We start from the raw sequence: 144,179 nt of genomic DNA on the forward strand, positions 1-144,179 counted from the left end.
TGTTAAAAACTGCAAGAACATCATATTTTTATTATACCATCCACCACCATCAGTGATGATAGAGGGTATATATAAGTTTGTCATTTCGTGAGTAACACCAAGAAATATTGATCTGAGACCCAACAAAGTATATATGTACATATATTCCTGGTCCTTATCAAATTCTGAGTCAATTTAGCTATGTCCGTCCGTCTGTCTGTGTAAAACACGCTCACGTAAAAACGATGCTAAATAAAGTATTGAAATTCGGCCAAAAGATTCACTATTGTCCTAGGCAGTTTGGTATTGACATTTTTAAAATTTGTTCATGATCGGTCCATATTTGGTCTTAGCTCCCATACAAGGTCCCCTAACAAAAATCACTTAAACGCACATAACTCATTACCAAATAATGGTATCTATACAAAATTTGCCACAAATATTACTTTTGTATACAAAAATGTAATTATACCCTACACCACTTTAGTGGGGAGGGTATATTGGGTTTGTGCTGATGTTTGTAACGCACAATAATATTGGTCCAATTGGCTCAGAATCATTTTCTGAGTCGATTTAGCTATGTCCGTCCGTCTGTCCGTCCGTCCATGTAAACCTTGTAATCAAACTACAGGTCGCAATTTTGAAGATAATTCAATGAAATTTGGTACATGATCTTCTATTGTCCCAGGGACGAAGCCAATTGAAAATGGTTAAGATCGGTCCATTATTTCACCTAGCCCCCATACAACTGAACCCCCCCAATAGGGCTTGTAATCCTTGTAATCAAACTACAGGTCGCATATTGGTTATAGCTCCTATATATCACTTAAATTCACATTACTCATTACCAAACAATAATATCCATGCAAAATTTGACACAGACATTACTTTTGTATACAAAATGTTATTTAATTTTTTTTTATTGATTATTTTATTGATTAATATAAAAGTAGCTGGTGGAGGGTATTTAAGATTCGGCTCAGCCGAAAATAGAACTCTAACTTGCTCTATAATATTCCGTTCGTTTCTGTAAGTGGACAGAAACAAAAGCGTTAACATTAATATTTTGTATTCTGTAATAATAACAGTTTAAAGTCAAAATTACTAGATGCACAATTTTTTTAAGTTTAGAGCGATTTAAAATAATTTGTTTGAAATGTAGAAAAAGTATTCCTTCTTTCATCTTTTTAAACATTTTTACCCCTTAAAAGTTCAATTTTTTAGGAATAGATGCAAATAAATTCAAAATTGTTTTCTCTATAGTTTGTACAAGAATATCAGTTTTACCCGTTTTTTCTTCTTTTTTACCCTTAAATATTAGAATTTCCAAATATCCCTCTTTAGTGGATCTACATAACCAAAAATACAACTACGATCAAAATTTATTTCTTCGTTCAGACATTTCGGCTGTGCGATGATGAATCACTCAGTTATGCTAATCTTTTATATACATATGTACTTATATACATAATAGCTATACCCAGTGTGCTTTGCTACCCTAAAATCAATATAAATAAAAAACCCCACTTAAGGATTTTGAAGATTCTAACAATAATTGTTTTTGTATAATGAGATGCCATTAAAATTACTCGTCAAGTTTGAAAAGTTAATTAAGATTTAAATGTAACCCATGAAAAATGTGAATAATCTATAAATGTTCACATGAATGTCAAAGTTCTTCATGTAAAATTTGAAGATTCTAGCTCTACTAGTTTCTCAGATATACAAATTTGTCTATTTAATTCATATGAGGATGCTAAGCTCCCCTTGATTAAAGTCCGTCCTTTATTCTCCAAAATGTTTAGATGAATATTAAAGTTCTTCGTGAAAATTTTTAAGAATTGTTCTGTTATTTTTCTTGATTAAAACAATTTTTGTACTTAATTTATATAAGAGGTGCCACGCCCTCTGCTGATAGTCCGCCCACTTTTTGTCCTAAATAATTGTGTTGATACTAAAATGGCTCCGACAAAATTGAGGACACTATCTGTTATATTTCCCAGATATACTGATTTAATATTTTCTTAATATGTAAGGTGAACCGTCCACTATAGCCACTCCGCCAAAGTTGTCCGTAAAAAGTTGTAGGACTCTAGCTGTTGCAGTTTCTGAGATATGCGACTTTTAAGACTAACTTTCTATGTGGACGTGGCACTTCGCCTACTTGAAATTCTAAAGCTAAAGGTAGCCTATAGTTCCTTGGAGATGTGCGGGAAGATACTGTGAATATTTCAGGAAAATATAATATTATCTGAAATATACGGATTTTACAACAAACACACATTCATTTATATATATATATATATATATATATATATATATATATATATATATATATATATATATATATATATATATGTATATATATATATATATATATATATATATATATGTATATAAGTGCGCGAAAATCGGTGTTATGGTTATGATAGAGAACAAAAAAATTATGAAAAAATTTCCAAGAGTGTGAGGTTGTAAAAAACAAAAATTTAACGCCTTTTTCATTAATTTACTTTATGTACAATATTATAAAAATCCCGATAAATTCATTTGTAATAGTTTCATGAGAGAAATTTATTATTAAAACTCTGGAGAAAAAATAAATATTCACAACAGGCATGGAAAATGGAAATTTTGACATAAAGGTACTTTTTCCAAAAAACATTTTTATTGAAAAAATAAACAAATTAATTTCTTATTTCTTTTAAGTTTTATGGGAACGTCACGAAAGTAAAATGACAAATCCTAATGATTTTTTCTATATTTACTCTAATTTGACTTCCGTTAAATGTAAAACTTTTGCTGACCGTAAGGATTTTGTTTCTTTTTTTATTGCATATCAAAACAAAACTTGGACACAACCTATGCCTCTTGCATTACATCTTTAATCAATTAGAATAAAGTTTTACCTCACGGACCGTTTATATTTCAATGATATGTACTGAACTAAATAAAATTGTTCAGATGATAATGTCCTGTTTTTCCAATAAAATGGTTAAATTAAAAAAACACTCTTTTCTAAATTCCCCATTATACACCAACAGAACACGCGTATAGTTCCAATTTTAAATAAGACCAAGTACATATTTCCGAACATAGTCAAACCAACTTACCACGTTCCACATCGGAAATTTTAAGTTATTCTTTGAACGACTAAAATTTCAGACATAATATCATTAAAACTAAATCTAGTGATTTTGTTTATTCCTTGCCCTCAATATGTGGACCAGATTTATTCAAAATTTAACATTTTCGGAAGAATTTGTAAGCTACATGCGATAGGAATGGATAATGGTTTCTTTGGGACATTTTAAGGGCATCTAAAAATATGTATAGGTTTTTCAATCATATGTAACAATTTTGAAAAAAGATTTCACACATAGAAAAGTTGATTGCATTTAGAGCAATTGTGCATACTCCATTTTTTATAATCAGCTATTATGTCCTTACAAAAGGACTTCAAAGTTTAAAGGACTTACAATTTCAAACGAATATTTGAAATATTTATATGTGTTGTATGATGCTAATATTAGTATCAAATTAAGGCTGGGGAAATGTATCTATATTATATATTTGACTCACTCGAAAAAGAAATTAAATTTAAAAAAGGTCTCATTTTCAAAACAAAAATTTTTAACTACACTTTTGTGACAAATTTTCTTTAAGCTTCCATTTCTTTTTTAATCCTGATGAATTGAAATAAATAATATTATTTTGAATCAGAGGTTCTCAGCTTCATTTGATATTAATAACAAATTGTTTATATAAATTTGGAATTCCATCTTTCGAAATCTTATGTCCTTTAAACTTTATGGTCCTTTTACAGGGGCATAAGAGCTGATTATAAAAAAATGAGTACACAGAGTTAATACTAATGGTTCACACTTACCTGTACACGTAGATTTTTTATGTTTGAAAATGACTGTTGCCCGGTGTTATAGAGAACTACACAAAAACAGCATGTTTTGATTTAGAAAATGTTTCGATTTGGAAAATTAGTAAAAAGTACTAAAAATGAGACGGCGGTACTACGGTATTTTTGGGTATCTAAAAGTACTGCAATAATACTAAAGTACTGAATTTTCCATGCCTAACTCACAATAAAGTAAACAATTTATTTCGGTCGAATTAATATCTCTTGAGAGAGAAAACAATTTGAACGCTCTTCTTACTCTGTTATAGACAGCGTTGCCACTTTGGTCCAATTGGACAAAAATTGGTAGTTTCAAATCTCTGCAATGACTTTTGGTAGTTTGGTTGTTTGGTTTAAATTTTGGTCCAAATTTGGTAGGATGAGATAATTTTGATCTCATGCATATGAATTTATAAACATTTCTGACCTTGTTATGGCAAAGTAATAAGAATTTCAATAAATACGTCAATCTTAAGTTTACCCTTGTTAAGTTTATATTGTTTGTTCTAAGAAAATATTAAGTTTCTATGTATTTCAACATTTCTGATTCATGAATGTTAGTAAGTTAGTTAGTTTGAAATGAGGATGTTACATAAAATCCGAAGGAATACTTCTAGGTCTGCATCGGTCCCGTTGTGAACTTCCTAACCCAGCGGTTCCCACCGATTTTTACTTCGCGGACCCCTTGAAGAACATATTTAATTTCGCGGACCCCCATACATATTTTGATATCTTATTGTTCTAAATAATTGTCCATCCGAAAATTGACCTAGTTCATTAATCCCTAGGTCTAATAAATGTAGAGATGTCATATCTATAAAATATTCCCGTACATTGAGAATATATAATATTTCAGATAGGTTTTCAATTGCATGTTTTGAAGATAGAATGACTTCATTGTTGATATGTTAATATGATGTTTAATTTTATGATCGTGAGATCTTTCATATTCATTTTTCTTCAAGGTAGCGAAAAGGTTTCTTTATCAAATATTGTCACATGTGCTTAAGGAGTCACGTTTCAAAAATTTGTTGCGATTGCAAAGGGTGAACTGAGTAAGTGAGCTAAGTTTTCGGGAAAATAATATAAGAAAGTTGGACTTCTTCTATGTTGTTGCGGAATGCGTTATCCGCATAATATATGATTTGAACTCTTTGTTAAAGTACTGTGAATTTGGAACTTAAATTTGAATTTTAAAATACCAACGAATTATTTTACTTCATGGTTTTTGGCTACGCTATGGATTTTCTGATGTTAATTTAATAATATGTATTGGTCGACAAAATCAAGTTAAAATCTGTGTATCACGTCGGATCGGAATATTTATAAAAAGATGCATAAAGAGTCACCTCTGTTTTGAAAATATATAATTTTAGTCCTTTCAAACAAGAACACCTTTGCTTACAATTTGATAAACTTAAATCTGTAATAAGCTTGTCTTTGAATTGAACTTCATACTCCGGAATACCAGTATCCCTAATTTAATTGTAAGGCAGAGTATTATTTGTCTGAAATAAAAACCATTATTTCAGTACATATACAGGAAATAAAATTACAAATCACGCAATACTTTACTTTATAAAAGTTATACAATAAATTTGTAGGCCCTAGCTTCTTCCTGATAAACAACCGAAAAAATAAAATTCAAAAAGTCACCAAAAAATTTGGGATTATTGCACAAAAATTGGAGATATTTGTACATACATATAAAAGAAATATTGTTTATTCATGTTTTTTTCGTTCGTCTTCGCGGACCCCCTAGGATTTTACTACGGACCACTAGGGGTCCGCGGACCCCCATTTGGGAAACGTTGTCCTAACCAATGCCTCAGCTATAACATAAACCACTAACCTACTGGAGCATTTAAGTAGTTTACCTTAATTCTGAAATATTTTAACAATTTGTTGAAAAAAGTGATTTTCTAAAAGAGGGTTATATGGGGGCAAAGGTAAATATGGGCCTATCCTATTTTGGTACATGGCTTTACGTTTACATTAGAGTTATGTATGCTGGATTTCATTGTGATACTGGTGTTTATTAATGAATTATTGACCTTCAAGTAATTTTCTGAAGGGGACTTTGTATGGGGGCTAGGGTCAAATAAAGTCCGATTATTACGAAAATCGGTAGTATTATTAAGACGTATATAGAACTAACTTTTGCCGATTTTTGTAGAGATACTACAATATTTAACATTTCATAATTATGAACTCAAAAGCCCTTTTCGGGGGGATAGGGTTGTATGGGGGTTAGGTGAAATAATATATCTATTTCAACCATTTTCAATAGGATCCGTCGTTGGGCCGAAAAACACGTATGGTCCAAATTTCATTAAAATATCTTGAAAATTGCAACCTGTACCTAGCGCACAAGGTTTACATGGGCAGCCAGCCGGACGGACATGCTTAATCGACTCTGAAAGTGATTCTGAGTAAACCGGTATACTTTAAGGTGGGTGTAGGACCAATATTTTTGTGCGTTACAAACATCAGCGCAAACGTATAATACCCTCCCCACCATGGTGGTGTTGGGTATAAAAATTGAATACATACATATGGGCAATATCGTGTCAAGTAACCCAACTCAAAAAATCGATTTGCATGAAATTTGCAACATAGTACTATTGAATAGTAGGCCAGACACAAATTTTCAGCTGTATCGGTCAAGAACTGCAGGACTTAGAGAGGGTCAAAGACTTTTTGGTCATACAGGGTATTATAAAAATGAGTGTAACTTTTCACCTATTGGTCCTAGCAAAGAAATTCATATAGAAATCTTCACTGTTTCCAAAATTTTTTTTTTATTTTTTTTAAATTTGTGTGTACCCTCCACCACTATCAGTGGTGATACAGGGGTATATATAAGTTTGTCATTCCGTGTGTAACACCAAGAAATATTCATCTGAGACCCAATAAAGTATATATATTCCGGGTCCTTATGAAATTCAGTGTTGATATTTGAGCTAAATCGATTCACAACGTAAAAAGATATGACCAAAAATGTCAGACTACCTCAAAAAAATTAAGTTTTTTTCCCTAATTTTCAAGTAGTTTCCTCAGAAACTGCCAAAGCTAATTCGATAAAATTTAGCACACTTTAATTGTTTTGTCTAGGGATAAATTATGGTCAAACTCTAAACAATCGGTCCAAAATTTCCCAAAGCCCAATATAAAGGTATACATATATTCTCGAAAATAGATTTATCGTTAATAGCTTCGTTAAAAATATAGGTATCATCACGAAATTTTGCACATATGTATATAATATGAACAGAAATCGTATTATCAACGTAAATCGTATCGGTCCATAAATGGTCATAGCTCCCATATAAGGTCCACTTCCAACTAATTAAGAAATAAAGATATTGGAATAATATTCAACATAAATATGTTTTGTGTATACATATATAACTCTGCAAAATATTTTTCGGATCGGTCAATAATTGGGCATAGTTTCCATAAGTCCCATTGCCGATAACCACGTAAACGCACATATTTAATTACTGAACGAAGATATCGGTATAAAGCTCATTATGAATGTGTTTAAAGTACATATAAAACACCCTGCGAAATTTTTTTCCGGATCGGTACACAGTTGGTCATAGCTCCAATATAAGGTCCACTTCCGAAAATCACTTAAATGTACATAACTAATTAAGAAATTATGATTTTTTAATCATTTTCGACATGAATATGTTTTGTGTATAAATATATGACTCTACTCATATTTTTCAGATCGGTCCGTAATTGGTCATATCTGTCACATAAGATCCATTTTCGAAAATCGCATATTTCATTGATAAGTAAATATATCGGAATAAAATTCTTCATAAATATACAAATTTCCATGAGTATATTTTGTATATATACAAACCTTTCTAGGAAAAATTTTTCGGGTCAGTCCATAATTGGTCATAGCTCTTACAAAATGTTCACTTCCTTAAGTCGCTTTATGCCATATATTTCATTATATCGTCACCTGAAATGCAAAAAGGCGTAACAACCAAAAATTTGGAATCAACTTTTTTATTGAATATGGTCCACTGCATTAAAATACATGCGGACTTGATGAAATGAAATTGATTATTGACATGAAACTCAAAAGGGCTAAACTACAAATTAGTCATTTTCACAAATAAAAAAGTCTTAAAAAGCAACATAATAGACAATTTCTGGAGGTACTGTTATATTCAAACGTGTTTATTTCTGTAGGGATATAATACTTGTAAGAAAATGTCGTTTTTAATACAATAATATTTATACCCTACACCACTTTAGTGGGGAGGGTATATTGGGTTTGTGCTGGTGTTTGTAACGCACAATAATATTGGCCCTATACCCACCTTAAAGTATACCAATCGGCTTAGAATCATTTTCTGAGTCGATTTGGCTCACGATCTTCTATAGTATCGGAGACGAAGCCTATTGAAAATGATTAACATCGGTCCATTTTTTCACCTAGCCCTCATCGTACTACCAACGTAGATCTCAGTCAGTCCACAATTAGTCATAGCTCCCATATAAGGTCCACTTCCAAAAATCACCTAAACGCACATATTTCATTGATAAAATTCGAGCTGAATATGTTTCGTTTACATACAAATCATTCTACCAAATTTTTCGGATAGGACCCATATAAGGTCCACTTAAAAGTAGCTTGCTGGTGGAGGGTATTTAGGATTCGGCATAGCCGAATATAATACTCTAACTTGTTTTTTTTTTGCTCGAAAGAAGCTTAGACAATTTTGTTTAAGGACCCTATAGTCCTATAATGCGAGTGGGATATCTATCAAAAAATTTATTTTAACTTTTTTTTTTGCTCAAAAGAAAGCTTAGACCATTTCCTTTAAGAGCTTTGTGGTTACTTAGTGATGCGGGTGGGATATCTATAAAAAATATTTTAAAACAAAAAGCAAATTTTGTGTTAAAATATTATTTTTTTACATAAGCCCTTGCATCCACTAAGTGCAAATTTCATCCAAATAGGATGACATCGATTTTAAAAGTTCGGTCGCTTGACACGAAATTCCCCATATTAAAAAATTTGAATATACCTACATAAAAACTAAACTACATGAATATTTATCTAGATAATAGTTGGGAATATTGAAATTTAATTTATGCTTCCATACAAATGTTCTTAGTTCCTGCTGTTTCCGTCAAAAGTTTGGTTTGTGGTTTTTATAGTTTCCCTTTTTGTACTAAATACTTTACTTTTCTTTCATTCCTTCTTCATTCATTCATTGATTTGCGTTCATACCATTATTCAAAGCGATAGCATAGTAAAGACATTACATTAGACCGACACACTCTGTATTGAGAGGAAAAGCGTGTTTTTGTTACCCCTCTCAATATTTACCATGCTTTGTTTTATGATGATTCCCAAAATAATTTAAGTCCAGCGATGGCCGTTCGTGAGTTGAACTAAACTAAAAAACTTTTGAATAATTTTATTTACAATTTTAGTTTTGTAGTTTTATTTTTAGTTTCTCCAAATTCTTATAAATATTGTTAATTCAAAAAAATCAAATTATCATTTTAATTAAACATTTTTAGAAAAAGCTTTAATTAAAACTTTAAGAAAAATTTATAATTAAAATGTTAATAGAAACAAATTTTATCCCGAAAGAAATGTTAGTTTTTATTTTATTATACGGAATTAATTTACCTTTCCAGTGAAATTTTGTGAAATAGCTTCAAATTACAAAGAGTTCATAATCTTAATATGAATGTGATATTTCTTTATACATAGGAAGTTCATAACTACATATAAAAAATAAATAAAATTTTATTTTATACATACATATGTATGTATGTATGTATGTATGTATGTATGTATGTATGTATGTATGTATGTATGTATGTATGTATGTATGTATGTATGTATGTATGTATGTATGTATGTATGTATGTATGTATGTATGTATGTATGTATGTATGTATGTATGTAATAATTTTTTACATTTGTAATAATTTCATCTATTTCAAAAATGGCTATTGTTAATTCAACTTATAATTTTAGGTTCGTATTCTTGTAAGATATTTTAAAATGAACATTCAAAGCTCTTGTTCTTGAAACTATCACTACTTCTTCATTAGCATTTTATGTCATTATTTTAACACGGTGATGTCGTTGGAGGCAAGTACTTCCACGCTCGCTTACTAATAGGGAGTTAAAGAAGTACTTGCCATTTCCCTTACAAAACAGTTGTTGAGTAAGTTGTTTTGTTTTTTTATAATAAAAAGAGCCAGCTAGAATACGAACCAGGGACTTCGGTTTGTTAGTCAAATGTTCTACTCACTGCACCACTACTTAGCTATTTTATTGCGCGTCAAATAATGGTTTTCACGTAAAAATCTAATTTTGCTTTTCTTTTTTGTAAAACACAATTCTTAAGTCGCAATGAAATAAAATGTGCAAACAAAGTTACAAAGCCGAAAATAAAGTACTTCGATATCAAATTATAAGAAAGTCATTACCAGAGAACTTCTAAGTAATTCAGACGATAAGTAGTAGTCATTGAAAAGTAAGTAGTTATAGAAGTACACCCCATTACCGAGTTTTTGCTGGGATGTTCTTTGAGTTATGACACTTTAAATGAAAACAAGCGATATCTAGTTAATTTTATTCGAATTTAATTGAGAAATATTTGTTGCTTCTGTGTTGTCTTTGTTAAGTTTTGTTGAATGAACATGGGCAACAAATATTAAAACAATAAAAAGTGAAACCTCAACGACGTTGTTTCAGACAAAGAAACAAAGTGTTGGATAAAAAAATCTACATCCTACCGTTAAAAATACATTACGAGAACTTTTTTGCTTAGAAAATTATATAGTAATATCGAACTGTAACAAAACTATTGTGGTTTGGATTGTTTACAATAAGACAACAACAATTTGACAGATGCCTATTTTTGTCCAACTGTTTGTTTGTGTGGATCAATGGATGGATGTATAAATAAACGGATAACAATATCATATTTATGGGAGATTATTTTTGACTTACGTTCACTACTTTTATTTTCTGTTAATGTTTTTCTTAATTCTCACACTGTTGTTTAAGTCATACAGACTATGTAGTTTACATACATAAATTTTTTTATAAAATATAAAAGTAGGTTGAAAATTACATTACATTTGCTTCGACCAGCTGTAAAGAATAATGTCAAGAAATATGTATTTCATCAGGTTTTAGGAATTTCATTTTTAACAACCAACATTCTTATCGATTCCCATCACTTTGAAAAAATAAATGTATTTATATATTATAAATTATTGATTTCTTTTCAATCGTATTGACTTTAGCGCTGCTGAGTATATTATAACTCTTTAATAACGTGCTCGCTTATTTACTAGATTTTAAAGAAATCCTTGTTCATAATTAAATTAAATCTAAAAGATACCCAAACTTATTCACATTTTAAACTCGTCAATACATTAATATACTAATCAATAACCCAGTCCAATAGATTAGCAAATAGACTTTTCAGTGGACTTGCCTACTCCATAGATGAGGCAGTAAACTATTGAAAAAATTAACAAGTTAGAGTGCTATATTCGGCTGAGCCGAATCTTAAATACCCTCCACCAGCTAATTTTATATTAATACTTTTCTAATTGATCAAATATTTGTAGAAATAAGTTTTCTCATGTCTTGAATAGAAAAAATCCCAAGATTTAAACAGCATAAGTCTATTACAATTCCAAGATTTATTGAACATTACAAACGCCATTTTCTTTATATTTTAATAGCGCTTAGTGATATTTAGTAATTTGCATGTATGCATGTGTGTGAAAGATTTAAGGATTTTCAAAATACATATATATAATTTTGTTCTACGCAAATTGATAATGCAACTAATTAAATACGGTTAAAGCGCATTTAGGGTCAGGACCTAGTATTGGAGATATGACCAATTATAGACCGATCGTAAAAAATTCTTTAAGCTAAATTTCCATACATAAAAGCTATATTTCAGTCAAATTTTGTATCTATATCGTAATTTTGTAATAAGTTATGAGTGTTTATTTGATTTTCTGAAAGGAAACTTTTATGGGACCGACCGCACCCATGTTATGAACCGATCGTGAAAAAATTTGGAAATAGAATTTTTGTATACAAAACTAATATTTGTACCAAATTTTGTATCAATAGCTTTATTTGGTAAAGAGTAATGTGCGCTTAAGAGATTTTCGTAAAAGGACCTTGTATGGGAGCTATGACCAATTATATATATATAAAGACAAAATTTCAAAATTCTGTATCTATATCATTATTTGGTAATGAATATTGTGCATTTAAGTGATTTTCTGGAGGGGACCTAGTATGAGAGCTATGACCAAATATGGACCGATCGTACAACAATTTTATAGGTTAATTTATGTATATTTTTGCTAAATGTATGGATATCAATATTTAGTAATGAGTTATGTGCGTTTAAGTGATTTTCGGGAGGGAACCTTGTATGAGAGCTACGACCAAGAATGGACCAATCATGAAAAAATTTGAAATAACATTTAAGTGTACAAAAATAATATTTATGCCACATATTTTGTGGGTTATTAGGTAATGAGCTACGTGCCTTTAAGTGTTTTTCTGAAAGGAACCTTGTATGGGAGCTATGATCAATTATGGACTGATAGGAAAATAATTTCACAGTAATATTTATGTGCATATAAGCAATATTTGTACCAAATTTTATATGGATATCTTAATTCAGTAATGAGTTATGTGCGTTTAAGTGAGTTTCGGGAGGGGACCTTGTATGGGAGCTATGACCAATTATGGACCGATCGGAAAAAATTTTCTCAGTAATATTTCTTTGCAGATAAGCAATACATGTACCAAATTTTATATGGATATCTTAATTAAGTAATGAGTTATGCGCGTTTAAATGATTTTCGGGAGGGGACCTTGTATGGGAGCTATGACCAATTATAGACCGATCGGAAAAAAATTTCTCAGTAATATTTCTGTATAGATAAGCAATACTTGTACCAAATTTTATATGGATATCTTAATTAAGTAATGAGTTATGCGCGTTTAAGTGATTTTCGGGAGGGGACCTTGTATGGGAGCTATGACCAATTATAGACCGATCGGAAAAAAATTTCTCAGTAATATTTCTGTACAGATAAGCAATACTTGTACCAAATCTTATATGGATATCTTAATTAAGTAATGAGTTATGCGCGTTTTCAGCAGGGATCAAGTTCTCATGTAGAAACTTATTCCTGGTGATTTTCATGAATTTATCTTGCATAGTTTTCGAGAAAATTGCATCCGAATGTGTAAAAAATGCTATTTTTTTTGAGGTTGTTTTAAATTTTGATTCATAACTTTTCCCGGTATGAACCGATTATGCTCATTTTTAATACCAAACTGCTTAGGACAACAATGAATATTTTCGGTGAATTTGGTGTACTTCCTTTGCTTAGTTTTAACGTGAGCGTGTTTTAGGCAGACAGACGGACAGACAGACGGACATAGCTAAATCGACTCAGAATTTGATAAGGACCCAGAATATATATACTTTGTTGGGTCTCAGATGAATATTTCTTGGTGTTACACACGGAATGACAAAGTTATATATACCCTCTATCACCACTGATGGTGGTGGAGGGTATAAAAATGTTATGGATTAAAAAAACAATAAGAATTAAAATATACTCTTTTTGAAAAATTTCGTATCATTCCAAAAATTAACCTTTATGTACAATGTACAATTTATACTGAGGTCATTTTCAATCGCTGCACATTGGGGTAAATGGTGTCGAAAATGGCTCTTAATTCAGGGGAAGATAATATTAATTTTTTTATTAATATTGTCGTATTGGTTTGTTTATTTTGTATTAAAAACAATAAATTTTGGAATTACAAAATTTTTTTAAGGCTATTCTAATGTCCGTCCGTCTTTCTGCGAATCAATTTTAAATATGTTTGTATGAGTGCAAGGTGCAATTTTGAAGAAGATATTATAATAAAAATTGGCATATAGGTTTCTAGAAAGAAAACATTTTAATTTGGTGGGACTTGCTCCTCTATTTCGCATAGCTCCCATAAAAACAATACCTTTTGTATATATACCCTTTTTACATTCTCTTATTTAATTATATATGTATTTATTCCTATGACAATGTCCGTCCTTCCGCTCGCCTGTTTATTTTTACAAAATTGTTCAATGATATTTACATTTGGTTGGAATTGGTCCATTATTTCTCTCAGTAATATTAAAATTGCACACGAAATGGACCCATAACAATTAAAAAAATATTATTATACCAAAGAAATAAAATATCGGGCTATATGTATATTTAAAAGTTTTTTATAATATTTAAAGCAATATAACATACTAACTTTTATCAACATTGCAAAACAAATAGGAAAAAAATACATTATATATTTTTGAAATATTAAAAAACAATTTTTAAAAATACTGATATTACTAGCAATAGTGTAAACATTTAATGAATACCTTTAAAACAATAATGATAAAAATAATGATATTAAACAAGAAAAAGTATGTATGTATGTATGTATGTATGTATGTATGTATGTATGTATGTATGTATGTATGTATGTATGTATGTATGTATGTATGTATGTATGTATGTATGTATGTATGTATGTATGTATGTATGTATGTATGTATGTATGTATGTATGTATGTATGTATGTATGTATGTATGTATGTATGTATGTATGTATGTATGTATGTATGTATGTATGTATGTATGTATGTATGTATGTATGTATGTATGTATGTATGTATGTATCTATTTTGTTTCTGATTTTGAACAATTATTCTTCCATCCATATACACCCAGCAAAAACTAGGTAATGGGTTGTACTTCCATAACCACTTACTTTTCAATGACTACTACTTACCCTCTGCGTTACTTAGAAGTACTCTAGAAATGACATTCTTATAATCTGATATAGAAGTACTTTATTTCCGGCTTTGTCATTTTGTTTGCACATTTTATTTAATTGCGTTTTAAGAATTATGTTTTACAAAAAATAAAACAAAATTAGTTTTGTTTGTGAAAACCTTTATTTGACGCTCAATAACATAGCTAACAAACCGAAGTCCCTGTTTCGTATTCTAGCTAGCTCTTTTTATTATTAAAAAACAAAACAACTTACTCAACAACTGTTTTGTAAGACCAATTGCAAGTACTTCTTTAACTCCCTATTTGTAAACGTGCGTAGAAGTACTTGCCTCCAATGACATCACCGTGTTAAAATAATGACTTAAAATCCTAATGAAGAAGTAGTGAAAAGAGGTTTTATTCGCTTTTTAACTCATTACTTTTCAATGTAAGTTTTTCCTGGGCATGAATATGTGAGAATATGATTGTATATTTACTGTAAAATTATTTTTAAATTCATGTCATACATGACACAATATTTTATCTTCGTGGGACTTCTCAAATGCATTTAACATTATATGACAGACAACATTCCTCTTGCAACTATTTTTGAGTATACATACGTATGTATGTGTCTCCACTATGTATGTACTCATGTTTTTTGCAGCCTGGCTGACAGACAGACTGCTTGATACAAGTAATTGATACTTGCTGCATTGGGTCCTCTCACTTAATTCAACAAACTTACATACATATGTATGTATATAAGTACATAAATATACATTGGTAGTACAGGTTGTTTTTTAAATGAATGAGTCAAATAATGAATGAATAAAGAAGCCAAACAATGACTGACTGATACATGTCTCATTCTATTATCTACAAACAGAAAACTTGTTAACGACTTTTTATTATTTGCTTTATATAAAAGTAATGAAGTAGTTGCTGATATTAATATAAATACATTAGAGTAGGTCGAAAAAGTTGTGCAAGTCACATTTAAAAATTAATGATTCGTTAGAAGGTCGTGTCGTCCGAATCACTTTCAGAGTTGATAAGGACGTGTTCGTAAGTGTGGCTTTCTGGCTGTCCATGTAAACATTGTGCGCAAGGACCTTTTAGCTCATAACTGCCTCAAATTTACTATTATTATTTGCTTTATATAAAAGTAATGAAGTAATTGCTGATATTAATATAAATACATTAGAGTAGGTCGAAAAAGTTGTGCCAGTCACATTTAAAAATTAATGATTCGTTAGAAGGTCGTGTCCGTCCGAATCACTTTCAGAGTTGATAAGGACGTGTTCGTCAGTGTGGCTTGCTGGCTGTCCATGTAAACATTGTGCGCAAGGGCCTTTTAGCTCATAACTGCGTCAAATTTACTAGTGTATCTTCAAAAATCGGGACAACAAGTTTAATATTACCAAAAAACATACTACAGATTTTTGTAATGATCGGTCCTCATTTGACCATAGCCCTAGGGTTGCCAGCTTGGCTGGACTTGGCTGGATTGTCCAGCTTTTTTGATGCTTGCCCAGTTTCAAGCTAAAATTTAATTTGTCCAGCTAAATACAAATTTTTTAGTACACTGCAATAATTTTTATGTTATCTTTGTCAAATCATGTTAGCCAACACTGATTGTTATACAACTAAGTTATGATTTCCCTCTTCTATCATCAATGACAACATGTCTCAACACTTGAACAGCTGATGTCGTAATAAATATTAGGTCTGTTCGCGTACTGGATAATTTGTAACAATTTGCAACCATTGTTATTGGATTCCGTTCGCGTACTTTTGAAAACTTGCAACGAGGGAGCAAGAGAGCGATAAAAATGACAGTTCGTCGATAGAGAAGTTTTTGATTTTACTGGATATTTTTTCCCCAGTAAAAAATATCCAACATATATTCACAACATATGTTTGATTTTTGAATATGTAAACAAACCAAAGAAATTTGGTAAATTTTACATTTTTTGAAAGAAATATATAAATTAATTACACACGAATATTAAAACATTATTTGTAATTAGATTTATTTTAATTTTATTTATCATAAATTAGTTTTTAAAAGAGTTTATTTGTTGTGAAAAATCATAACAAATATTGTCAATCTAGCGTTTTTAAAACAATTTAGTTTGTCTCTTAGCGATTTTGTGTAAATTTTTATTTTAATAATATGTTAGTATCATGAAGTTTTAAAACAATAATATATTTTTAATGATACTAGATGTTTTGTTAACTTTAAATATCCATTTATTTATAGGAAAAAAAAAATCAAAGTTTCAATTATTTGGTTTTTAGTGTTTTGTTAGCGATTGAGATTTCAGCAAAATCTTTGTTTATAAACAAAAACTTGCAAATTTGTTTAAAAAATTGGCTTTCGCGTACTTTTTTGATTTAGAATAAATTAAAAATTACTCTCTATCATTAAGTTACTGGAAAGTACGCGAAAAGACCTATTATTGCGAGCGATAGTCAATTTCTTTACGTACATCTTACGAACTTATGATTATTTAAATTTAAAACTTCAAACATGGCGCTTTTTACATCTTTTGCTCTTAAAAACTAAGTTAACGGAGTGATCGGGGAAAACTAAAAATATATTCTTACTCTATGGACTATAACAAAACGGAATTGGTATATGGGAACCCCTGCATTTTTTTGGTGTATCACTGTGAAATTATTTACACAAAACCAAAATTAACATTTTCTCAGCATTTTTTTATGTCCATCTTTTTTTGTTTTGTCCAGCTTTTTAAAACCCAATGTCCAGCTTTTTGTGAATCGGAATCTGGCAACCCTACATAGCCCCCATACAGACTCTCCTTTAGAAAGTGAATTAAACGTCCATAATTACCTTAAAACAATCAGGTTCTCGAATGAACTTCAGCATAACTTTTATATAAAAAAATCCCTCCTCCAAAATTTTTGAGGGTCGTCCAATGTTTGACCTTACTCCCATTTAAAGTCTCTTTTAGAAAATAAGTTTTTTTTTTGGATAGAAACATAGAAATTAGGGTAAATTTCAACATTAATGCTTTGCATATTTTCTAAATATACACATTGCTGGTGCAGGGTAACATATGGTCGGCCATGTCCAACCATATTTTCCCACTTGTGACAATACAATGTTTAATAAATCTCTCTTGTCCACTCTCTCGCTTACAAAGGGGACACTAAAGTGACGATTATCTTCACCCTCATTTACAAGAAGTACATTCATGACGAAAGACGAATTAGAGCCAATCAGGTGGTTAGACGTTAGCGGAAATCACAGTCTTTTTGGGATGCATTGACTTTTTGTCGAACTGCTGGGAAGTTCGCAAATGAAATGGTGTAGAAACAAAGGCAGCTATCTACATTTCCACATTTTTCGATTTGAATAAGAAATATCTTTATTTCCAAACATATTTATATATTCGTTCTTTTACTCACTAAGTAAAATGGAATTAGAAGAATATAAAATAAGTTTAAAAGAATTCACTCAGAAGTTTGCAATTTGGATCCAAAGTTTTAAGGTAATATAATGAATGAAATGGTGATTACTGCCTTTGCTTCTACACCCCTAAAATGTACTACTTTTTTGATTCTATACTTTTGTACTGTAACATAATTTTATAGAGATAAACATATCCATAGCTCTAACTTAGTAATAGGATTTGATATTTTGAAGTCGAAATATACATATGTATACTTAGGAGAGTTAAAAACTTAATTAAGAAAACATCACAAGCTTTTGTGATGTTATATTATATTCGAATATAATAGGTATTGGATAACTTTGTCATGTATGCGTTTATTAAAATGCTTTAAAGATATTAACATTTGATTTAGAAAACAGTGAAGTGTATCATTTCCAAATTTTAACATTTTCAAATTCCACATTTTAATTAAGTTAGTGCATGTTAAATTTGTGGAGGAAAGAACGATATCAATTTTTAAATAAAAATTAGGACATTTTATAGATTTATGTTAGCAAAAACTTTTGACTGATAAAAATGAAATTTAAAGTTGTTGTTACTGTTGTGAACAATATTTCGATTTGAATTAAAATTAATTTGAAAATAAACATTTGTACTTCTTTTACAATTGTACTGCTTTTTTAAACGCGATGTACGTTTCCTCCGTTTTCAAATTTGGCAGCCACGAAGTGTTTATCGTCCATTTTTAACATTTCTGGCAACATTTTTATGCATTTTGTACATAAAATTATTTATTTTGAACAAGATACATATGTACAAATCAGCGTTGCCACTCATAATTTATTTTTCTTACCAAAGTTCCGACAAAAAATTACCAAAACGTTCCATAAACTACCAAATTTTTCCTTAGGGACAATTGCTTCTGTTTAGAGGTCCATTATTTTTAAAACTAATATGTAATATCATACAATGATTTGTTCCAAAGAATCAATTTTAGGTAATTAGAGAAAATTTCCAAATACTTTGGTACTATAGAGTTATGAAATACATAATTGCTGCTTTCGACAAAATTTGTACCAAAATCATTCCCGAGAAAATAGTAATAGTATTATATTCGGCTATGACGAATCATATATGTATACCCACCATCAGCATCTATCGTATAAATTTAGGACTTTATGGATAAATCCTTTTATTATACTACGGTTAACTAATTTGCAATTTATTGATAATAAATTTTCCGTAAATGGGGCTATATGTAGGATCAATTGTGGACCAATCGACATAGATTTAAAAAACTGTTTCAACGGACAGACGGGCGGACATGGCTATATCGTCTTAGAATCTAATAAGAACCTAGAAAAAATATATACTTACAAACGGAATCACAAAATTAATATACCCTAATATTTTTATACCCATCAAAAAATTGGGGTATATTAATTTTGATTCCGTTTGTAAGGTAGTAGACCCACCAAATTATATATTCATTCATGAATCTGGCTTCTTAGAAAAAAATGAATTAGTGTGCCCTGCAGTAGGTTAGTGGTTTATGTTATAGTCAGACCTGACGTCGTGCGTTCGATTCCCACCTGAGGCATTGGTTAGGAACTTCTCAACGGGACCAATACAGGCCTAGAAGTATTCCTTCGGATTTAATGTAACATCCTCATTCCAAACTAACTAACTTACTAACATTCATGAATCAGCAATGTTGAAATACATAGAAACTTAATATTTTCTTAGAACAAACAATATAAACTATGCCATTACAAGGTTAGAAATGTTTATAAATATATATGCATGAGATCAAAATTATCTCATCCTACCAAATTTGGACCAAAATTTAAACCTACCAACCAAACTAACAAAAGTCATTTTAAAGATTTGAAATTACCAATTTTGGTCCAATTGGACCAAAGTGGCAACGCTGGTACAAATACATTGTACATACATATAAACAATCAAACATTTTTGTAAACCTTTAAGTTTGTTTAGGATTGCTCACATGAATTTGCTTTTTTTATTGTAATTACCACTTTATTACGATTTTTTTAACGAACAATTGAGGGGTATTCATGATTCATGATCTTACCTACATGATCTTACCTACAAACTTTGGATCCGAATTGCCAGCAAACTTTTGAGTGAATTTGCTTCCAGTTTATTTTAGAGATTCTTTTAATTAAATTTTATTTAGTGAGTATAAAAACTAAATTATAATATATAAATTTATATATGGGCATTTATTTCCGTAAAGTATACATTTGTCACATCGCGACTCATCACTGCCTATATCTCAGCACCTTTTGATTTTTACGCAAATACCTATACTATTTTACATCCCTTAATCAAAAAGTGCATAAAAAAAATTTGTTGATCATATTTGTTTTGACCATATCTCCGATTCTTATGGATCGATTTTACTGGTTTTAAACAGCTAAATTATTAAAAGCATACCTAATTGAATTATTTAAGATTTAGATTCCCAAGATGTATGGAGCCTACAAAAAACTATTTTTAAAAAACAGACGGACAAGCGAAAAAATAATAACGTAGTTTCTCACATTTTTTAATGTTCTATTCGACTATGATGTGCCAACTTGCATATATGCATCAAATGTCAATAGTTATATCCCTAATGTACATATCATCTCTTAGATACGTTATAAACCAATACATTAAATTTAAGAATAATAGGTATCTGTTCAAATATGTATCATGTATTCCTGCAGCTTTTTACGCTCATGTCAGTTTGCACAATCCTTTTGAGCAGATATCACAATACCATTTAATGTTGATCCAGTCCCTAAAAGTCCACCACACTTCAAAAAAACCTGTTGAAATCGACTCAAAAAATAATATGTATATGTACCTCCAAACTATAAAAAATTACAATAATTCTATATATCATCAACCTGTTTTCAAACCAAACTGTTAACACACAATCTTGTGACAGGATTCGTATCACCTATGCCTTGATACCGATAACCCTGAAGGTTTGTCTTCAACATATACTAAAGTGTGTGTACAGATGTTTATTTACACAAGTAGTTTTATTTTACACACAACAACTTTCGAGATTTTTTTGCTTATAAAGAGTTAAAAAGGGAGGGGCATTAGAGAGAAAAATATGACTAAAATAGAATTTGTAACATATATAGTGAGAGTGATAGAGAGAAGAATTAACATTTTGAGAGCACGTTAAGTTGAATTTCTTATTCACAATAAAATACTCAAGTACGAAATGATGTTAAATGATTGGTTCATTGTGTTTGTTGGAACAGTGTACAATAATACAAACAAAAACTCCGATTGGTGGAAAAGTAAGTAAGCAAGCAATAATCTATATAGATGTTTGTATGTACATACTGATGTATATATTAATGTTTGTGGATATGTTTTTTAAACTGGAAATGATGATTCTGCATCATCATATCGCTAATTTATTACAAGACTAGCATAATACAAAAAAGTCGTTTCGAGAAAATTGAGTTTGAATATTTAATGGCATTTAAATATGATTTGTAGGTTAATATGTTTCTAATCTAAATTGAAATTTAGTTTTTATTTATCTAATATTCGTGAAAAGGTGATCTCGCACCGAAAATAATAGTCATATTTACGTACATATTTGAAATTTTATAAAACTATACAGTTCAAAAAACCCGAATATTCGATTACGCCAGTCTTGTAATAAATAAGCGATATGGCATAAACGCGTCAGACGTTGAAAAGACTGGTATCCTCAATTGAATAACGCAAACACAATCTTTAAAACCTATCTATCTTCTATCTATATATGTATATAAAAATGAATGTGTGTTTGTATGTATGTTTGACTGTTATAGACTACTAAACGGCTGAACGATTTTCTTCAAATTTTCACAGCGTATTCCTGTATGTCTGGAATAGGTAATAGAATAGGTGTCGGAGCCGCTTTAGTGTCAATATGATTATTTAGAACAAAAAGTATTCGGACTAGCATTATGGGGCGTTAAACCTTCCATATAAATTAAATACATAAATTCGTTTATCTTGGAAACTACCTATTACAGTTAGAATCTTAAAATTTTGCACGAATCACTTTAACATTTATTTTTAAATTATTTATATTTTTACGTAGAGCTCTAATAGCTCTATGCATAGTATAAAGTAGTGACCAATCAAAAAGAATGGTCCTAAAGCAAGGCATGTACGATACAACCGCTGATACAATGTGAGAAGGTTGTTTACGGAATTGCAAAGTGCGTAGGGTTGTTATAAGAAGTTGTTTATTGGTTGTACGAATGATCAAAATGTTTGGATACTTTTGCAGGTTCTACAAACGGGTCGCAACGTAAAAATTCTTGTCGTAAAACATTATTATATTTTACTCTTCATTTTGTGGTGACCGCAGAGCAAGAAATCGTGTGTGCTTAAAAAAACAATTAACAAATTAAAAAAAAAAAAAACGAAAAATTCAACTGAAATGCGTAGTTTTACTTTATAAAGTTAATAAAATTTTTATTTATTATAAAAGTATACCAATCTGATCAGAATCATTTTCTGAGACGATTAAGCCATGCCCGTCCGTCCGTCTGTCTGTCTATGTAAACTTTTTAATCAAACTACAGGTCGCAATTTTGAAGATAATTGGGTGAAATTTGGTACACACATTACTTTGGATCCACGGATGAACCCTATTGATTTTGGTTGATATCATTATTTCACCTAGCCCCATATAACCGGACCCCTTGTATTAGGATTTGGAGCTCATAATTATGCCAAATATACTAATAGCCCTACAAAAATAGGCACAACTACTTTTTATACAAGCATAAATGATATTGAAAAACTCGTAATGAGCGGACCTTATTTAACCCTAGCCCCCTTGCAAAGTCCCCCTCTGAAAATGGTTGAACGCGTTAATTTAATTTAAATTCTGTATAATTAACTTTAATGTCAACAAAAATCCTTCCACAAAATTTTTTTAGGATCGGTTCATAGTTCATCAAAAATATCTCGAAATTAAGGAAAAATTCTACATAAATGCTTTATTATTAAAAATAATACACATTTTAGATATACTCATAACTAGTATAAGGTATTATATGGTCGGCCACGCCCGACTATAGTTATACCCTACACCACTTTAGTGGGGAGGGTATATTGGATTTATGCTGATGTTTGTAACATACAAAAATATTCGTCCTAGACCCACCTTAAAGTATACCAATCGGCTTAGAATCGTTTTCTGAGTCGATTAAGCTATGTCCGTCCGTCCGTCTGGCTGGCTGTCCATGTAAACCTTGTGCGCAAGGTACAGGTCGCAATAAGGACGAAGCCTATTGAAAATGGTTAAAATCGGTCCATTATTTCACCTAGCCCCCATAGAACAGAACCCCCCGAAAAGGGCTTCTGAGCTCATAATTATGTTAAATATACAGAATACGGCACAACTAAGTTTTATAGAAGTCTTGATGACCCTGCCAAATTTCATAAAGATCGGGCCCCATTTGACCCTTGAAAATTACTTGAATGTCCCAAATTAACTTATAAACACAAATATCGCGATGAAATTCAGCACAATAAAATATTATGTAAATATAAATATATTCACAAAATTTTATCGGGCTTGGTCCATATTTGCCCCTAGCCCCCATATAAAGCCTCTTTCAGAAAATTAGCTTTTCATCCATAAATTGCTTAAATGTATCGGAACAAGGGAATATTGAAGATAAATGCTTTATTATGAAAAATAAATCACATTTAATATTCATAACTGGTGTAGGGTATCATATGGTCGGCCACGCCCGACTATACTTTCTTACTTGTTTTTCTTTTTTCAAATTATTTTACAATTCTTTTATTATTAATAATTTATTTTTCTATTTTTAAATTTGTTATATGAATTGAATATATTTTTTATGTATACCTATTTCTTAAGTACAAAAATATATTAAGAAAGGATTATATTGGGTTTTTCGTATTCAAAGCTACAATTTCCTAAAATTATTATTTGTCGAGCCGAAAAAATAAAAAAATTACAAAATCATTAAAAAATTATAAACAAAATAAATTTACCGCACGAGCGGTCAATAATGTATTTTCATTAATTTTAAATAAAAAACACTAATTAGTTTATACCTATTACATACACTAATACCCCGGTTTGCGTTGCTAATAGGGCCTGAAGAAACGCGACGCAAAACGAAGCACGATTTTCCATACATTTGTATTGATTTTCATTTAATTGGTTCCGAGGATCATAATTTTAGCTGAAAAAGTAGGTTTTTCAATAAATTTATTTTTTTAAATAGTTTTTATTATTATAAAAATATAACAATTCATTGGAGTAATGCAAAAACACATAACAAAAATATTAAAATTAAAAATAAGGAATTCTTAGAATAAAATCAAAAGTCTTATCGTATTTTTTTCAACTTTAGTCATCTAAATCGACTAAATCAACTGAGGGATGTGTCAATCTTGCTGATTTTGTTATAATATCAACAGCCCTTTCTCCTGATTTAAAACGTTTTAAAATGTCAAGCTTTTGTTCTAAGCATAATTGCTTTCTTTTTTGACTCATTGCTGCAAAATATTTAGATCAACTTGACTTCAGCAAATGTAATAACTACTAACGACCTACAACTTGCTACCCAGCAGTTCGACGGGACAGTCCCGAACTAACCACTTGACATACCACTTATGGTGGCCCCTAGCCACCCGACTACCCAGGTGACCAACCATTTTAACATGGGCTTGTCCTACGAGGAAGTCAATCGTCACTCTACAGTCTACAATGAGACTCTCAAGAGGTAGTCAAAAGTAGTCAATGGATGGTAATCTCCAAATGGGTTCTTGGGAGTCAGTCACATTACTAGCTCTTTTACTAGTTACTTTACTAGCTATCGATGTGTCCCAAGGGAAGTGAAGTGTCTCCAAGTAGCTTGTCCAATGGACAGGTATTGCAGTAGGGTTAAATAACCGGTCCGTCGAGGTATAATTCTAAAAACTTATGAAAAATAAAAAAAAAGCTGTTAAAAAAATACTTTTATTTCTAGATTAAATAAATATTGAAATACATAAATATTGTTGCTCAGACTTTTAAACTTTGGAATTCATTAATACATATGTATATGTATGAATCTGAAAGAATAGAATTTGTTACATTAAGGAAATATTATTTTCTTCCGTAATCTCTGCTAAAGTTTTTAGTTTTAACTCATCTCAAATAAATTCACTCTTCAAAATTGTAAATATCTCATATTTAAATTTTACTATTTTTTAATCAAAATAAAAATCATTTTCTTATTTTAAAATTTACACAACAAAATTTTTCTCAAGAACTGTCTTAAACAACTTATTAAAGTCAACTAACATAAAAATCAAATCACTTAAAATGTGATAAAAAAGTATAACTGTTCATTGTCTTTGCACTCAGACTAAACTGATCATGTTTGCTCTTTTTCTCTTCACCTTCAATTCTCAAGTTCATTTAAGTGTCCCCTCTCTCGTTTACTCAGGGACAGTTAAGTGACGACTGCCACTCTCTTGCTTACTTGGTGTACAGTAAAGTGGCGACTGTCTTCGCTCTCGGTTACAAAGTGTACATTCGTGACGAATGACCAAAAACATTCAAATAGGGTACAACCAGTTGGTTAAACTTTAGTGGAAAATAACAATTGTGTCTCCAATAGATGTGTAAAATATCTACATTCTGAAGTACAATGGAAAAAATGAATTTTTAAGTGTCTCCTCACTCGTTTACCTAGGGTACAGTAAAGTGACGACTGTCTTCACTCTCGTTTACGAAGAGTACGTTGGTGACGAATAACCCAATATATAGAAATTAGGGTCAACCATATGGTTACACATTAGTGTATATGACTGTCTTTTACGTATGCATTGACTCTTTGTCGAACTGCTGGGTACCATCAGACAACATAAATACATATGTATGTATGTATGTATGTATGTATGTATGTATGTATGTATGTATGTATGTATGTATGTATGTATGTATGTATGTATGTATGTATGTATGTATGTATGTATGTATGTATGTATGTATGTATGTATGTATGTATGTATGTATGTATGTATGTATGTATGTATGTATGTATGTATGTATGTATGTATGTATGTATGTATGTATGTATGTATGTATGTATGTATGTATGTATGTATGTATGTATGTATGTATGTATGTATTGACGGGAAATTCCCTTTTTCTGTTTTAGCTTTGTACAAACATTTTCATATTAACGACGCAACTTGCCAACTTTCATAGAAGTCGGGAATCATTTGACCCTAGCTCCCATACAAAGTCTCCTTCAGAAAATTACTTGAATGTCCAAAAATTAACTTATAAATACAAATATCGCGATGAAATTCAGCACAATAAAAGATTATGTACATAAAAATATATTCACAAAATTTTATCAGGCTTGGTCCATATTTGCCCCTAGCCCCCATATAAAGCCTCTTTCAGAAAATTAGTTTTTCATCCATAAATTGCTTAAATGTATCGGAACAAGGGAATATTAAAGATAAATGCTTTATTATGAAAAATAAATCACATTTAATATTCATAACTGGTGTAGGGTATCATATGGTCGGTCACCCCCGACTATACTTTCTTACTTGTTTTTTATGTTGGTGCTTTTTTAAATTAAAAATTGACAACGCTGTTAAAAAGCAAAACCAATAATCGGATTGCCAAGATTAAACAAGGAGCCAGACGGACAGACTATCTGAGAGACAGTAACAAAATTCGTAATGTCAGGAAATCTTATACAGATTGATATTTTACTGTTTTTGCCTTTTTTTATCTTGTAATACCTATGTATAATTTTCCTTTTGCGGGGATGGAAGATCTCCATTGGTCGTTACATTTCTGTTTGTTAGTCAAGTATTGGCTGCGCGCAAATGCGGTTGGGCGGTCATTGTTACAGTGCACAGCAGTGTAACGGAAGATGCTCGCTCTTCCGTTACGCAATGAGTGACTCACTCACACCACCGCCCATTATTAATCTAACAAAACGCACTATAAGCATCATTGTTGTTATCATTGTCTTCTAAATTTTTGTACGAGAGAAGAGTGTATGTATGCACGAGTGTGTGAGTGTATTTAGTCATTATTTTATTAAAATCTTTGCTCGGTATTAGTTACAGATAGACACCACCAGCACTGTGTTTGTTGCCTTTTGTCTCGATTGATTTTTTTCTCTCCTGTGAAAGTCGTTATGTTATGACTAAATGTCTTTTATTTTTTGCTTATACATAATTCAAAAGCAGAAACGACCGAAAGACCAACCGACAAACCTGAAAAAATTTATCAGGATAGCAAGAAATCTGAACGTTTTTTTCAAGGCATTAGTTACATATTTGTTAGTTTGTGAAGTCAAGAGGAATAAAATAAAGGTTTTTCTTTGTGCATAAAAATAATTATTTTTGTACAACAAACAAAAATTTAATTTTTTTTTTTTGTTGTTGATTTCGGAAATATTTGAGATTTGAAGAAGACGCGCGCGCATTTTTATACGGCTTGTAGATGTTTGGAACTGCTCACTCTTGAGCGCCACTCTAAAGTTACGTATTAACAACATCTTCCAACATCGGTTGGTTGGCTGACCCTGGCTGACTGACTGGTAGTAGATGCACGGTTCGTTATCTGCCCACTGATTTGTTGACACATATTACAAAGCAAAAGTGGCGCGGCGTGACATTTAATGCTAAACAAAATCATAGTAAGCTATCTACAAAATTACAAAAAAGGAGCATGTTCATAAATATATTTATAGTAAAACACATTTACACTCAACCAAACACGCACAGTTAAATTTACAGCCATATCCACCGCCAGGTTATCTGCCAACATTGTGGTAAACCTTTACTGGAAACGTTTTTTCCTATGCCATTTATCCAGTATCCAAAAAGTACACGCACACCCAACACAAAAAAATAATAAGAAAAGTAATAAAAAATCACACACAAAATTCCAGTCGGTCGTTTTGTAACCGCAATAAGCCGTCTTTAAATGCGTTACATGACAGTAGTTGTTCGGCACGATAAATTCTTCGATATTAAACAGACAACTAACTAATTTGGAATAACTTTAACAATAGTCAAACCCTAAAATAACGTGCATTTCAAATTCAAAATAATAATAAAATTAAAAAACATATGTGCAAAATTTAAATTATTACAAAAGTTGTCATAATTATTGATGTATTTAAAATCACAATTAAAAAAATAAATAATTATAAGAAAAAGTCTAATATTTTGGCCTGAATATCTAAATGAAAAAAGTTAAAAGTGTTTGTAAATAATGTAAAGAACCACATACAAAAAGTAAATAAGTGTTAGTTAATGGTATTGTAATTAAGTGTAAACAACATATGTTTTAATAAACAACAACAAATTGCTGTTCCGATTCTAGTTCCTGAAATCCCCAAGAAATAACTAAGTTTACGTTACTTTAACTCAGCACAAATCAATTCAAAACGATCATGGATTTGTCCACAGCATATCGTTACAATCAAAATATGATGGAATATTATACATGTAAAGCAATAAGATATTTATTATTATATAATTTACAGACACATATACATACATATTGATTAAACTATTATATATATGTATATATATGTATATTTTTCATAAATGCTAACAAAAATTCGGAATTTATAAGAACTAAAATCTTGGACCCGATTTTAAGCAATTATGTATTAATTTGACAATGAACCCATTATTACAAAATTCTAAAGATACGTTTACGGCTTTCAAATATTTGACGAATGGCACGTGCGATTTATTATCGTCTAATATTTTATAGGTGTGAACGTACATTTTAAATTTTAAAAACTTTTATGTAGTTAGTTTTTAAAAAAGTTTATTATGTGAACGTATAAAAAAACCATTTAGAGTGCTATATTCTGCTACACCGAATCTTAAGTACTCTCCACCAGCAAGCTACTTTTTATTAAAACCCATTTAACTATTTAATTTTTTTTTTTGACTTCATATAGGAGCTACGACCAATTACGGGTCTCTCCAGAAAAATTTCGTAGAGTGATTCATATGTATGTACACAAAACATATTTGTGCCGAATTTTATCAAGATAGCTTTATTTGACAAAGAAATATGTGAGTTTAAATGATTTTCGGAAGAGGGCCTTATATGGGTGCTATGACCAATAATGGATCGATCCGGGGAAAAATTGTTAGAATGATTTATACGTACACAAAACATTTTTATTTTATACCGATACGTATTTTATTCATATTATATTTGTATGTACGAAATTTTGTGTTGATACCGATATATTTGAGGGAGTTATTAACGATAAACTAATTTCCAGGAATATACACCTTTTTATGCGGGCTATGGGAAATATTGGATCAATTGTTATGAGTATGAACATACTTTATCCCTGGCACAAAAAAATAATGTGTGACAAAATTCATCGAAATATCTTTGGTAGTTTCTGAGAAAACTACTTAAGAATATTTTTACTCATAACTTTTAACGTCGCTAACCGATTTTACTGATTTTCAATACCAAACTGTACCGGATAATAAGGAATGTTTTGGGTGAATTTCGTTTTTCTATTTCTATTGATCGTTTTAGCGTGAGCGTGTTTTACACAGACAGACGGACGGATGGACATACGGGCATAGCTAAATCGACTCAGGATCAAGAATATATATACTTTGTTGGGTCTCAGATGAATATTTCTTGGTGTTACACACGGAATGTCAAAGTTATATACCCTCTATCATCACTGATGGTGGTGGAGGGTATAAAAATACAGCATAAGAAATTTTAATTTTCATTCGCTAAAAATGTTTACATTAATTTTTTGTTTAAATTTGCTAAAAAATAGTGTTCGCATTCGTAACCAGTGTTTCCATATATGAAGATTTATCTTCATTTTCAAGTTTTTTGAGGTGGTGTGAAGATTAGAAGATTTTATACCAAAAAAGAGAATTTTTTATAAAGTTTTAGGTTTTCTCAAAAATATTGTTTAAATTTAATAATCGAATACATTTAGAGTTATCGCATTCTTAAATAAATTGCAGTATCTCTGTTTATTAAATAATTAAAAACCTATATATTGATCGTCCAAAGAAAAGCCTATGCAAACGGAGTCAGGAGCCTGAAATAAGAAAATTCAAAGATTTAACACATAAAATATTTTGATTGTATATAAAATTAAACGCAAGAGAGTCCAACAAGGATTCAAAGACATTATCTATAATCTATCTATAATTGTTTAAACATTTAGTTGAATGTTTATATATTGGGTCAAAAACCCAATATATAAACAAAACCAAAGTGAAGGAAATCGTGTCAATTTACTTTACTGTTCCAAAGTAATATTTACAAATCTGAAGAGAATGGAAACAGGAATCCTGTCTGTTTTGTAAACTGAATCCGAGTACATTTCTCGTTATTCGCATAATTTTTTCCGTTTTAAAAGCGAGTAGGTACACATATCAAAATAAATGATTATTTTTTTGCGTTTTTTAATACAATTGTAACTTAATATGAATGTATAAATGCTATGGGCATTTTAAACTCTTTTTCATTTAAAATATGTTTATTTTTCTGAATTTTACGTTCAAATAAAAATTTGATTTGCAGAACAACTAATTCGGTTTTAAAAGTTGCTCGGTTTGAAACCGATCCAATTTATGGAACAGACATGATTATATAACTATTTACAGTTAGGATTCAATCAAAATATATATTAATTAATTTTTAAAATTCAAATTTGTTAAAATAAGGTTTTTTAGCGAAAAAATCTCAACAATTTAGTCTCAACAAGACTAAACTATTATATATGTATGTATGTAAATAAGTGCTAATTATTACACAAGTCAATAAATTTTCAACTCAGAGACCAAAGTATACTTTTCTAAATGTGAGTTGCGCTGAATTCGAATCTGGATTTCGATTTTTTTAACGTTATCTTTCAGTTTACTTACCTACGCTATAAAAACACAAAGTCTCCTTTGTATTGGCTTAATATTTATTTGTTTATTATCTGGATATTAAAATTTTGACTTCTCAACACTAAAGTAATCAAAATAAAAAAAAAAAACAAAACTTTTTTATGTTCGCACACAAACACTTTTCATTTATTATTATTTTTTATGTTTGATAAATACCGCTCTCTTATTTGGTTAAGAAAAAACAAAACAACGTCTTACAATTTTTTTCGATGCAGTCAAGAATTTCCAAAAGGATGGTACTAATGTTGGTGCTGGTAATGCATACAAATAACAGACTTCACAGCATCACGAAATACATAGTGCGAACACTAATTATAATTTTGCACATTTCCGCACCATTTGCAAATTAAAAAACTCCATTAGAACAACCAAACTGCAATCAAAAGTTCTTTAAATACAATTAATTAGAACTTGATGTCTGTTTTTGCCCATTAAATTTTTTTTTTAATGAAAAAATCGAGGTAGCCGTATTTTTTAATATAATTCAAAAGCATATGGACCGATTTTTTGATTAGTTAATAGCGTGTCTGAAATATACTGATACTATATACTTTCATTTAAGATTGAAAATTAGCAGAGCTTCGTATTTATGTTATACATAAAAGAGTAGTTTCTCATATTTTGTTTTTTTTTAGAAAAAAAAATGTCTGGTTATGTTTTCTATATTTGAGCTGCATTTAAGCATTGGAAGCCGTCTTCATACCGACATTTATATGTAAATACATTTTTGATGGAAAACTTAATTGATTAAAGATTTTTATTTTTATACATATTATTAATATAGAAATCGATTTGTATGGAAAATATAAGTAATCATAATCATAAATTATTTAATGAACTATAACTGATTTAAGTTCATATAAAAGAACATTTTTAGGAAGATTTGAATGCCAAATTTCATGTAAATCGGTTTAGTAGTTTTCTTGTACGTCACAAATGAAAAGTTGTTATCACAACTATTTAATAAAAGGGGGCGTAAAAAGGGTCGTGGTCCGATCCAAATTTTATATGGTTTCTTCTGAGGTCAGATCTATCGTACCAAATTTCATGAACTTCCATTATTAATCTTTTGCGCTTTGAGTTAGGATTTAAATTTTGGCGGTACAACTTTTAATATATTTTTCAAAATTATTTTATAATTTATTTTATTATTAAGTTATTTTTTATTTTTAATTATTTGTTATATGATTATATTTTTTATGTATAAATTTTTTTGTAAGTAGAAATTTGTAACCGATTATGGCCAATAGGCTAGGTTTATTTGGAAATAAATTAAATCGGTTCAGGAGTTTACATACATACATATATATAATAGTTTTTTTAAATGGGCGTAAAAAGTGACGTGACATCGGATCAAGATCACATAGAGCCTATTGCTTCTTTTGAGGTTAGACCTATTAGTGGTCCAAATTTCATGTAATAATAAAAATTCAGTAGTTCTGCCGTGAAAGCGTATCAATCAAAAACACAAACAGACTCATATACATATATATTAGAGTGCTCCAAAAAAGTTGGGAATTTTTTGTTACTTAAAATATATCTATAATTACTCGAATATTAGTTTTTACCCTTATAAGATAACGCAAACTTGTTCTCAGCTATGGTCAAAAAAGTTTGAATTTTTCAACGGCCGTTTCAAATCTCCAATTTCAGTTTTTTGATTTTTTTTATATTAATTTACAAAATTTTTAGATCTCATGGGGATTTATGGTCAATAGATAAGATTATTAAATGGTATAAAAATAAGATCAATATTTCTTACAGTTTAGCTGTACTTGCGATTTGAACTCGACGGTTACCAGGAAAATCGCATTTTTTTGTAATATGTACATTTTAAATAAATATTATAGTCCAGATAATATAAAATATATATGCGAAGGTTTGTTACAATCGGACATTCTTAACCCATAAACTGTGGAGTTCAAACGTCAAATTTTGCAATATTTGGGAATTTTTAGTGTACCATATCGAAATAATTATTTGTCGGCAATATTTAACAAAAATGACTTAAATTTATCGTATATAGTCCGTATCGTATATAGTATAGATTAACCCTTAAAGGCACTTGGGAACAATTTAACACTAAAGTTCAAAAATTCGAAAAAAAACACTATCTATTTGAATAATGATCTATATTATTAGAGGAATAACATAAATAAAACAAAAAATTCTATAGAACAATTCTAGAGGGGGGACGGCCTGTCAGAGATTTTTTTTCCTTCATACAAGCTTGAATCACTCTAATGTACATATATACATATATGGTTTACTTGTTAATGTTTATTTAGATCTAAACAAGTTATAGTGCTATATTCGGCTATGCTGAATTTTAAATACGTTCCACCTGTAAGCTACTTTTTCTAAAATCCCATCCAAATATTTTTATATATTTAATAAATTGTGAAAGTTTAAATTCTGCTTCAGTAATTAGGTTACTATTATTTTGATCAGATGCATTATTAATGGACTTGATTACGTATTAATTTACGTATGCACAAAATCCTGTTTTGTTAATGAAATATATGCCTTTAAGTAATTTTCGGAAGTGTTCTTTATATGTGAGGTATGTCCAATTATGAGCCGATACGGAAAATAATTTGCAGAATGATTTACATATAGACAAAATATTTATATTTATGTCGAATTTGATCTCGGCATATTGTTTTGCCAATGAAATATGTGCGTTTAAGTAATTTTCGAAAATGGACCTTATATGTGAGGCAGCGTTGCCACTCACAATTTATTTTTCTTACCAAAGTTCCGACAAAAAACTACCAAAACGTTCCAAAAACTACCAAATTTTTCCTTAGGGACAATTGCTTCTGTTTAGAGTTTCATTATTTTTAAAAATAATATGTAATATCATAGAATGATTTGTTCCAAAGAGACAATGGTTTACTTTTACGTAATTAGTTATGAAATACATAATTGCTGTTTTCGACAAAATTTGTACCAAATTCATTCCCGAGAAAATAGTAATAGTATTATATTCGGCTATGGAGAATCATATATGTATATCCACCATCAGCATCTATCGTATAAATTGAGGACTTTATGGATAAATCCTTCTATTATTTTACGGTTAACTAATTTGCTATTTATTGATAATAAAATTATTACAGCTATATAGCTGTAATAGGATCAATCGACATAGATTTCGGTTCTTAAAAAACTGTTTCAACAGACAGACGGGCGGACATGGCTATATCGTCTTAGAATCTAATAAGAACCTAGAAAAAAAATGTACTTACGAACGGAATCACAAAATCAATATACCCTAATATTTTATACCCATCAAAAAAGATTGGGGTATATTAATTTTGTGATTCCGTTTGTAAGGTAGTAGACCCACCAAATTATATATTCATTCATGAATCTGTCTTCTTAGAAAAAAAGAATTAGTGTGGGCTCCAGTAGGTTAGTGGTTTATGTTATAGCTGAGGCATTGGTTAGGAAGTTCACAATGGGACCGATGCAGACCTAGAAGTATTCCTTCGGATTTTATGTAACATCCTCATTTCAAACTAACTAACTTACTAACATTCATGAATCAGAAATGTTGAAATACATAGAAACTTAATATTTTCTTAGAACAAACAATATAAACTTAACAAGGATAAACTTAATATTGACGTATTTATTGAAATTCTTATTACTTTGCCATAACAAGGTTAGAAATGTTTATAAATTCATATGCATGAGATCAAAATTATCTCATCCTACAAAATTTGGACCAAAATTTAAACCAACCAACCAAACTACCAAAAGTCATTGCAGAGATTTGAAACTACCAATTTTGGTCCAATTGGACCAAAGTGGCAACGCTGATGTGAGGTATGTCAAATTATAAAACGATACGGAAAGAATTTTTCAGGGTGATTCATATGTACACTTTCATGACGAATTGAATCTCGATATCAATGAAATATGTGCGTTTAATTAGTTATCAGAAGTGGGCCTTATATGGGAGCTATGACCAACTATGGTCCGATAAGAAATATTTCGCAGAGTGAAATATGTATACACAAAACGTCGACTATTATACCGAAACCACTTAAAATCACATAACTAATTAAGAAATAAAGATACTGGAATAATATTCAACATAAATATGTTTTGTGTCTACTAGGGTGATCAACCGGTTTTTACTGTGATACCAGTGTCGGTTTTTTCTAAATGTTGATTTTTCGAATATCGAATAACTCGGTTTTTTCACTTTTTAAAAACCGGTTTCGAATACTTTTATTTGCATTGTATTCAAAGATTACTTAAATTAAATTTTGAAGCAAATAAAAATACAGCCCTTCAAAATTTTTAAAATATTGGAGTCCAGGAACCAGAGTATATTTTTCTAACGCACCTTTGATTAAACTTTTTTGATTTTCCTAATTAATTAACAATTTTTATTTGTAAAATTTATTGGAATACATACATATACAATACATAATTAATTTGTGGCTAACATATTATGGAAGTGTTGGAATGCCTATGAAAATTGTCTAAATAGGGATTTTAGAATAAGCTGGAATTACATAGTTCCTTATGTTGCATTTTTTCGATTTTTTTACGTCAAAGAAATAATGTAAATCAGACGACTAGATCTAAAGTTAAAGTTTAAACTGTTAAAAATCAGTCAATAAAAATCAATCAATAAAACATGGCCTTATTATTCAAATTTAAAAATAAACGTCAATTTTTTCACATTAAATTAGATTTTTTTACTTATAATGAAAAACCGGTTAACCGTTTTTTTCTGGATTTGAAAAATGTCAACCGGTTTTTTTCAAATGTCAACTATTCAAACTATTCGAAACCCGGTTTTTGGAAAATGTCGAATAATTGATCACCCTAGTGTCTACATATGTATGAATATCACTCTGAAAAATATTTTTCGCATCGGTCAATAATTGGGCATAGCTCCTATATAAGGTCCACTTCCGAAAATCACTTAAATGTGCATAACTTAAGAAATGAAGATTTTTTAATAATTTTCGACATTAATATGTTTTGTGTATAAATATACATATGACTCTACTAATATTTTTCAGATCAGTCCATAATTGGTCATATCTGTCGTATGAGATGCATTTTCAAAAATCACATATTTCATTGATAAGTAAATCTATCGGAATAAACTTCTTCATATATATAAAAGTTACCATGAGTATTTTTTGTGTATATTCAAACCATTCTGAGAAAAAATTTCGTATCAGTCCATAATTGGTCATAGCTCTTATAAAAGGTTCACTTCCTTAAGTCGCTTTATGCCATATATTTCATTAATTTTGTATATCACCAAATACAAAGCGTTACAACCAAAAAAATTTAAATCGACTTTTTTATTGGAAATGATCCACTGCATCAAAATACATGCCGACTTCCTACTATGACGCGTACAAGTTCAACACTTGGGATGAATCGGAATTTCAGCACAGCTACCCCGAACTGCAGGGTTATATATAAATGCAATACAAGGTGAAATAATAATTATTAGAAATAAAGTGTATTGTATTTAATTGTTATGTATTGTATATACATATACCTATTGGTATTGTTTAGTTTTGCATTGTGTTGTAAAGAATTCACTACGCGAGTGGCAGCTTTAAATGTCTAGGATGTCCTTATTATTACAAAATAACAATGTATTTATCTACTAGTCCTACCCTTCAAAATTAAAAAAAGATGTACATTAGAGGTGTCCAAAAAATATATATTTTGTTGGGATGGGCCTTATTCTGTTCATTAGTGTCTAAAACAAAATGGTTTTAAATTTTATTCCAATCGGATAACGGGAACCGGTTCGGAAATTGATAGAAAAGTGTAAAATTATCTATCCAAAGAGTTACAAAAGATTTATGTATGTATATCAAAGGGAAACAAAATAGTTATTGACAATTTCCCAAAACCATATATTTTAAAAACTAATGCATTTTGGTCTTTGTTTTGCATGCAGAAAAAACTAGTAAAATATGAATTAATTACTCGTTTTTGCAATATACATATTTGTGAAAAGAAAATGTCTATATTGTTATTTCTCGCCTGATGATAATATTTTATACCTTGTTGGAAAGATAATTTTAAAGATTTGGTTAAAATGTTAAGAATATATAATTTTAAGGGTACAATTTTTAAAGAAATTAAAAGAAGTCATATTATTTACCCAATTTTACACTTTTCAATGGATTTTCGACACGGGTTACCGTTATCTGATTTGGCTAAAATTTTACACCAGTTAATTTTAGACACTAAAGAACAAAATGAGACTTATCCAAGCAAAATGCATATATTTTGGAACGTCTAATGTACAAACAATATGGAAATAATTAGAAAATTATTATATATTCATTTTCATAATATAAATTTTATAGATGATTATAGTTCAGGGGATAAAATGTTTGACACAGTGTTCAGGAATAGTGTATTGGAATAAATGGATTCTAAAAACAAAAGAATCTTTGACCGAAAAAAAAGGTTTTGTGCAAAAAGCCTTTTGAATACTACGACACACTGGAAAGTATCATAGTGTCAGTGGTCGTTATAACACTTTCAAAATTGTCATAACTAACAAGTTTTTTACGGGCAGGTCTAATAATCTATCTTCTTCGGACTTATACAAGCATCAGTCAGTTATGACTGTAAATGTCATACGGCAACTATTATCATCAAATAGAAACATAAAATAGCAACAATCGCATAAATTCAACAATTGTTAGCCAAAATAAAAACAAGAAGGAAAACACTCACCCTTTGTGTTTTTAATTTTGAACACTATAAAAAAGAACAATTGTCAATATTACTTGTGTGCTCTCCAGAATGTAAATGAACCCTGCAGTTTTAGGAGTAGTCAGTGTATCCATTTGATAATTTCTTTTAAATATGTATCTCATTACTTAGTTAGTTAGTTTGAAAGGAGGATACATATGTGCGGCTCTTTAGTATCCCTTCATAATCTAAAGAGAAGATAATTTAGAAGTAATCTATTGTAGTAATCGAAGTAAGGGATATTGACTTCCCAGTAGGACATTCTATAACCAGGAATAACCATATATATAAATAGCCACCACGTACTTCAGGGTTAACACAAACACATTGTTTTAGATTATTTTACTTTAACTAGAAATGTGTTTGTTTATTTTTATTGCATTGTTTTATGTGTATGTGGATTCAACAGCGGGCTTTCTGTTGTCGTTCGGTTTGTTTTGCTTTGTTTCCTTTTGTGGAATGATCACAAAAATACTATTATTTTAAAATTTTTAACAATAGTCGAGAAGTCCTCTTCGTCAACATCAACATCAGTTAATCGATGAAGATGTAGCCCACTTCAAACTCATATGAATACGTATTATGGCTCTGTAACACATTCGTAACTACATACATATTTGCAATTTTATTTCATTTATAAAACTGGAAACATAAAACACAAATCCCTAGAAATACAACTGTATTTAAATTGTATTAACACTATGTAATCTAGACAATACTTTGTCATACAACCCTTATAAAATGTATTTATTACTTAAAACCTCACAGAAGTAAATAAGAAAAAAACATTTGTTAGTGATCGATTTAATTGTAATCATTTTTTCACAAGCCGATTTCTGGAAATTCAAAAGTATCTAAAAATATTTTTTTTTTTAATAATTGTCCATTTACGGACGGATTGTTAAGAGTCATAACAAAGCCGATAAATCTTGTAAGAAAAAATGTATATGTAATAAGTATTGAAAAGAGCTATGTTTTTTTTTGTTACCGTCGGACATAGTTAGGCCATCTAAATGCATATTTTTTGCCCATTACGACCAATATAGTTAAAAACGTTTTAACCAGAAATAACAATCTAGGACTTAAACAAGTATGTATTTATAGTCGGGCATGGGCGATCATATGATACACCAGTGAGTATGTTAAAAATATGGATTATTTAATCTATATATATAATTACCTTAATTGTTTGTTCCCCTTTTATTGACTAGCCAGAGCTTTTTGAAGCTCACAGATGGGCTATCTATCTATCTATCTTTCTATCTATCTATCGATCTATCTAGGCCAAATTCTAACGTAGCCGTATTTTTGAATTTTGGACTGTGGGCGGAGAATTAGAAGGAAAAAGGGGCTTGGCAAAATTCTATTTTTTAACATTTTAGCTTATATTAAAGGCCCATAAAGACATAGGAAAATTGCCTTGCATAAAGTCCTAACACTGGAGCACCGCCTGAAGTAGTCGGATTTAAGATTTATGTACTACGGACGTAGAATTGATAGGAAAAGTGGCGTGGCCAAATTGTGTTTTTACATTTCAGCTAATTTTGATGTCCTCTAAAAACCTAACTTCATTGGTTTTTAGAGAACATAATTGCCAATCATATAATACTGACGTTGGAGCTTAAATTACAACATTTAGAATTAAAATTTTGGGCGTGGAAAATTTCTGTTTTTTACATTTTAACTAATGTAGAAGGTCCTCAATGACCTAGAAATATGAAAATTGACATTGATGTTGCACGGACCAAGAAGAAGATGAACACTGAACTGGATTTTTGATATCCGCTTTTAGGGCGGAGAGGTAAAAGAAACAAGGGATCTGGTATGTGAAAGGAGGGTGTACTCTTACTCTCTGTTTAAACATCCGGTGCCTTTAATAAATAATAAATTATAAAAAACGAATTTTGCAACACTCTCGCCCATAGTGCAATATTCATCTATCAAAAATTTCGACAAATATATAATTATATAATTTGAATAAAAAGATATTGTGGACATAACCTATAAAGTCAGGGCACTATTTCCACAAAATTTCATTGAAATCAGACTCTGGCTTCTACAGCACCAATATAGACAACCGGCTTATTTTGTTTTGAATATTAAACCATGTATACCATAATGTTTTTACTCTTTTGAAAATTTTAAAATGGCTACAAAATATTTAAAGGTGAAGTTTGATCTTAATTAAATTTGGTGGGAATATTACTCGGACCACATTTTGAAGAAAATTTTTTTAATGTTTTATTTATATATATTACTCGGACCACATTTTGAAGACACTATCTGAAGTTATGTATAGAGTGACATTGCACCATGGGACATAGAGTGATTTTGAAATAAAATATATAACAGGCTATAAGCACATATTAACAACTTACAAGTAACGCAAAAATTTTGACAAAATTGTTATCGATACGATCTATATTAAGGTTTGAAAATATTAGTGCAAATAACTAATGATATGCAAAAATAGTATTCAACTAAAATATAGAAAATTTAATTTTCAACAGAAATGTAGTATCATCTGAAGTCGTGGGAATCACAATAAGCTAAATGATTGCAAAAAACTGATTCTGTAACCTTTGACGCCAAATACCTCGCTTAGCATTCATGGGAATAATGGCGACTTTAACTCCTTAATTAAGACTCCGAGACAAATTCCTCTTTGTTTTATAAAGCTATCTAAATTTCCCCAGTTTGCTAATTTTGTTCGACTAACTTTGTTGGGCTTTTAAAACAAAAAATATTAAACAAAATTTTAACTTACAAATTGTTGCACTATTTCGATAATTAATTACTAAGTTTTTTTGTATTGTATTTTAATTTATTATCCTTTGATTTTGTAAATATATATAGTTTTGTTATTTTTTCTTGCCTAGCAGGGATAAGATTAACAGCTAATTTAATAATAAAGCACTTAATTAGTTTTTCCGAAATATTTTTACAATTTGTTTATATGGGTATGGGGTAAGGGTAAATATCCTTATAAATTTTATTAGAGGAATTTACGTCTACTTTAAAGTTTTTGCAGAATTTCATCGCGTTATTAGTGTTTATAAGTGGAAGGAGGTATGGGTGATAGGGTCAAATGAGGCCCGACCATTAAGAAAATCGGCAGTGTAATTTAGACTTTCATAAAACAAAGTTTGGCCGATTTTTGTTGAGATACTAGTACATTTATGGTGTGATGGTGCAGGGTATAATAAACTGTTTATACCCTACACCTTCTATGTTTAACACAATTCACAAATTAAATATAAAACAGCTGCTTTACGATTTAAAATTACCATTTACAAGGAAATCATAGTAAATCTTGCAATTTATTTATGAAAACTTTATTTTATACGTTATATTTAATTGTTGTTAACTTTTCATCAAACAGGTCACGGCGGTGTCAATCAACTGGGTGGAGTTTTTGTCAATGGCAGACCATTGCCTGATGTGGTGCGACAAAGAATTGTTGAATTGGCGCACAATGGTGTGAGACCATGTGATATATCTCGACAATTACGAGTCAGTCATGGCTGTGTATCCAAAATTCTCTCAAGGTAACTACAACATACTTACATACATTTAATAAAATTTTAAATTGATTTCAACAAATTAAGGAGGTATTACACATATTAGGGTCATCTTAAAGACATTTTCATTTTCTTAAGAATTTTCTATATATTAGAATTACTTGTTTAATATTAGGAAATTTAATATTAAACAAGCAAGAAGTCTATATTCGCCTTCGCCTAATCTTATATGGAAATTTTGTTCTTTTACTTATTATACCCTTCAACTTCGTGAGAAGAGTATATATAAGTTTGTCATTCTATTTGTATTTTCCAAAATATAATTTTCCGACCCTATAAAATATATATATATTCTGAATCTTTATAGATAGCGGAGTCTGTCTGTCTGTATGTTTGTTGAAATCAGTTTTTAGAGGACCCCCGATTTCGGCGAGATCCGAATCTTCAACAATTCTATTAGGCATGCTTTCGGGAAGATCGCTATTTAAAATCAGCAAAATCGGTTCATAAATAACGGAGATATGAGCAAAAATCGGAGACAACCTCTGAAAATTTCATAAAAAAGAAAAATTTTTTCATGTTTTGATAAATAAGCAACAACAACAACACTGCTTATTCATTGCGTTGTGTATTTTGCTTTTGTTTTTTTGAGTATTTCGTTTCATATGTTTGGATGGCTGTGTGTTTCATTGCCTTGTGTATATTGTTTTTGTTTCTTGATGTATTCAGTTTCGTATGTTTGGATGAATGTCTGTTGGTTTCATTGCGTTGTGTACTTTGCTTTTGTTTTTTTTTTGTATATTTCGTTTCGTATGTTTGGATGTCTGTTGGTTTTACTGCCTTGTGTATTTTGTTTTTTATACCCTCCACCACCATCAGTGCTGATAGAGGGTATTACAGTGTCTCACATAAGTATTCGAATTTAGGTGTACTTTTAAAAGAAACATAATTTAATAATATTTATCGTATGTAAAATTAATAATTGTCTGGAGAGTCCTAAGGTTTAATATTACACTCCTTAAAATTTGGATAAATTACATTTACTTAAATAAATTTAACTTTTTTTTTGAAAAAAGTCCATAAAATTACCTCACAAAAGTATTCGAATTTTTCTTTATTTTACGAAACACAAAAATTAGAATCGAATGGTCGTTTTGCTTAAAATTATTTTAAGGGGTTACTATCAACCAAAAGGATATATTTTTGGCCCATTTGGCCCACATTTTTGGGGCATTTGTACCAACCATCCGACAAAGTTGGCTAGTATATATAATTGTAGATATTAGGACTAATATATTTTAAATTTTCAAGACATCGTAGCGGTATACAACTCCAAAACATGCCTTAACAAAACGTCATCCCATACAGTAGATTTCAGTTTTTACTACTCATAACATTCACGATTATGTTGCCCATTACAACAACACTGTATGTCCAAAATTTTGGGTTTATTTTGATCATAGTAGATAATATTTAAACAGATATCCATATTTTTGGGTTAGACCATAATGATATGGTGACATTCAGCCTGGAGGCTATCGGTTATAAAAAGAATTATTCCACTATATTGAATGGCGTTTCTTCGAGGCATGCTTTGGAGTTGTACACTTCCACAATATATTGAAAACTTAAAATGTATAACAGCTGATATCTAAAACAATATATAGAAGACAAGTTTCCCCGAAAATTTTTGACCCTAGTATTATAAAAATGGACTTGAGTTCCAATAAATTGAATTAGCTATAGAAAAATGATTCCAATAATATATCTTAAATACAGATTCTTGTAACAAAAAATTTTATTTTTAGATACCCCAAGGGGTATATTAAATCCCAATAACAAATTTTGGTTTTATATCTGGGAAAAAGGAAAAAAAAAATACAAATATTTTAATGACATTACATGAAAAGAAATTGCCCCAAATTGCCCAAATGGGCCAAACATATATCCATTCGGTTGATAGTTACCCCTTAAAACGATTTTTAGCAAAAAAACCATTCGATTCTAATTTTTGTGTTTCGTATAATATAGTCAAATATGAAATACATGAAAAGTTCGTATACTTTTGTGAGGTAATTTTATGGACTAAACTAAATTCGAATACTTATGAGAGACACTGTATAAGTTTGTCATTCCGTGTGTAACACCAAGAAATACTCATCTGAGACCCAACAAAGTATACATGTATATATTCTGGGTCCTTATGAAATTCTGAGTCGATTTAGCTATGTCCGTCCGACCGTCTGTCTGTCTGTGTAAAACACGCTCACGTTAAAACGAAGCAATGGAAATTAACGAAATTCATCCAAAATATTCATTATTATCCGGTACAGTTTGGTATTGGAAATGAGCAAAATCCGTTCACATCGGGAAAAGTTATGAATCAAAATTTAAAACAACTCCGAAAAACACAAGATCTTGATTCCTGCTGAAAATTGCCAGAATCGATTCATAATTTCATATACCTCTAATACAAAAGTACATATTCCCGGAAAATGAGTTTTTTCTTAATAACTTCCGTCAGATTGTTGATATGTTCACAAAATTCTACATATTAAAATCATATGCCAATAGAATTCATTGAGAGAAAAAATTTTCTGGATTGGTCCATAATTGAACATAGCTCCCATACAAGGTCCCCTCCCGAAAATCACTTAAACGCGCATAGCTCATATGCACATAAATATTACTGTGAAAGTTTTTTCCGATCGATCCATAATTGGTCATAGCTCCCATACAAGGTCCCTCCCGAAAATTATTTAAACGCACATAAATCATTGCTAAATTTAGATATCCATATAAAATTTGGTACAAGTACTGCTCTTGCATACAGAAATGTTACTGTGAAATTTTGTTCGGATCGGTCCATAATTGGTCATAGTTCCCATACAAGGTCCCCTCCCGAAAATCACTTAAACGCGCATAACTCATTACTAAATTAAAATATCCATATAAAGTTTGACACAAGTATTGCTCATATACACAGAAATATTACTGTGAAATTGTTTTCCTATCGGTACATAATTGATCATAGCTCCCATGCAAGGTCCCTTTCAGAAAAGCACTTAAAGGCACATAACTCATTACGAAATTGTGATACCCATAAACAATTTGGCATACATACTATTTTTGTACACAGAAATGTTATTTCACGATCGGTTCATCTTTGGTCATAGCTTCCATACAAGGTTCCCTCCCGAAAATCACTTTAACGCACATAACTCATTATAAAATATTGATATCCATACATTTGGCACAAATATTTCTCTTATATACATGAATTACACCATAAAATTGTTTTACGATCGGTCCATATTTGGTCATAGCTCTCATACTAGGTCCCCTCCAGAAAATCACTTAAATGCACAATATTCATTACCAAATAATGATATAGATACAGAATTTTGAAATTTTGTCTTTATATACAAAATTGGTCATAGCTCCCATACAAGGTCCTTTTACGAAAATCTCTTAAAGGCACATTACTCATTACCAAATAAAGCTCTTGATACAAAATTTGCATAAATATTAGTTTTGTATACACAAATTCTATTTCAAGATTTTTTCACGATCGGTTCATAACATGGGTGCGGTCGGTCCCATACATGGTTCCCTTCAGAAAATTATTTAAACACACATTACTTATTACTAAATTACGATATAGATACAAAATTTGACTGAAATATAGCTTTTATGTACAAAAATTTTGCTTACAGAATTTTTATACCCTATACCACTATAGTGGGGAGGGTATTATACGTTTGTGCTGATGTTTGTCCTACACCCACCTTTAAGTATACCGATCACATTTTGAGTCGATTAAGACATGTCCGTCTGTCCGTCCGGCTGGCTGGCTGTCCATGTAAACCTTGTGCGCAAGGTACAGGCCGCAATTTTCAAGATAATTTAATGAAATTTGGACCAAGCATGTTTTTTGGCACAAGGACGAAGCCTATTGAAAATGGTTGAAATCGGTCCATTATTTCACCTAGCCCCCATACAACCGTACCTCCCGATTTGGGCTTTTTATGCCATAATTTCGTCAAATATACTATTATCTCTCTATAAATTGGCACAAATACGTTTTATATAAGTATAAATGACACTGCAGATTTTCGTAATGATCGCCCCTTATTTGACCCTAGCCCCCATACAAATCCCCCTTCAAAAAATGTCTTAAACGTCTAAAATTGACTTGTAACCATTTGTATCGCAATGAAACTCAACATAATTAACTATTATTTAAAAATATAGCCTTTTCCCAAATTTAATGAGGATCGGCCCATGTTTGACCTATACTCCTATATAAAGCCTCATTTAGAAAATTTGGTTTTTATCAATAAATTGCTTAAATACTTTGGAATTAAGGTAAAATTCAACATAAAAGTTTCTTTGTGAAAAATAAAAATTTTTAAAATATACTCATGGTGTAGGGTGTTATATGGTCGGCCATGCCCGAATATACTTTCCTACTTGTTTTAAATTGCGTTTGCAATTTCTGAAACAAAGCGACATCAACCTACTTTGTTGAATGCTGTCAACCAGTGTTGCCATAACGGCATTTCAAATAGAAATCTAGCACTGTGTTTTCGTCGGCTGCACTTATTTTTTTTTTTAGAAAAAAGTGCTAGGTGGTTTTTAGCACTTTTTCGTCTTTTGCTAGAAATTTTTAGCATTAAAATTTAATTTCTCTAAAGAACAGCAAAAATTTTGTTTTGAGATGTTTTGTGAAATTTTAAGGAATTCTAATGAAAACTTTTTGCATATGTTTAATGTAATTTATAATTGAAAAAATATAAATTAACCTAAGAAGTAAATTGTTTTAAATATATTATATAACTAACTAGCTATACCCACTTAACGATTTTGAAGATTCTAACTACAATAGTTTTCCAGATTTACAATATGTTACATATGAGAGATGCTAAGCAAATTATTGCAAGTTCGCCAATTTCTATATATCGCCAATATCTATCTATCTATGAAAAATTTTAATAATCTAAAAGTTTTCAAGATATACGAAATTTTGTATTTAATTCATATATGTATGTGGTGCAAGGCCCCATTATTCTCTAAATATTAACATGAATGTCAAAGTTCTTCATGTAAAATTTGAAGATTCTAGCTCTAATAGTTAGTCAGATATACGAATTTTTCTATTTAATTCATGTGGGGGCTTCAGGCTCCCTAGATGAAAGTCCGCCCTTTTTCCTCCAAAATGTTCAGTTGAATATTAAAGTAATTTGTGCAAAATTTTTCACAGTTTCCCAGTTTAAAGTTAACAGTTTAAAAAATTCCCAAATTTACGTTTTTACCTGAAACTCAGAAATATACACATTTTATTTATTTAACATGATGAATTAACACATTAATTTACAATCATTAACTAAAAAAATTATGCATTTATGTTCGATAGATTTAAAATTATGAGGTTTAAATTTATTTATGCATATATTGTAATGCATTTTTTTAAATTGCATTAAATTCAAATATAGTTTTTCAAATGGCTTATATATTTTGCTATATACCTCATTAACAGAAAACTAAATGAATATAATTTTAATTAGCGAGAAGGGTGTGCTTCACAAGTTTTTCTTAAAAGAGAAAAAACACTGCGTTTTCTGCACACGAGAAACTTTGATGCAAATATTTTTGTGGTTAGCCAATAACTGCTTGTTTATAATTATCTTCTGCTTCCATTTCTAAATTTAAATGAGTAAATAGTATAAAAACCGTTTAAATGAAAATCTATATAAATTTTGGAAATAAATTTCATACACATGACCGAAATTTTTTCAATGCGTTTAATACAAAATCGTACTTTTTTCTAACGACTTATCGATTTTGGTATAAGCATTATTGTCAGCTACAAATTAATGTTAAGTGTTACCACTTTTAATAAGCGGTTTAGGTGTGCTCCGCGTTTTAGGCTAAAGAGAAATTTTGATGAAATTTCAATTGTAGTTAGCATATCCTTTCATTTCTAAATTTAAATGAATTATTAATCCAAAAACCGTTAAAATGAAAACCAATCCGGTTAATTTAAATTTTGGAAAAAAATATATATATTTACATGAATGAACTTTTTTATACTTTTTAATGCAAAATCCTTCTTTTTTCAATCGGCTTATCGATTTTCGCATAAGCATCATTGTCAGCTAAAAGTTGATGTGTAATGTCTCCAGTTTAAATTAGCGGCTTAGGTGTGCTTCATCGATTTATGTTGTGAAAGAAACCTCGCGTATTCAGTCCACGAAAGGCCTTGATTAATTTTTTTTAATGCAAAGCAATTCTTTCTATATAAAGATTGATCACTGATAAAGTTCAGAATTTAAATATTGTTTATAATGCGAAAATTCGCTAAAGAGTTGTAAGCCGCCCTAATAATTTCAAAAAGTTGTAAAAAAACTATGTACTTAGTTTCAATCACATTTTTGAGAAATTTTAACTTTGAGTGTTTATTTCTCCAACATAGAACTCGACTCTCGACCACAAAATTTTATGGACGTATTCTTACAAGTCTTGTGAATAAAAATTTGTCATCACTTAACTTTCAAAATAAACGAAAGAAATATTTAATGCATAAAGTTGATTTCTTAAAATATAAAACAAAAAAAGAATTTCCCATATATAGATAACACTAGTTTACAACGATTTAGTTCAGGATATAAAAACTTTATGGGCTTCTTTATTTAAGTCGTCTAAGTTCAGAAAAAATATTAAAAAAATGGGGATTTTCATTCGCATTCAATTGTTTATGTTGAATTTCATTGCTTCACTCATATTTTTAAGCCAGTAATAAGCGTTAAAATCTTCTTCTGAAGGGGACCTTATATGGAAGGAAGGGGTATTTATGGACCGATCCTCACAAAATTTGTTTACGAGATTTCGATTCATATAAAACATGTCTGTATAGAATTTCATCTATGTACTCGTATTTTTAAGGCAGTAATGAGCATTAAAGTAATCTTCTTTAGAATGCCTTATATGGGGGTTAGGGCCAATTATGGACCGATCTTCATAAATTTTCTAAAGGGATTTTGGTTGCTATTAAAATCGTTAATGTCGTATTTTATCGCTGTACCTATAGTTTTAAGCCAGTAATGAGTGTAAAGTAATTTTCTGAAGTGGGCCTTATATGGAAGGTAGGGGCAATTATGGACCGATCCTCACAAAATTTAGTAGAGAGATTTGGATTCGTTTAAAACATGTCTGTGTCGTGTTTCACGTTGTACTCGTAATTTTAAGTGAGTAATATGCATTAAAGCCAATCTGTGAAGAGGGCTTTATGGAGGATAGGTCAATTATGGTCCGATCATCATAAAATTTTGTCAAAAGATTTTGGTTCGTATAAAACTTGTCTATGTCGAATTTCATCGCTATACTTGAAAAAAGAGTTATGACTGCAAGAACTGTTTTTCGGTGGGCTATACGAAAACGTGGACCGATATTGCCTATTTTTAATACCAAACAAACCTTACCTATAGGGAATATTTGTGTAAAATTTCAACCCTCTATCTTTTTTCGTTCGAAAACTATCGTGCTTTCAACAGACAGACGGACAGACATGGCTAGATCGTCTTAGAATTTAATAAGGACCTAGAATATGTATATATCATCTTTGATGATGGGTATAAAAATGTTAGTTAGGCAGAAAATATACTGAAATTTGGTATAAGTTAGCTTTATGCACCTGGACTTTTGTCCTACTCACATAAAAGGCACCCTTCAGCAAAAAACTAACGATCATAAAAAGCTTAAAAATATTAGTATAGCAATGCACAGTGGGGCAGAATGGAAATTTTTTGGAAATAAATCTGGCATTTCTAAACGGCTGATCCGATCGGGATAAAATTTGGCGTGAGCGTAGCCAAGGAGTATTCGAGTTTAAGTTTTGAAGATGAACCCTGCAGATGCCCCAGGGACGGCGCTGTGGCGGCTCAAAGTAGGGTACCTACGACATGTAAAATTTTTAAACTCGTGTCATTTTTTTGTTTTTCACCCAAATACAAAGATTTTTATATTTTGTGAAAGCGCTCGACGAGATCTTGAAAAAACATGCTTGGACATACTACTTATCTCTTATAATATCCGAGTTATAGGCATTTAAAAATTTAGTGATACAAAATTTACCATACCTTGGTCCGCCTTTTTTTGAATACCGGGCGTAATTTTGGACCAAATGGACTTAATTTTTTCTTGTTAGTTAGACAACAAAATTTCCAATAATATACAAAAAATTTCAGATCAATATCGTTTACAGATCCAAAAATATACGTTTTTTAATTTAAAAATTCAAAAAATTTTAGATTTTTGGCGTTTTTTTGCCAAAAATGTGTCTTAACTCTTTTATTAATAAAATAAAATTTTTATTAAGAACATATAACAATTTTATAGTTTTCTAAAAGGTATCTTTACGCAGAACGCTTTGGCGTAAAAAACTTGTCCTATTTTTTGAAAATGTTGCCACTGCGTCCTTCCGAATATGACCTATTTTTTATCAAAACTTCAACTTTGGGCGACATGTTCTAAAATCCCAAAGCTGGGATCAGAAAACTGAAAGCAGTTTTGGAAACCTCAATATGTTTTCTATTTACTCCAAAAGTATTTTCCCAGCCCTGAAAGAAATGTGGACCCTATGGGCAAAAAAGTAAAAAATCCCATTTTTGGGATTTTCATTCCTATTTTTGGGAATTGCGGGATGCCCTTTGACCTTTTCAATTTTTTTTTTTTGCATATTCTTATTTGAAATGACAAATTTAACAAGCGTTGAAAATTTCATTGAGTTTTGTTCATAAATAAAGATTTTGTCATATATTACATATTTGTTTAATTTCTAAAACTATGATTTATATCAAAATTTTAATAGGATCGCAGATAGCTACAACAATTTAGTCCATATTTATCCCTTAATATCATTTTTTAGTTAGATATGGAAATTCTCGACCCTTTACAAAAAATTTCAAGCCAATATCTCAATTACATTCAAAAATATGTTCATTTAAACCTGTGTCCTTTAATTTCATCTTTTTCATATTTTAGTATTAAGTATGACAGCACATATTTAAATCTTATATTTACCTATTTTTCTATTTGTTATAATTGAAAGGTCCTATTATGCTTAAATTTTCAAAAATGTATAACTATTTTTTACCTAAATTTTTTCGACAGATCATTTCGTTCTGTTTCGTTTATGATCATGTAGGTAAAAATATACAGGTAATGATAATTTCGATTCATTCACTAATAAGAAATATCAATGACTGAATTACAGGTTATAGTAATTGAGTCCATTTGGTCCAAAATTACGCCCGGTATTCAAAAAAAGGCGGACCAAGGTATGGTAAATTTTGTATCACTAAATTTTTAAATGCCTATAACTCGGATATTATAAGAGATAAGTAGTATGTCCAAGCATGTTTTTTCAAGATCTCGTCGAGCGCTTTCACAAAATATAAAAATCTTTGTATTTGGGTTAAAAACAAAAAAATGGCACGAGTTTAAAAATTTTACATGTCGTAGGTACCCTACTTTGAGCCGCCACAGCGCCGTCCCTGGGGCATCTGCAGGGTTCATCTTCAAAACTTAAACTCGAATACTCCTTGGCTACGCTCACGCCAAATTTTATCCCGATCGGATCAGCCGTTTAGAAATGCCAGATTTATTTCCAAAAAATTTCCATTCTGCCCCACTGTGCAATGCAAATCGACAAAAGCAAGTTTAATAGTAACATAAATTTCACATAATTTTGTGAGGATCGAATCATATCTGACTTTAACACTCATAACTAGCTATACCAGTATAACAATAAAATTCAATCTTAATAAGTTTTATAGCATTTTACATGACTATCAAATTTCATAAGAATCGGTCTATATTATATACAAGCGCCCATAAATAACTTGCTTAAAAATCATGTATAGCTGTTAAATTCATATTCAAGTTTCATAGGATTAAAAACCCTTTCAGAATTTTATGTGGTTCATGGAGCAATTTTAAATAGGCTTATTGAATTATGCGAAAAAAATTGTGACCTGCACTTTTTTCAACGAATTTGCACTTTTTTCTGAGGGAGTTCTGGCAACACTGCTGTCAAGCAACTAAATAAATTATTAATATTTTTGACGCTCTTGTTGAGAAGATCGTATGCGATCGTGTATTCGTATTCAGTACAATACTAGCGCCGGTCTATGACTTAAGTATTGAAAATTCACAATTTCATGCAGAATTTTGTTGTCTATCGAACTGTATACTCAATTTGTCTTTAAATTAATTTTTGCCTTTTTGGCCAGGTTTTCAGAGTATATGCCGCATAGTGGCCTGTATGAATGTGTACTTGGCTAGATAATATTTACGGACGTAAATGGTTTTGTAAATGGGTGTACATACAATATGTACGTATGTATGTGAACAATCAATCACACGTTTTATAAGTGGATACTCAAGCATAGATCCTGGTAACCAACATACATATGTATATGAATACATATCCTAAAATAATAGGATATGTATTAATATAGATAATAATTATAGGTAAATGCCCGACGGCATTATGCCTGATATTTTAAGAATTGGGCGATGTTTAAGATTCAAAATTTTTTAATTGGTCTGTAGTTATTTTGCTACAACAAATCATAAATAAAAATGCATACCTGTATATATTTTTTATTTTACTTTTAGATATTATGAGACTGGTAGCTTTAAAGCTGGTGTTATTGGCGGATCAAAGCCAAAAGTTGCCACACCCCCCGTAGTAGATGCTATAGCTAATTATAAACGCGAAAATCCCACCATGTTTGCTTGGGAAATTCGGGATAGACTTTTATCTGAAGGTATATGTTCTCAGGACAATGTGCCGAGTGTATCATCTATAAATCGGTAAGTACCTATTTCAAATGAAAACTAATTTAATCGCTAAATTAGGTTTTCAACTTGTAATGGTAATAAAATGACATTACTTATTACAGATTTTGGTGGGAGCATAAATATGTATATATTTACATATATTCTCATAAATAGTTTCTAAAAATTTCAGTTTATGAAATCAGCAATTTATGTGCGTCAAACGGGGGAAAGCCATAGACAAAATAAAAAATGAACACACACAAATGAATGAATGACATTTTGCCTGCGTGTATAATTGAAACCAAACGCTTGACACACGACTTGAATAATTTTTATTCAGTTTTGTATATAAAGTTTCCTTCCGATTTTTTCATTGGATGACAGACATTGAGTCAATAGGAAGTAACGGGAGAAGACGAAAGACATAAAGTGCACAGTGGTCAAATGCAAAAAAAAAAAAAATAATATAATTAATATGTTTAAGTACGATTAAAGAAATCGTTGAAATCATTGTGTTCTACAACTGATGTCGTGAATTTTTTCAACCACAGGGCAATGTATGTACTTAAATATTGTATTGTTAGGAAAACTGTCAAAGTGTTGGATTAAAAACAGAGAGAAAATAAGATACTTATATGTACATTAGGGTGGCCCCGTTTATATGGAGAAATAATGAGGGGTCAATGTTCCCAACTAAAATAACAGTTTAATTGATTCTAAGATACCATTTCTCAAAATTGTTGTCCTGTCGTCAATATTTGGTGGGCTGGAACACAGGATAAAAAGGTCCTTTTTTGAGATTTTTTATTTTTTTTTTCATATTTCTTCCTAAGGAATGATATGAAATATTGATATCATTAGAAAGGTCCTTCAGAGACGCTTTATATTCCATATCAGAAATTTTTACGTAACAGCAAATTTTCAAATTTTTCGGGAAATTTTCAGATTTTTTTGCATTTTAACCCAGATAAATTTAATATAATTCATTGAAATTAATATATAATAATCCTCAATAAAATCTTCCGAATCGGTTTTTTCCGTTTTTCAAAATTCAATCTAGATCGAAGTTTATTTGAAATTATATATACGCTACCAAAACAGTGCAAAATAATGTAAACAACAACATACACCGTTATTAACAAAATAAACATAACAAACAAGTACATACATAGATGCTTAGGATAAATTGTGTTCAAATTTTAGTTAAACTGGAAAATTTTTTCTAAAATAGAATGAAACTATTAAGTGTTACATATCAATGTAAAGCTAATGAATTGCGGGTATAAGGATGTACATTTTATGTACATTAGATTAATAAAGCTAGCACAATACCGGGGAGAAAATAGGATTTAAAATATTAAAATAAAATACAAAGCATATCGAATTTCGGAAAACAGGAAAAACCATTTCGGTTAAATCATATGAGGTTTATAATGAAACAAGCTATACCCAGTGTGCTTTGCTACCCTAAAAACAATATAAATAAAACCCCTCTATTGCTAGTCCGCCATTTTAGTACCAAAATATTCATATTCATGCAAAGATATATTTGCAAAATTTGAGAATTTTGGCTCCAATAGTTTCTTAGTTAAACGACATTTTGTATTTTATTCATGTGAGAAGATTCAAGACCCCCTAATGAAAGTCCGCCTATTTTTCTCCGAAATGTTCATAAGAACGTTAAAGTTTTTCGTTCAAAGTTTGTATAAACGAATTGATCTGTTTAATTCATATGGGAGGTGCAATGCCCCCTATTTCTAGTCCGCTGATTTATTACCCAAATATTTACATGGATGCAAAAGTTCTTCGTGCTAAATTATAGGATTTTAGCTCTAATAGTTTCTCAGATATACGAATTTTTACATTTAATTCATATGGGAAATGCTAAGCCCCCCTAATGAAAGTCCGCCCGTTTTTTCCCACATGTTCTCATGGATGTTAAAGTTCTTGGTGCAAATTTTGAAGATTCTACCTCTAATTGTTTCCCAGAAAATCATTTTTTATATATAATTCATATGGGAGCACGGTGGTCCCAATGACAAGTTTAGCCCGAAAAAAGTCGTTTTGTGGGATCGTACATATGTGAATTTTTTGCATTTTTTCGAAAAGACAAGTCTCCAGCCTACATAACGGTATAAAAATTTTTATTATATCTGTATTAGTATTACTGCAGTAGTGCAGTAATTGTGCAATTTTAATAGTATTATAACTTGTGTTAAAGCTTTAATTGTGAATTTAAATGTTGTTTGTCGTTATCGTCTATGATATGTGTTCAGTTAAATGGTAAAAAAATTACCTGCCGATTTCTGTCTGAAAGCTTTCATATCAAAGTCTATCACCAAAATTGAATTGTTTAATGTTTGTTACTTAGAAGAGACCCAGGAAAAGCAAATTATATTGTTATATTTTAAATTTTTTATGAACATTGGCAGAAAAAAGGATGAACAACTAAATTTCATCACCCAATTACCGAAAAAATGGTCCCTGGTACATGGAACAAAGGGAGAATTCCAGAATTTCTTTAAAAGTTGGTTAGACAAACAAACCCACAAACAAATAAACACACATTAATTTTTATATATGTTATAATAATATAGATATATAGAAGATAATTTCTATTAATTACATTAAATAATTCTATGTAAAAATATGAAAAACTTAAATATTTTTCGAAAAATTACGACATTTGTAATAATTTTGGAGTTGTATACAAAATTGTGTTATGTCATTGAAATCGTCTCCCAAAGACCTTTCATATGATACTAAATTTGCATATGGTTTATTTGCAAAAAATATGATAAAAACCATAACCTTAAAAAATAACCTTTTTATCCTTTGATCCAGCTCACCATATATTGACGTCAGGACAAAAATTTTGAAAAATGGTTTCTTAGAAGGAACTAAATTTTCATTTTCAGTGAGTACTTCAGCAACTTCCATTTTGGGGCCACCCTAATGTATACTATATCATTCTTAGAGCAATAGCAAAACAAAAGGAACAAAAAAACAAAATACACAAGGCAATGAAACCAATAGACATCCAAACATGCGAAAGGAAATACACATAAAAACATACGAAACAAAATACACAAGGCAATGAAGCCCACACTGTGGGTCCCACAGACATCCAAACATACGAAACAAAAAACACAACGCAATGAATAAGCAGTGTTGTTGTTCCTTATTTACCAAAAAGAGGACCTGACACGGAAATATGTAAAATAAATTTTGAGGAGTTCTACACAATTAGAACATTCTTTCCTAAAATTTCGGCCAGAAATATATAAACACTTATCATTAACTTTGTAATACCTCGCCGAGTTCTTGTCACTTCCTAAAAAAAATATGAATAATGTTTAAGTTTTAAAACAATACTCTTTTTGTGTTTTCATGAAAGGTCGTAAACCTTCTTCTTGAGTGTCAAATGGCACTTCATGTAAAATGGAAAAGGATTTTACTTTTCCATGTTTATGCCTACGTGTAAGGCCTATTTTCTAAAAAATTTCCCCTTGGCATATTGCGACGTATGTATGTATGTAAGTACGTATGCAAACATTACCACCATTACCAAAAGTAATACATGTCGTATTGGCCACATGCGGCACATGTCATCGTTCAAAATCAATTCGTTGTGCATTATGACATTTTGTAGGAATCAGCAGACAGCGTCGCTCGTTTTACATAAACACACTCCATTTAATGGTTGTAATAAGTATTCATGTTTGTGTTCGTTGTCTCCCGTAATGACAAACGAATTTCGAAAAGGAAATTAAAGAAAATTAACCTAAAAGCTGTGGTATCCCTCATGAATGCTCTAACAATACAGCATTCAGCAGCTATAAAAGTATTTATTCTAAAGCAGCTATAAAAGTATTTATTCTGAAATTTTCTAAGCCTGTTGCTCTTGATATTTTAAGTTCCATTATATCTATTTAACTCATAAGTATAAAATTGTGTTCATAAAGGACGAAATTCGTTTTTTTTTTTTTCAGATTTGGTTAAATTCTCTCGGTTAAAAATTCTCTTATTTAATATACACAAATTTATCGTTCTTTGAATTATTCAATTTAGTTTTCTTCTAGAATTCATAAAACTTTTAATTTACATTTTTATATCCACCTTCAAAAAACACTTCGAAATATTTGTCTAAAACCCATAAAAGTATATATATTCCGGGTTCTTATTTGATTCTAAGACGATTTAGCCATGTCCGTCCGTCTGTTAAATGAGTCCAAAAGGAAACAGCTAAAGAGAGGTGAAATTTTGCACAGATATTTTCAGTTGATGCAGGTTGTTTGGCATTGAAAATGGGCAATATTGGTTCACGATTTTGCCTAGCCCACAATATAAGAAAATGACTTTAACGGTCATAACTGGCTAAAAGAAGCATATATTGCGGCGAAATTAGGCATAAACATGTTTTAGAGGAAACTAAATCTCTCTGTAATTTTATAAGGATCGGTCCATAATTGACCGTATAATTTTATTATTAGTTATTGTTTATTGACATTTTTTGCAATATTATTCACAAAAATGAGAATGAGAAGTTAAAATTCTACTCTCCAGATTTTACTTTTTAATCAAAATAATGCAAATTAGGGATGCCAAACGGGACTGGCTTTTACAAATCCCGGGATTCGGGATTTTTAAAATTGCAATCCCAGAAGATAAATTTAAATTAAAGCAATCCAATTAATTCCAATTCTTATATAAAACAAGTTAGAGTACTATATTCGGCTGTGCCGAATCTTATATACCCTTCACCATAGTGTATTTAATAAATATCAATTTCATAAAATTTAAATTTATTTCATTTGCCCGACTATATCATTATTATAGCAATAGCAAAACAAAATGAACAACAACGCTAAACGAAATAAACACACAAAATACATAAGGCAGTAAAACCAACAGCATCAAAAACATACGAAACAAAATACACAATAAAACAAGAGTGCTATATTCGGCTGTGCCGAATCTTATATACCCTTCACCATAGTGTATTTAAAAAATATCAATTTTATAAAATTTTAATTTACATATGTATTTCATTTTCCCGACTATATCATTATTATAGCAAAAGCAAAACATAATGAACAACAACAATGCTAAACGAAATAAACACACAAAAATCAAAATACACAAGCCAGGCAAACCAACAGACATCCAAACAATCGAAACGAAATACATAAAAAAAAAACAAAAACAAAATACACAACGCAATGAAACCAACAGACATCCAAACATACGGAACTGAATTCACCTATAAACAAAAACAATATACACAAGGCAATGAAACACACAGCCAAAGTATATTAATAAAGTAGCGACATCTCTTGTTGTACAACAACATCTACAACAACCACATGTATTTTGTTTTTGGAATAATTTAAGATTGTGTCAAAATAAAATTTCCTTTAACAACAATGCGAACAAAACATAAATAAAAAATATTACTTTTAAGTTGAAAATATTATGGATTTAATTATATTATTACATATATTATACAATATATAACACTTTTAAACTACTTTAAAACCACTTTTAATTCAGTTTTTCAACTTTTCACAAATTTTAACAAATACCAAAACACAATTTAAAAATGGCGACGTAAACAATGTTAACAATTTTCAAAACAAACTTTGACAACTTGCTTCATTTAACTAGTTTAAAAAAATAGTCAGCTGTTCAAGTGATGCTACTTTATTAATTTACTTTGCACACAGCCATCCAAACATACAAAACTGAATACACTAAGAAACAAAAACAACATACACAAGGCAATGAAACACAGCCATCCAAACATATGAAACGAAATACTAAAAAAAAAACCAAATGCACAACGCAATGAATAAGCAGTGTTGTTGTTGCTTATTTTTTATGAAAATTTCAGAGGTTGTCTCGGATTTTTGCTTATATCTCCGTTGTTTAAGGACGGATTTTGCTGATTTTAAAAAGGAAACTTCTCGAAAGCATGTCTGATAGAATTATTGAAGATTTGGATCCCCAATATATCTGGGGTCGTCAGAAAACTGATTTCAACAGACAGACGGACATGGCTTAATCGACTCCACTATCTATAAGGATTCGGAATATATATACTTTATAGGGTCGGAAAATTATATTTTGGAAATTACAAACGGAATGACAAACTTATATATACCCTTCTCACGAAGGTGAATGGTATAAAAACAAAAACAAAATACACAATGCAATGAAACCAACAGACATCCAAACATACGAAACTGAATGCACCAAGAAACAAAAACAATATACAGAAGGCAATGAAACACACATCCATCCAAACATATGAAACGAAATACTCAATGAATAAGAAGTGTTGTTGTTGCTTATACATATATCAAAGCATGAAAAAAATGGCCTTTTTTATGAAATTTTCAGAGGTTGTCTCGGATTTTTGCTCATATCTCCGGTATTTATGGACCGATTTTGCTGATTAGAGATAGAGATCTTCTCGAAATCATGTCTAACAGAATTATTGAAGATTCGGATCTCGCCGATATCTGGGCTCCCCCAAAAACTGATTTCAACAAACACACAGACGGACAGACAGACAGACGGACATAGCTTAATCAACTCCGCTACCTATAAGGATCTAGAATATATATACTTTATGGGGTCGGAAAATTATATTATAGAAATTACAAACGGAATGACAAACTTATATATACGCTTCTCACGAAGGTGAAGGGTATAAAAATATAAAAAACTTTTAGAATATCATAATTTCAGAAATTTGGTAACTACATACATACTTCCTAAATAAAAATAAATATCACGTTCAATCCTTCGAATATCAATTTAGATCATAAATGATCCTTTTCTTTAGAAAAGGTTATCTACATTCAGAACAATTTAATTTACCTTTACCGTTATCACTCAGATTTGTAGTAAGCTTGAAATGCAAAACCTTCTAGATATCATTTAAAAAATAAATTTTATATTTGACTGTGCCGAAGTAAAATAAATATTTTGGTATGTAATGGAATTCGCACTATTTGAAATCAATTGATTTGAAAAGGTATGATGAATTTCGACCGAGGAATGGTTTATTATTTTCTTGCAAAATACTACGCAGACAACAAAATATTTTCCCTTTAAGATAATCAATTTAAAAAGATATGATAATTTGTATGAAAAGCCAAAAAAAATTAATATTACACATTTTTTGTATTATTTTTGTATTTTCAAATCTATTCGATTTTAAAAATGAATTTCATAAAATAGCTGATTGTAATGTTTTGATATTAATATGGGCATCAAATTGATTTACAGAGGAGGTCCTTTTAGGATTTCTTGTGTTAATTTTGGTCCAAATTTGCGGCCTAAATATAATGAGTCTACTATAGACAAAGAATGTGTATACTTTTTGGGTCTACGACGAAATGAAAAAATAAATTTGTATGTACTATATATGGAATCATACCACTTTAATAAATAAAAGGTTCAAAATGTACAAAATTAGCTGTACTGAATTTTGTTCTACATAAGTCAAAAATAAACTAATATCGTAATTTTCAAGCGAATTGAATGAAATTATGGCTTAAAAACGAATTAAAAAAAAATTTTAGTAACAAATCCCGGGATTCATTTTGAAAAATCTCGGGATTCGGGATATCCTAATCTCGAAAAAATTCCGGTATTCGGAATTTTCCAATCCCGAAAAATCCCGGGATTTCGGGATCGGGATTGGCATCCCTAATGCAAATACAGCCATATGTACTACATTTACCTTCAATATTGCTAAAAAAATCATTATATATGTATGTATAATGTAACCTAATTTTGCATTCATTGTCCTTTGATTACATACTTATGTTGACAATTGCACCCCACTATTTCTCAACATATGTCTCAATTGTGTGCATACATTAATTCACAAAAATCTATTTAATTTAAGTAAAATCACAATAAGAAGACGTTACTCTCGTTGTGCCATGTAGTTTGTATATTTGTTTAAAGTAGTTATAAATTAATTTACTTCCAAATGATTTCACACGTTTTTTGTTTTCTTAAAAATTTTATATAAACGAACTGAAAGTGTTCTATGTAAAAAAAAAACATTATAAAACGATAATAATGTGTCCATGCTTCTGCCTTTCTATTGTTGTTTTTAGTTTTTATAACGTTTGTAATTTCTCCAAATTTGTTTTGAGATTTCATGAGTTATTATAGGGTTGATTTTAATTGTTATAAATTTATATTAGCAAAGCTCTAACCGAGAAATTGGATTTGGTGTTTGGTAAAGAAAAAAATTTCTATTATGAACTCGAATTGTTTGTAGAAAAAAAAAGATTATTTAAAAATGAAGTCATCTTCGCTCTTCCAAAGAAATAAATTCAATTTGTAACACCTTAGTGCTAGTAAAATTGTTTTCAAAAATTTCTTTGTATACTAAATTCAGGAGTGCTATTTATTTAATGTGTTCTGTTTGGACCATTTCAGTGATTTCATTAAAAAAACAGATGTAACAAATAAAATAAAATACCAATTTCATTCAAAGTGGATATTTTAAATTGCTATATTAGTTAAAGAAAGAGAAAAGGGTTAAGTCTATATAATACTATTAACCGAATTCTACTTATTTTTGCTGCTCTATATACAATGTATAACAAATGTTGGAAAATATATAATTTTAACGTTTTCGTAGTTTTAACAACAACAAGAAAATATGAAGTGAACAAAAATTAAACTTGTTGGAGGGTTACATACTTTCTATCGTGATTATTAGACTATACGGACATATGAGTGATTTTAAACAATGCCCAATAAAATAGCATCACATCTATCAATTTCATCCTTTTGTAATGTTCTAAGTAAGTAATACTATGTTTGATAGACATACATTTCTAAAACAAAATAAAACCAGTGATATTGTGCAGATTTGTCCCCTGAGACTTATTGTAAATAAAAAAATAAATAAAATCAACAAAGAATAAAAATGAATCCTTAAAAGGGCTTGTTTCATGTTACTTTTTGTAAAACTACTTTTGGTCTCCTTTTTTATTGTTGTAATAATTTCCATTAAAACAAAATAAATTTAATCTATGAAAGTAACAAACACTCAAGCACATATTACTTTATTTCGAATGTGTAAGCTAAACCCAATGAACAATTTACTACTGATCAAAGAAATCGAGAACATGTTTTCACATGCTAAAAATTTGAACAAGAATAATTGAAACAAATTAATAATGCCTGTTTTTATACCCTTCACCTTCGTGAGAAGGGTATATATAAGTTTGTAATTCCGTTTGTAATTTCTATAATATAATTTTCCGACCCTATAAAGTATATATATGTTTGTAGAAATCAATTTTCTGAAGACCCCAGATATCTTCCGGATCAAAATCTTCAATAATTCTGTTGGACATACTTTCGAGAGGTTTCCTATAGAAAATCAGCAAAATCGGGCCATAAATAACGGAGATATGAGCAAAAATCTGAGACAACCTCTGAAAATATCATATAAAATTCAAGAAATCAGAAATCAGCAAAATCGGGCCATAAATAATGGAGATATGAGCAAAAATCTGAGACAACCTCTGAAAATATCATATAAAATTCAAGAAAAAAAAAAAAAAACAACAACAAAAACCTGTTATTGGTTTTTTCAAGTAATGTGGCATATGAGAAAAAACTTACTTACATATGTATAAATGAGCAAAAACAACACTGTGTACCAGAGATACAAGTCGATGCAAAATGATCGGCGGCGGCAGTACGCCAACCAGTACAGTGTGTACTGGTTGGTTTATTGGTTTAATTGCGTTGTGTATTTTGTTTTCTTTTTGTGTATTTCGTTTTGTATTTGGATGTCTGTTGGTTTCATTGCCTTTTGTATTTTGTTCTTTTGTGTGTTTTATTTCGTTAAGCGTTGTTGTTGTTTCTTTTGTTTTGCTATTGATATAATAATGATAAAGTCGGACAAATAAAATATATAAATTTTATAAAATATAATTTAATAAAATACACTATGGTGAAGGGTATATAAGATTCAGCACAGCCAAATATAGCACTCTTACTTGTTATACCTATGTTTGCATGTACTTATGTGGAGAAAAATTATGTTCCATAAACAAAAAACATTGTTTTTATATGCATCCTACCTAAGAGTCTGTCTAAAGCATTCATACAAAATTTTACTTTTAGACATGTGGAATACGATGAAGTTTTTACCCCTTTCTTAGCATTATTAAACATAGCATACACGAAGGGAAAATATTCGATTGAAATGTTTGTTGGGTTTTATTAACTTGTTTTTAAGAAATAACAAACCCAGAAAAGGGTACGAGGGTTGAGAGATACAGATAAAGTTTTTGAACGTGTGTGTCAGATATTATCCTCGTCATCATAATTAGAAGGCGTTAAGCTGTACAAGCGTGGGGAGGTTTTGTTGAGTGGTGTTTTTCGTTTCCCATTCACTAGTTGTTTTGTAAAATTCTTAAACAATATTGCCCAGATGAATCAAATTGATTTGTGAGGTTTAAGTACAACGTATTAAGCTGTTAACATCAGTATTACGAGTAAACACGCTTGTTGCCAAAAAAGCAACTCGTATACATAGATGCAACAGCAATTGTCTCTCCTTCTTGTGCTAGCTATTGTTTGTTAGTTGCTAAAGTGTATCAACCTGACCTGATAGAAATATTGTGACACACTTAGTGGATTACAAGTGTTACTTACGTAATTTTTCATACTGACTGATTCGCTGACTGTCTGACTTTATGGTTTTATAGTAAACTAGCTATACCCAGTGTGCTTTGCTACCCTAAAAGTAATATGTATAGATAAAAATCCCACTTAATGATTTTAAAGATCCTTTCTACAATAGTTTTCCAGATTTATAATATGTTACATATGAGAGATGTCAAGCAAATTATTGCACGTTCGCCAGTTTCTATCTATCGCCAATTTCTATCTATCTATAAAAAATTTTAATAATATAAGAGTTTCCAAGATGCACGAAATTTTGTATTTAATTCATATATGTTGTGTCAAGTCACCCATTGAAAGTCCGCCCGTTATGCTCTAAATGTTTACATGAATTTCAAAGTTCTTCATGTAAAATTTGAAGATTCTAGTTCTAATAGTTTCTCAGATATACGAAGTTTTCTATTTGATTCATATGGGGGCTTCAAGACCCCCCAGGTGAAAGTCCGCTTTTTTTCCTCCAAAATGTTCAGATGAATATTTAAGTTATTCGTGCGAAATTTGAAGAATTTAGTTCCATTAGTTTTCCACATATACGAATTTTTGTCTTTAATTAATATGGGAGGTGCCGCTCCCCTTAAGGGTAGTACGCCAATTTATTACCCAAAATGTTTAGATGGATTTTAAAGTTATTCGTGCAAAATTTCTAAATTCTAACTGTAATAGTTTCCAAGATAAACGTATTATTGCATTTAATTTATAAGGGAGGTGCCACGTCCCCCAATGCTAGTCCGCCTACTTTTTGTCCTTAATAATTATATTGACACTAAAGTTGCTCCGACAAAATTTGAGAACTGTTATATTATCTAAAATATACGGATTTAATATTTTCTTAATATGGGCGTGGCTCCTCGCCCACTTGGAATTTCAAAATAAAAAGTAGGCTATTACCTATTCCACACATACAGGAATACGCTGTGAAAATTTGAATAAAATCGGTTCAGCCGTTTAGTAGTCTATAACGTTCAAACATACAAACAAACACATATTAATTTTTATATACATATATATAGATACCCACAATAAAATCACTTGTGGAGACAAATTACTTAGATACATACATATGTATGTATGCATATCGGAATGATGATAAGAATTTTTTTACGTATTCGTAAAATTGTTAAGTTCTTCTTGAATTTTTTAAACTCCCCAGTCGTATACATATATAATTACGGTGACCAAACGTTCTGTATTATACAGAACAGTACTGTATTTTAGACATGAAAATGTTCTGTATTTTATTTAGTGTTCTTTCTGTATTTGTTCGGTATTTGTTCTGTATTTGTTCACTATTTCGCTATTTTTTCACTTTTACATAAAAACGCTTAGAAAAACACATAAAAAATACAAAAATATTAAAAAATTCTGACACAACTATAAATATTTAGTATTTTCTTTCTATTTGTACCTTATCATTTAATACATTTTTATTTTTCTAACACAGAAAAAATTAATCATAACTGGAATGAATGAATCAAACATTAGATTTTTCCCAAACCATTTTCATTAAGAATATTAAATGTTCATAAAATGTATAAACTTGTACATGACGGTAATATTTGGAATTTTTATTTTTTTCAATGATATCCATGAAATAATTGCATAAAAGTCCATTATTTACTATTCTGTTTACATAGTATAGTAATCCTATAAACAAGTAAGAGTAACAAGTAAGAGTGCTATATTCGGCTTTGCCGAATCTTATATACCCTTCACCATAGTGTATTTAATAAATTTCAATTTCATAAAATTTAAATGTATTTCATTTTCCCGACTATATCATTATTATAGCAATAGCAAAACAAAATGAACAACAACTTTTTTTGATACTATTTGATGTTCAAAAGTACCGTGATACTCCCGAGTCTTATTTGATACTCTCAGGGCCAATATCTCAACCTCCGGTTATCGTTTAACAGGTGGACATACTGCCGGTAAAAATAATTTTTGTATGTAAAATGTCAATTTATCGTTTTGATAAAACATAATCAGACAATGAGAAAATGGAAGTCAAAGTATCTTTAAAAGTTCAAATTTGAAATTCTAAGACTGTTTTGAAATCTAGTTTTAAAAGCCACTTTTTAGAAGTATGTTTTGCAAATAACCAATGCAGCTCATTTCGAATTTTTATCTTGATTGACATTATATGAATATTAATCTAATTAAATTCCATTGTTAATATTATATGAGAAAATTACCAAAAATTTCAATTTTGATAAAATATTTGACTTTAAAACTAATTATTTCCAAATGTTAGAAGCTCGAAGGACTCAATTTCTATCTAATATAAAACGATATGTTTTGAAATTAAGAATTCAACCATAGATAATAAGAGAAATTTTTGGTGAAAATTATTTGGAATTTAAAGCAAATTATTGTTTCATGTCATGGATGGTCTTATGTATGGTCTCATGTGTAGAATTTGATATGACTGTTGATTTTTTAACAAATGAACACCTATGTACATCGAATTTTAATTTAATAACACATACGTGTTATTAAATTTGGGGCCCTAATAGGCCCCAAAATGGAAATTGCTGATGTTCCCACCGAAAATGAAAATTTAGTTCATTCTAAGATACCATTTCAATGGCATACACAAATTCGTATACAACACCAAAATGATTACAACTGTCGTAATTTTTCGGAAAAATTTTAAGTTTTTCATATTTTTACATAGAAAATGTAAAAAATTATTATATTATAAACCTCAACTAAATTTCACCGAAATGGTTTTTTCTGTTTTTCGAAATTCTTTATGTTTTGTATTTTATCTTAATATTTTAAACTCTATTTTGTCCCAGGTATTCTGTTAGCTATATTTATCTAACATAATTAATATGTACATCAGCATACGCGTAATTTCATTAGCTTTACAATGGTATATAACACTTTATGGTTTCATTCTATTATCAATCAAATTTTTCAGTTTAACTAACATAGTAACATAATTTATCCTAAACATCTACATGTTTGTTACGCTTGCTTTGTAAATAACGATTTCTATGTTATTTTTTACATTATTTCGCGTTGTTTTGGTAGCGTACATAGGCTTCGATAAATTTTAATAAAATTTGATCTAGATTGAATTTTGAAAAACGGAAAAAACCGTTTCGTAGATTTTATTGATTTCAATTAATTTCAATTAATTATATTAAAATCATATATGTTAAAATGTAAAAAATCTGAAACTTTTACGAAAAATTTAGATTACTTTTACTGTTACACAAAAAATTCTGGTATGCCATTGAAAGCGTCTCCCAAGGACCTTCCTAATGATACTAAAATTTTATATCTTTCCTTTGGAAGAAATATGAAAAAAAAAAATCATAAAAACCTCATAAAAGGACCATTTTATCCTTTGATCCAGCTCGCCAAATATTAACCCCAGGACAAAAATTTTGAGAAACGCTATCTTATAATCAATTAAACTTTAATTTTAGTTGAGAACCAGGTAGCTCAATTATTAATGTATAATAAATAAAAAGTTGAATTTCTAAATTCATCCTTGAGTAGGGCTAAATGTGGCCTGAATTTCTTTAAGACAGGATTTATTAAAATATAGCAAATTGTATAATGACTGATTTTAATATACATATTTACGAAGTACAATATCGGGGTAATATTTTTATGGTAGCTATATGATAACATGGACATAGAAGTTCATCAAATTATATCGAAAAAGTTAACATTGAGGGACGGACAAAGATTCATTATATCAATATATGTATATTAGTGTGATCGATTCTGTTTTTCAATCGGTCATAAAACCGTTTTTTTCTGATTTACCAGTGTCGGTTTTTTCTAAATGTTGATTTTTTCGAATATCGAATAACCCGGTTTTTTAACTTTTTAAAAGCCGGTTTCGAATACTTTTATTTGCTTTGTATTCAAATATTACTTCAATTAAATTTTGAAATAAATAATAATACAGCCTGTCTAAATTTCAAGAAACTAGAGTATATTTTTCTAAAGCACCTTTGGTTAAACTTTCTTGGTTTTCTAATTAATTACAAAAATTTACTTGTAAAATTGATTGGAATAACTGTTGGATAAAATTTTATCAATCTTAAGATTATATTCCAATTACAATAATTAATTTGTCGCTGAAATATTATAGCAGTGTTGGAATGCCTATGAAAATTTACTAAACAGGGACTTTAGAATAAACTAAGATTATGATTCTTCCCAATTTTTTACATTAAAGAAATAATGTTTATTTTAAAAAATCAGTTCGGGTCATAATTTTTTTTTTCAAATTAAACTAGATGTTTTTATGTATAATAAGAAACCGTTTTCTCTGAATTTGAAAAATATCAACCCGTTTTTTCAAATGTTAACAATTCGAACTACTCGAAAACCGGTTTTTGGAAAATGTCGAATAATCGATCACCCTACGGTATATATAATACATTTTCTACTTCTGTTGTTGATTATTGAAAAATGTCTAAATATGTGAAGGTGTATTTTAGAAATTAACAACTTTCAGCAAAAAAAAATATTTTAGTACTCTAAGATCCAAAAAAGTACCCTCTGAAATATTTTTTGATACAGAAACAAAATATCATTTTCCTTCCCTGTACGAAACTGAATACACCAAGAAACAAAAACAATATACACAAGGCAATGAAACACACAGCCATCCAAACATACAAAACGAAATATTAAAAAACAAACAAAAACAAAATACACAAGGCAATGAAACACACAGCCATCCAAACATATGGAACGAAATACTCAATGAATAAGCAGTGTTGTTGTTGTTATATGTATATGAAAGCATGGAAAAATTTGTCTTTTTTATGAAATTCTCATAGGTTGTCTCGGATTTTTGCTCATATCTCCGGTATTTATGGACCGATTTTGCTGATTTTGTTTGTTTGTTTGTTCTTTAAGTTACTTAGTATTCGAAACTAAGATTTATTTGGCCAGTAATTAAAATTATACAACGCCATCACCAATTCTAGCTAGAAAAAACTAGCTCATATGTTCCAATTAAAATTAAAAACTTAGGTTAAGTTAACACGAATGCACATGGCCAAATATGCACCTCAAGAAAAACTGTAACTCAGTACAGTTATCTGACGTCACACATTGGCCAATGCTGTTTGAGACGCAAAACTCTCGAAGGCAGAGCAAAAAGGACGGCCTGATTACCCTTAAGCGATAATGGCAACGACGCACGACGATCTTCCTCCACCCAGAGCTGAATTACGAATGTTGCTGATTTTAAATAGCGATCTTCTCGAAAGCATGTCTAACAGAATTATTGAAGATTCGGGGTCCTCTAAAAACTGATTTCAACAAACACACATACGGACAGACAGACAGACGGACATAGCTTAATCATCTCCGCTACCTATAAGGATCCAGAATATATATTTTTTATGGGGTCGGAAAATTATGTTATAGAAATTACAAACGGAATGACAAACTTATATATACCCTTCTCACGAAGGTGAAGGGTATAAAAATAGAAATTTAAATGTTGAAAAACAAAATCTAAAACAGGAAATCATCAGCAAACATAGTTAACATCCATTCTTCAAAAAGGCCCACAAATTACGCGCAAATTTTATCGATTTTAATCTAAAAATCATAAAGAAATAAAAAAATTTCCAAAGGAAATTGGAAACATTTTTTAACAAATAGAAAAATAAATTTGAAATATTTTAAGTCAAGGTTTCTAGATTATGTTTAAAAAACTATAAATTAAAAAATCATACCATTTAGGAACTTATTCTTAAATATTATTAACTTTTGTCAATGAAAGCAATTTATAATACTTATGCTGAAACTTTTTTCTGTGAACCATCAATATAATATTGTTTAAAACCAAAGTATAACAAGTAGTCCGACTCTTTGACAGCAGTATCTTACTATAAGCATGTGTTACTGAAAAAGTACCCAAATCAAAATTTGTATTAGTAACAAATATGTACATGTATTTGAGCATTTAAAATTTTGGTGTCATGAACTCCCGGCGTTATGAAATAACTCCCCAAAACAAAAATGAAATAAGTCCCCAAATTTGGGGACTTATTTTTTATTATGAAATAATTCCCCAATTTAAAAATTCAAAAAAGCCCCAACGAAATGAAATAACTTATTAAATTAAAATGAAATAACACCCCATTTTTGGGCATTTATGAAACAAATCCCTAATTTTAAAATGAAATAAGTTCCCATTTAAAAATAAATAATGGAACAAGTCGGTTTTAGTGACATTTCTAAAAAAAGTAGGTCGCTCATTCTTTTCGGCCGAACGCAAGAATTTACCACTCTATAATATGACCAATACCGGCTTCGCTTAGTAAAGATTTCCTAAATAACCGGCCTAAGGCCGATCACTCTTTATACAGGGAGAGTGTATTCTTAGCGAAGCCGGTGTCCAATGTACCCCAAAGGATAAAATCTGCGCCTGGCCGAAGGCCGGCTATCATGCATATATTTTTTGGCGTCATGAAATAACTCCCCAAAATAAAAATGAAATAACTCCCTAAACATTTGTTCAGAAAGCAAAAACAACGAAATTTGGGGATTTAATTCGCTTTTTTGGGACATTATTTTACATTTAAAATGGGGAGTTATTTCATTATGAAATAATTCCTCAAAATTCAAAAATGAAATAAATCCCTAAAAATATTTTTGGGGAGTTATTTCATTATATTACTTTTATCAAACGAAATAAAAAATATATGTCTGATAGCCGGCCTTTGACCGGGCGCAAGGGTTTTATCCTCTGGGGTGTATTGGACACCGGCTTCGCTAAGAATACACTCTCCCTGTATCAAGAGTGTTCGGCCTTAGGAAATCTTTACTAATCGAAGCCGGTGGTGGTCATATTATAGAGTGGTAAATCCTTGCGTCCGGCCGTAGGCCAGCTATTTTGGAAATATTTATTAACCGAAGCCGTTGTTGGACATACCATAGAGTAGGAAGTCCTTGGGCCCGGCCGCAAGCCGGTTATTAAGGGAATCTTTATTAAGCGATTGAACTGAAATGTATTAAACTTCGAAGCCCCACTCGAAAGTATGAGCGAACTACTTTTTTTAGAAATATCGCTAAAACCGATTTGTTCCATAATTTGTTAATTTTAAATGGGAACTTATTTCATTTTAAAATTAGGGATTTGTTTCATGTGAAATAAATCCCCAAAAATGAGGTGTTATTTCATTTTAATTTGGGAATTTATTTCATTTCGTTGGGGCTTTTTTTCATTTTTAAATTGGGGAATTATTTCATAATGAAAAAAGTCCCCAAATTTGAGGACATATTTCATTTTTGTTTTGGGGAGTTATTCCGTGAGGAGTTATTTCATGACGCCATATTTTTTATTTCGTGTCATAAAAGTAATATAATGAAATAACTCCCCAAAAATATTTTTAGGGATTTATTTCATTTTTGAATTTTGAGGAATTATTTCATAATGAAATAACTTCCCATTTTAAATGTGAAATAATGTTGTTTTTGCTTTCTGAACAAATTTTTAGGGGGATATTTCATTTTTGTTTCGGGGAGTTATTTCATTAAACTTTGGAGCCCCACTCTCCAGATGTCGAATTTTTAAATGGGAACTTATTTCATTTTAAAGTTAGGGATTTATTTCATATGAAATAAATCCCCATAAATGGGGTTATTTCATTTTAGTTTAGGGAGTTATTTAATTTCGTTGAGGCTTTTTTTTCATTTTTAAATTGGGAAGTTATTTGATAATGAAGTAAGTCCCAAATTTGAGGAGTTATTTCATGACGTCAAAATATTCCCTAGACATACCGTTTGAATTTTCAATACAAAATATGTAACTCTGCTTGTAAATTAAAATTCTACCACAACAAAAAATAAATGTCAATAATAAATAAAAAATTAAATTTTCGGTTTGCTCAAAATAAACGGAATTTTCTGGAACAAATTTCCTAAAAGTATTTAAAAAAAATACTATCTCTGTAGACAGGTGAGATTTCGCGTAAAACCCGCTATTAATTCGAATATGTAAGTAGAAATTTTAAGTTTTTTGACACAATAATATTTCTCACCAGGGTGTTGAATTCACACAGGACCCGTAAATGTGGAGGTGTAATTTCGTGTACGTAAGAGTCGGGCTACTTGTTGTACATTGTTTAAACCTTTATTGACATTTTTTAAAACTTTATTTGAACCAAATCAATTAAAGGAAACCATTGTTGGAAATCGATTAAAAAGTGTGAAATTGAGTGAAAATAGGAACATTTTGTGGCATATAAATTATATTTTCTTAACATTTCAATTTGAAAAAATTCTAGAGAAAATTATCTTTCTAACGCGGTATAAAATATTTATATCGAGCGAAAAATAACAATGTTATAGGCGTCTTCTCGAATAATTAGTTTATATTTTATCAACATCAACCATCTACCAACATCTGTGGTGATAGTGGTTTGTCATTCCGCATGTAACAACAAGAAATCATCTGTGACCCTGAGTATATATATTCTGGATCCTCATGATATTCTGAGTCGATTTAGCTATGTCCATCTGCCTGTTTGCCTCAAACACGCTCACGTTAAAACTATGTAAAAGAAAACAGCGAAAATCAAATGCAAATATTCACTATATATATATATATATATATATATATATATATATATATATATATATATATATAAACAATTAAGAAATGAAAATATTGGAATAATAATCAACATAAATATGATTTGTGTATACATGTATCACTCGGTTCATAATAGGTCACCACTTCCGAAAATCACTTAAATGCAAATATTTAAAGAAATAAACATGTTTTAAAAATAGTCAATATAAATATGTTTTGGGTATATAAATATGACCAATGAAAATCGCATATTTCATTAATAAATAAACATATCGTAATAAAATAAATTTAAAAATGTTCATGAGTATATTTTGTATATACAAGAAATCTTTTTTAAACAAATTTAGGATCAATACATAATCCTTAAGTCACTTTTTCAATATATTTCATTAAAATATAAGTATATACGGATATAATCCGACATCGTGTTTTTTATCGATAAATAATTCTGCGAAATTTTATTCGGATTGGCCAATAATTGGCCATATCTCCATAAATGGTCCATAAATTAGTTATGACAGTTACTAAATGATATATAAAACAATTACTATATGATTTTCAAATGATAGCACCCTCATCACTGAAGCAAAATTTAAACATTTACAATATATTAAATACGTATCTAGAAATATTTAGAAGGGTTTTGATAAAAAGTAGCTTATGGTAGAGGGTATTTAAGATTCGGCATAGCCGAATATAGTGCTCCGACCTTTTTGTGTAGATTGTTGATATATCACTTCTGTATCAAACCATGCAAATAAAATTATGATTTTTTGAATAAACGGCTTGGAAAATTGTCAATAACTTTGTTGATTGTTCTTTGATATAAATTTTTGGTACCTCGTTGGATAGATAATCTATAGATTATAAAATTTGGTCATAATTTTAAGAAAATATAATTTAAGTGGCACAATATTGGAAGAAATTTAAAAAGTAATATTATTTACGCAATTTTACACTTTTCAAACGAATTCCTAATATTTAACACCGGTTAGTTTTAAACACTAATAAATAAAATAATACCTATCCAAACAAAATCGATATTTTTAGACACCTCTAATATATGTACATCCTCCTTCCATACTAAGTGGGCAGCTAAATAAAATTGTTGGTCAGTAACAGCTAATTAATATCAAATCTGATGTTTTCAAAGTGGTGTAGGAAGTGAAAGAAGTCAATATAAATAATAAATTATTTTATTTGAATGAGAGGGGGGGGGGGGGGGGGGGTAGAGTGTCTGTTAACAAAAAGTAAAGTAATCAATGTCAAGATTTATTTATCACCATCATTCAACAAATAAACAATTATACTTATACATTCATGTGTTCGTATCCCTGCAGCTCGGAAAGGCTGTCTCATACTAGTTACATTACTTCTTAAGGAATACTTCTCTTTACTAAGGTATAGTACAGAAAAACCATACAAACAAATTTAAAGTCCCAGTTGGAAATTGTGTTTTGAGGACAATGTCAGAGGTGATTCATTGCGTAAAAGTCATCACGTGATAACATTTTGCAATGGATGACTTACTGACATTTGTGCAGTTTTTCTGCAGCTGAATACCTCTGACAATAAACATAAGATGTCTTGATGACTTGGAAGTATTTGTCATCATATGCCTATTTTTGAAAAATATACTTTACACAACTCTATTACCACATTGCGTGGGGGTAATTATTGCATTACTTGTAATTGTAATGAAAAAATTCACAATAACAAGTCATTTTAATTGGTGAAACTTCAATTACAATTATTTCTAATGTATTTGGCATCCTCTAATCCTTATATGTATGTATGTATGTATGTATATAAATATGCTTTGATGATAACCGTTGTATATTTTGTTTTTTATTTAAATTTAATAAGTATTTGTTTATTTTTTAATTATTAAATATAAATGTTTGTATATCTATGAAAATCCTATCAGAAAACAATAAATAAAAAATTAGGATAAAGAAAAAAAAAACAATAACAAAATTCGCAAGTTAGAAGGAACGAAGTTTAATAAAGTCAAGGGAAGATTCCAGTAAAAATCATTAGTTTTAAGTTTTGTTCATGACCATTTTAAATATTAAATATAATGTATTGCAAAATATTTCCCTAGATCAGAAAACTTGTAAAAATGTAACAACTAAATGACTGGTCTTTAGGTGTCATTTCCTTGTAATCACTAATGACTGACTGGTGAAAATGACTGATGACCTACATGAAAATGTGGTCAATTGTCATGACGTTCTTGCTAAAGCTCTTCAATTGGACATCAGTGTGATATGTCACAGATTTGTCCCTAGTGTTGACAACGTAATGATTTTGTCTTTAGGAAATTTTACAAAACATATGAAAATGTCAGGGGATGTCACGAAGTTTTTTGTGTGGGAAGTAGTGACAAATTCATAAAGTATTTCCCGAAGACGTCTTAGGGAAATATCCAACTGGGGTGTCTTTTTTCTCGGGACACTAAATTGACGGTCAACTTTTTATCCAAAGCATAAAATGGTGTCAGATGATACAGAAATATATAATCTAAATGTGATACAATGACTCCCTGTAAAACTGCTAGGATAGATACAATGCGCAGTCAATTGAGCTTAACAGTGTGAGTATATTGACAGACGAGACGTATTTGTGTACAAGTGTCGGAAATTCTTTGCAAAAAGGGAGTTGTTGCAGTGATTGATATATTATCAAATTTAATTTGGCCAGTCTACAAATAGACTTTCTTTCAATTATGTGATTATTTTTGTTTTTAATATGGTAGAAAGTAGTAAATCTATTTATAGTGTACCTTTGTACATAGAATGTTAGATTATATTTTTTTACTTTTTTAATTTTAAGGATTGTGCGAAATAAAGCTGCTGAAAAAGCTAAACATGTCCATCATCAACAAAGCAGCGGGAATGTAAGCGGGGGCAGTGGAGGGACAAATAACGGCGGCGGTAGCAGTAGTATAACAGATAATTTGGAGAATAATTCCAATGAACTGTCTGCAATTAATAATAGTAATAATAACAATAGTAGTAACAATAACAATGGTAGCAATAATACAAATATCAGTAGTAATAATGCTGGCAGTGGCAACAACAATAACAATATTAATAGCAACAATGCCACCTCCGTAATAACACTTGCACCAGCCTCAGAAACAGGATCTACAGGACCCCCGGCAACAGGGGCTGCTGCAGCTGCGGCCATGCAATTACAGCAGCAACAAAATATACTCAGTACAGCGAATAACAGCACCACCTCTACAACTAGCAATAATCAGAATACAACAAATGGTATCGGAGAACATCGAACAGCCGGTTATAGTATTAATGGTATTCTAGGCATACATCATCCACAACATCATCATCACCACCATCATCACCATCAGCAGCAAACACATCATCATCATCAAAATCAACAGCAAAGTTCACCCATTGATCAACATGGAAACAGTATTAAAAGAAAGCGTATGGATGATCCAGGTGAGTTATACAATTTATGTATTATTTAACTCGATTTATATTGATTACCATTCTTCAGATTGATAATGTCACACGCAAAAGTTTCACAGATAATTTTTATGATTGCCAGGCATACAAAATAGCGGGTTTATTCTGTTAATAATGACATGAATTTAAAGTTTAAGGATATTGTCAGTTCGATTTTTATATTGCCTTAAAAGTCCCAGCCCATAAACGTGTTCGCGTGTTCGTGTTGAGCAATATTTAAAAGTCAAAGCCCCTAATTGTGATATGTCAACAAAAAATGTTAAAACGTTAATGTTGGTTAAAAATACCCTTGTTGAAACCCTTTACTATAAATATATATGTATGTAAATAAGTTACAAAGAAAAATTTTATATTATTATATAAATTTTTAAGGAAGTGTTTGTTAGTAGAATAAAAACATTTTGTTTGTAACTTTATACTTGAGGAAAGCATATTGAGGTAGTGTACATATGTACATTAGGAAAATTATTATGACTTTTATTGGTCACGTCAAGTGCTTTAAATCTCTTCCCGCAATCTAAGATGCCAAATGTTCATTTTGTTTTAATCCAGAAAATATGCGTCAAAAGAAAAACTCTCTTAAAATCATTAGATACTTTGCATTAAATAGCAACCAACCCCCCTTATAAAATCCATTAGAACTCATTTACTCTTTCACAGTAGATATACATACATATATAGATAATCAATGTGGCTACAGATTAAAATCTAACAAACATAATGAACAGCAGATTGAAAATAAGGACATATTTTTCTATCTGTTATCTTTACATACATACATACATAGCCGCCACATTTAATTTCTCTGTTGGTTGTTGTTGAGTGATTGCGCAAAGATTGAAAATAAGGACATATTTTTCTATCTGTTATCTTTACATACATACATACTACATACATACATACATACATACATACATACATACATACATACATACATACATACATACATACATACATACATACATACATACATACATACATACATACATACATACATACATCATACATACATACATACATACATACATACATACATACATACATCATACATACATACATACATACATACATACATACATACATACATACATACATACATACATACATACATACATACATACATACATACATACATCATACATACATACATACATACATACATACATACATACATACATACATACATACATACATACATACATACATACATACATACATACATACATACATACATACATACATACATACATACATACATACATACATACATACATACATACATACATACATACATACATACATACATACATACATACATACATACATACATACATACATACATACATACATACATACATACATACATACATACATACATACATACATACATACATACATACATACATACATACATACATACATACATACATACATACATACATACATACATACATACATACATACATACATACATACATACATGCTTATGTATGTATGTATGTATGTATGTATGTATGGGTATAAATATTTATGTTCATATTCCGTATACATTTACAATTACTAGATTTATGTGGCAAAAATTGTTCTACAACCATCAACGATGATTGTAGATTAACCGTCTGCTTTATTTTTATTTAGCATGTATTTTTATGTGTACAATTTCTGTGTGTGTGATAGAGTTTATGATATGCAAATACCACAAAAACCAAATTTTAACACAATTGGCGGTTGTGATGAAAAACAGATACAATTACTGTTAATGTAAATATACCTCCCTTACTACTCTCATAACAATCCTACAAAGCGGAAAACAAATTCTGTATTCACTTTACTATGTTAAGTGGTTTTTTGATTTATTTTTTATATAGTGTAGTAAAGAAAATGCTTCGTTAAACCATGAAAGACACATTGCCTTATATTAAATCAAGAAATATGTATCAATCCCTAAAAAACTCAAAAAATCGATTTCATTCAACTCAAAAAAATTGATTTGGATGAAATTTGCACCAAGGTTAGTACTATTGGATAGTAGGCCAGACACAGCTCTATCGGTCAAGAACTGCCGCATTTAGAGGAGGCCAAAGATGGACATTTTGGTCATACAGGGTTTTTTCAAATTAGTTTTCAAACTATTGGTCCTTGCAAAAATTATCCAAAGTAGTTTATATAGCTATTTCTTCACTGTTTCCATTTATTATAACCTCCACAACCATCAGTGGTGATAGAGGGTATATATAAGTTTGTCGTTCCGTGTGTAACACCAAGAAATATTCATCTAAGACCCAACAAAGTATATATATTCTGGGTCCTTATCAAATTCTGAGTCGATTTAGCTATGTCCGTCTGTCTGTCTGTCTGTCCGTCTATCTGTCTGTGTAAAACACGCTCTCATTAAAACTAAGCAAAGGAAATCAACCAAATTCACCCAAAATATTTATTATTATCCTAAGCAGTTTGGTATTGAAAATCAGCAAAATCGGTTCACAACGTAAAAAGTTATGAGTAAAAATTTCAGACTACCTCGAAAAAAATTACGTTTTTTCCAACATTCATTTGAAGTTTTCTCAGAAACTACCAAAGATATTTCGATGAATTTTGTCACAATTAATTATGTTCAAGATCTTTACAATCGATCGAATATGTCCCATAGCCCCCATACAAAGGCATATATTCCCGGAAATTAGTTTATCGTTAATAACTCCCTCAAATATATCGGTATCAACACAAAATTTTGTACATGCAAATATAATGTGAACAGAAATCATATAGTCAACGTAGATCTTAGTCGGTCCACAATTGTTCATAGCTCCCATATAAGGTCCACTTCCGAAAATCACCTAAACGTACATATTTAATTGATGAATATAGCTATTGTGATAAAATTCAAGTTAAATATGTTTTGTGTACATACAAATCAATCTACTAAATTTTTTACGGATCGGTTCATTATTGGTCATAGCTCCCATATAAGGCCCACTTGCTGCTGTAGCTGTTGTTGTTGCTGTTGAATAACCTGCTGCTGTTGTTGTAGTCGTTGGCGGAGGTCATCTAACCGCTGTTGAGCTCTCTGTTGAGGAGGGTTGGGGAGGCTTCTGCGAGCGCGTTGGCGTGGCTGTTGTGGTTGCCTTTGCCTTGGCCCCTGAGCAGCAGTCCTTGGATGCAGCAAATGTGGTGCAAATCGCAACATATTTGGCATGCACCCATTGAGATACAGCTCCCTATAAGATGGGTCCGCGAGAAGCAATTGGTGCAGAACTTATGGGTTCTCACCACATAAAGTCGTTGCTCTAATGTCAACTTGCGGAACATCTTGCAATATCTCAATGGGTGGTATGCAAAACACACAACGCACAATTCTGGGGTTTGGGCTGGATCCATTCTGGAATGATATTAAAACACAACAGAGGCAGATTAAGGTCGAAAAAATAGCTTTGGACACATAGACACGACATTGTGTGGACAAGAACAAACTAATCTACAGACTTTTCACATAACGGGAGCATGCATAATTTTACGATTGGTCGGGTCACGACGCTACTAGATATTCTAACATCAGCGACTCTTACGCGCTTATCCCGACCAACGTGTACGGCTTCTATTCTGCCTAACCTCCAGTCGCATGGAGGAAGAAGCTCATCCTTGATGATAACGAAATCACCAGTCTGTAGATCCCGTCGTGGATTCTGCCATTTGTACCTCTTGTGTAGCTCCAGAAGGTACTCATTTTTCCATCGTTGACCAAATTTATGATGTAGTGCTTTCAGTCGTTCCCAGCGATTCAATATCGACAAATTGTCAGGCGGTATTTCTGGCGCGAATACCAATAGCGCACCGCGGAGAAAATGACTCGGAGTAAGGGCCTGCAGGTCATCTGGGTCTTCAGACATCGGTGATATTGGTCGTGAATTTAGAACAATTTCTATGGGTTCGATTCCCACCTGAGGCACTGGTTAAGGGTGGCACATAAAATAGCAGGAGCTTGTAGGCCGTGAACAGAAATTAAGGAATATGATATTATATTTTCGCGATCGTGAAAAAAGTTCCCGCACCAAAGGCGATGAAGTTTTGTATAAATTTTACTTTATCTATATGAGAAAAATAAATATTTTAGCCAACATTTTTCATTTGTATTACATTATCTTAAAGAGAACATTGTTCTTTGAATCCTTGTTATGGAAATTTTAACAAATATTAAAATGATTTTTGAATAAATTGCTTTCGGTGCGGGAAGTTCTTTGACCGAATTGCCTTAAAAAATAGTCTTATATTATCAGGACAGTATTGGCTATAAGGCAGTGCTATGGTATTTTGCCGTCCAAAAAAGTCATACCCATAATATACATTTCAAACTAACTAACTAAAATGTTTATATTATATTATTGTTTATTGCATATTCTGTGTATAGATAAATCATTCTGGTAAAATGTTTTCCAATGGATCCGTTATAGGTCGTAGCTCCCATATAACAACAACAACAACATCGTTTAAAAAGTCCATATCCGAAAATCACTTAAAATAAATCTTTTCGACCTAATCAAAATAAGTTCTATACACGCAGAGAAAAAATATAGTTGTGGTAACCTAATCTAAGAGCAACAAATTATGGTTAGAATTGTGGTTAAAATGAAAACATATTATAATCATTATTAGTATCAAGAAATATCATATTATGATCATTATTAGTATAATAAGATATCATATTATGATTAAATATAGTACGAATATTTCATCATAATATAGTTTTATTAATCATAATGTTATGTTGTAGTTTCAAGTAATCATATTATTGTTTCAAGTAATAACATGGCTTCAAGTAACCATATTATGGTAATCTAATGTGTTCGGCGTAAATTGTAATTATTTTTTAGTTTTCTTTTAAACAAACTCAAAACTTCCAAGCACAATTTCCATTTTTTTTAATTATTAATTTTTTATGCACCATATTTTATATATTTTATATTTCTTTTAAATTTTATAATGCTGTCTACGATTATATTTTTAGATATTATTTATTTTCATAATTATTTTAACACTTCGTTTGTTCAACACTTTATTCAATCCAATCTAGTACAGATAAACCATACAATTGATATAAAAATGGCAATACCAAAATATTTTTAATAGTAAACGTATTTTGCTTATATCTTAAACATTATATGGGTAAAAACCTACCATTTAATGGTTATTGGAAAGTTTAAATGGTTCTAAATAATATACATAGTTATCACTATTTATTTGTTGTAAAAATAATTATTTTTCAGAGAATCATTCTCTAATTTATAATTGTCATAAACATATAAATGTTTACAGTAACTAAAATATTGATGAAATTAAAAAAAAAAATAACAATTGTTTGGTGATGGCAATATGTTTTTTTCTGCGTGTATATGCATAATGAAATTACTAAATGATAGTACCCACACTATGGAAATAAAACATATGCCGAGTTATCTCATAATAGTAAAATTATTATAAGATATTTAAGCACTCTAACTTGTTTGTTTATTATTTTTTTGTTCAAATATATATGAAACTATTTCTTATGTGAAATCCTTTTCTATATAAAGAAAATGAGTTCATTTATTTTATGTCTTTGGGATTTTTTAAACGGCTCCAGAATTCATACTAGTTGAACTAGTGTATAACTATTTCCGATGAACTTATTAGAAATACTTAAGAAACACAATAATATTCCTCAAAACTGCTTGTAGAAGTAAAGGCGATAGTATTACTTCTAAGATTGTTGTTCAAGAATCTGGTATTTCAGTATGAACCCATTCTAAAAGTAGATAAATACGTAAAATATTTTTGAAGAATTGAAATAAAAATCATCAAATAAATTTTCCTCATTATTGAAAAACAAGTAATTTTACAGTAAAATAGTATGTTTTTATTAATTGGTTAATTGATATAAATCATTCGGTTTATTCATTATTTGAAATTTGGCATTTTTCATTTAGTTGAGCGATTAATAGACAAAAATTTGAATACCCTAATAGAAACCAAGCTCAACCCCAGTTTCAGAATTATTTTTTCTTTTTTGATGGAGTATTTAAACAAGTGACATTAATGGAAACATGTTATGCCTAATGTGCCAATCGTCCACTCGCAATGACATCCCCATGTTCAATTCACTAGTGATAGTTCTTAGTGGTTGTTTATATCGCCTTTGCCGAACTAGTTCGTTGTACTGCAAGGTACGGGTGTTTTCTAATTCACTACAGAAGTTAGGAGCTATCCTTTGGCTATGGTATTTCGCGTAGGATCAAGTTTTGTAAACCATAAGAGTGTTGTAATTACAGTTATACAAAAATGTATACTATTCAGCTACTATAGATGAGAAAAAGCTTACCTTTTCGGCTAAAGCCAGTTTTATACTTAAAACAAGCTGAAGTAGTTTTTAACAAAGATTACATCACTTGAACTCTATCAGCTGTTTGTCATTTATCAAAAGTTACAAAATCAAAACAAACCAAAGAGAAACGTTGTGTGAATTATGTTAAATTTTTATAAACTATGAAAAATGTGTTGAAAAGTAATTGAAGAGATGTGTACAATTGAGGACAATGAAAATGATTTTGGTATTATTAAAGAATTGTGTGAAGGAAGAAAGCCTAAGTTGTATAAGAAAAGGTTTTTCCCATTTAAGCTGGCTTCATAAAATAGCAAAGCACTTTTTATAAGTTTTCAGACTACCTCGGAAAAGATTAAGTTTTTTTCCTAATTCTTGAGTAGTTTTCTCAGAAACTACCGAAGATAATTAGATGAATTTTTTACATATTTTTTTTTTCTAGAGATTAATTATACTAAAATTGTAATACTTGATAAAAAATTTCCCATAGCCCCCATACAAAGGTACATAGGGGAGACTGGGGCAGATTCGGCACTTTTTGTTTAGAGCTCTATATCTAAGTACTTATTCAACAGATATAAAAATTTTGTCGCTGGTTATTGTTCTAAGATAATGAATGATAAAAACTCGTACCAAAAACTTATTATAAATTAGTATTATTTACATATTTTTAGAGTTTGTCAAAACAGTCAGATTCGCCGAAGGTGCTCCTAACCGGGGTAGCTGTGGCATCTGATGGGGTACATTCGTAGCCCACATTCCCAAAGAGGATTATAAAGTAAAATTCCATTTAATAAAAAATTAGACACAGGTAATTCAGTATTTATTTATAAGTTGAAGAAAATTAATATAAAATGAACACATTTCTTTTCTTTAAACTTTCGAAGCGTTAATGTTGGGTTTCGCTCCATAAAACCATAAAGCCAATTTTCGCCTGCTTCTTTCATAATGTTTCATTTCTCAGCAAAAGACTTTTCGTTAAGATTAGCATATTCATAAGCTAATTTCCGGAAAGCCTTATAAGTCATTACACACATTTCTTTATGTATTCGACCAATTCAAGCACTTCCTTGTTGGTAAATACTTCCTTCGAAGTAAACTTAGATTTATAATTATCATTGCTTGCAGTCTGGTTGGAATTTAGATCCTCTAAGGGATATATTTTTTTAATACGCAATTCAGTTGTTTGATTATTAAGGCTATATTTTCTAGCGGCGGACGTTGGCGTCTCAATGCCACGCAAAACATTAGAAACAGCTTTTTCCATCGCATTTTCGTCAATAGAATCGCGTTAGGTCTTAGACTTGTAATTTCAAACCATATTAAAGGATTTTTTAAAGACAAACCAAAAAATAACTATAGGAATTAAAACGCTGAATCTACCCCGAAAGCACTTTCTTTAGTTTTTCTATTAGTCTTCAAAAAACATTATGATTTGACTTATTTTTGTAAGAAAATACATAATATTTAATGACTTTTTAATAACGCTGTCTTAAAAGTTTAAAATTGTATATACGAAATAATTACCAAATGGAATGAAATATTACAAAAACGGCTGTAAAAATATTAAAACCCGAGCAGCTAAATAAGCTTATTAGCTAGAGGTGGCAAACTTTGCGGCAGTTATTTATTATGATATTCGATACCTATACATCAAACCTAGTGATGTACAATGAAAGCTTTACATCAATAACGTCATTGCCGAAAATACCCCAATGCCGGAGCTGCCCCAGTCTCCCCTATTCCCGGAAATTAATTTATCGTTAATAACTTATCGTTAATAACTTGGTCCACAACATATTTCATTGATAAATAAAGCTATCGGGATAAAATTCGATAGCTGGTCACACTGTTTATATGTAAATGCTGAATTGATTTTAAAATGCCAAAAAATATGCTAACATTTTTTAAGTGTTTTCATGAACAATTCATATTAATTTGTAACTGTAATTCATTGTAATTTATAACAAGTAAGAACGTATATTCTGCCGTGGTTGACTATATAATAAACTACGCCAGATAGGAGTATAAAATGTAATTTATTTTTCGCCTTGGTTTCGATATATTTAAACTAATTTTCTGAGAAAGGCTTTATACATTTGTATATGTATGGGGGGTAGGTAAAATAAAGGACCGACTTTAACCATTTTTAAAAGGTTTTGTCATTGGACCAAAAAAGCGTACGTGACAAACATCATCAAATTGTTTTGAAAATTTCAACCTGTACCGGTCAGACTTACATGACTTAATCGATTCAGAAAATGATTCTTAGCCGATTAGTATTCTCAAACGTAGTATAGTGGCGAAGGGTAAAAAATTAAGTTCCGTGGCATTAAGATAAAACAACAGAAATGCTAAAAATTATTTCAAATTTTTTGTAAATATAGCAATTATGTAATGTCTCTAACTTAAATTTTTTTTTAATGCAAAAATTACATTAAAACTCTATTAGTTACGCTAGTTTACAAAGATTTTGCTCATGATATAAAACCTATATGGGTTTTTGGAAGGAAAGGTTTAATATTTCGAGTTTTAGTTTTTTATATAAACAATATTATTTGTCTTCCTCATAACACTTTAAAAATCGTTTTCATACCACAAAAATATTGAAAATTCCGTTGAAATAATCTTAAATCTCGGTGAATAGATGTCAGATTAATAACTCATACTTCCAAGATTTTTTTCGGAAAAAATAAAAATGAGAATGTATGAAGAGATATATTGAAATCCGTAAGTTTGTAATTCTGGAATAAATTTTCAATAATATTTTCGAAATGTATGTATTTTTTTTTAATTAAAAAAAAAATAAAAAGAATAGAAAATAGGATAAGAAAGTCATAATTTTATATTATTGATTTCAAATAAATTAACAAGAACTCCTGATGAAAATTAAAACCGCTTTATCTCAAAATTTTGGCGTATAGGAAAAAAATTAAATTTGTTAATTAACCATACTAAATAGCTTTTTCCAAAACTATATGTTTCATTCCATGAGCAAACAAAAAGTATTAATTTGTAAAATAGCGTTATTTACATACATATATATTTGAAAATACTGAACGTATTTGTGAAAATATATGAAATCTCTTGAATTATTTCAATCACCCCGGATTTTAGGAAAAGCATTGGGTTCCAGAAAAATATTTTAGAAAACAATATTTTAAAGTATTCACTTGTATTGGCGAAAATATAAAGTTTTTAAAATTGTCCCTCAAACAACAAATTCATGAATGTTTTTGCTTTATTTTGAATTACAGTGTAAGTTATTACATTTCTAATAAATATTGTTGCTTGTGTTTGGGTAGACATTTAAGCTCCCACATATAAGGTTCACTTTTGAAAATCACTTAATACCACAGAATTTATTATTAAACTCGACATGAGTATGTTCTGTGTATAGATATTACGGTGATCGACTCGGTTTTTCAACCGGTTTTTTGTGCTTTTAACAGTGTCGGTTTTTTTTAATTATGGATTTTTCGAATAACCCGGTTTTTTTACTTTTTAAAACCCGGTTTCGAATACCTTTATTTGCTTTGTATTCAAAGACTACTTAAATAAAATTTTGAAGTAAATAATAATAGCCCGTCTAAATTTTCAAAATATAGGAGTACAGGAACTAGAGTATATTTTTCTAAAGCACCTTTTTGATTTTCCTAATTAATTAACAAATTAGTTAAGAAACAGTTGGTAACAGGTTTAAATATTAAAGTTGTTTTTAAAAAGAACCGACTTTAGTGTTTGAATATGATTATGGGCCATTATGTTGAAGGAAACCCTTAACTTAGAGATACAATAACAAAAACACGACGAAAAAACTATTAAATAATATTTTACATATGAACTAATAGAAATGTTTTCTAAAAAGTTAAAATATAATGAAATTTGACTTCAATCCTTTTTTCGGCCAAGCTCGTGACAGTGTGTTTCGTTCAATTAAAAAAAATCAAAACCCTTTATGTAAAAATTGTTATATCTATGTAATACGACATTCTTCATAGATTGACAAATGGATATATTAAATTTCATCACTTATTGTTACACAGTTGAATGTTATTGTTAGTTATCTAAGTTGTTTTATATGAATGTTTGTTTTTGTTTAGTCGACTAAAATTTGATTGAAAACATATCTTTTTCGCCCTTAAAGGGTTGTTTGTTGTTTCTGCCATTGTTATTATTATGATTATTAAATTAAACTGTTTATTACAAGGACACGTGGTAGAGTGTTTTTAGTCATTTTGTTTATTAGTCTTCTATCCGCTTGTTGATATTTATTTCAAAATCCACTTAAGCGACACGTGGCTCTAAACAGTAACATACATAATATGTACGTAAATACATATATATGTATGTATGTATGTATATACATGCTTACATAGTAGTGAATAAGTTTATGAAGAAATTACGACATTAACTTCTGATGCACACTTGTTTGGAACCAATAATATGTATAACAAAACAATAAGCAAGAGTGTTATATTTGGATATCATCATCAAATTATGTACTTCAAAATTTAAGTGAATTTCGGAAGCTCTGTTCTGTTTTATATACATATGTACGTTGCAAAATAACGTATATCTTTACCACTGTGCTCTTCATCATTTGAATTCTGGTTGGATTTAATGATTGAATATTGTTGTGGCTCTTACGTCACCACAATGTGTCCATTTTAATATTTATAAAACATAAGTATTACAACCAGCGTTGCCACCCACAATTTATTTTTCTTACCAAAGTTCCGACAAAAAACTACCAAAACGTTCCAAAAACTACCAAATTTTTCCTTAGGGACAATTGCTTCTGTTTAGAGTTTCATTATTTTTAAAAATAATATGTAATATCATAGAATGATTTGTTCCAAAGAGACAATGGTTTACTTTTACGTAATTAGTTATGAAATACATAATTGCTGTTTTCGACAAAATTTGTACCAAATTCATTCCCGAGAAAATAGTAATAGTATTATATTCGGCTATGGAGAATCATATACACAGATGGACAAAAGTCACCGTCATGAGGCCTCTAGAATGTTTGATTAGTTTCCACGCCCAAACAATAATTGAAACACAAAAATTATTTAAGTCAACATAAATTTTAATTTATTTAATAATTATTTCAGTTAAAACTATTTTTTTTACTTAGACTTATTTAAAAAAAAATTAAAATAAAGTAACTAGTTCATATTTCTCTTGGACAAAATTCACCGTCAGATAAATTTGTATTAATACATCAATGAAAGAAAATATTATTTTAGTATGAAGTATGTTTGCCGTTATTTTTTATAACTTCGTTCAAACGTTTCTGCATCGAATGTACCAATTTTTGAGTCACATCTGAACCAATTTTCAGCCATTCCTCCAGTAGTTTTTGTTTGAGCATATTTTTTGAGGTAATATGGTGCTCCCGAACACGTCGATCCAAATGGTCCCATAAATGTTCGATTGGGTTGAGATCGGGAGATTGTGGAGGAGTCTTTAGGACGTGGGGAGTGTTATACAAACTCCACAAACGAACTATTTCTGCCGTGTGCTTGGGGTCATTGTCCTGTTGAAAGTAATATTCAGAATCAATGCCAAGTTTTTGAGCACTTTTCTTTAAATTTTCTTTAAGGATATTCAAGCAAAGTGTTTTATCCATTATTTCATCAATAAATACAAGCTCCCCGACCCCTGCTGCAGACATACAACCCCATACCATGACCCCAGCACCACCATGTTTAACAGTCGACTGAATATGCTTTTCTTTTAACGCCTCGCCCTTCTGTCTCCATGTCAAAACACGTCCGTCCGATTTATATATGCAAAATTTACTCTCATCAGAGAATATTACTTTATCCCAAAAATCTGTTCCCTTGCTTATATGCTCTTTTGCAAAGGAAAGACGCTTCATTTGGTTTACCTTGCTAATCTGTGGTTTTTTCCTGCAAACTCTGGCATTATAATCGGCAGAATTTAGCACTCGGCGTACAGTACGAGGGTGGACATCTGTGCCAGTGCTATCCTTTAACATCACAGCAATTTCAGATGATGGAGTTTTGGGTTCTTTTTTAATTATTTTTATTATTTCCCGCTTTTCCCGAACAGATAATGCTGGCGGTCGTCCACTTCTTGGCTGGTATACGCATGATGGGTCATCTTTAAAGCGTTTATTTATACCTGAAATGGTGGTACGTGGACGATTAACTAATGCGCATATTTCCCGAATTGTTTTATTTTGTTTATAGGCATTTAGAATAATTTTTCTTTCTTCAATTGTGGTTTCTTTTCTTTTTTCACTCATTTTTAACACTCGCGTGGTTCTAGAACATTTCTAAACCGAAGTACCGTTATAAAATTGTGCCAGATCAGTGTTGAAGTAACCATATTACAGAAAATTTTATAAAAGACGTTTATAGAAGCAAAATCGCTATAATTTTTATTAATATTTAGCAAATTAAGACACAGTGACGGTGAATTTTGTCCACGAGAAATATATACTACAAATACAAAATATTTGTTTTTCTAAATAAGGCTAGTGAAAATAATATAGTTTTAACTACAAAACATTTAAAATAAATTATAGTTTATGTAAAATTAACATTTTTTATTTTTTAAATTGTTTTTAGAGCTCAGGAGCTCTCCAAACATTTAATAAGGCAAATGACGGTGACTTTTGTCCATCTGTGTATGTATATCCACCATCAGCATCTATCGTATAAATTGAGGACTTTATGGATAAATCCTTCTATTATTTTACGGTTAACTAATTTGCTATTTATTGATAATAAAATTATTACAGCTATATGGCTGTAATACCCAGCAAAATATTTGCTTACAAATTCACTAGAAAAATCACCAGAACTCATCGAGTAAAGTGCTTACAATTCTACTAGAAAAAGTACTTATTTTTGTTTGAGATGTTCCAAAAGTAAGTCAATATTATTTGGTTGGAAATAAGTTGTTTTTTAGTAGAGTTATTTATAGAATATTTATGAAAAAATAAAAATAAAAAGTCGACACAGACTGGGGTTGAACTCAGTACCTTCCGTCTACCAGTTGAATGCTACTCTTACTACACCACTGCTTTGTTGTTTTATTGTGCGTCAAATAATAGTTTTCCCACACAAATACTATTTTATTTTCTGTTTGTCTAAAAATAGACATTTGATATCGTGTGCACAAAAAAAGGAAAAAAAAACAGAAAAACTAACTGTTTTATTTTTGTTTGTTTCTTTATTTTGATTTATTTTAGACTTTGCCTACAAAGTAAGTCATTAATGAAGTACTTAAAGGTAATCATTGTAAGCAAAGATTTTGCTGGGTAGGATCAATCGACATAGATTTCGGTTCTTAAAAAACTGTTTCAACAGACAGACGGGCGGACATGGCTATATCGTCTTAGAATCTAATAAGAACCTAGAAAAAAATGTACTTACGAACGGAATCACAAAATCAATATACCCTAATATTTTTATACCCATCAAAAAAGATTGGGGTATATTAATTTTGTGATTCCGTTTGTAAGGTAGTAGACCCACCAAATTATATATTCATTCATGAATCTGGCTTCTTAGAAAAAAAAAAGAGTTAGTGTGGCCTCCAGTAGGTTAGTGGTTTATGTTATAGCTGAGGCATTGGTTAGGAAGTTCACAACGGGACCGATGCAGACCTAGAAGTATTCCTTCGGATTTTATGTAACATCCTCATTTCAAACTAACTAACTTACTAACATTCATGAATCAGAAATGTTGAAATACATAGAAACTTAATATTTTCTTAGAACAAACAATATAAACTTAACAAGGATAAACTTAAGATTGACGTATTTATTGAAATTCTTATTACTTTGCCATAACAAGGTCAGAAATGTTTATAAATTCATATGCATGAGATCAAAATTATCTCATCCTACCAAATTTGAACCAAAATTTAAACCAACCAACCAAACTACCAAAAGTCATTGCAGAGATTTGAAACTACCAATTTTGGTCCAATTGGACCAAAGTGGCAACGCTGATTATAACACATTTCTCACAATATGTATTCCTAGATACTGCGGAAGAAAAGTGTAAAGACATGTATTTTAGGGTGTCTGTTCGTCCGTCTGTGTGTCCATGTAAACCCTGTGTGCACTCTACAGGTCGCAATTTTCAAGATAATTTTATAAAATTGACCCAAGGACGAAGCCTATTGAAAATTGTAAAAATCGGTATATTATTACGTATAGCATAAAACCGTACCCCCAAATCGGGCTTTTGAACTCATAAATATGTTAAATGTTGTTGTATCACTCCAAAAATCGGTAAAACTTAGTTTTATGTAAGTCCTAATGCTGATTTTCGTAATAATCGGGCCTCACCTGACTCTATCCCCATACAAAGTCCCCTTCAGAAAATTATTTGAAAAAACATTAATGTAGACGTAAATCCCTCTACCAAAATTTATAAGGAGAGGATCATATTAACCCCCTGCTCCCATATAACCACTCTTTTAGAAATCCCTTCTTTTATCAACAAATTGTTGAAACATTTCTGAATTAAGTTAAAAATGAAATTATAAGCTTTATTATTAAAAAATAATCATCCTTTTTAACATAATCACTGGTGTACGGTATCATACGGCCATGCCCGACTGTATATATATGGAGTTTGACAAATGTTTGGTTTAAGTCTGTATATAAGTCTATGTATAATAAATTATAAACAAAGATCAGCTTAGCTAAAGATATCACCTTGTATTAGTACACCCTGCTATTAACGTTTCCATAGCTTTACGTTTAACAGTTTCAAAATGCAAAAAAAGTGAAAAAAATCCAGCGAAATGAATGTGCGATAAAGTACCAAAAAGTTCACTATTGTAAAATTTCATTTAATTTAGATACTATGTATTGTCAGATTTTATGATTCTACGTTTCTTTGTAGGAAAATCAAAAAAGTACCAGTTAAACAACGAAAATGTACCATGCTGCGACTTCTATTTTTCTAGATTTAATATTAAAAAAGATTCAGAGTGCCAAAAAGTTTACACTTATATATGTTCATTCCGTCAGGATCTTATAAATCTGATTTTATGTGAAAATCAACAAGTTAGAGTGCTATATTCGGCTCTGCCGAATCTTAAATACCCTCCACTTTAAACTGGTTTCATAAATTATTAAATTTTATGGATTGATTCAAATTTACCTTAATATTATAGACTTACTTTCATTACGCCTTACAATATGCAAATAAAAACAAAACTACCACTTAACAGACTGTTACAGATCGTACTAAATTTAACCAATGTTCTGTATTTAAAATAATTTCTATGTGTGAGAGAAATGTATGGTAATAGTTATAAAACTTATATAATTTTGTACGGGAGCTACAATATATTTTCAACGTTGTAAATCCTATGAAAAAAAAATAAAAAAAAAAATTGCTTTTAAATTTTTATTGTTGAACCGAATTTCGACACTTAATTTGATTAAAAAAAAATAAATTATTTATGACAAAAAAAGATAAATCGACCAGGAATCGAACCTGCAATGCTCAATTTGTTAATTCTCCCTTCCATCCACTACACTTCATTATTTTGTCCTTCGTTAACTAATATCTTTCATATAAAAATGACATGTTATTTTCTGTTTGTACAAAACATTGCTGCTGAATAACTTTTATCAACACTGATGTTGACATCAGTGTTTGTCTTTGGACTGTTTGTCTTTGGACAGTTTTTATTTAATTTTTTGCGAAAAATAATAAATTTTTTAATCCCTATGGGTGGTACAAGAAGTTATGGACTGATTTCGATTTTCAACTCAGTGGATTCCCAAACTATATATATGACAAAATTCAAAAATAAATATTTGTGCCAAATTTTTTATGGATATCATTATTTGGTAATTAGTAATATGCGTTTAAGTTATTCTCGAAAGGGGACCTTAAATGGGAGCTATGACCAATTATGGATCGACCGTAAAAAAAATTATATAAAGTTTTCTGTAGATAAAAGCTATATTTGTGCCAATTTTCTATTGATATCTTTATTTCGTAAAGAGTTTTATGCATTTAAGTGATTCTCGAAAGGAGACCTTGTATGGGAGCTACGACCAATTACAGACCGATCGTAAACAAATTTTACAGTATCATTTCTGTGTATAAAAGCAATGTTTGTGCTAAATTTTGTATGGATACCTTTATTTGGTAATGAGAAATATGCGTTTAAGTGATTTTGAGAAGGAGACCTTGTATGGGAGCTATGACCAATTGTGGGCCGATCGTGAAAAAATTTGTGCCATAGTTTGTATGAATATCGTTATTTGGTAAAATGAGTTATGTGTTTACGTTTAAAAGTTTTTCGGAAGGTAACCTTATATGGGAACTATGACCAATTATGGACCGATTCAGAAAATTTTTTCTTTATATGAATTCTATTGGCATAGAATTTAAATTTGTAAAATTTCGTAAAGATATCGGCATTATTTCGGAAGTTATTAACAATAAATTAATTTCGGAGAATATGTACATTTGTATGGGAGGTATATCTAATTGTAAACCGATTTTTCCGATATTTAGAAATGTTGATCCTGGCACCAAGAGTTGTATCTCTGACGAAATTCATCAATTTATCTGCAGTAGTTTTTGTAAAAAATACAAATAAATATGTGAAAAAGCACAATTTTTTTTGAGCTTGTCTCAAATTTTTCTCATAACTCTGAACCTATTTTACCGATCTTTCTGATTTTCAATACCAAACTGCTTAGGATACCAATGAGTATTTTGGGTGAATTTGAATTTCCGTTGCTTCGTTTTAACGTGAGCGTGTTTTATACAGGCAGACGGATATATCTAAATCGGCTCAGAATTTCATAAGGAACAATAATATATATACTTTGTTGGGTCTCAGATGAATATTTCTCGATGTTACAAACGGAATGACAAACTTATATATACCCTCTATCACCACTGATGGTGGTGGAGGGTATAGATCATGTTAAAAACATTATGTGCATCCCTGCTTTAGCAGACATGCGAGAACACAACCTCGTTCAATAAACGCTCAAACGAGACTGAATGAGTTTTTAGTACGTTTGAGTACGTTGTTGTAAATTTAGTAACGACCGAAAAGCACGCGTACATAGGAAATGCTCTATTAGATTCTAATATGTTTATAATCTATAACAAATAGTTTTGACGATTTCTAAAAATCAGTTGACGATTTTGACTATTTTTCCCTCGAAATTTGACGATTTTGCACCCAAATAATCTGGCAACTATGCCAACAAGGCATGCTTGGAAAACTGAAATTTAGAAATAATTTTAATCTAATACCCCATTTACACTACAGCAAATCGAGCAAATCCAGCAAATTTAGACTTCCCATATAAAACAAAATCTGCTTCATTGGTAGATTTCGGCAAAATATACTCAAAATCTAGTAAAAATATAAATGCAACTCTTTTTTTTGCCAAAAATACGACGCTGAAGAAAAAACAATGACAATTGAAACAAAACAAAAGAAAAATGGAAATAAACTAAGAACATCTCCTATATAACGGAAACAGGAATGAAAAATGTTTTGAAGGTAATATATAACGTGGTATTTAAATGCCGAATTTTGTACAATATGTAAAATACTAAAAAAAAATTTTATATTTTTTGCTTTTAAACAAGATTTAATTTTTAAAATAAAATCTAGCCAATGTCCAAAAAGTGAAGTGTAAACGATCTAGATTTTGAGCAAGATTTGAAATCTAATCTACTAGATTTCGCTGTAATGTAAATGCGGTATAAAACAAAACAAATATTTTTTATACCCTCCACCACCATCAGTGGCGATAGAGTGTATATATATTATTTTTCCTAATTCTTGAGTTGTTTTCTCAGAAACTACTGAAGATAATTCGACAAATTTTGTACATATTGACATAATATGAACAGAAATCATACTACCGACTTAGATCTGTATCGCCCACAATTGGTCATAGCTCCCATATAAGGTCCACTTTCGAAAATAACTTAAATGAACATATTTCATTGTTAAAAAACATACATGAGTATGTTTTGTGTATACATAAATCACTCCCTATATAAGGTCCACATCCGAAAATCACTTAAACGAGCTTAATTAAATAAAGCTATCTGGATAAAATTCGACATGAATGTGTTTTGTGTATATATGAATTACTCTACGAAATTTATTCCGGATCGGTCCATAATCAGTCATAGCTCCCATATAAGGTCCACATCCGAAAATCACTTAAATGCGCATAATTCATTGATAAATAAAGCTACCAAGGCACAGTGGGGCAGAATGGAAATTTTTTGGAAATAAATCTGGCATTTCTAAACGGCTGATCCGATCGGTATAAAATTTGGCGTGAGCGTAGCCAAGGAGTATTCCAGTTTAAGTTTTGAAGATGAACCCCGCAGATGCCCCAGGGACGGTGCTGTGGCAGCTCAAAGTAGGGTACCTACGACATGTAAAATTTTTAAACTAGTGCCATTTTTTTGTTTTTCATCCAAATACAAAGATTTTTATATTTTCTGAAAGCGCTCAAGATCTTGAAAAAACATGCTACATGGACATACTACTTATCTCTTATAATATCCGAGTTATAGGCATTTAAAAATTTAGTGATACAAAATTTACCATACCTTGGTCCGCCTTTTTTGAATACCGGGCGTAATTTTGGACCAAATGGACTCAATTTTTTCTTGTTAGTTAGACAACAAAATCCAATAATATACAAAAAATTTCAGATCAATATCATTTACAGATCCAAAAATATACGTTTTTTAATTTAAAAATTCAAAAAATTTTAGATTTTTGCCGTTTTTTTGCCAAAAATGTGTCTTAACTCTTTTATTAATAAAATAAAATTTTCTTTAAGAACATATAACAATTTTATAGTTTTCTAAAAGGTATCTTTACGCAAAACGCTTTGGCGTAAAAAACTTGTCCCATTTCTTGAAAATGTTGCCACTGCGTCCTTCCGAATATGACCTATTTTTTATCAAAACTTCAATTTTGGGCGACATGTTCTAAAATCCCAAAGCTGGGATCAGAAAACTGAAAGCAGTTTTGGAAACCTCAATATGTTTTATATTTACTCCAAAAGTATTTTCCCAGCCCTGAAAGAAATGTGGACCCTATGGGCAAAAATGTAAAAAATCCCATTTTTGGGATTTTCATTCCTATTTTTGAGAATTGCCCTTTGACCTTTTCAATTTTTTTTTGCATTTTCTTATTTGAAATGATAAATTTAACAAGCGTTGAAAATTTCATTGAGTTCTGTTCATAAATAAAGATTTTGTCTTATATTACATATTTGTTAAATTTCTAAAACTATGATTTATATCAAAATTTTAATAGGGTCGCAGATAGCTACAACAATTTAGTCCATATTTATCCCTTAATATCATTTTTTAGTTAGACATGGAAATTCTCGACCCTTTACAAAAAATTTCAAGCCAATATCTCAATTACATTCCAAAATATGTTCATTTAAACCTGTGTCCTTTAATTTAATATTTTTCATATTTTAGTATAAAGTATGACAGAACATACATTTGGTGTTGAATAAAATATTTGGACAATTTTTAAAAATTATTTAGTTAATTATTTTATTAAAGACTATAACATTGTATATACAATAAAAAAATTATAATTTTACTATGAGCCACGCACAACAACACCTAAATCACCTCACACAAACCACCTTTCCCGCCCACCGAAATATAAAACACAATTTAATACAATATCATCAGTTAGTATAATAGCTTTTTTTATTTGAACTGTTTATCTTAAACATAATACAATTAATTCTTACAACCTACTTATATAGTTAATTCCTGACACTACTTATTTTCTATAAAATAATCTGTCATATCGGTATACATATCCAGAAGGTAACATAAGTCCTTTAAATCTTCCTTGTTTTGAGATGATAGAGTTTCATAACAAATCCATCTTTTTCGCATAGTTGAAAGAACAGGATCAGAAGATAGAAGTAAACTATTAAAAATATCTTCATTCTGTGATTGCCTGGAGCATTTTCTTGAGCTGAATAGTTGAACATGCTTAAAATCTCGATTCCTCGCTTCCTGGGCTTCTTCTGTTAACTCTCCAAGTGGAAGAATATTCGATTCAATTATTATTTGACCATGACACATTACTTTGTATACTGTTGGTGCTAGTTACCTCCATGGATACAGAGATACAAGTAATTTAGAAATTTCAGATGTATATTCCCCAAATCGATTTCCATTAATTTTATGTTTACTATTCAGTGCCATTAAAATAGTGTTAACTCTTCGAAGCAACTCCTTGTCGATTCCAGTTATTTTTGATGTAATTTCAAAACCTTCTCGCCGTATTACCGTCATTTGTACTACCGCAACTTGGAAGTGGTTTGTCGATGTTTAATCCCATCTGAACTTTAAATTCTTCTTCGATTCTGCTTTTTTCCTCAGCTCTCAGTTCTTTCAATTCTTCATTATTTTTTGTTGATTTAGTAAGATTCTCTGGCACACTTCTATATTTGAGGTCGTATGCTATGTGTAAAAAGTAATCCAAAAATCGTATTCTGGCATGAAGTGGTGAAATTCTTCATTAATACTTCTGCTTTTGTTTATATTTGAGAATTGCGACTTTTTCTCATTACATATTGAGCATCTCCAGAAGGAAGAAGTTAAGCTTAGCTGATATGATACGTTAATAGAAAATTCCTTTATTTTTATGCAAATGGGCTCCATTGCATTTATTTCATCTTTTAAATATTCCACTAAATCTTTTGTTGTTTTCTTTGACTCCTTTATATATTCAAATCCAATGGGTCTACAAAAATGTTTTGAACCCGGAGTTGTATTGATCCATATATCTTCAAATGAATTTCCGATGCTTGACGATGATGGATTAAGGGAATATGAACGAATTCGTAATGGCACTAATGATGACATAAATACACTTTTGTAGTCTGCTAATGTCCGACTTCCACAAGCTTGTTTGTATTCTGGAAGTGCTGATTAACCGTCACATCCCCACTTACACATTAAGACAACATCACAGTTATGAATTTTCCTTAGTTGGTCTTCTGAAAAGTCTGACACAATTCTTGATGCTGTGTTTTCGAGCAAAGATGATATATCAATACAAGCTTCCACATCATTAACAGCAATAGGTAATGGTAGGATAGTTTGTTTTTTTTCCTGGATCGCCTTGTATGATGGTAATATATTGTGTCCTTTTTCATGCAGAGCTTTCCTTAATATTTGGTACTTATTTCGACTGAGACCCAGTTCCAACATAAGCGCTATTGCTTCCTCTTCAGTAAAATTTGATTGTGATGTTGGAGTTGGTATACTTTCCACAATTCGCTTAAGTCGTTTTGGTGATGCATTAGGAAGAATAGTTGCAATATGTACGGAATCCATAGGTTGGTTTTCCTTTTTCAGCATTTCGTTAAATGTATCAGCAATTTCCTCATTTGAGATTGAAAAAAGTTTTTGTGTGACCCTCTTTTTTTTTGACCTTGAACATAAGTCTTCGTATGACTTGCAAGGCGCTCCTGTTGATGTGTTGTAAGTTGAGATTTTCGTAGTAGTTTCCATCCAACTACAAAATTTTAATCGAAATTTCTTTTGATTTCCATCCACAGACTTACTTTTTACATTAAAAAGTTTTAAAAAGTTTTCAATTTTTGATATGCCTGTTTTGTCTACTTTTCTACTATATGTAGTTTTTATATAATTTGAAATGTCTTCAATTCTTTCTGGCCCTTTTGAAGATACACTCCATAAAACGGAACTCAACTCTTCGTACTTTAATGTAATCTTCATTGTAGATTTATTAAATATGGTACTTAAAATAGTCTTTAATAAAATAATTAACTAAATAATTTTTAAAAATTGTCCAAATATTTTATTCAACACCAAATGTATGTTCTGTCATACTTAATACTAAAATATGAAAAAGATGAAATTAAAGCACATAGGTTTAAATGAACATATTTTTTAATGTAATTGAGATATTGGCTCAAAATTTTTTGTAAAGGGTCAAGAATTTCCTTATCTAACTAAAAAATATATTAAGGGATAAATATGGACTAAACTGTTGTAGCTATCTGCGACCCTATTAAAATATTGATATAAATCATAGTTTTAGAAATTTAACAAATATGTAATATAAGACAAAATCTTTATTTATGAACAGAACTCAATGAAATTTTCAACGCTTGTTAAATTTGTCATTTCAAATAAGAAAATGCATGAAAGGTCAAAGGGTATCCCGCAATTCCCAAAAAGAGGAATGAAAATCCCAAAAATGGGATTTTTTACTTTTTTGCCCATAGGGTCCACATTTCTTTCAGGGCTGGGAAAATGCTTTTGGAGTAAATAGAAAACATATTGGGGTTTCCAAAACTGCTTTCAGTTTTCTGATCCCAGCTTTGGGATTTTAGAACATGTCGCCCAAAGTTGAAGTTTTGATAAAAAATAGGTCATATTCGGAAGGACGCAGTGGCAACATTTTCAAGAAATAGGACAAGTTTTTTACGCCAAAGCGTTCTGCGTAAAGATACCTTTTAGAAAACTATAAAATTGTTATATGTTCTTAAAGAAAATTTTATTTTATTAATAAAAGAGTTAAGACACATTTTTGGCAAAAAAAACGGCAAAAATCTAAAATTTTTTGAATTTTTAAATTAAAAAACGTATATTTTTGGATCTGTAAATGATATTGATCTGAAATTTTTTATATTATTGGAAATTTTGTTATCTAACTAACAAGAAAAAATTGAGTCCATTTGGTCCAAAATTACGCCCGGTATTCAAAAAAAGGCGGACCAAGATATGGTAAATTTTGTATCACTAAATTTTTCAATGCCTATAACTCGGACATTATAAGAGATAAGTAGTATGTCCATGTAGCATGTTTTTTCAAGATCTTGAGCGCTTTCAGAAAATATAAAAATCTTTGTATTTGGATGAAAAACAAAAAAATGGCACGAGTTTAAAAATTTTACATGTCGTAGGTACCCTACTTTGAGCCGCCACCAGCTTCTGCGGGGTTCATCATCAAAACTTAAACTCGAATACTCCTTGGCTACGCTCACGCCAAATTTTATCACGATCGGATCAGCCGTTTAGAAATGCCAGATTTATTTCCAAAAAATTTCCATTCTGCCCCACTGTGCAGGGTAGAACTCGAGGTGAATGCGTTTTGTATATAGATATAAATCATTCAGAGAAATTTTTTCCAGATCAGTCCACAATTGGTACTAGCTCCCATATAAGGTCCACATCCTAAAATCATTTAAACAAGCTTAATTCATTGATAAACAAAGATATCGGGATAAAATTCGACATGAATATGTTTTGTGTATATATGAATTAGTTTACGATTTTTTTTCGGATCGGTCCATAATTGGTCATATCTCATAATTCAGTGATAAATAAAGCTATCAGGGTAAAACTCGATGTGAATTTGTTTTTTATATATATATAAATCATTCGTGAAAATTTTCCACATCGGTCCATAACTAGCTCCCATAAAAGGTTCACTTCTGAAAACCACTTAATACCACATAATTTATTATTAAACTCGACATGAGTATGTTCTGTGTTGAGATAAATCATTTTGATTATTTTTTTTTCGAATTGGTCCATTATTGGTCATAGTGCCCATATAAGTTATCGGCAGGATCGGCACATAATAGGTCATAGAAAAATCGGTCGGTATCTGAAAATCACTTAAGACAAATTTTTTTGGGACTAATCAAGATTTGTTACATACATACATGCATAATGAAGTTACAAAATGATAAATAGTATCTTAATTACGGAAACAAAACATATGTTTAACAGTTCTCCATAAGGGAAATAAAGTACTTTAGTACTAATATACATACATAAAGAAAATTTCTTTCCTTAGTATAAACTTTTTTGTATGCTTGAACGTAAATTTGGTATAATAATTGTTTTACAAAAAGTTAGCGTAAGAAAGGGCGTGGCGTCCGATCCAGATCTTGTATAATTTATAGTTCCACCTGAGGTCAGACTATTAGGTTCTAAATTTCATGTAAATCGGTTCAGTAGTTTGGCCGTGAAAGCGTAACAAACAGACTTTCTCTTTCATATAATTATAGGATAGGATATAGGTAAGGATCGTTTTATAAAAAGTTGGCGTAGAAGGGGGCTTGGCATCTTGGCATGAGAAAACTTACATATTTCTTCAAATATTTGATCAATTAAAAAAATATTAATATAAAAGTAGCTGGTGGAGGGTATTTAAGATTCGGCTCAGCCGAAAGTAGCAAATATTTTTTGGGCTTATTTTCACATATTTATTTTAAATATTGATATAGAAATATGAGCTGTTACATAGTTAAGTTTTTAATTAAATATATACCAATTAAGGAAAAGATTTAACATATTTACATTTATATTTTGGTAAATTATTGTAATTTGCTACTTAAGTTGTAAGAAAAAAATTTATTTTTTAACAAGTTTATAATTCTAACAAGTAGGAAAGTATAGTCGGGCATGGCCGACCATATGATACCCTACACCACTGAGTATGTTACCTCAATTCCGAAATATTTTAACAATTTGTCGAAAAAAGTGATTTTCTAAAAGAGAGGTTATATGGGGGCAAGAGTAAATATGGGCCTATCCTTATAATTTTTGGTACATGGCTTTACGTTTACATCAGAGTTATGTATGCTAGATTTCATTGCGATACTAGTGTTTATTAGTGAATTATTGACCATCAAGTCATTTTCTGAAGGGGACTTTGTATGGGGGCTAGGGTCAAATAAAGTCCGCTAATTACGAAAATCGATAGTATTATTAAGACGTATATAGAACTAAGTTTTGCCGATTTTTGTAGAGATACTACAATATTTAACATAATTATGAACTCAAAAGCCCTTTCCGGGGGGTAGGGTTGTATGGGGGCTAGGTGAAATATTGGACCGATTTCAACCATTTTCAATAGGCTTCGTCGTTGGGCCGAAAACACGTATGGTCCAAATATCAACAAAATATCTTGAAAATTGCGACCTGTACCTTGCGCACAAGGTTTACATGGACAGTCAGCCAGCCGGACAGACGGACGGACATGGCTTAATCGACTCAGAAAGTGATTCTGAGATGCTAAAAAAGTACAACTCTAATTAGAATTATCCATCCCTGCATTAATATATTTTCGTTCCTTTTCATTGCAAAAGCAAGAAACGAGCGACAACACAACTTTCTTCAATTCAATTTTTCGTTCTACAAAAAGTACTTCTTATACCCTAGACCACTTTAGTGGGGAGGGTATATTGTGTTTGTGCTGATGTTTGTAACATACAAAAATATTCGTCCTATACCCACCTTAGTATACCAATCGGCTTAGAATCGTTTTCTGAGTCGATTAAGCTATGTCCGTCTGTCCGTCTGGCTAGCTGACCATAGCTCCCATACAATGCCCCCTTCAGAAAATTACTTGAATGTCCAAAATTAACTTATAAACACAAATATCGAGATGAAATTCAGCAAAATAAAATATTATGTAAATATAAATATATTTACAAAATTTTATCGGGCTTGATCTATATTTGCCCCTAGCCCCTCTATAAAGCATCTTTCAGAAAATTAGTTTTTCATCAATAAATTGCTTAAATGGATCGGAACAAGGTAATAGAAGATAAATGCTTTATTATGAAAAATAAATCCCATTTAATATTCATAACTGGTGTAGGGTATCATATGGTCGGTCACGCACGACTATACTTTCTCACTTGTTTAATTATACCCTACACCACTTTAGTGGGGAGTGTATATTGGATTTGTGCTGATGTTTGTAACATACAAAAATATTCGTCCTAGACCCACCTTAAAGTATACCAATCGGCTTTGAACCGTTTTCATATGGTCGGCCACGCCCGACTATACTTTCTTACTTATTTTCTTTGTTATTGAACCTAGAAACAAAATTTTCTTTTTTTGCTAAGAGTTGGTCATTTCATTGTCCCTCAATGTTAACCTTTTAGATATAATTTGATGCAATTTGCTACATAATTTCTTTTCCAGAAAATAGGTACTTGGTATTTCATAGCTACCAAACAAATATTTCCTTGTAAATATGTTAAATTTAAAGCAGTCGTGATACAATTTGTTATATTGTAATAAATCCGTTCTTAATAAAAAAAACCTATACAAGGATGAATTCATGAATTCAACTTAACGCTAATAATTGAGCTATAAGTATTAGTACCGATTGTTAATTGTCAATATATCGCATAAATATGTATGTGTTATTAAATCCGATTTGAAAAATCAATTGTCATATCAAATTCTACACAGACAGACCTTACATAGAATATTTACTCGTACATCCGATTCTAAATATGACATGAAGCAATATTTTTGACCAAAAACTTCTTATATTATCTTTGGTTGAATGCTTAATTTCAAAACATATTGTTTTATATTGATAGAAATTGAATCCTTAGAGTTTCTACCATTAATTTTAAATTAATTTTAAATCATTTGTGTTAAAGTCAAATATTTTTTTCAAAATTTAAATTTCTTGTAATTTTTTCATAAAATATTAACAATGGAATTTTAATTAGATATTAATATTATGTCAATCAATATAAAGATAAGTACAACCCAGCAAAATCTTTGCTTACAATGATTACCATTAAGTACTTCATTAATGACTTATTTTGTAGGCAAAGTCTAAAATAAATCAAAATAAAGAAACAAACAAAAATAAAACAGTTAGTTTTTCTGTTTTTTTCCTTTTTTTGTGCACACGATATCAAATGTCTATTTTTAGACAAACAGAAAATAAAATTGTATTTGTGTGTGAAAACTATTATTTGACGCAGAATAAAACAGCAAAGCAGTGGTGTAGTAAGAGTAGCATTCAACTGGTAGACGGAAGGTACTGAGTTCAACCCCAGTCTGTGTCGACTTTTTATTTTTATTTCATAAATATTCTATAAATAACTCTACTAAAAAACAACTTATTTCCAACCAAATAATATTAACTTACTTTTGGAACATCTCAAACAAAAATAAGTACTTTTTCTAGTAGAATTGTAAGCACTTTACTCGATGAGTTCTGGTGATTTTTCTAGTGAATTTGTAAGCAAATATTTTGCTGGGAACTTCCGATTCCATTTCGAAATAAGCTGCATTGATAATTAGCAAAACATACTTCCAAAAAATTAGTTATTAAAACTAGATCTCTTTAATTCCATTACCTATGATTTTATTAGCCGTTTTTTCTAGAACTTTATTGTTGAGAATTATATGTACATACAGTATTGTCCGAAACCTAAGAAACTGTTTTTGGCAATCTATACAAAGACCTATATTTCCTATTTTAATTGATTTATTCGAAAGAACATAATAACAACAAAAATTTAATTCCATTTCGCTCTGAGTAACAAAAAAATAAAAACTGAATTAACTCCATAAATGGATGTTCAAAACTTAATCAACTTTTTGCTCCTTGTATGAAAATCTTTGTTCCTTATGAACTCCAAACAACCATATGGAATGAATTAGTCACTAGTGTAGTTGGTAATGATTCCCACTCGGATTTTAAGTCATTCTCCAGCTGCTATGTGTTTTAAAAAGGCGAGATGTGATTCTGTGCTTCAAAACGCCTAACAGCTTATACATGTGTGAGTTGCAGTGTTGCCAGAACTCCTTCAGAAAAACGTGCAAAATTACTGTAAAAAAAAATTAGTTGAAAAAAAGTGCTAAATTCAAATCATATTTTTAAAAGTCGATTAAGCTATGTTAAACTTATGCACAGGTCGCAATTTTTCACATAATTCAGTGATATGTATTTAGCCAAAAGCCTATTTAATATTGCTCAAATTGGCCCATGATTTGACTTTACCTATTCAAATATCCCTCTACAATATCTATAACAATATAAGTTTGTTTATTGTGCAATAATTGTAACAAATCTTTGTAAAAGTAAGCTTAATAAAATCCATGACAGAGTGTTATTTTGAGTTTGTAAATAAATCCAAGTTCTTTTATTGAATTTGGTGTCACTAAATGTTAATATTCTCCGAAACATTAAAAAAAACATTAAAAATTTTTGAAATATATAAAAACAAGTAAAAGTGTTATATTCGGCTATAACGAATGGAGCGTATATACTCCATCAAAACATGTTTTTCCAAAACTTACTCATTTATTAGATTTGTGCTAAAATTATATTATCGTGTATACGTAGTAATATGTACACTAGTGTGCATTAGACTTCGGAATACAATCTTAATGGTTTGGGCCACGGTCCGACATATATAAGGATGATGTTTTAAAACAAATCCTTTTTGGCGAATGTATCATGATACTAATATGTTTTCTTATTTTAACGAACCACAAAAAATTCTGAAAGAGCTTTAGATCCTATGAAATGTGATTTTGAAGAATTTTATGACATGATTTTTAATGTTATTAGCGCATAAGTCATTTTCAGAAGCGGGCTTGGAAATAATGTGGACTGATTCGTATGAAATTTGATAGAGTCATTAAAGATTCTATAAATCTTATTTAGATTGAATTTTATACAAGTAGTTATATTTTCAAGGTAGTTATGAGTGTTAAAGTCATTTTCTGAATGGGACCTTTTATAGAATGGGGTTAAATATGAAACTTGCAAAATTATATAGGGAAATTTATGTTGCTATTAAACTTGCTTAGGTCGATTTTAATTGCTATACTAATTTTTTATTAGAATTTAATATTTTTACTTTAAAAATTGGCATAAAAACAACAAAAATTCTAAGATAAGTATTTGTTGCTATTAAACATGAACACAACTGTTCCCACAAAACAATTTTTGGCGAATTCGTACCGAATTCATACCGACAGTCTGCACAAGTTGCCGATTTCGTATCGAAATATGTATATACATACATATATATAAATACACACACTTGTTAATTTTTTTGTTTTTTATACAAAAAACTTATGTTGAATTTTACCTTCCGATGTTTTTAAGCAATTTATTGATAAACAATTTTTTTTTAATAGGCTTTATATAGAAGATAGGGTGAAATATGGGCCGATCCTCATAAAATTTGGAGGAAGATTTTATTTTTATATAAAAGTTAGTTATGATGAATTCCATCGCGCTACTAATGGTGATAACCAGGGCAAGGATATCTATGCAAATGCATGTTTGTTGTCAGTAACTCAAAATAACTTTTAACTAGTTTTCTTTTCGAATCAAAGAATTTGTTACAAAATGGCATAGATTTTTTGTTGCATATTTTTGAATATTTTGCATTAAATTACATATATTTTCATATTTTCAACATTTAATAGCATATTTTGTGTTTTTTTAATATTTCTAAAACAAATTGTTTTGTCATACTTTTACAACAAATTTGGTATTTACATACATGTTTAGAATGAAATAAAACCATTATGGTGTTGTTGCTCATTTAAATTTTTTATATAATTAAAATTTATTTGATTTCTTTTATTTTAAATGCAATATAGAGAGCACCTGCAGCGTATGTCGCGGACACGCCGGGCGCGCTGGTTCAATCTTCTCTACCATATATTTTCAACACTTGACAATGGCGGTGTCATGAAATAACTCCGTATGATTTAACTCCCCAATTTAAAAATCAAGAAAACCTAAACGAAATGAAATAACTCCCTAAATTAATACAAATGAAAAAATAACAAATTATGGAACAATTCGTTTTTAATGATGAATGAAAGATTAATACATTTCAGTTTAATCGCTTAATAAAGACTTCTTAAATAGCAGGCCTACGGCCGGAAGCAAGAGCTTTCTTCTCTATGGTATGTTCAACAACAGCTTCGCTTAATAAATATTTCCTAAATAACTTCCCAAAGAAAAAACTCTCTAAAAATTTGTTCAGAAAGCAATAACAATGAAATTTGGGTATTTAATTCGCTTTTTGGGGCATTGTTTCACATTTAAAATGGGGAGTTATTTCATTATGAAATAATTCCTCAAAATTCAAAAATGAAATAAATCCCTAATAGGACGCAAGGATTTACCACTCTATAATATGTCCAACACCGGCTTCGCTTAGTAAAGAAGACTATGGCCGAACGCTATTGATTCAGAGGAGAAAATCCTTGCGCCCGGCCGAAGGCCTGCTATTTAGGAAATAATTATTAAGTGAAGCCGTTGTTGGACACAACATAGAGAAGAAAGTCCTTGTTGTTATTGCTATCTGAACAAATTTTTAGGGAGTTATTTAATTTTTTCTTTGGGAAGTTATTCACGGGGAGTTATTTCACGTCGATAATGTCAACTCAATCTTTTGCCGGCTAGGTATAATAATGGACCGATTTCAAAAATTAACAGCCTTGGTCTTTGGTGTAACAAACGCTAATACTCCAAATTTTGTTGAATTATCTTCAAAAATGCAAAAGTCGTGGTTCACCTTTTCATGGAATTGCCTTAAAATTTCACAAAACATCTACAAACGAAATTTTTGTAGTTCTTAAAATAAAATAAATTTTAAATTTCTTTAATTATAAAAAGTGAAAAAAAAAACATAAAATTAATTAACTTAAATTCTTTATATAAATTAAATAATAGTTAATTATGTTGAGTTTCATGGCGATACAAATGGTTACAATTCAATTTTAGACGTTTAAGACATTTTTTGAAGGGGGGTTTGTATGTGGGCTAGGGTCAAATAAGGGCCGATCATTACGAAAATCTGCAGTGTCATTTATACTTATATAAAACTTTTATAATTATGGCATAAAAAGCCCAAATCGGGAGGTACGGTTGTATGGGGGCTAGGTGAAATAATGGACCGATTTCAACCATTTTTAATAGGCTTCGTCCTTGTGCCAAAAAACATGCTTCATCAAATTGTCTTGAAAATTGCGGCCTGCACATTGCGCACAAGGTTTACATGGACAGTCAGCCAGGCAGCCAGCCGGACAGACGGACTCAAAATGTGATTCTGAGTCGATCGGTATACTTAAAGGTAAAGGTGTAGGACCAATATTTTTGTGTGTTACAAACATCAGCACAAACGTGTGATACCCTCCCCACTATAGTGGTGTAGGGTATAAATATACATAGATTTGAACTCAAAGAAGTGGAGAATTATAACTTTGTGTGATACCCTCCCCACTATAGTGGTGTAGGGTATAAATATACATAGATTTGAACTCAAAGAAGTGGAGAATTATAACTTTGTTTTTTATGAAAAAAAATAATGTAAAAAAAGCAACAGAATTAATAAAAAAGCATCCAGTTTTCTTTTATTCGATTAACCGAATAATTTTGAATTATCCGATTATTAACCGGCTAACTTTAAACCTTAAATAATTATTTGTCAAATAAACCGAATAAGTCAAAAACCCGAATAATTGAATACCCTAGTATTTAGTAAATGTTTAGACTACAATCATAATTTTAACTATAATATGTTGCTCTCAGAACATCCCAGCAAAAATTTTCATTACCTAGTAATCTAGAAAGTAATATTAGAATCACGTGGAAACTAATTACTTTTGGGGTGAATAACTAATTATTTTTGTTCGACGAGGTTCAAATAATATGTACCTACCTTAAAAAAATTAATAAATGGTTACTAATAAGATTACAAAAACTTTGCGAAATAACTAGTTACAAATAAACCTACAAATATGTTATGTGATAGCTAGTTATTTTGGGCCGACTTTGTATGTAGAAAACAAAAAATAAAAAAATTCTCGGCCGGTATTTGAACCCAGACATTCCGTTGTTTTCTATGTTTCTCACTCCAGCCGCTTACTCGATGCTCCATTAACATGTTGCTTTTTGTAATTTTGAGAACGGCTTTTTACAAAAATATATAAATTAATGTCATTTTGAAAAAAAATAAACAGTATCCAGCAGGGCTCGAACCACGAACCCCCTGTTTGTTAAATGAACGTATAGACAATTGAGCCATAACAAATCCAAATTGTTTTGTTCTTTACCAGTAATAACCTATTCAGCTAAATGAAATAATGTGGATGATTATGAACACTCATTACCAAGTAATATATGAAATAACTACTGGCTATTACCAAAAATTTCAGAGTTTTTGCTGGGATGGTTACCAGTTAATTTTGAAGAACAAAAAATTACCCTTTTATAGATTATAATTTACTCCGGGCACTACATGATAAATTTTAAGTTTTTGTATGTGCATGGGATGTAAATACAGTTTTTACTCGTTTATTCCATAAAACAGCCGAATTTCAAAAAAGTACCAAACACCAGTCCGCTTATTTTTTAAAATTAACCCTTTTATAGATCAAATAAAAATTATAACCAAACAATTTAAAAAAATATATCTAAACCCTATTATTTCTCTCGTTCTAGTTCTGTTAATCGCCGATGAAAATCGTGATATTAACATGCATGCTGAAGAAGATGTGAAAAGACAACGCCTGTCATACAGCGGAGATCAGATTTATTCAAATGTAAGCATATTGTTATATACTACAACATAATGTACCACTCTGTTTTATTATTAGAAGATAATATACATAGATATGTACAATAGGCTCGAAAATAGGCTTTTTTCTCGGATCAATTTCTAGTTCTAGTGAAATTTTAACGTCAAATGGAAGACTGTAAAATAGCGGGAAAGTATTAACGCCGGTAATGTTTGTAAATGCGTTAATATGGGAGAAAATTGTATTTTTATAGTTTTTTTTTTTTTGGTTTTTAATGAGGCCTTAAATATTAATTGTTGCACATTTTTTTTGCAAAATCATAATACCTATAAAATAATTTTTCCAAAAAGATAGAAAAACTCAAAATTGCTTAAACAACTTTTGAATTATTAAAATTTCCCCCGAGAATTTTGTGATTCTGAAGACACATAAAAGTAAATATAAGAAAAATTTTTTAGTTTTGAAAAATTTTACAAAAAAACATTATATTATATCGTAATGTATTTTAAAGTTTCAAATTCAAAACTAATTTGATATTGGTCGAAAAAATATATGTTTTTTAATTAAATTTCTATTGCTTTATACTTACCATGTTCCCACTGTGCTTGACGGTAAAAATATTTTTTGTTTACTACGAAGTTAACATGCTGTAGGCAGTCAAACAAGAACAATTATTTTAAACAAAACTTTTTGCAAATTTCATACAAATGCTTTGATAGTTTTAAGAGTTTTTTTTTAAAGATATTGAGAAGTTAAATTTCAAAGTTATTTTATATTGGGTGTGCTTTTTGAAAATTTATCACTCATTTCAGCAATTCTTCAATGATATAGATGATATTTGAAAGGCATTTTTTGTCCGTCCTTTGATTGTTACGAACGAAATATCTCTTTATTTAAAAATTGTTTTTTTTTTTGGTGAATGCAGATCTGGTCCGGTAAATGGTGTATAAAAGATGAGCATAAGCTACTTTCGGAATTAGGTACACTGACAACAAATGGCGGCAGCGTAGCAGCATACTATGATAGTCACAATGGATTCCCGCCTGCGGTGGCAACCGGAAATAATGATAGCATGCTGTATGACAGTATTACTACAATATCTCAAACACAGGGTTCTCTGTATACTCCCACTATAGGTGCATCTATTGGTAAGTAACTGAATGTTTAAGGTTTTAATCGTTCACTAAGCAAATCTTCGAAAGCTTTTTATTCTTTCATAAGAAATCGTATATTTGTGTGTGTGCGTGCATCTACATATAGTAAATTTTTATTAGTAAAAATGTTGTAGTAGTATTGGTCGTCTGACTAGCTGACAGTCAGTCAATATGCAGTTTTTATTTTTTTTCTTATTTCATATCTATTTTTGTTTATTAATTTTATTTTATGTTTCGTTTTGTAATGTTAGGCGGTTCTAATACCTTAACGCCCTTAGTTCCTGTCAGTATGCAAGACATGAAGGTAGGCTCTAGCTTGCATGATCAAGCTATGTCCCCATATTATACAGGTAAGCTGAAAAAGGTCTTTCTCCTAAGATTATAGTTACTAAGTATTTAATATAAAGAATTCGAAAGTATGGTTTATTTAGTTAAAGCTACTTACTACCCAATGTTATATGTAGCTTACTCTATGTTGTTTTTATTACAACGAGGAGTACGGATCGGATTAATACAATCATTATTTAAATTTGCAAATATGTATATCCAATGGAAAAAATTTCCAAAAGTTTTCTTAATTTGTTATAGAATTGTTACAGAATTGCACTTCTATATCAGGGCATAATTTGCCGGCGCGCCTCCATAACTAATGAAATGAAATATATAAATAGTATAAAAATATTACATTTTCGCATTGTGGTTTCAATTTAAATTTCCCATTCCTTAATATATTAATAATATTGTGCTACTAGCGGTTTTCATTATCTTATTATATATACTTGGGTGACCAGATCTCATAGAGAGGGGAAAATGTCGGAATCTTATTCGATTCCCCTCTCCAGATATTAAGAAATTTGAGCTCGATTAAACATCGTTAACTCGTGCCGCTCGTCGCCCAAAGTTTGAAAAAATTATATTTTTTGGCCAAAAAGCTGACATATGGAAATATAAGTGCTGAACGGTAAATATGTACATAATTGTTGCTATGTTAAGTCAAATTGAGTTACAGTAGGAGCATACTTGCATACTTCGTATATTTTGTTATTAAATGATAAATTTTCTTTTTTTGGGCATATTTCTAAGTTTAAATATAATAAGAAGCAAGTACTTACTACTGATAAGTCTAATGATATTTTGGGATATTATTTGCCGCTCTGAAGTTCTTTATCCATATGTTAGATTTTTGGCCAAAAATGTGTATTTTCCAAAACTTTTAGCGATAAGCGGCACGGGTTAACGTCGTTTAATCGATCTCAACATTTAAAACACCTTTAAAATTCTATAAAAATCTAGACGAAGATACTAAAATATATACATACACCTCAAAATGTTTATCTATAGTAGGGCCCAACTTGATTTCAAATTTCGTCATTAGATTTGTTTATCTTAATAATTTTAATCATAAGCTATAGTTTTTGTTGATAGATTAAAAACAAGGAAAATGAAAACAAAAACAATTAAGTAAAAGTTACACAATTCGTTTGTAAGAATATTTATTTGTTTTGAAAAACGTAAAATTATAAGCATTTTCAAGACCGCATTTCCCGAAATTAACAATTTTTAAATTGTTCAAATGCATATGTACATATATATTTTACAAATAGAAACTTTTGGACTATAGGTGTAATTTGTTATTACTGTTATTATTTCTTGATTTTGTCTTCTTTTCATTATGCTGTATATCATTATTTTATAATTTATGTTATTGCTTGTTTTGTTCTTTTTTATGTTCTATTATAATTTGGGCAAAAAATAAAAATCAAATAAAACTATAATTAGCCATTGCCCTTGAAAATAACAGCTATACAGCTCTTGGTCACATTGAAAATATTGTGAATAGTAATAACAATACGAATGCAATAGTGACACCACAACCACAGACTAGCGCTGGCGAGGTTTTGGATGATACAGCCACAACTGAAATTTCTTTGACCATCTTGGATACGGATGATGACAATGTTACAACTGTGGTGCCGACGGTTTTGCGACGTAACCAACATTCTCGCGACCCTAACGCAAGCAATGCTACAACAGTGAGTTCGATTAGTGGCGCAGCAACCTCGACGGCTACTTTGACAGCGTCAGAAACCACACATAACCTCAATAATACTAATAATAACAATAATAATAATTTAAGCACTAGATCTCAGAGTCATAGAAATAGTATTCAGCCTCAGCTACATCATCTCGAATCTCATCAAGATCAAACTCAATCTCAGACTCAAAATTCTGCAAATCCTACCTCACACATTTTAATGGCCCCTAGTGGCATCGTGGCAAATAACCCTAATATACCACCACCATTCGCATCTTCTAGTGCCAGTGCCACTGATATGACCGGTTATGCGACAACTACTACAACAATGTTGCCTAGTTTCAGTCACTATACGTCAGGCAAGTTATCATCGAGAACCATATTCAACATATGCATTTAAACTGTACTATCTCGAGACATTCGACCTCTTGTCAATAAAATAAAAATATATAATTTTCCCTTTCACTTAATTTAGTTTTTTATCTATAGAGATCTGCACAATTAGTTCATATATTCATCTTATTTCAAATGCACACACTCCTTTCTTTCTCCAAACTTCGGTCCATCTATATAAACTGTTAGAATTAAAAGGCACCGATTTGACATTTTTTCAATATACTTAGCTCACAAAACATACATACCTAAACATACTTATGTATGTGGGTTTGTAACTATTTCATACAACACATTTCTTAAAATATTTAATAATTTTTAATTTGATTTTTTTCATTATACAGCCTGTGGATCTGTTGTTCCTACTTCTGACTATACATATAGCCCCACATATTCTCAATATGGTAGTGCGTATGGATCATATAGCTATGGATCAGGCGGTGGTATTTTAAGTAAGTAAATTAAAAAATTTTATATTAGAAAAAAAAAAATAATTGTTAAAATAGAAAAAAATAGTAATTGTAAAAATAGAAAAAAAAAACACAAAACCACTAAATAATTAACATTTTGTCAACAAATAGCAAAAATATTTTTTTTTGGAAAATCTAAGTGAATATTTTGGTTATATCTTTTTTGATTTGATTCAATTAATTTTTAAATTGGGTTAGAACAATTTTTTGACCAATTTTTCTACAACATTTTTTTTCTATACAATGAATCTTCATAATTCTTAAAAAGTAGTTAAAAGTACATCTTTTAGACATAAGTAGTTTAAGTTTCTTGAAGTATTCCTTTAACAGCAATTCTTTTAATCAATTCTGACGTAATTCTTAGGAATTACGTCAAGGAAACTGCGTTTCTGAACATTTTCCATGGGAAGGAGCTCAGAAGAGGCCCAATAGATGCCTAGGTGTATTTCTTTGTATTTGTATACTACATCCTCCTATTAACCTATCACTATTTTGGTTAAAGATGAAAATTTTTACCATTAAAAATTTGAAATAAAGAAGAAATATTACACCCTTTTCCTAAATTGATCCATTTTGCATTAATAATCAGAAATCAGTAGAACAGAAAAATAATCAATATCAATTTTAATGTTTGCAAGCAATCTATTTGGTATAAACTTGTTTTACAATTTTTTTCTAACTTCAGTGTGTTTTTATGTACTTATTTCGAAAAATTAGAATTGAGTGGTGTAAAAACCTTAATTATTAAGCTGAAATTGTTGAAATATTTTTATAATTTAAGTCATTATTTGGGATTCATGTGTTTTGAAAAAATAAAAAAATATATCTAATGAATTTTTATAAATTTACAGATTCCTACTATTATGAAGGTGTACAAAATCAGTCTGTCAATACTACAGCTCTCAGTCAAGATATGCGTTCACCATTAGCAGCTACCAGAGCCAATTCTTTAGCATCAGCTGCTTCACCTACCGGCAGTGCATGTACGAAATCTGAGACGTCCGACATTTTCCTCGTCTAGTGATTTTTACATCAACTACGACAATACTCTTCTAGCTCCACAATAATAAACTTGTTTAATTAACAAAAACTAATACTTAAGTTGCACCTACAAGACTTTTATCATTTTATATGTACACATAAATACAAGGCATACATACTTCATATATTCATTCATATTATATAAATTGTAAAAAATAGTTAATTAATATATTTATTATACATATGTACATATGTATGTACATATTTAAACGAAAGATGGACTTGCGATGATATACTTTTATTACACCTACATATACCGCCTTACTTACACCCTGTTTAAAAAATATAATATAATAGAACAAATTTTGACATGTGGCATATGTAGATAAAACATGTAAAATGTTCGCCCAACTTTCTCGATTGTTTTCAATAATCAGGCCACATAAAATGTTTTATGAAACTAGTAACCACCTGGCAGTGAAATTCTTTTAAAAGAGTCTTTTATGAGACCATTTTGTAATCAGTTTCGACCCATTTTTAATTATTTTACGAATCACTTTTTGAGACATATTTATTGGTTATCTGAACGTAAAACGGAATCCTATTAAACTAGTTTTTCAAACAATGAAATGAATCAATTATCAGAAATCTTGTAAGCGAATGTTGATTATTTCAATAAATTTTGTCTTTTTGAGCTTTTCAACGTAAAAAAATAACTAAAACTTTTTTTTAGAGCATATATTTTGAGTTTTTACTGCATATTTAATGTGCTTAAAACATATTTTTGATTTCCCTGATAATCACTCAAAAAGCGATTCTAAGTAAATTTGTTGTAGAACCAATATTATACGTAAAATATCAGTACAACGCATCGGATCAGTCCATACTTAGCTTGCCATAAAGGCTTACATTCAAAAATGTTAATTCCGAGAAATTTATATAGAAAATGATTTTATGTATTCGGTGCAGGGTATTATATAGTCGGGTTTGGATTTATAATTTTGTTTTAAATGTGCCGGAAGTTCGTATGTTAAATGTAGTTTATATATTTTTACTTTTTAAATAGGATGATTTCAAACGGGGTTGCCGTCGAAATTAAATTTCTACAGCATTTTACATTTATGCCATGTAAACGAATAAAATGTTGTACAGTACTTTTGGCTTATAGTCACAACCCTTAATTGTACACAAATTGAGGACTATATCGCTAAAGTGATTATAAACAAAATTTTTGTATATGCCACAATGTGCTTATAAAGAAAATCTTATATATTCATTTTTTATGAATATAAAACATTTAAAATTCATGTTTATTAAAGAAATAAATATTATTTTCATAAATTCATTACATTAAAAAAATATTGTTTACATTCCTTAAAAAAATCAATAATTGTAGTCTGTTTAAGCTTGAGGATGTTGGTTACAGTTGTACCCTGCAAAAACTCGGTAATGGGTTGTACTTCCATAACCACTTACTTTTCAATGACTACTACTTACCGTCTGCATTACTTAGAAGTACTCTAGTAATAATTTTTTATAATTTGATATAGAAGTATATTTTTTTGACTTTGTCATTTTGTTTGCACATTTCATTTAATTGCGTGTTAAGAATTGTGTTTTACAAAAAAAAATTAGATTTGCATGTGAAAACCATTATTTGACGCGCAATAAAATGGCTAAGCAGTGGTGCAGTGAGTAGAACATTTAACTAAAAAACCAAAGTCCCTGGTTCGTATTCTAACTGTCTCTTTTTATTATAAAAACATAAAACAACTTACTAAATTTAAAATTTATTATTCTTTCTTAATCGAAAATCGTTTTTCTTTAACAAAAACTTCTGCCTTTGGAACGTTACTAGTTAAATCGATTAACTATTTTCAATATGCTTCGTCCTTGGGCCAGAAAAAAGCGTGTGTGCCAAATGTCATCCAATTATCATGAAAATATATATAATTATGGCCCATTGTCTTTAACGGCCTTCTTAAAAAAATAAGATATATGTATGTATTTTCATATGTACATATATGACAACACTGGTTAGTAAATTTGAGTTGGACATACCCAGCTAGCATTTGGAAGATTGTTGGATGATTAATCGGTAAACTGACTCATTTTTGACTCCTTTTGATGACCTAAACGTGATTATTAAGTTGAGCGCTTAAAAATGATTCGAAATTGATCCCGATATATGATTTAAAACTGATTATTTGAAAAACAATAACAAAATGTATAGCAGTCATAAATTGATCATCCTGGTGTTTAAAATATGATGGTTTTAAAAACTTATTTTGTGATCATATTTCGAGTAGTTGGAAGATCAAAAATTGTTTCTTGTGAAATTGTTTTTGTTTGCAATGGAATAGCAACACTTACACTTAAAAATGACTCAAAAACGATTCAAAAATGAGTCGAAACTGATTAGAAAATGGGCTCAGAAAAGACTCTTTTAGAAGAGTTGGCAAAAAAGTTTGTGTGGTCTAAAATAAGTTGATATAATTCTCATTTCGTTTATAAAATTAAATGTATAAGTATTTCAATTTGTGTAATATTTATAAAGTCGATTTTCAGTCAAGGAAATTGAAATTAAATTATGCTTTAATTATAATAATTTTATATGTTTAATGATCTTCTACGGAAGATAGTTGGGTGACTAATCACTAAACTAAGTCTTAATAATTCCCATTAATGTTTAAAATCTGATTTATTTGAAAAACAATAACAAAATGTACAGCAATCACAAATAGGTGCGCAATCACAAATAGGTCTTCCAGGTGTTCGAAATTTGATTGTTTCTAAATTTATTTTGTAGTTACATTTCGGGCACTCAGAAGATCAAAAAGTATTTTCTGTTGTATTGTATTTGTCTGTAACAATCATAAAAATTACCCAGAAAAGACTCAAAAATTACTATTATATGATTCAAAAATAATTCTAAAACGACCAGTAAGTCGGCTCATTAATGACTCAAAAAAGATTAAAAAATGAGTCAGAACTGATCAGAAGTGGGGCTCATAAAAGACTCGTTTAGAAGAGTCGCGGGTAGGGTACCATTTTCTCCCGACGAATGTATCATCTATGATCAGAAAATGAGCGCATATATGATAATTTTAATCGTGCAGAAGAGTAATATATGATTCGAATGTGATCAAAAACTTCAAAAAATGTTAGCTGGGATATGTATATCAGGGGAGCTCAAACACATACTATCATAGTTATACCCTACACTACTTTAGTGGGGAGGGTATATTGGGTTTGTGCTGATGTTTGTAACATATAAAAATATTCGTCCTATACCCACCTTAAAGTATACCAATCAGCTTAGAATCGTTTTCTGAATCGATTAAGCTACGTCCGTCCGTCCGACTGGCTGTCCATGTAAACCTTGTGCGCAAGGTACAGTTCGCAATTTTCAAGATAATTGCATGAAATTTGGCACGCAGGTTTTATTTGGCCCAATGACGCTTATTGAAGCCTATTGAAAATGGTTAAAATCGGTCCATTATTGCACCTAGCCCCATAGAACAGAACCCCTCGAAAAGGGCTTCTGAGCTCATAATTATGTAAAATATACAGGTATATCGATAAAATGTGGCACAACTAAGTTTTATAGAAGTCTTGATGACCCTGCCAAATTTCATAAAGATTGGGTCCCATTTGACCCTAGCTCCCATACAAAGTCCCCTTCAGAAAATTACTTGAATGTCCAAAATTAACTTATAAACACAAATATCGCGATGAAATTCAGCGCAATAAAATATTATGTAAATACAAATATATTCACAAAATTTTATCGGGCTTGGTCCATATTTGCCCCTAGCCCCCATATAAAGCCTCTTTCAGAAAATTAGTTTTTCATCCATAAATTGCTTAAATATATCGGAACAAGGTAATATTGAAGATAAATGCTTAATTATGAAAAATAAATCCCATTTAATATTCATAACTGGTGTAGGATATCATATGGTCGGCCACGCCCGACTATACTTTCCTACTTGTTTTGTGTTGGTAAAGCAGCAGAGACCCAGCAGTTCGACAAAGAGTCAATGCATACGAAAAAGACAGCAATTTCCACTAATAGTTAACCACCTGGATGATCGTAATTCGTATGTTTTGGGTCATTCGTCACGAATGTACCCTTTGTAATCGAGAATGAAGACAGTCGTCACTTTAGTGTCCTCTTTGTAAGCGGGAGCGGAGACAGTCGTCTCTTTACTGTCCTCAAGTAACCTAGAGATTATACTCTTAAAAGTTGTTTTTTTTTTTTGTTGTACTTCCGAAAGTAGTTACTTTACCCATCTTTTGGAGAAATGATTGTTACTTTCTACTAATGTGCCACCATCTGGTTGACTCAAATTTATATCTTTCGGGTCAATCGTCACATTATTGTCCCATAGTATTCTAGAGAGTAGACACTTGAAATTTTTAAATTTTAGTTCCATTAATATCTTACCACCTCCAATTCGTATGTTTGTGGTCTTTCGTCACAAATAAACTCTTTGTAAACTAGAATGAAGACAGTCGTCACTTTAGTGTCCCCTTTGTAAGCGAGAGCGGAGGCAATCGTCTCTTTACTGTATCTTTGTAGGGTGTAGAGTGACGATAGACTTTCTCGTAGGACAAGCCCATGTTAAAATGGTTGGTCACCTGGGTAGTCAGGTGGCTAGGGGCCACCACAAGTGGTAGGTTAAGTGGTCAGTTCGGGACTGTCTCGTCGAACTGCTGGGGAACACAATTCAACTCAAAATAATAGTATACTAATAAAATGACTTCAAACTATGGAATATATTCTAACTGTCAAATATTTATTGTGGATTTTTAAAGCCAGCGTATATTAAAGTCTGTATATAAAAAACTATTTTAAAAAAATCGCGCATAGACCTTATTTTGACAATTGCTGATCAGCAACTGATTTGATTTTGTTTTTCAAGTTGAGAACAAACCAACTGACGTTGCTCATTAAAAGAAGAAGAAATAAACTTACAGTGTAGGTGTGCCAACGTGTCGTCAACAGAATTTTCTTACCCTATCACGAGCATAGTTGCCAGATTTGGGTGTAAAATCGTCAAATTTCGAGGAAAAAATTGTCAAAATCGTCAACTGATTTTTCGAAATCGTCAAAGCTATTTTCCATTTATATAATATACATTTGATGGTTTTTTTACGATTTTATAGTAATTATTTTAACTATCGAGAAATAGATTTTAGTTTTGTTTGTTTGTTTTTTTGTACTTTTAGTTTGCTTAGCTGCATCTGCAGATAAGACTTCTTGGTCGAATCGAAAGATTATAACGCCATCACCAATTATTCCAGTATGACTGGACAGAATATCAAATTGAGTTTTTTTGGTTCTCCACCATAATCAAAATTAAAACTTAGGTTAAGTTAACACGAATACATATGGTCAACATGTACTTCAAAAAACCGTAACTCGGTACAGTTATTCCACGTCACACATTTGACCAATGCGGTTTGAAAAGTAAAACTCTCGAAGGCAGAGCAAAAAGAACGTCCTGATTCCCCTTAAGCGATAATGGCAACTACGCACGACGATCTTCTTCCACCCAGAGCTGAATTACGAATGCATTTGTTTATTATCTGTTTAATTTGGCAAATATGATTTAAAATACTTTACATTGAGTTCTTGCAAACTAACTTGGTATGATCTCTGGTAAATGTATGTATATTAGATGTTTCAATTATTCGTATGCAAAACAAATTTCCTCCTTTAAATCAAATGTCCAAAAACACTACTTCCTCTATCCTTCTTCCCACTACCAATTATTCTAGAACCAATAACCCCTAAATAAATTCTCAAACATTTTTGAGTTCGTTATTACGTAATTCATTCGATCAATGGACATTCTCTAAAACATTATAATGTTTCATTTTATTAACATTTTCATTGGATATTCTAAATACATCGATATTCTTAAAAATTATAAACAGAAAAATTATAAAATGTATTAAAATTAGTACAAAAATCTTATTTTAAATAATTGACAGTGAAAATCGTCAAAATGACGATAAATCGTCAAATCTGGCAACAGTGATCACGAGTGCTATGAAATCTCAATATTGAACTCCTCTGATGTATATTTAAAAGTAGTTTTTCTGCGTGTATGGTGTTTAACGTATGTATGTATGTAGCTCTAAAATTAAACAAAATTAAGAAGGAAATCTGTATTGAATAAAGTATCGTTAGCATTAATGTAATATACAAACAAAAAATCTTGAAATTTTTAATATGTATTTATTTTGAAAAAAAAAGTCAACGATTTGTATTTAGTAAAATAATTTTTAAGTTTATTTATACAAAACTAATATAATTAAATTTATGTAGCTATTCACGTCACAAAAACCAATATTATTGAAAAATCTTCCTTAGACTGAATTCCAGATATCTTCGGCCGAGTTATAGTTTTAAAAATAAATTATACGTAGGAAACTTTTTAAGCCTATTTACTCAAGCTATGTATATTAGGGTGTTTTTTCGGATTACTGCGATACTCAGTGTAATATTAGAACTGTGATTATATAAGTTAAATCGGATAAAGGGACTGCAAAGTTTTTATGTTTCCAAAAAAGGAGAACTAAAAAAAATATGTTATGTTTTAGCAGGCAACAGAATTAAAGCTCTTAAAAATTTTAAATAAATATTGTGAATTTGAATAATCTCAATAGCACATCCTAAAACTGGTAAAAAATTTGAAAATACATTAAAAACACCCTAATTTACATACATATTTACCAAACGATATGATCTGAAATGATTCTTAATACGAGCCTCTACTCCCGATTTACCCAAAGACTAAATGAATGGTTTGTTTGTATTTGTTTTATAACTAAACAATCCTCATTGGAGAAGACATGTTTCTATTTTGCTAAAAGTTTGGACATTTTTGTAGGGGTTTATTTTTAACGTGAATACCACATCTATTAAACGATAAAGTCAAACTTATAGTTGAACAAAAATTGATGATATTAATTAATGTTGATATTTCACTACAATTGCTGATACTTATTAAGATTTAATTACATAATTCATTGTTACCCTTTATTAAAATGAATGAAATAACTAAATTAAAAACAAAAATAAAACACCACTATACCAAATATGTATAATCCAAGCACCAAGATGATAAATCGGCTTCAGATTTGAGATTTTCTCTTGTCATGCAAAGGATTAAAAATTATTAAAACTTATAAGACTAGACTGTAAAAACCATAATGATTTTTGTCAGTTCATGTATGTACATATATATAAGAAGGGTTATTATGTAAATAAAAAATACATTCTAAATCAAAAAGTAAGAAAAAAACTAAAAAAGTAACAAAAAAGATACCAAATTAAAATAAAATTTAAATATTTATATTAATTTAAATTAAAAATCTAATGTTAATATTTAAATATCATATACACAAATACATAGTAATTATTTAAGCCAAAGCGAGTGTAGAAGACTCGTGTCAACAAAATATTTATAATGATTCTAATCTTAAACATAAAATTTATTAACATAAAACTTGCCACCAAAAAGCCCATTTTGAATGAAATATCAAAACAATAAATTCAAATAAGTTTGAAAAGAATTCAACACATTTTATATTATTCATCAATCTCAATATAAAGGTATGTATGTTAAAACTATACAAAACACAATAAGCCTATTCATTATAAACAAGCACGAAAATATGATGATTAAAAGCGTGATATTTTGAAAAGAGGGAACACGGTGTTACATTCGGCTATGTGCAATCATATATTTGCTCCATTAATACATGTCATATAAATTTTAGGTGAATTGGAACTTTAACCAGGACTTTGACCAATTAGGACCGAGTTCTTCCGAATTTTAAATACTAAACAACATTCATAGATATTGTTCTTATTTTCAACAGAAAGACTGACGCACAGACAGGCATTTTGGCTGAAAACCTGGCCAAAATTATTAAAGTTTCTTTTGAGTTAATGGCTGGATTTTTTGATAGTGTTAGTGTTAATTAGGCTCAAGTCTCCCTCGAAATTACAATTATTTGCACATAATTATGGTAATTTTTATGCAACAATCGTGATGAAATTTAGCAAAGATCACAAATCATGGTGTAAAGTTTGGTGAAAATCGGATCACATTTAACCCTAGTCCTAATATGAAGTCCCCTTTTAAAAGTGAATAAATGGCTTAAAAACATTGATTTCTTGATAAAATTCGGCATGAACGTGTCTTATGTATGTTATGATCAATAAATTTTGTTATGCTTTTAGGTCCCAAATATGGCCCTTTAAGAAAATCAGTTTTAAAACAAGTTAGAGTGCTATATTCGGTTATGCCGAATCTTAAATACCCTCCACCAGCAAGCTAATTAATACGTATAAAAAACATATCAAGTTGAATTTTATACCGATGGCTTTATTTATCAATGAAACATATGCGTTTAAATGATTTTCGTAAGTGGACCCTATATGGGAGCTATGACCAATTATGGTCTTATCCGAAAAAAATTCGTAGAGTGATTCATATATAGACGAAACATATTTGTGTCGAATTTTATCAAGATACCTTTATTTGACAATTAAATATGTGCGTTTAAGTGATTTTCGGAAGTGGGTCTTATATAGGAGCTGTGACTACTAATGGACCGTTCCGAAAAGAAATTTGGTAGAATGATTTGTATGTACACAAAACATATTCAGCTCGAATTTTATCACAAAAGCTTTATTTATTAATGAAATATGTGCGTTTAGGTGATTTTTGGAAGTGGACCTTACATGGGAGCTATGACCAATTGAGGACCTGAGATCTACGTTGGTAGTATGATTTCAATTCATATTATATTTGATGTGTTGATACCGATATATTTGAGGGAGTTATTAAGGATTAACTTATGTCCGGGAATATACACCTTTGTATGGGGGCTATGGGAAATATTGGATCAATTGTTATGAGTTAGAGTGCTATATTCGGCTGAGCCGAATCATAGCTACTTTTATATTAATACTTTTCTAATTGATCAAATATTTGTAGAAATAAGTTTTCTCATGTCTTAAATAGAAAAAGCCCAAGATTTAAACAGCTTAAATTTATTACAATTCCAAGATTTATTGAACATTACAAACACCATTTTCTTTTATATTTTTATAGAGCCATAGGATATGCTTTAGCGATATTTAGTAATGTATGCATGTGTGTGAAAGATTTAAAGATTTTCAAAATACATATATGTATATTATTTTGTTCTACACAAATTGATAATGCAACAAGTTAAATACGGTTAAAGTGCTTTTAAGGGCAGGGCCTAGTATGGGAGATATGACCAATTATAGACCGATCGTAAAAAATTCTGTAAGCAAAATGTTTGTACGTAAAAGCTATATTTCAGTCAAATTTTGTATCTATATCGTAATTTAGTAATAAGTAATGTGTGTTTAAGTAATTTTCTGAAGGGAACCTTGTATGGGACCAACCGCACCCATGTTATGAACCGATCGTGAAAAAATTTTGAAATAGAATTTGTGTATACAAAACTAATATTTGTGCCAAATTTTGTATCAAGAGCTTTATTTGGTAATGAGTAATGTGCATTTAAGAGATTTTCGTAAAAGGACCTTGTCTGGTAGCTATGACCAATTTTGTATATAAAGACAAAATTTCAAAATTCTGTATCTATATCATTATTTGATAATGAATATTGTGCATTTAAGTGATTTTCTGGAGGGGACCTAGTATGAGAGCTATGACCAAATATGGACCGATCGTAAAACAATTTTATAGTGTAATTTATATATATAAGATAAATATTTGTGCTAAATGTATGGATATCAATATTTTGTAATGAGTTATGTACCTTTAAGTGATTTCCGGGAGGGAACCTTGTATGGGAGCTATGACCAAAGATGAACCGATCGTGAACAAATTTTGAAATAACATTTCTGTGTACCAAACAAGTTAAAGTGCTATATTCGGCTGAGACGAATCTTAAATACCCTCCACCAGCTACTTTTATATTAATACTGTTTTAATTGATCAAATATTTGTATAAATAAGTTTTCTCATGTCTTAAATAGAAAAACACCAAGAGTTAGACAGCTTAAATCTGTTACAATTGCAAGATTTATTGAACATTACAAACGCCTTTTCTTTTATATTTTTATAGCGCCCTAAGATATGCTTTAGCGATATTTAATAATTTGCATGTATGCATGTGTGTAAGAGATTTAATTAAATTCACAAAGATTTAAGGAAATTCACAATTTGATAAGTGCCGGTTCACACAGGGAAACTTTTGATTTTGTGTGTGAGAGAAAGAGATGATTGATATTTCTTTTTCCTTCATACACACAAATCAAAAGTTTCCCACACTAATGCAACTGGTTAATACGGTTAAAGTGATTTTCGGGGCAGAACCTAGTATGGGAGATATGACCAATTATAGACCGATTGGAAAAAAACTGCACAGTAACATTTCTGTATCTAAGAGCGATACTTGTACAAAATTTTTTATGGATTTAGGATTTTAGAAATAAGTAACATTTCGGTATATAAGAACTTGTACCAAATTTTATATGAATATCTTGATTTAGTAATGAGCATTTAAATGATTTTCGGGAGGGGATCTTGTATGGGAGCTATGACCAATTATGGACCGATCGCAAAAAAATGTACAGTAATATTTCTGTATATAAGAGCAATACTTGTACCAAATTTTATATGAATATCTTAATTTAGTAATGAGCGTTTAAATGATTTTCGGGAGGGAACTTTGTATGACCAATTAAGGACCTATTGGAAACAAATTTTTCAGTAATATTTCTGTATATAAGAGCAATACTTGTGCCAAATTTTATAAGGATATCTTAATTTAGTAATGTGTTATGTGCGCTTAAGTGATTTTCGGAGGGCACCTTGTATGGGAGCTATGACCAATTTTGGACCGATCGCAAAAAAATTTACAGTAATATTTCTGTATATAAGAGCAATATTTGTACTAAATTTTATATGGATATCTTAATTTAGTAAGGAGTTATGTATTTTTAAGTGTTTTTCGGGAGGAGACCTTGTATGGGAGCTATGACCAACTATTGACAGATCCTGAAAATTTTTTCTCTGAATGAATTCTATTCGCATAAGATTTTACTTGTAAAATTTTGTGAAGCTATCAACATTCTGACGGAAGTTATTAACAATAAACTCATTTTCCGGGAATATGTACTTTTGTATGGGAGGTATATGAAATTGTGGACCGATTCCGCCAATTTTCAGCAGTAGTCAAGCTCTTGTGTAGAAACGAACGTATGATGATTTTCATGCAATTTTATTGTATGGTTTTCGTGAAAATTACATCAGAATGTGTAAAAAAATGCTTATTTTTTCGGAGTTGTTTTAAATTTTGATTCATAACTTTTCCCGATGTGAACCGATTTTGCTCATTTTCAATATCAAACTGCCTAGGACAATAGTAAATATTTTGGGTGAATTTCGTTAGTTTTTGTTGCTTCGTGTTAACGTGAGAATGTTTTATACAGACAGACGGACATAGCTAGATCAACTCAGAATTTCATAAGGTCCAAGAATATATATACTTTGTTGGGTCTCAGATGAATATTTCTTGATGTTACACCCTATCACCACTGATGGTGGTGGAGGGTATAAAAATTCAGAATTGGACGATGAGGGGATCTGAAGTAAGACAACTTTTAGTAAAATAATCCATATCATTTCCATACAAATTTCAAAAATTGTGAATTTTTATTTAAAAATTTTAAATTTATTTTTGTGTTCATCTACAAATAAAACTATAAATTTTGAAATTTGTATGGGAATGATGTGGATTATTTTACTAAAAGTTGACTTACTTCAGATCCCCTCATTGTCCCATTCCAAATTCTTTATATATTGTTGAGTACACTATAAGCAATCTTATGTGAAGGAATAAAGAAAATGGAAGGCACCTTTTTTGAGATATCCTTGACTAAAAGACGTTGTTTGATGTCATCATCCTCACGTTAAAAATTTAATATTTTAAATAAAATATTGTCGATCTACAAGACATTGGCTTTAATTGGGAACTATTAATTAAGAAAATATACGTCAAATTTAATACTTGTTGAAAACAATTCAAAATCCTAATTTTTTGTTCGAAAATTTTTGAAATTACCCTATATATTGTATGTTGATGTCAACCAATTAATAACAAAATAAACAACAAAAATAATAATTATCTTTAATTTACGCAATTGCTTGTTTCTATTAAATGTCACAACTACTTTGTCTCAGATATCTATTTTATAAAAAATAAAAGAAAACCAGTCATTTTAGCGACTATTGACATTTTTGTATGAGGTGATAACACTCTTTTCAGAAAATAAACAAAGAACAGCTGTTATTTGACGCTGTTTGATCTTACATTTGGTTTGCAAGATCAAATAATTATTTTGCCAAAATGATGAAAATTATTTGACTTGTGGTGTTCACATTGATGAAACAATTAGAAAATATTTATTTGGCAGCAAATCAATTTGTCTTATAAAAATCATCCGCATTGCTGTTTGTTAACATGAAATATTTTATGTTCAGATTCGACAAACAAATTTTTTTCAATCGTGTTATTTATTAATATTATATACTTTTATTATATAAATTTAATTTGAAACCTAATAAAAATAGTTAAAATTAAAACAAATTGGTAAATTGTTTTTTTCATGCATGAAAATATACGATATACTGTGGCTGTAAAACATGTGTGTGTTTGAACCAAATTATTTTTGCACTGTTTGATAAAACAATATCACCAAATATTTGTTCAAGTCTGAACATCAAATAAATATTGCGTTTGTTTGACGCAACTTCAAAAATATTTTTTACAAATATTTGGACCAAATATTTTTCAGGTGTGAACGTAGCTTAAGTACTAAAGTACTTTATTTCCCTTATAGAGAACTGTAAAACCCGGCGCATGTTTTGTTTCCGTAATTAAGATACTATTTATCATTTTGTAACTTCTTTATGCATGTATGTATGTAACTAATTTTGATTAGGCACAGAAACATTTGTATTAAGTGATTTTCAGATACTGACCGATTATTCTTCGACCTATTATGTGCCGATCCTGCCGATAATTTATATGGGAACTATGACCAATAATGGACCAATTCGAAAAAAAATAATCAAAATGATTTATTTATACACAAAACATACTCATGTCGAGTTTAATAATAAATTATGTGGCATTAAGTGGTTTTCAGAAGAGAACCTTATATACGAGGAATGTAACCAATTATGGACCGATGTGGAAAATTTTCACGAATGATTTATATAAATTGACGTATGTACACAAAACATATTCAGCTCGAATTTTATCACAAAAGCTTTATTTATTAATGAAATATGTGCGTTTAGGTGATTTTTGGAAGTGGACCTTACATGGGAGCTATGACCAATTGAGGACCTGAGATCTACGTTGGTAGTATGATTTCAATTCATATTATATTTGATGTGTTTATACCGATATATTTGAGGGAGTTATTAAGGATTAACTTATGTCCGGGAATATACACCTTTGTATGGGGGCTATGGGAAATATTGGATCAATTGTTATGAGTTAGAGTGCTATATTCGGCTGAGCCGAATCATAGCTACTTTTATATTAATACTTTTCTAATTGATCAAATATTTGTAGAAATAAGTTTTCTCATGTCTTAAATAGAAAAAGCCCAAGATTTAAACAGCTTAAATTTATTACAATTCCAAGATTTAGTGAACATTACAAACACCATTTTCTTTTATATTTTTATAGAGCCATAGGATATGCTTTAGCGATATTTAGTAATGTATGCATGTGTGTGATAGATTTAAAGATTTTCAAAATACATATATATTATTTTGTTCTACACAAATTGATAATGCAACAAGTTAAATACGGTTAAAGTGCTTTTAAGGGCAGGGCCTAGTATGGGAGATATGACCAATTATAGACCGATCGTAAAAAATTCTGTAAGCAAAATGTTTGTACGTAAAAGCTATATTTCAGTCAAATTTTGTGTCTATATCGTAATTTAGTAATAAGTAATGTGTGTTTAAGTAATTTTCTGAAGGGAACCTTGTATGGGACCAACCGCACCCATGTTATGAACCGATCGTGAAAAAATTTTGAAATAGAATTTGTGTATACAAAACTAATATTTGTGCCAAATTTTGTATCAAGAGCTTTATTTGGTAATGAGTAATGTGCATTTAAGAGATTTTCGTAAAAGGACCTTGTCTGGTAGCTATGACCAATTTTGTATATAAAGACAAAATTTCAAAATTCTGTATCTATATCATTATTTGATAATGAATATTGTGCATTTAAGTGATTTTCTGGAGGGGACCTAGTATGAGAGCTATGACCAAATATGGACCGATCGTAAAAAAATTTTATAGTGTAATTTATATATATATAAGATAAATATTTGTGCTAAATGTATGGATATCAATATTTTGTAATGAGTTATGTACCTTTAAGTGATTTTCGGGAGGGAACCTTGTATGGGAGCTATGACCAAAGATGAACCGATCGTGAACAAATTTTGAAATAACATTTCTGTGTACCAAACAAGTTAAAGTGCTATATTCGGCTGAGACGAATCTTAAATACCCTCCACCAGCTACTTTTATATTAATACTGTTTTAATTGATCAAATATTTGTATAAATAAGTTTTCTCATGTCTTAAATAGAAAAACACCAAGAGTTAGACAGCTTAAATCTGTTACAATTGCAAGATTTATTGAACATTACAAACGCCTTTTCTTTTATATTTTTATAGCGCCCTAAGATATGCTTTAGCGATATTTAATAATTTGCATGTATGCATGTGTGCAAGAGATTTAATTAAATTCACAAAGATTTAAGGAAATTCACAATTTGATAAGTGCCGGTTCACACAGGGAAACTTTTTTTGGGAAACTTTTGATTTTGTGTGTGAGAGAAAGAGATGATTGATATTTCTTTTTCCCTCATACACACAAATCAAAAGTTTCCCACACTAATGCAACTGGTTAATACGGTTAAAGTGATTCTCGGGGCAGAACCTAGTATGGGAGATATGACCAATTATAGACCGATTGGAAAAAAACTGCACAGTAACATTTCTGTATCTAAGAGCGATACTTGTACAAAATTTTTTATGGATTTAGGATTTTAGAAATAAGTAACATTTCGGTATATATTGTACCAAATTTTATATGAATATCTTGATTTAGTAATGAGCATTTAAATGATTTTCGGGAGGGGACCTTGTATGGGAGCTATGACCAATTATGGACCGATCGCAAAAAAATGTACAGTAATATTTCTGTATATAAGAGCAATACTTGTACCAAATTTTATATGAATATCTTAATTTAGTAATGAGCGTTTAAATGATTTTCGGGAGGGAACTTTGTATGACCAATTAAGGACCTATTGGAAACAAATTTTTCAGTAATATTTCTGTATATAAGAGCAATACTTGTGCGAAATTTTATAAGGATATCTTAATTTAGTAATGTGTTATGTGCGCTTAAGTGATTTTCGGAGGGCACCTTGTATGGGAGCTATGACCAATTTTGGACCGATCGCAAAAAAATTTACAGTAATATTTCTGTATATAAGAGCAATATTTGTACTAAATTTTATATGGATATCTTAATTTAGTAAGGAGTTATGTATTTTTAAGTGTTTTTCGGGAGGAGACCTTGTATGGGAGCTATGACCAACTATTGACAGATCCTGAAAATTTTTTCTCTGAATGAATTCTATTCACATAAGATTTTACTTGTAAAATTTTGTGAAGCTATCAACATTCTGACGGAAGTTATTAACAATAAACTCATTTTCCGGGAATATGTACTTTTGTATGGGAGGTATATGAAATTGTGGACCGATTCCGCCAATTTTCAGCAGTAGTCAAGCTCTTGTGTAGAAACGAATGTATGATGATTTTCATGCAATTTTATTGTATGGTTTTCGTGAAAATTACATCAGAATGTGTAAAAAAATGCTTATTTTTTCGGAGTTGTTTTAAATTTTGATTCATAACTTTTCCCGATGTGAACCGATTTTGCTCATTTTCAATATCAAACTGCCTAGGACAATAGTAAATATTTTGGGTGAATTTCGTTAGTTTTTGTTGCTTCGTGTTAACGTGAGAATGTTTTATACAGACAGACGGACATAGCTAGATCAACTCAGAATTTCATAAGGTCCAAGAATATATATACTTTGTTGGGTCTCAGACGAATATTTCTTGATGTTACACCCTATCACCACTGATGGTGGTGGAGGGTATAAAAATTCAGAATTGGACGATGAGGGGATCTGAAGTAAGACAACTTTTAGTAAAATAATCCATATCATTTCCATACAAATTTCAAAAATTGTGAATTTTTATTTAAAAATTTTAAATTTATTTTTGTGTTCATCTACAAATAAAACTATAAATTTTGAAATTTGTATGGGAATGATGTGGATTATTTTACTAAAAGTTGACTTACTTCAGATCCCCTCATTGTCCCATTCCAAATTCTTTATATATTGTTGAGTACACTATAAGCAATCTTATGTGAAGGAATAAAGAAAATGGAAGGCACCTTTTTTGAGATATCCTTGACTAAAAGACGTTGTTTGATGTCATCATCCTCACGTTAAAAATTTAATATTTTAAATAAAATATTGTCGATCTACAAGACATTGGCTTTAATTGGGAACTATTAATTAAGAAAATATACGTCAAATTTAATACTTGTTGAAAACAATTCAAAATCCTAATTTTTTGTTCGAAAATTTTTGAAATTACCCTATATATTGTATGTTGATGTCAACCAATTAATAACAAAATAAACAACAAAAACAAGTAAGAAATTATAGTCGGGCGAGGCCGACCATATAATACCCTACACCTTTGACAACAATATAATGTGATTTAGTTGCCATAATAAAGCATTTAAGTTGAATTGTACCTTGCCTTAGGTATACATACTTAAGCCGTTTATTGTTGAATAAAATTGTGGACATTTAAGTGAAATTTTGATGGGGGCTTTTCATAGGGGCTAGGGTCATATGAGAACCTATTATTATGGAATTCGTGGGGGTCATCAAGTCTTGTATACAACTTGGTTATTGCAGCTTTTTGTCGAGATATGAGTATATTAAACATAATTATGAACTTAAAAGCCCTATTCGAGAGGTTCAGTTGTATGGGGGCTAGGTGAAATAATGGACCGATGTAAACCATTTTCAACAGGCTTCATCTACGGTACCATAAAAGATCATGTGCCAAATTTCATTGAATTATCTCCAAAATTGCGACCTGTAGTTTGATTACAAATTTTAAAAGCCCTATTCGGGGGTTCAGTTGTATGGGGGCTAGGTGAAATAATGGACCGATGGTAACCATTTTCAATAGGCTTCGTCTACGGTACCATAAAAGATTATGTGCCAAATTTCATTGAATTATCTCCAAAATTGCGACCTGTAGTTTGATTACAAGTTTTAAAAGCCCTATTCGGGGTTCAGTTGTATGGGGGCTAGGTGAAATAATGGACCGATGGTAACCATTTTCAATAGGCTTCGTCTACGGTGCCATAAAAGATCATTTGCCAAATTTCATTGAATTATCTCCAAAATTGCGACCTGTAGTTTGATTACAAATTTTAAAAGCCCTATTCGAGGGGTTCAGTTGTATGGGGGCTAGGTGGAATAATGGACCGATGTTAACCATTTTCAATAGGCTTCGTCTACGATACCATAAAAGATCATGTGCCAAATTTCATTGAATTATCTCCAAAATTGCGACCTGTAGTTTGATTACAAATTTTAAAAGCCCTATTCGGGGGTTCACTTGTATGGGGGCTAGGTGAAATAATGGACCGATGGTAACCATTTTCAATAGGCTTCGTCTACGGTACCATAAAAGATCATGTGCCAAATTTCATTGAATTATCTGCAAAATTGCGACCTGTAGTTTGATTACAAGGATTACAAGCCCTATTGGGGGGTTCAGTTGTATGGGGGCTAGGTGAAATAATGGACCGAGCTTAACCATTTTCAATAGGCTTCGTCCCTGGTACAATAGAAGATCATGTACCAAATTTCATTGAATTATCTTCAAAATTGCGAACTGTAGTTTGATTACAAGGTTTACATGGACGGACGGACAGACGGACGGACAGACGGACGGACAGACGGACGGACAGACGGACGGACATAGCTAAATCGACTCAGAAAATGATTCTGAGCCGATTGGTATACTTTAAGGTGGGTATAGGATCAATATTATTGTGCGTTACAAACATCAGCACAAACCCAATATACCCTCCCCACTAAAGTGGTGTAGGGTATAATAATAATTATCTTTAATTTACGCAATTGCTTGTTTCTATTAAATGTCACAACTACTTTGTCTCAGATATCTATTTTATAAAAAATAAAAGAAAACCAGTCATTTTAGCGACTATTGACATTTTTGTATGAGGTGATAACACTCTTTTCAGAAAATAAACAAAGAACAGCTGTTATTTGACGCTGTTTGATCTTACATTTGGTTTGCAAGATCAAATAATTATTTTGCCAAAATGATGAAAATTATTTGACTTGTGGTGTTCACATTGATGAAACAATTAGAAAATATTTATTTGGCAGCAAATCAATTTGTCTTATAAAAATCATCCGCATTGCTGTTTGTTAACATGAAATATTTTATGTTCAGATTCGACAAACAAATTTTTTTCAATCGTGTTATTTATTAATATTATATACTTTTATTATATAAATTTAATTTGAAACCTAATAAAAATAGTTAAAATTAAAACAAATTGGTAAATTGTTTTTTTCATGCATGAAAATATACGATATACTGTGGCTGTAAAACATGTGTGTGTTTGAACCAAATTATTTTTGCACTGTTTGATAAAACAATATCACCAAATATTTGTTCAAGTCTGAACATCAAATAAATATTGCGTTTGTTTGACGCAACTTCAAAAATATTTTTTACAAATATTTGGACCAAATATTTTTCAGGTGTGAACGTAGCTTAAGTACTAAAGTACTTTATTTCCCTTATAGAGAACTGTAAAACCCGGCGCATGTTTTGTTTCCGTAATTAAGATACTATTTATCATTTTGTAACTTCTTTATGCATGTATGTATGTAACTAATTTTGATTAGGCACAGAAACATTTGTATTAAGTGATTTTCAGATACTGACCGATTATTCTTCGACCTATTATGTGCCGATCCTGCCGATAATTTATATGGGAACTATGACCAATAATGGACCAATTCGAAAAAAAATAATCAAAATGATTTATTTATACACAAAACATACTCATGTCGAGTTTAATAATAAATTATGTGGCATTAAGTGGTTTTCAGAAGAGAACCTTATATACGAGGAATGTAACCAATTATGGACCGATGTGGAAAATTTTCACGAATGATTTATATAAATTGACGTATGTACACAAAACATATTCAGCTCGAATTTTATCACAAAAGCTTTATTTATTAATGAAATATGTGCGTTTAGGTGATTTTTGGAAGTGGACCTTACATGGGAGCTATGACCAATTGAGGACCTGAGATCTACGTTGGTAGTATGATTTCAATTCATATTATATTTGATGTGTTTATACCGATATATTTGAGGGAGTTATTAAGGATTAACTTATGTCCGGGAATATACACCTTTGTATGGGGGCTATGGGAAATATTGGATCAATTGTTATGAGTTAGAGTGCTATATTCGGCTGAGCCGAATCATAGCTACTTTTATATTAATACTTTTCTAATTGATCAAATATTTGTAGAAATAAGTTTTCTCATGTCTTAAATAGAAAAAGCCCAAGATTTAAACAGCTTAAATTTATTACAATTCCAAGATTTATTGAACATTACAAACACCATTTTCTTTTATATTTTTATAGAGCCATAGGATATGCTTTAGCGATATTTAGTAATGTATGCATGTGTGTGAAAGATTTAAAGATTTTCAAAATACATATATATTATTTTGTTCTACACAAATTGATAATGCAACAAGTTAAATACGGTTAAAGTGCTTTTAAGGGCAGGGCCTAGTATGGGAGATATGACCAATTATAGACCGATCGTAAAAAATTCTGTAAGCAAAATGTTTGTACGTAAAAGCTATATTTCAGTCAAATTTTGTGTCTATATCGTAATTTAGTAATAAGTAATGTGTGTTTAAGTAATTTTCTGAAGGGAACCTTGTATGGGACCAACCGCACCCATGTTATGAACCGATCGTGAAAAAATTTTGAAATAGAATTTGTGTATACAAAACTAATATTTGTGCCAAATTTTGTATCAAGAGCTTTATTTGGTAATGAGTAATGTGCATTTAAGAGATTTTCGTAAAAGGACCTTGTCTGGTAGCTATGACCAATTTTGTATATAAAGACAAAATTTCAAAATTCTGTATCTATATCATTATTTGATAATGAATATTGTGCATTTAAGTGATTTTCTGGAGGGGACCTAGTATGAGAGCTATGACCAAATATGGACCGATCGTAAAAAAATTTTATAGTGTAATTTATATATATATAAGATAAATATTTGTGCTAAATGTATGGATATCAATATTTTGTAATGAGTTATGTACCTTTAAGTGATTTTCGGGAGGGAACCTTGTATGGGAGCTATGACCAAAGATGAACCGATCGTGAACAAATTTTGAAATAACATTTCTGTGTACCAAACAAGTTAAAGTGCTATATTCGGCTGAGACGAATCTTAAATACCCTCCACCAGCTACTTTTATATTAATACTGTTTTAATTGATCAAATATTTGTATAAATAAGTTTTCTCATGTCTTAAATAGAAAAACACCAAGAGTTAGACAGCTTAAATCTGTTACAATTGCAAGATTTATTGAACATTACAAACGCCTTTTCTTTTATATTTTTATAGCGCCCTAAGATATGCTTTAGCGATATTTAATAATTTGCATGTATGCATGTGTGCAAGAGATTTAATTAAATTCACAAAGATTTAAGGAAATTCACAATTTGATAAGTGCCGGTTCACACAGGGAAACTTTTTTTGGGAAACTTTTGATTTTGTGTGTGAGAGAAAGAGATGATTGATATTTCTTTTTCCCTCATACACACAAATCAAAAGTTTCCCACACTAATGCAACTGGTTAATACGGTTAAAGTGATTTTCGGGGCAGAACCTAGTATGGGAGATATGACCAATTATAGACCGATTGGAAAAAAACTGCACAGTAACATTTCTGTATCTAAGAGCGATACTTGTACAAAATTTTTTATGGATTTAGGATTTTAGAAATAAGTAACATTTCGGTATATATTGTACCAAATTTTATATGAATATCTTGATTTAGTAATGAGCATTTAAATGATTTTCGGGAGGGGACCTTGTATGGGAGCTATGACCAATTATGGACCGATCGCAAAAAAATGTACAGTAATATTTCTGTATATAAGAGCAATACTTGTACCAAATTTTATATGAATATCTTAATTTAGTAATGAGCGTTTAAATGATTTTCGGGAGGGAACTTTGTATGACCAATTAAGGACCTATTGGAAACAAATTTTTCAGTAATATTTCTGTATATAAGAGCAATACTTGTGCGAAATTTTATAAGGATATCTTAATTTAGTAATGTGTTATGTGCGCTTAAGTGATTTTCGGAGGGCACCTTGTATGGGAGCTATGACCAATTTTGGACCGATCGCAAAAAAATTTACAGTAATATTTCTGTATATAAGAGCAATATTTGTACTAAATTTTATATGGATATCTTAATTTAGTAAGGAGTTATGTATTTTTAAGTGTTTTTTCGGGAGGAGACCTTGTATGGGAGCTATGACCAACTATTGACAGATCCTGAAAATTTTTTCTCTGAATGAATTCTATTCACATAAGATTTTACTTGTAAAATTTTGTGAAGCTATCAACATTCTGACGGAAGTTATTAACAATAAACTCATTTTCCGGGAATATGTACTTTTGTATGGGAGGTATATGAAATTGTGGACCGATTCCGCCAATTTTCAGCAGTAGTCAAGCTCTTGTGTAGAAACGAATGTATGATGATTTTCATGCAATTTATTGTATGGTTTTCGTGAAAATTACATCAGAATGTGTAAAAAATGCTTATTTTTTCGGAGTTGTTTTAAATTTTGATTCATAACTTTTCCCGATGTGAACCGATTTTGCTCATTTTCAATATCAAACTGCCTAGGACAATAGTAAATATTTTGGGTGAATTTCGTTAGTTTTTGTTGCTTCGTGTTAACGTGAGAATGTTTTATACAGACAGACGGACATAGCTAGATCAACTCAGAATTTCATAAGGTCCAAGAATATATATACTTTGTTGGGTCTCAGACGAATATTTCTTGATGTTACACCCTATCACCACTGATGGTGGTGGAGGGTATAAAAATTCAGAATTGGACGATGAGGGGATCTGAAGTAAGACAACTTTTAGTAAAATAATCCATATCATTTCCATACAAATTTCAAAAATTGTGAATTTTTATTTAAAAATTTTAAATTTATTTTTGTGTTCATCTACAAATAAAACTATAAATTTTGAAATTTGTATGGAAATGATGTGGATTATTTTACTAAAAGTTGACTTACTTCAGATCCCCTCATTGTCCCATTCCAAATTCTTTATATATTGTTGAGTACACTATAAGCAATCTTATGTGAAGGAATAAAGAAAATGGAAGGCACCTTTTTTGAGATATCCTTGACTAAAAGACGTTGTTTGATGTCATCATCCTCACGTTAAAATTTAATATTTTAAATAAAATATTGTCGATCTACAAGACATTGGCTTTAATTGGGAACTATTAATTAAGAAAATATACGTCAAATTTAATACTTGTTGAAAACAATTCAAAATCCTAATTTTTTGTTCGAAAATTTTTGAAATTACCCTATATATTGTATGTTGATGTCAACCAATTAATAACAAAATAAACAACAAAAACAAGTAAGAAATTATAGTCGGGCGAGGCCGACCATATAATACCCTACACCTTTGACAACAATATAATGTGATTTAGTTGCCATAATAAAGCATTTAAGTTGAATTGTACCTTGCCTTAGGTATACATACTTAAGCCGTTTATTGTTGAATAAAATTGTGGACATTTAAGTGAAATTTTGATGGGGGCTTTTCATAGGGGCTAGGGTCATATGAGAACCTATTATTATGGAATTCGTGGGGGTCATCAAGTCTTGTATACAACTTGGTTATTGCAGCTTTTTGTCGAGATATGAGTATATTAAACATAATTATGAACTTAAAAGCCCTATTCGAGAGGTTCAGTTGTATGGGGGCTAGGTGAAATAATGGACCGATGTAAACCATTTTCAACAGGCTTCATCTACGGTACCATAAAAGATCATGTGCCAAATTTCATTGAATTATCTCCAAAATTGCGACCTGTAGTTTGATTACAAATTTTAAAAGCCCTATTCGGGGTTCAGTTGTATGGGGGCTAGGTGAAATAATGGACCGATGGTAACCATTTTCAATAGGCTTCGTCTACGGTACCATAAAAGATTATGTGCCAAATTTCATTGAATTATCTCCAAAATTGCGACCTGTAGTTTGATTACAAGTTTTAAAAGCCCTATTCGGGGTTCAGTTGTATGGGGGCTAGGTGAAATAATGGACCGATGGTAACCATTTTCAATAGGCTTCGTCTACGGTGCCATAAAAGATCATTTGCCAAATTTCATTGAATTATCTCCAAAATTGCGACCTGTAGTTTGATTACAAATTTTAAAAGCCCTATTCGAGGGGTTCAGTTGTATGGGGGCTAGGTGGAATAATGGACCGATGTTAACCATTTTCAATAGGCTTCGTCTACGATACCATAAAAGATCATGTGCCAAATTTCATGAATTATCTCCAAAATTGCGACCTGTAGTTTGATTACAAATTTTAAAAGCCCTATTCGGGGGTTCACTTGTATGGGGGCTAGGTGAAATAATGGACCGATGGTAACCATTTTCAATAGGCTTCGTCTACGGTACCATAAAAGATCATGTGCCAAATTTCATTTGAATTATCTGCCAAATTGCGACCTGTAGTTTGATTACAAGGATTACAAGCCCTATTGGGGGGTTCAGTTGTATGGGGGCTAGGTGAAATAATGGACCGAGCTTAACCATTTTCAATAGGCTTCGTCCCTGGTACAATAGAAGATCATGTACCAAATTTCATTGAATTATCTTCAAAATTGCGAACTGTAGTTTGATTACAAGGTTTACATGGACGGACGGACAGACGGACGGACAGACGGACGGACAGACGGACGGACAGACGGACGGACATAGCTAATCGACTCAGAAATGATTCTGAGCCGATTGGTATACTTTAAGGTGGGTATAGGATCAATATTATTGTGCGTTACAAACATCAGCACAAACCCAATATACCCTCCCCACTAAAGTGGTGTAGGGTATAATAATAATTATCTTTAATTTACGCAATTGCTTGTTTCTATTAAATGTCACAACTACTTTGTCTCAGATATCTATTTTATAAAAATAAAAGAAAACCAGTCATTTTAGCGACTATTGACATTTTTGTATGAGGTGATAACACTCTTTTCAGAAAATAAACAAAGAACAGCTGTTATTTGACGCTGTTTGATCTTACATTTGGTTTGCAAGATCAAATAATTATTTTGCCAAAATGATGAAAATTATTTGACTTGTGGTGTTCACATTGATGAAACAATTAGAAAATATTTATTTGGCAGCCAATCAATTTGTCTTATAAAAATCATCCGCATTGCTGTTTGTTAACATGAATATTTTATGTTCAGATTCGACAAACAAATTTTTTTCAATCGTGTTATTTATTAATATTATATACTTTTATTATATAAATTTAATTTGAAACCTAATAAAAATAGTTTAAAATTAAAACAAATTGGTAATTGTTTTTTTTCATGCATGAAAATATACGATATACTGTGGCTGTAAAACATGTGTGTGTTTGAACCAAATTATTTTTTGCACTGTTTGATAAAACAATATCACCAAATATTTGTTCAAGTCTGAACATCAAATAAATATTGCGTTTGTTTGACGCAACTTCAAAAATATTTTTTACAAATATTTGGACCAAATATTTTTCAGGTGTGAACGTAGCTTAAGTACTAAAGTACTTTATTTCCCTTATAGAGAACTGTAAAACCCGGCGCATGTTTTGTTTCCGTAATTAAGATACTATTTATCATTTTGTAACTTCTTTATGCATGTATGTATGTAACTAATTTTGATTAGGCACAGAAACATTTGTATTAAGTGATTTTCAGATACTGACCGATTATTCTTCGACCTATTATGTGCCGATCTGCCGATAATTTATATGGGAACTATGACCAATAATGGACCAATTCGAAAAAAAATAATCAAAATGATTTATTTATACACAAAACATACTCATGTCGAGTTTTAATAATAATTATGTGGCATTAAGTGGTTTTCAGAAGAGAACCTTATATACGAGGAATGTAACCAATTATGGACCGATGTGGAAAATTTTCACGAATGATTTATATAAATTGACGTATGTACACAAAACATATTCAGCTCGAATTTTATCACAAAAGCTTTATTATTAATGAAATATGTGCGTTTAGGTGATTTTTGGAAGTGGACCTTACATGGGAGCTATGACCAATTGAGGACCTGAGATCTACGTTGGTAGTATGATTTCAATTCATATTATATTTGATGTGTTTATAACGATATATTTGAGGGAGTTATTAAGGATTAACTTATGTCCGGGAATATACACCTTTGTATGGGGGCTATGGGAAATATTGGATCAATTGTTATGAGTTAGAGTGCTATATTCGGCTGAGCCGAATCATAGCTACTTTTATATTAATACTTTTCTAATTGATCAAATATTTGTAGAATAAGTTTTCTCATGTCTTAAATAGAAAAGCCCAAGATTTAAACAGCTTAAATTTATTACAATTCCAAGATTTATTGAACATTACAAACACCATTTTCTTTTATATTTTTATAGAGCCATAGGATATGCTTTAGCGATATTTAGTAATGTATGCATGTGTGTGAAAGATTTAAAGATTTTCAAAATACATATATATTATTTTGTTCTACACAAATTGATAATGCAACAAGTTAAATACGGTTTAAAGTGCTTTTAAGGGCAGGGCCTAGTATGGGAGATATGACCAATTATAGACCGATCGTAAAAAATTCTGTAAGCAAAATGTTTGTACGTAAAAGCTATATTTCAGTCAAATTTTGTGTCTATATCGTAATTTAGTAATAAGTAATGTGTGTTTAAGTAATTTTCTGAAGGGAACCTTGTATGGGACCAACCGCACCCATGTTATGAACCGATCGTGAAAAAATTTTGAAATAGAATTTGTGTATACAAAACTAATATTTGTGCCAAATTTTGTATCAAGAGCTTTATTTGGTAATGAGTAATGTGCATTTAAGAGATTTTCGTAAAAGGACCTTGTCTGGTAGCTATGACCAATTTTGTATATAAAGACAAAATTTCAAAATTCTGTATCTATATCATTATTTGATAATGAATATTGTGCATTTAAGTGATTTTCTGGAGGGGACCTAGTATGAGAGCTATGACCAAATATGGACCGATCGTAAAAAAATTTTATAGTGTAATTTATATATATATAAGATAAATATTTGTGCTAAATGTATGGATATCAATATTTTGTAATGAGTTATGGTACCTTTAAGTGATTTTCGGGAGGGAACCTTGTATGGGAGCTATGACCAAAGATGAACCGATCGTGAACAAATTTTGAAATAACATTTCTGTGTACCAAACAAGTTAAAGTGCTATATTCGGCTGAGACGAATCTTTAAATACCCTCCACCAGCTACTTTTATATTAATACTGTTTTAATTGATCAAATATTTGTATAAATAAGTTTTCTCATGTCTTAAATAGAAAAACACCAAGAGTTAGACAGCTTAAATCTGTTACAATTGCAAGATTTATTGAACATTACAAACGCCTTTTCTTTTATATTTTTATAGCGCCCTAAGATATGCTTTAGCGATATTTAATAATTTGCATGTATGCATGTGTGCAAGAGATTTAATTAAATTCACAAAGATTTAAGGAAATTCACAATTTGATAAGTGCCGGTTCACACAGGGAAACTTTTTTGGGAAACTTTTGATTTGTGTGTGAGAGAAAGAGATGATTGATATTTCTTTTTCCCTTCATACACACAAATCAAAAGTTTCCCACACTAATGCAACTGGTTAATACGGTTAAAGTGATTTTCGGGGCAGAACCTAGTATGGGAGATATGACCAATTATAGACCGATTGGAAAAAAACTGCACAGTAACATTTCTGTATCTAAGAGCGATACTTGTACAAAATTTTTTATGGATTTAGGATTTTAGAAATAAGTAACATTTCGGTATATAACTTGTACCAAATTTTATATGAATATCTTGATTTAGTAATGAGCATTTAAATGATTTTCGGGAGGGGATCTTGTATGGGAGCTATGACCAATTATGGACCGATCGCAAAAAAATGTACAGTAATATTTCTGTATATAAGAGCAATACTTGTACCAAATTTTATATGAATATCTTAATTTAGTAATGAGCGTTTAAATGATTTTCGGGAGGGAACTTTGTATGACCAATTAAGGACCTATTGGAAACAAATTTTTCAGTAATATTTCTGTATATAAGAGCAATACTTGTGCGAAATTTTATAAGGATATCTTAATTTAGTAATGTGTTATGTGCGCTTAAGTGATTTTCGGAGGGCACCTTGTATGGGAGCTATGACCAATTTTGGACCGATCGCAAAAAAATTTACAGTAATATTTCTGTATATAAGAGCAATATTTGTACTAAATTTTATATGGATATCTTAATTTAGTAAGGAGTTATGTATTTTAAGTGTTTTTCGGGAGGAGACCTTGTATGGGAGCTATGACCAACTATTGACAGATCCTGAAAATTTTTTCTCTGAATGAATTCTATTCGCATAAGATTTTACTTGTAAAATTTTGTGAAGCTATCAACATTCTGACGGAAGTTATTAACAATAAACTCATTTTCCGGGAATATGTACTTTTGTATGGGAGGTATATGAAATTGTGGACCGATTCCGCCAATTTTCAGCAGTAGTCAAGCTCTTGTGTAGAAACGAACGTATGATGATTTTCATGCAATTTTATTGTATGGTTTTCGTGAAAATTACATCAGAATGTGTAAAAAAATGCTTATTTTTTCGGAGTTGTTTTAAATTTTGATTCATAACTTTTCCCGATGTGAACCGATTTTGCTCATTTTCAATATCAAACTGCCTAGGACAATAGTAAATATTTTGGGTGAATTTCGTTAGTTTTTGTTGCTTCGTGTTAACGTGAGAATGTTTTATACAGACAGACGGACATAGCTAGATCAACTCAGAATTTCATAAGGTCCAAGAATATATATACTTTGTTGGGTCTCAGATGAATATTTCTTGATGTTACACCCTATCACCACTGATGGTGGTGGAGGGTATAAAAAATTCAGAATTGGACGATGAGGGGATCTGAAGTAAGACAACTTTTAGTAAAATAATCCATATCATTTCCATACAAATTTCAAAAATTGTGAATTTTTATTTAAAAATTTTAAATTTATTTTTGTGTTCATCTACAAATAAACTATAAATTTTGAAATTTGTATGGGAATGATGTGGATTATTTTACTAAAAGTTGACTTACTTCAGATCCCCTCATTGTCCCATTCCAAATTCTTTATATATTGTTGAGTACACTATAAGCAATCTTATGTGAAGGAATAAAGAAAATGGAAGGCACCTTTTTTGAGATATCCTTGACTAAAAGACGTTGTTTGATGTCATCATCCTCACGTTAAAAATTTAATATTTTAAATAAATATTGTCGATCTACAAGACATTGGCTTTAATTGGGAACTATTAATTAAGAAAATATACGTCAAATTTAATACTTGTTGAAAACAATTCAAAATCCTAATTTTTTGTTCGAAAATTTTTGAAATTACCCTATATATTGTATGTTGATGTCAACCAATTAATAACAAAATAAACAACAAAAATAATAATTATCTTTAATTTACGCAATTGCTTGTTTCTATTAAATGTCACAACTACTTTGTCTCAGATATCTATTTTATAAAAAATAAAAGAAAACCAGTCATTTTAGCGACTATTGACATTTTTGTATGAGGTGATAACACTCTTTTCAGAAAATAAACAAAGAACAGCTGTTATTTGACGCTGTTTGATCTTACATTTGGTTTGCAAGATCAAATAATTATTTTGCCAAAATGATGAAAATTATTTGACTTGTGGTGTTCACATTGATGAAACAATTAGAAAATATTTATTTGGCAGCAAATCAATTTGTCTTATAAAAATCATCCGCATTGCTGTTTGTTAACATGAAATATTTTATGTTCAGATTCGACAAACAAATTTTTTTCAATCGTGTTATTTATTAATATTATATACTTTTATTATATAAATTTAATTTGAAACCTAATAAAAATAGTTAAAATTAAAACAAATTGGTAAATTGTTTTTTTCATGCATGAAAATATACGATATACTGTGGCTGTAAAACATGTGTGTGTTTGAACCAAATTATTTTTGCACTGTTTGATAAAACAATATCACCAAATATTTGTTCAAGTCTGAACATCAAATAAATATTGCGTTTGTTTGACGCAACTTCAAAAATATTTTTTACAAATATTTGGACCAAATATTTTTCAGGTGTGAACGTAGCTTAAGTACTAAAGTACTTTATTTCCCTTATAGAGAACTGTAAAACCCGGCGCATGTTTTGTTTCCGTAATTAAGATACTATTTATCATTTTGTAACTTCTTTATGCATGTATGTATGTAACTAATTTTGATTAGGCACAGAAACATTTGTATTAAGTGATTTTCAGATACTGACCGATTATTCTTCGACCTATTATGTGCCGATCCTGCCGATAATTTATATGGGAACTATGACCAATAATGGACCAATTCGAAAAAAAATAATCAAATGATTTATTTATACACAAAACATACTCATGTCGAGTTTAATAATAAATTATGTGGCATTAAGTGGTTTTCAGAAGAGAACCTTATATACGAGGAATGTAACCAATTATGGACCGATGTGGAAAATTTTCACGAATGATTTATATAAATTGACGTATGTACACAAAACATATTCAGCTCGAATTTTATCACAAAAGCTTTATTTATTAATGAAATATGTGCGTTTAGGTGATTTTTGGAAGTGGACCTTACATGGGAGCTATGACCAATTGAGGACCTGAGATCTACGTTGGTAGTATGATTTCAATTCATATTATATTTGATGTGTTTATACCGATATATTTGAGGGAGTTATTAAGGATTAACTTATGTCCGGGAATATACACCTTTGTATGGGGGCTATGGGAAATATTGGATCAATTGTTATGAGTTAGAGTGCTATATTCGGCTGAGCCGAATCATAGCTACTTTTATATTAATACTTTTCTAATTGATCAAATATTTGTAGAAATAAGTTTTCTCATGTCTTAAATAGAAAAAGCCCAAGATTTAAACAGCTTAAATTTATTACAATTCCAAGATTTAGTGAACATTACAAACACCATTTTCTTTTATATTTTTATAGAGCCATAGGATATGCTTTAGCGATATTTAGTAATGTATGCATGTGTGTGATAGATTTAAAGATTTTCAAAATACATATATATTATTTTGTTCTACACAAATTGATAATGCAACAAGTTAAATACGGTTAAAGTGCTTTTAAGGGCAGGGCCTAGTATGGGAGATATGACCAATTATAGACCGATCGTAAAAAATTCTGTAAGCAAAATGTTTGTACGTAAAAGCTATATTTCAGTCAAATTTTGTGTCTATATCGTAATTTAGTAATAAGTAATGTGTGTTTAAGTAATTTTCTGAAGGGAACCTTGTATGGGACCAACCGCACCCATGTTATGAACCGATCGTGAAAAAATTTTGAAATAGAATTTGTGTATACAAAACTAATATTTGTGCCAAATTTTGTATCAAGAGCTTTATTTGGTAATGAGTAATGTGCATTTAAGAGATTTTCGTAAAAGGACCTTGTCTGGTAGCTATGACCAATTTTGTATATA

At 30.3% G+C, this 144,179-nt stretch overlaps 1 protein-coding gene across 2 annotated transcripts; it reads left to right on the forward strand.

Moving 5' to 3' along the window:
• The first annotated feature begins 28,613 nt into the window (after window positions 1-28,613).
• On the forward strand, window positions 28,614-114,489 carry LOC119609151 (protein gooseberry-neuro). 2 transcript variants are annotated; one of them, XM_037963866.1, is made up of 9 exons: window positions 28,614-28,743; window positions 41,345-41,510; window positions 52,164-52,361; window positions 74,488-75,119; window positions 107,836-107,936; window positions 108,838-109,060; window positions 109,318-109,416; window positions 111,839-111,946; window positions 112,816-114,489. In XM_037963866.1, exons 1-9 carry the CDS (start codon window positions 28,689-28,691, stop codon window positions 112,983-112,985), a joined length of 1,752 nt encoding a protein of 583 aa, XP_037819794.1. In that variant the 5' UTR covers window positions 28,614-28,688; the 3' UTR covers window positions 112,986-114,489. The 2 variants fall into 2 exon arrangements, with proteins under 2 accessions (XP_037819794.1, XP_037819795.1); XM_037963867.1 differs by lacking the exon at window positions 109,318-109,416.
• Window positions 114,490-144,179: the final 29,690 nt, after the last annotated feature.

Source organism: Lucilia sericata, unplaced genomic scaffold (assembly GCF_015586225.1).
Source record: "Lucilia sericata isolate MDLA Ls3-8-SP2 unplaced genomic scaffold, ASM1558622v1 Contig000942F_arrow, whole genome shotgun sequence".
NCBI classification, from domain to species: domain Eukaryota; kingdom Metazoa; phylum Arthropoda; class Insecta; order Diptera; family Calliphoridae; genus Lucilia; species Lucilia sericata.

What these genes read in the sequence shown, in the direction of transcription:
- LOC119609151 (XM_037963866.1), top strand. Translation starts at nt 28,689, where the DNA reads ATGGATTTGTCCACAGCATATCGTTACAATCAAAATATGATGGAATAT. An exon ending in GAGATCAGATTTATTCAAAT is followed by an intron (nt 107,937 to 108,837) that starts GTAAGCATATTG and finishes TGGTGAATGCAG; the next exon opens with ATCTGGTCCGGTAAATGGTG. An exon ending in ATCAGGCGGTGGTATTTTAA is followed by an intron (nt 111,947 to 112,815) that starts GTAAGTAAATTA and finishes ATAAATTTACAG; the next exon opens with ATTCCTACTATTATGAAGGT.